Below are 117,452 nucleotides of genomic sequence, written 5' to 3'. Positions count from 1 at the left end.
ACCGGGCCTAGCAGCGCTTAGCATTTCCTAGCAAAACTTTGCCAAACTTAGTTTCGCTGTTTCAAGCCTTGCGCAGCTGAGTGCAAGCTTAAGCCTTTTTCTATACCATGTGAAAAACAGACGCCAAGACAAGCTTCCAAAAAAAAAAAAGATTATGCAATTCGAACACGCATGTTGCAATATATGCGGAATGAATGAATGAAAAACTTTATTTTAACAAAGGAGGTTTCCCGGCGTAGGTGGAGCCCTCAGTCCAGGGCTCCTGTGGCCTTTGCCATCTTGCGAGCTCTGTCGATCAGCTTGAGCTGTTCTTCAGGCTTCGAGCAGGATAGCGCAGCCTCCCCCTGCTCCGGTGTTGGTGTTCTGTGTACTGGCGCTACATTTGGTTTTTGGCAAGCCCATGTAACGTGGTAAAGCGTCGCGTGTTCCCCGCATAGCGGGCATTTATTGTCATATGCTGCCGGATATATTTTGCTGAGTAAACTCGGATTGGGGTATGTGTTAGTTTGCAGTTGTTTCCAGGCAACCGACTGCTCACTACTAAGGTCTTTGTGGGGAGGGTGGTAGATCCTCCTTAGAGCTCTTTGGTTTTCTAAAATTGCTCCATAGCGTCTGGTGACTGTGTCCAGTTCCCCGTCGTGGTGCGCCCCCCGGTTGGCGTATGCTCGGGCGTTGGCATCGGCACGCTGGTTCCCCGTCACAGTCTCATGACCTAGTGTCCACGTAATGAAGCATCTCGAGAAGGTGATTTTTCTCGTCTTGAGTATGCGGATGGCCACAGTGGATATGCGTCCACTGCTGTACCTTCTGCACGCTTCTTGCGAGTTCGTAAGTATTTCTGTAGTGGACTATTCGCACTGGTGGGTGATGGCGAGTGCGATTGACACTTCCTCAGCCTCGAGGATGTTGTTGCCTTTGATCGAAGCACAATTGATTTCCCTAAGCTGGTGATGAACAACGGTGACTACCGCCCCGGAGTGTTCTTGGTATGTGGTCGCGTCGACGTATAACACGTCTTTTCTCCCCGCGAAATATCTTTCGTGTGCTTCCGATCTTGCCTTTCTTCTGGCCTTGTGCATTTTAGGATGCATGTTTCTCGGTATCGGGCTGATCTCAATGATCTCTCGAATATCTTTAGGTATGCTTTCCGTGCTGCTAATTTCTCTGCAAGCAACCCTCATGCCCAGTATCTTCAGCGTGTTCCTGCCCGTTGGCGTCTACATGAGTCTCATTTTCTGCGCGAGAAGGTGAGCTTCGATGTGTTCTTGCACTGTGTTGTTTATGCCCAATTTAAGGAATTTCTCCGTCGAGGTGTTGACCGGCAGTCCGAGAGCGCATTTATAAGCTTTCCTAAGGATTGCCTCTAATTGTTCCTTTTCCTGCTCGAGTGGGGTTTGATAGGGGACACTGTACACAATCCTACTGACCACGAGGGCCTGTACTAGCCTACATGTGTCCTCTTCCTTCATACCTCGTCGTCTGTTTGAGATTCTTGCGAATGAACGTTCGGTGAAGCGTTTAATTAAATGATGTATAACTGATGGTATTGCGTACTATTGCATTTGCTTTCCTCATGTGACGCTTGCATCCTCACGCACTGTTCATGTTAACCCACCACAAAGGTCATACCATTATTAATATCATGCAGCTATTATGTTTATGGACTACACTGTTGGTAAGCTGTGGATGTCGAAATGAAGACACCCGACGCCGTGCGGATTCCCAGCGACATCAGGTCTCAACTGCACATCGCGCCCATTCCCCGCAATATGCACCCAGCACACAACGTCGGTAGACGTCGGGCCCGGGGTAGAGCTCTACTCGAGCATGTCCGTAAAACCACATTGAGGCAAGCTTCGTGGATGCCACGGCATATGTCCAACAAGAGGCGTTCGCCGTCTTCATCGTCGACTGTAATTCCAGGATCACTTGCTGCGCTAAGGTACGCACTTCGAAACCCGTGGTAGCCGAACAGGTTGCAATCGCACTTACTGTGCTCGATGGTGGCAGAGAGGCAATATATAGCAGTGCCAAGGCAGCCATTAAGGCCTACCAAAATGGAATGGTCTCCCCTCAGGCCCTCAGCATTCTCCAAAGCGTCAAAAGTATCTCTCCCCGTTCTCTCACTTGGTTTCCCGCTCGCATGGGGCCGACTGAGGGCTCTCCCTCTAACTCTAACGAGGGCACACACGAGACCGCCCTAGGGCTCACTAACCGCGCCTCTTTCGCAGTCTCCCTGCCCTGCGGCGAACCCTTGCTCGCGTTCAATGAAATCACCAAACACTACTATCTGTCAACACCGGTATTCCCCGTCCCGCACCCTGCCTTATGCAGGGCGCGGGCAGTGACCTTTTGGCTTTTACAAGCCCATCCGTATCCTAACCTTGCGCTTGTTCACGCTATATACCCTGAAAGGTATCGCGATGCGGACTGGCATGCCTGTGGACTAACGGCAACTATGGAGCATGTGTTGTGGCGAGTGTGAATCCATCGGCTCGGCACTGCGCTCTTAGGCAGCCCCGAACTCAACGCCTAAATCCTGGTCGTGCAGAATGCCCGCGAAAGGGCCGTCAAGCTCGGCTTGGCGGTCCCTAGGTGGGACTAGCCGGTGGCGCGCGGTCTCCCCTCCGTGTTCTCTGGACCGAAATAAAGTTCTTTCACTCACTTACTCGATCACTCATTCACTCACCCGATCATGCGGATGTGCAGTGTGAGACGTCTAACGCAGCAGTGACATGAGAACGAAAGACGATGTACCACGCTTGTTGAGGGAAGTACGGGGATGACAGGTGCATGCACCTACAAGTACGACGCATGTATAACCCAGTTGAGGTTTCTGCACCGCTTGTCTCAGAGTGACAAATAAATATTCTGAAAGATTGGCCAAAAGTGGGCGCACACCCAGGGGCACAAACCGAATCGGTGATTCAGCGAAAATCAAAGTAATTCAAACAATCCGTTGCATCTAATGCGCCACTCCAAAAACGAGCAAATAACATGTTTGTGTCCTTTGGAGGCACCTGTGAGCCACATGATTTGTTCAGGACCTATATAATCTTTTACACCGTAAGATGTTACGGGCTTATTCGAATAGCCATTTCGGGTCGCGATCATGCCGCCGCCGGCATCCGCCGCGTAACCGCTATCGCCGGAAACGCGAAAAAAGTACCCGATTGCCGCAGGGATCGAGCCCGCGCCCGCTGCCTGGGAGCCGGATACTCTACCACTGAGCCACGCAAGCACTTGCTATCGGGCCGCGGAAAATACCCATATATAAGACAAGCACGCAGGGGGGGACGACTCGAGCCTCCGCCAGTATGGTAGCTCGATCTAGGTGAGATGCCTGCAAACGCAGCGTCCGCAGGCGCAGACGACGATGTGCGATTCAGGCGAGGCGTGCAATCAATGCGCTCCCGAGCTGCCGAGCCTCCGCCAGTATGGTGGCGCCATCTTGTTAAGGTTCCTGCAAACGCGGCGCACCCGACATGTAAGTTGCAGTTCTGAGACTTGATCGGGCTCAGCAGACTGTAGTGCAGAGAGCATTACAAGCCGCAGCTTGCAGTCGACGCCGGGCGGACAGTTCAGATGGTTCTCGTCAAAACGAGGCAAACAGACTGCCGCGAAAACCCTGTTGTACGTGGTGGCCAAATGGGAGCTACTCTTGAGCCGCTCCACCAGCTTACACTGTGACTGCTGCGTGTGCCGTGCAGGCCTGTGACTTTTTTTTGTTACGCAGGGTAGAGGTGTGCTTACTCGCACTTCTCTGTCGGCACTGTGCAAAGGTGATTTACATAAACCCGTTGACTGATACTAGCATTCCATGCAGATATAACCTGCGTGTATATATATACTTATATATATAACCCGTCGCGGTGGCTCAGTCAGCTAAGGCGTGGCGCTGCTGAGCACGAGATCGCGGGATCGAATCCCGCCCGCAGTCCGATGGAGGCTAAATGCAAAAACGCCCGTGTGCTTGCGTTGTAGTGCACGTTAAAGAACCCCCTGTGGTCAAAATTAATCCGGAGCCCTTCACTCTGGCGTGCCTCATAATCACAACTGCTTTTCGCACGTAAAACTCCAGAAAGAAGTATATACATATTCAGAAGCACCTCCGCGAAGATACTATTTGATCTTGCCGTTGAGTACGGAAGTTCGCCCACGTTGAGGAGGACATTGAGAACTGACGGTTTATTTACATTATTTAGAGTATTAGCACAAAGTAAAGAACAGTAATAAAGTCATCGACGGCCGGCAGCAAATCGGACGCTGCGGCCCCTGGCAAGAATAATGTATCTCTTCTCGGTTTGCTTCTGGCTTATAACCCCTACAGTCTGCCGGGGTCACGCCACTTTGAGCCAATCGTCGAATCCACTCAGGTGTCGTCAGTTTCCTTAAATCGTAGGCGACCGCGCAAGTGGCGTCATATTCGGCCAATGGGGACGCTCCAAGGGCTCCATTGTCCGATGGTTGACTTGCCTCCTCGCCTGCAAGCGCTCAGCTGGAGGGGACGGGTTGTCTTGAACGACCTTCCAGAGCTGCAAAACAACTTTGCTGGGGACCAGGGTCAACTTCCTGGAACCGTGCCACATTCGGGAAGAGTCAAGTAGGGGGGAGGGGGGGGGGGGACAAACGCTCCACGCGCAGTACACGAGGTCGGGAGAATCAACCGGTTTTACCAGACCGATATCACGGTCGACGCGCCCCTGCGCATCAGAATTGACAAGTGACGGCGAGTGTTTGAGCTCGGAGAACTTGACGGATGGCAGTTAATGGTCCGTATCTAACAATACTGACCGACTGAGCAGACAGCAGCCATGCGAAACCCGGAAAAGTTGGCAAACAAACCTTCAAACATATTCACTTCGACAGCTCTCTTGCGCACATAGATATTAGGCACATAGGTCATAAATTTACGGAAAAATGACCTCGCAGGCCTTGTAGTCTCTGCATGTGTGTCCCACCTTCGAATTTGGTAGAAACTGTGCATTCCAAACAGATTGAACATGCCGTATGGAGGGCCGTGATAATACTAAATAGTATAAAGCGTATGAAATATGGTGGTAATATCCATGTCTTTTGAAAGGGCTTCTATAAATAACTAGTGTATGATTTTGCGCGCCACAAGAACTGTGTAAGTGGCGGCGTTACCACATGTGTTTCGGTGGCCACCAGAGGCCCTACTCAAACGTAGGATGGCTACTTTGCATGCATTTCAAGAAAGTTGTCCTTGAGGAAGTTGTCTTTGAGTTGTCCTTGAGTAAAACTTCGCCGACTATTGCTGCCCCAATTATTAGGTTCAGATCCCCAGAAATCGCTGAATATTTAGACCGGAAGGAATTTGACGGGGAGCTGATAATTGGAACGAAGATGTAGTGTCCGTCAAACAGCTGATAAATGTGTAAATAAATAAAAAAAATAATTACAACATCTACAGACATGTGCAACTACGTGACCTCGTAAACAATAATTAGATTGTCGGAAGTAGGAAAGTTACAGGCGGCACCTTTACGGTTGCTATAAAAAGAAACGAAACCTTGCTACTCCCTTTGCATTTCTTCCATTGTGTATGCAAAACCTAACAAAGTTACGGTTTTACAAAATTCCTGCAAAGGAATGTAGAACTATATACACATATATAAATAATAATAATATATATATATATATATATATATATATATATATATTTAACAACATGCACTATTTGGTGCATGTTGTGGGACGAGTTGGTCGTACATCGTTAAGCAAGGTGCTGCGCAACCCGCCGGGGTGGCTCAGTCAGCTAAGGCGTTGCGCTGCTGAGCACGAGATCGAATCCCGGCCGCTGCGGCCGCATTTCGATGGAGGCGAAATGCAAAAACGCCCGTGTGCTTGCGTTGTAGTGCACGTTAAAGTAACCCCAGGTGGTCAAAATTAATCCGGAGCCCTCCAATACGGCGTGCCTCATAATCAGAACTGGTTTTGGTACGTAAAACCGCAGTAAGAATAAAGGCGCTGCGCAATACAAATATGGACGTGAAGAGCACAACGACGGGCGCAGAGACTGGATTTTTCCCAGAAGAACACGCATATTTATACCTTCATATCTGCAAAATCATCGTCTACGCGCATGCTAGAAATCTGCTTCCTTTCTGATACAATCTGATCAAGGTATCACTGACAATCATCACTCTCGTTGCTTTGTGAAGAAAGCCTTCGAAAACTCATGTGCCACCTGGTCACGACTGCGTCTCAAAATTGTTGTTTTTGCCAGCAAAAGCCGGCACGGATTGTCGCATGTAGCCAAAGAGCATGCGCTGCAGTGCGCGGGCAAATTAGACCCTTTTCCGCTCTTTATTGAAAGCTGGTGCTCCCTTAGCCGTTCATTTATACACGGCCCGTTTGACCGAAGTAAACCTTCCCACAGGACAGGGGGATTTCGTATACAACCCCAGCCGAGCATCCGACGAACTGATAGTCCTGACGCTCGCAGGCTCCTTTCTCCTGAGCCGATCCGGGGGCACAGTAAGGCCAAATTGCGTGGGGCAGAAAATACCACCGCCACATGGTAGCGATTGGCTACACTCTTCAGCTTGGTTCATTGGCTCCTGCTTTCACCTTGTTCTCGTTTTGATCATGGTCTTGAATTTCCATCTCCCGCCTTCCCGTGTTTTCCCTGGATACTGAAATTTAGTTACTCAAAACAATTTTATTCGAAAAGTTATGCAAGAAAATTTCATACTGCATTAGTACTCCCCTAATATTTTCATATCGCCATGATTGCATTACATTAGACAAGACTCCGTAGCAGACTGGTGGCCCCTGACCAGCCTTTTCGGTTCACCACACCCGTGAGAGAAAGCACTGGTTTGGCGCGGTTTTCGGTGTTCCAGACACCACGAGCAAATCGGTATAGCTGCTGTCGCACTCTAGGACGGTGACCAGTGTTATGAGAGACCCACCACAAAGAGCCGCTATAGCTATTCCTAAACAGAAACAGGGCAGCAACAAAAAGAAAACGCTCTGAAGGGTGGCACACGCCACCACTAACTCTCGATTGAACTTTTACAGAAAACAAATCAACGTTTACCGTGCGATGTATTTTAATAGAAAATGACCATTAAAATTCAGAGCCCTTCCACTACTGTGAAGTTGGAAGCCAGCGAAGCTGTGACTATTGTGGGTCTGCTATAGTGAATATTGCTATAGTGAATTTAACTATTATCATTATTGACTATATTCATCAGCCTCTTCGGCATGTTCGTCAAAGAGCAAGGACACCGGCGTCTTGTTTTCGCGCGGCGCGACGGCCAAGTAGTGCATTTGCAGCGCGAAGTCCGCTCCATCGTCATAGAATAACGTATAAGCCACATCGTTCATAGCCGCGGCACACTGCACGGCATCGCCAGGATTCTGACGTCAGGATCCTTGAAGATATGGTTAAACGAGCGTCCGTCCCATAGCGAGTCCAAACGGCAACTGCTCGTAACAGCGCGATCTCTACGTCTCGAGACAAAGTGGCACAACTATTGGTGGTACGTGCCGTTTGTGAAAGGCGTTGGCGGTGGCGAGGGGAATAACAATGGGCCATCCCCCATCCGTTTCGATACCTGTGCTACTTCGCTACTGGCGGGAAACCGCCACGCACGTGGAGCCAAACCACCACGCACATGGAGTCAAAGCAAATGCAGATGATGATAGTTTTTTATACACGCGCACACGATCCTGGGGGAAATATCCCTTAACAGCGTCGCTGTAAAATAATAGGATTCAACCGATGCGGTGATGTTTTCGTCCCGATTCGTTCCTTCTGCATTTCGGACACTACATGTTCGAGTAGTCGTCGTAGTCCGTTCCATAATTCACAGAGATTGGTTAATTCACTTTTTTTACAAGTTTTACCGTAAATTTCGCAATGGCAGTATGGGATGAGGGCGCTGCAAGAGGCATAAGAAATTTGCGGAATTGTAAAAACGCCATCAGCAGTTGAAATATCAGCGGACAAAAAAAAGCACGTTTATCCCTTCGACACCGAAATTGGGTGCATGAAGAGTACACGAAGAATTTTCCCCGTGAAGCTTCCAGCCTCCTTTGGCCTCCTTACATCAACGAGATGGTGGCATCTTATCATATCTCGTGGAGATCATGTCACAGCGACCTAGAGGCCTTTTCCGTACGAACGCGGGATTAGATGCCTTGAGCAGCAGGTAATAGCAACACGCCCTTTTTCGTCATGACAGCATCGATGATAGCGTGAGTGCTACTCTCAGCGCTGTTTGCGTGCCCAGTTATGGTATCGGAGTGGCGAAAGTCTCATTTTTCTCGACGAATAAATAAACAACGGATGGCGTTTTAAAACCGCCTTAATTGTTTCCACTTCCTGCGGCGTCCTGCACCACTGCAACGTTCGCGGAAACCCAGTAATTAAAAAAATAATTAGGTAATCTTAGTTAATTAGAGAACGGACTGCAGCTGCTACTTGAACATCCTATGTCCGCCAGGCTGAAAGCAGGAATAGTGAAGAAAACCTTATCGCATTGGGTAAATCCTATTTCTTTAATTTGTTTACATTAGAATATGCGTACATCACATCATATGTCGCTCTTATCACTGCCGCCGAAAAAAGAACACACAAATGAAGGAAGTCTGTTAAGGAAAACGCATCGGATTAAAGAAAACGAGGAACGTGAGCAACTGCAAAGCGGACAGAATGAAGAAAGAGAAGGACTGAAGCGCTGAGCGAGAGGGTCATATTCCTACGTCCTTCGTTTCATAGATCACTTTTTGTCATGATACATGCGTGCGAACATGCCCAAGTGCGAGAGATACCTGCTATGCATAGCAATTGGCCAAATGCTCTCTTCAAGCGGCGTTTCGGTGAGCGGTTATGTCATCGTCCCTCGTTGAAATTTTGCGTCTTTCTCCTGTTGTTACTAGGCGTTCTGTGAATACGGCTGTGTTATCATGGGATTGTTTTAGGTGTAATATTTTATCCACTGTTTCCACGCATCCAAGTGTTACTGCATTATCTGTGTAAGCGCAACTATTATTGCATGCTTCTTCCGTTTTCTTTCCTTCTCTCTCTCTCTCCTTTCTTTACGCATACATAGTTGAGGTGCTACTGATCCGAGCCGAGGCATCCTTTCCGCGCACACAAGCAATAACGCTAATGTGGAGTGGATTTCACTCAAGTATATTTGTTCATGAGCAGACAAGTTCTCTATTGGAGAAGGTGATAAACGCCAATGGTTGAAGAATAGTATCACAAAGAGGAGCACAAGGAAACAGGATTTTTTGTTCATGGTTGCCTGCATGCGTATAGGTGGAGGTGTTAACCTCCTAGTCAGCCCGTGCGCTTGCTTCTTGCGCACACGTGCCTACCTGAAGTGATGCACAAGCAGGTCGCCCGTGCTGGAGAACTTGCACCGGCGTCCCTCGCAGCCACCGCCGAAGTATTCGGCCCACGTCGGGTATTCGTAGGAGTCCGCCGCATAGGGGGAGCAATAAACATCTGGCAGATGATACGAGAGGAAAATGACAATCATGAGCAACGATACTTTTGAACTGGCGGGGTACGGGTGTCCCAGCTAACGTTAGCCAAGCTACATTTTTTTTTCAATTGGTACAAAATATGGTTGTGGGGCCAACGGTGTTCCGTCTCTAGTCGTATTCTGCCACCAGGATAACATATGTGCACCTATAACCAGGTTATAACTAGTAACATTTATTTAAAGAACTTTTTACTTTGACAGCTAAACTGTTAAGGAGAATTCCGAAACAGTTTTCGATCGGCATTAAAGGCCGGCTTGCGACGGTGGGATCGATATCAAATGTAAATGCAACGCAGTGTGTGCCGGAGCGGCAAATTTGCTTTCAAAGGTAGCAAGCAATAATTATAAAAAAACTTGCGTAGCTTGCACTGGAGACACAATGCTAAAAAGACAGTGCAGCTGATGAGCACCTAGCTAGACCTGGCTTTTGAGCTAGGCTAAGCACTACCAAGGCATCCCCAGCATTTTCCGGAATTTATTGATTATTTATCGATTGTCGATTATCTATTGCATGATTGGCTATCCATTGGCTATCGTAAGGTATTGAAAATGTATGTGGGCTAGGCTGAGCACTACCAAGGCATCCCCAGCATTTTCAGGAATTTATTGATTATTTATCGATTGTCGATTATCTATTGCAGGATTGGCTATCCATTGGCTATCGTAAGGTATTGAAAATGTATGTGGGCTAGGCTGAGCACTACCAAGGCATCCCCAGCATTTTCAGGAATTTATTGAATATTGATTGATTATCGATTAGCTATTGATTGGCTATCACAAGGTATATCGATTAGCCATTGATTGGCTATTGATTGGATATCGCAGTGTATTGGCCACGTATTTGGGCTTTGCTATAGCACTATAGCGTTAGGCTCGCGTCAATAGACGGCGCCTCCTGTGTTGACGAATGGAATCGTGCGCATGCGACAGCAGGTCCCGGCTTGCGAACATATTCCTAGGACCTTCATGACATGGCAGTACAAAAGTCGAATATAGGGGGTGCAGCCACAAGGATACAGAGTGAACTAATAACAGCGGGAACTCACGAGGACGAGACGAGAAGGCGACACATACATTCGCCTTCTCGTCTCGTCAGTTCCCGCTGTTATTAGCTCACTATGAACCAGAACCAACTATCCCACCAACAAGCCTTGACGCAGAGATCGATTCATATAGATGTGGTATGCCGCTCAATGCAGTCGCAAAGTGACGCCGCATATTGCCTCAGCAGCCGCATAGCCGTTATCTGCCTTCTGCGCTTAGCGGATGTCGAGCACAATATTCAACGAAGGTGATCACCTGACAAGTATTCCCATGGCTCTTATTCGAGTGCTCTCCTGAGATGTTTCCTAAAGCACTCGATCATGCTGTTGGCATACTAATGGAATGCGCTCGTGTGCAGTGTATGAACGTGTTGGATGCCAGCAGTGGCAATGAAGGCAGCTTATAAAGCGGAATTATACCCCTGACAAACGGGCACTCTGATGTCCTTTAGGTAAGGGGAAATTTACCGGAAAGGCTTTCAAGCGCAGTGACACATGACAAAGGAGTATCTCCCTCCCGGCAAAGTTACTTTGCGGAAAAGAAGATCGGGCATCTACTTTTCGAGCGGAAAGGTGTACTCTCGCATAAAGCGTGCATAACTCATCAATAGAAGAAAACCTGTTACATAACTACGGTACGCCATAAGTATTTTTTTACCTTTGAAAATGTTTATTTTTTAGTGGTAATGCGATGCGTCGAACAATGAAGATTTGCTCTAGCTATAATCTCGAACGCTCGCACCACGTCGCTAGCGCCGCCATGTTGAATTCCGAATCTGTGCAATATCATCAACAATTTTAAAATGTTTTTAGGTTCTACAATCACTGAATGTAATCTACATGGGCAGCTTTTTGTAAATTTTTGATCTCTTGCTGCTTTAACAAGCAACGCGTTTTCTTTTTTTCTTTTTTTTTTGCGGCATTTATATCTGAGGAATCACCTTAAGAAGTTAGTGCGATGCCGTGTGCCATCGGCGCAACTCCTTTCTGCAAAGGGTCGTTCAGAGTAACAAAAGGGGTTTTCTGCAAAGGACTTTACTTTTGCCCGTGTGTCAGGGCTATTAAACTGTCCGCATTGACGACTGCGAGGCAGCACAAGAAGAGACCGTGTCGGCTGATGAAGGCGATCTTGGCAGCTCTCTCTCTCTCTCTCTGTGTGCGTGCACGTGTCTGCGTGCGCGCGTACGTGTGTGTGTGTGTGTGTGTGTGTGTGTGTGTGTGTGTGTGTGTGTGTGTGTGTGTGTGTGTGTGTGTGTGTGTGTGTGTGTGTGTGTGTGTGTGTGTGCGTGTGCGTGTGCGTGTGCGTGCGCCGTGCGTGCGAATCTAACGCTCATGATAAGGATCGACATGATAACGAGACTTTCGCCGTGATAAAAGCTATTCGTGGACGCCACCTAATCTTATTTTCATAAATATGTGCCTAAATCACTGGCTATGCTTTAGTTATAAAATTCATGGGCCCAGTTTCCAAAGTTTATTGTTCATAAGTGGGATCTTCCATATATCCGCCCTATTCATTATTATGTTCTACATTACCCTTGACTGGCACCTGCTCGTACGAGCAGCACTAGCGTAAGAACCTTTTTGACAGGCGGCGACTTCTTAAACATCTTCGGCCATGTAAACGATACTATATAACTGACAAAGTAATACGTCCCCATTGTTTCCTTTGCACCTTTGTGGTATTTCTGTAGCAGGACTACGACCTCAGCTGAACATAAAAACACTGGTTGAGTTGACTTATTTTGCTTACGCTTTCTCGCACTTACCTCCACCAGTCTGGTACGGTGTCGAGGCATACATCTCGTACAACGCTTCTGCCTTCGTCATCTTGAGCGGAGCCGTCAGAAGCACAAGGAATGGCAGAGCAATAGGAGGCAAACGTCGCAGGACGGCTATGGCTTGTGCCAGCATGCTTCAGTAAGCCACGACTACCTTGGCCTGCAACTTTCGGCAAACTGTTGAGCCGGCGGCTAAATAGATAACCTCGACGCCCCTGCGTAAAAAGGTGGCTAATGCGTGTTAGACTCGCAGCTGCTACTACTTCTCACCAGCAGAGTTTACACGGAGACCATTCATATGAGCACGCGCTTGTAGGTTTCAGCGGTGATGCCCTCTTCAAAGGGGGCGAAAAGCGTGTACGGCGCATATATATGCCACAGTTCATGCCGCCTTCTATCCACGTATTGAAGAAGCGACGATCGCTCGTGATCACGGCACAACAGGTATGCGTCTATATATACGCGCAACCGTTCTTCGAATTCAGATGTAAGGCCATAAGCACAAAAAATAGATTGAGGTGCGAGTTCGTCTGGTAAAAATGAAGTGTACAGTGTTCGTAAATTAGTTCACGTACAAGGTGTACAGTCTTACTTTTGAAGCGGAATGTATGTAGTGTATGAATTTAGTGTGTATTTTCATAAATGATAGCCATTCACAGGAGATTCGAACAAAAGGCAATAAGAAAAGCTTGTTTTACTGTATACACGGCGGGTGCATCAAGTGCAACGGCTACAAAATTTGAAACCAGCATTTTTCTTATGAGGGGGGGGGGGGGGGGGTTACGATATAAGTTTGTCAACATATGATATATGTGCACCTGAAAAAAAAGGCACCTGTATCAATGGGCATTCACTATTATTATTCATAATAAAAAGCGAATTTGACCCTCACTGAGGCGCTATTCGCGCTACGAAAATTCGTAGGCACGTCTGCGTAAGCGTTCGCAGCATTTTAACTATGAATCCAAGAGATCTTGGTAATTCACTCCTCATTTTATTCGTCAATTCAATATTTGAAACTGCTCAATATTATTTACAAAACGAAGCTTTCTTTGCCTCTTCCTTCTAATTTCCCGCTACTACTGCTGCTGCTCGCTCTTGCATTTGCCAAATAACACTTGGCGAATGCGTGGGTCATACTGAAAGCAGTGTCGTCATCGCGCAGTCGTTGTCGTACTACTTCATCTCTGCTGCCTTATAGTTACAACCTTGGCCGATAGGCCGGTACCGGAGGTAGTGCAAACACCCTATATAGTGCGAATCGAGGCGGCTCTCACCGAATGCGTGGGTTATACCAGGGTCCGTCAATACTTGGTATTGAGGTACCCGTTTATACTGAAAGTAAAGTCGCTATCATGCTGTTGTCGTACGGTTGTCATCCTTGCTAGCTTCTGGATAGTCTTGGACGCTAAGCCGGTACCAGACAAAGTGCAATGAAACACGGTATAGTGCGAATCGAGGCAACTCTTGCCGAATACATGCGTTGTACTGAAATTAATGTCGCTATCCTAATGTCGCTTTGTATGTGCCACGGGAATGTGCCACGCTACAGTGACCAAAAAAGATCCCTTAACTTTATCCGATGCGAACCCACATCAAACGGGTTCCTCAAGGACATGATGGATGTATTGGGACGTCACAGTAAGAGCGGACTTTTATTGAGCCCGAGAGACGACACGGCGAAGAAGGGCGGAGTCCACACCCAGCCTGAACAGCCTTCGACACAGTCCACGCTGATGCTGATGCGCCCGCATGCGCGATGAAAATGAGGCGCACGCGCATGATGATGATAATGTACAGATGATGAAGAAGTGCACAATAAATGCCCAAACTAATTTCCCTCGCGCGAAAGCGGCCATCCTAGCCGCTGCCTAAAGGTACGGGGAACGTCGCGTGAAGGGCTTCATACGAGAAACGTGGACCACTTCGGTAGAGCGGCAACGGCGGTCAGTTGAGGAAACAACAGGAGTCACACGATAATTAACTGGAGAAGTCATTTCCAGGACCGTGTAGGGGCCAATAAACTGACACTGAAACTTCGCGCACAACCCAGTAGTGCGAACTGGTGTCCAGAGCAGCACTTCATCGCCAGGCTGGTAAAATGCTACGCCATGATATGCGTCATAATGATCCTTGCGGTCCCGCTTTCTGGCTTCGGTGTTGACGTGGGCGCGCTGGCGACAATGGACAAGGCGGGAAACATATTCTTCGCAGGAAGATCGGGATGGACTGACAGGGGTAGAGAAGAAAGAAACATCGAGAAAGTAACTGGGTGAACGGCCATAAACAAGGTAGACAGGCGAGTAACCGGTTGTGCGTTGAACGGTGGTGTTATACGCTAAGGTGGCGAATGGAAAAATTGTGTCCCAGTTTCTGTGATCGGGTTGAATATAGGCAGCTATCATGTCAGAGAGAGTACGATGAAACCGCTCAGTCAGGCCGTTGGTCTGAGGATGATAACTTGATGTAGTCTTGTGAGTCGTGCCAGAGGCTTTTAGCACTTTGCCTACCAGTTGGGAAAGGAATGTCTTTCCGCGGTCGCTCAGAAGGACACGAGGGGCGCCATGGCGCAGGATTATGGATTGAAGAATGAAGGCAGCGACTTCGGAAGCCGATGTTGAACTTACACAAGCTGTTTCGGCATAGCACGCCAGGTGGTCGACGGCTGTCACTATCCATCGACTACCGGTGGGATTCATGGGAAGTGGCCCATAGAGATCGATGCCAACAACCTCAAATGGTTCCGCAGGACATGAGACTGGTAGTAGTTGCCCGGCGGGAGCTGATGTTGGATGTTTGCGGCGCTGACAAATGGCGCAGGAAGCGACGTATCTCGCCACACTGGTAGACAGGCCAGGCCAGTAGAAGCGACTTCTTATGCGGTCGTAAGTTTTCTGGATACTAAGGTGGCCAGCAGTCAAATCGTCATGAAAGGCCTGAAGAACACGCGCACGAAGGCAACGAGGTAGCACGGGCAACCAGCGTCGTCCATCAGGATGGTGGATATGGCAATACAGCACGGAGTTTTCCAGCTTAAATTGTGTCAGCTGTCGACGAAGCCGGGCGTTAGGCGGGCGCGAAGCTCCACGAAGTTGGTTTATAATACGGCGACAGTACGAGTCAGCGAGTTGTTGAGATGAAAATGATTCATGGTCGTGCGAAGTGAGATGATCAAGAGTGGCGAAGGACAAAACCGCCGTAGAAGAGACGTCAGTGAGTGCGTTACTGGAGGTGGTGGCGGAACCATTGACGAGTGCGGCTGTAGGAAGCGGGCAGCGAGAAAGAGCGTATGCGTCTTGGTGCTTCTTACCAGACTTGTAGATGATTTCAAAGTCATATTCTTGCAGACGAAGAATCCAGCAACCAAGACGCCCTGACAATTTCTTGAGTGTGGAAAGCCAGCATAAGGCGTAGTGATCCGTCACGATGGTAAAATGGCGACCGTGAAGATAAGGGAGAAATTTCTGGACGGACCAAACGACAGCGAGGCACTCCTGCTCGGTGATGGTATAGTTCTCGGCAGGTGTGAGCTCGCGGCTGGCATACGCAACGACTCTCTCACGCGAAGAGTTGTCTCGCTGGAGGAGCACAGCACCGATGCCATGGCCGCTAGCATCCGTGTGCAAGAGTGTGGGTGCAGTCTCACTAAAATGACACAGGACAGGTTCAGCTGTGAGGGCGCCCTTTAGCTGGTCAAAGGCAGATTCACATTCAGGGGGCCACACGAAGGGAGCACCAGAACGAAGTAAGTGGTGTAAAGGTGCAGCTATAGAGGCGAAATCGCGAATAAATCGGTGAAAATAGGAAGCGATGCCGAGGAAACTGCGTAGGTCCTTGGTCTGTTCTGGACGAGGAAAGTAGAGCACCGCCGAAATCTTGTCAGGATCAGGTCGAATACCATCCTTGCTTACAATATGACCTAAGACCTTGATCATTTTGCTTGCAAAATGACACTTTTTGGTGTTGAGCTGAAGACCAGCACTGGCTATGCACGTGAGAACCTCGTCGAGACGTTGCAGGTGCTGTGTAAATGTCGACGAGAAAATAACGATATCATCCAGATAGCACAAGCAGGTCTTCCACTTCAGGCCACGCAGAACGGTGTCGATCATGCACTCAAAAGTTGCGGGAGCATTGCAGAGGCCGAAGGGCGTGACGTTGAACTCGTAAAGACCATCTGGGGTTGCAAACGCGGTTTTTTCTTTGTAGGCTTCGTGCATCGGAATTTGCCAGTAACCTGAACGCAGATCAAGACTGGAGAAGTACTCGGCACCATGCAGGGAATCGAGGGCATCGTCAATGCGAGGCATGGGGTACACATCCTTGCGCGTGATCTTGTTGAGCGCTCGATAATCTACACAGAAACGCACGGAGCCATCTTTTTTTCGGACCAAAACAATGGGAGACGACCAAGGGCTAGCAGAGGGGCGAATTATCTCACGTTGCAGCATGTCGGCGACGTTTTGCTCAATAATTTTGCGCTCAGCTAGAGACACGCGATACGGCTGGCGACGCACGATGGATCTGCCATCTGTCTGAATCCGATGCGCTGTGATGGTCGTCTGTCCCAATGCCGAAGAATGGGCGTCAAATGAACCTTCATGCTTCTTCAAGAAGGCAAGGAGCCGTTGCGTCTGCGAAGGGGTCAAGTCCGAACTGATTACAGAAGCAAGAGCGTAGGTAGAGGCAGAATGTCCAACAGGAGGGATTTCAGAGGGAGCAGCCTTGAGGGGAACGACAGAGAGAGACTCTGAATCAGTAACGCAAGCCAAAGTGGTGCCTTTAAGAAGTAGAATTTTCTCAGGTGTTGTGTTCCTTGCTGCGAGAAGCGCAGAACCATTATCAAACCTAACTAGGCCTGAAACAATGGCTATCCCTTTTGTCAGCCAACGCGCACAAGGTACCATTAACACATAGCCATGGTCGATGACGTCGAACGTGATGGTCAGAATTTGCTGACAGCCTGGAGGTAGCTCGGTATCTTTTGCAGCGAGTAGATGAAATGGCTGGTACGGTTCATCGCCGAGCGAATAGTCGGTGTCGGTCATATGTGCGACACCTTGCCCACAACATATAACAGCAGAAGCAGAGGCAAGCAAATCCCACCCTAAAATGTGCTGGTGGGAGCAGGGCGACAGCACAGCAAATTGTATGTAGTGGACGATGCCATCGATGAATACGCGCACTGTACAAAACGCGGAAGGGTGGATTGTTTTCCCTTGAGCTGCAACAAGCGCGGGTTCATCATAAGGCGTCGTAACTTTCCTTAGACGCCTACACAAATCGGAATGCATAACAGATAGAGTCGCACAGGTGTCCACCAAAGCTTCAACGTGCACACCTTCAACAAACACGGACATCATATTACAAGGGCGCGCTGGAGGAATTGTAGTCCTGTCGGTGAATGCAGTTTTTGCTCCGAAAACTGCATTACTTAGTTTTCCGGGCAGCGGTCAGAGGTGAAAGAGGCAGGCCGAAGCGGTGACGAGGAGCGGCGGAAGGGCGATGGTGATCGGCGTCTGGTGGTACGGTAACCATTCGGCATCTCGGTCGTTGCGGGCGGAGATGGGGAAGGGCGCGGAGGGGAAGCGTAACGACGGCTTTGGTAAGAGGCCCCACCAGAATACGCATCGCGTTCACACAGGTCGTACCCGCGACGCTCATCTTGTTGGCGCTTGCGGCAAAAGCGTGATATATGACCGCGATAACCACAGTAATAACAGGTAGGACGAGACGGTCGCCAAGGCGGGTATATAGTAAGGGCCGCTCGGTGCGCTGTGAGATAGTGCGGTCAGATGAGGCGATGACGGCTGAAGTGGTAATGAGGGGACATTGGCCGGAGGAGCGACACCAACCTGCGCGTATGTGGGTAGAGGCAACGTTGGACGTACACTAGTTGGAGGCGTGGAAGCAACCTGCGCGTATGTTGGTAAGGTGCGACGGGCCGGAGGGTCCACATTCGCCTAACAGGTCATTGACGAAAGTTCCTCTCTCATGACGTCGCGCAATGCTTCACCAGAAGGCTGAGCAGGAATCAACGGAGATGACAAGCCAAGTGAGTGCAGTTCTTCGCGTATGATCGCCCGGATCATCATACGCAAGTCAGGGTCTGCCGCAGAACGGTGTTCGCTGAAGTCCGGCTGCAAGCGTCAATACGATGTCAGCGACGGTAGCCGGGTTCTTGACGGCGAGCGCGTTGAAGACCACAGTCCCAATACCTTTAAGAATGTGGCGTATCCTGTCTGACTCAGCCATGGCATTATTGACACGGCGACAGAGTGCGAGCACATCCTCGATGTACGATGTCTAGGACTCGCCGGAGTGTTGTTTGCGAGCATCCAGGGTTTCCTTCGCAAGGGCGGAGCGAACCGCCGGCGTGCCAAAAACTTGCCGAAGCTGCTGTTTGAAGTTCCTCCAATCAGTGAAATCAATCTCATGGTTGAAAAATCAGGTGTTCGCCACACCGGTCAGGTAGAACGAGACAGGGCGGAGCTTGTGGGGATCATCCCACCGATTAGCAGAGCTTACGCGCTCGTAATCATCGAGCCAGTCCTCAGCATCTTCACCGCGAAGACCAGCGAACAGATGGGGGATCGCGCTGGTGGCCGCTGATGATCACAGAAGGTGCGGCTTGTGGAGGCAGGATGGTTAGGGTAGAAGCGCCAGGCTGCTCTTCCTGCGACATGCTGACGGACAGTGGGCACAAGCGGGGACCCGAACGAAGCTCCAGGGAGTAGGCCAGGGGCGTAGAGGACGGGGAACCAAGAAGCACCTCCACCACTTGAAACATCACAGTAAGAGTGCACCTTTATTGAGCCCGAGAGACGACACGGCGAAGAAGGGCGGCATCCACACCCAGCCTGAACAGCCTTCGACACAGTCCACGCTGATGCTGATGCGCCCGCACAAGCGATAAGATGAGGGGCACACGCATGATGACGATAATGTACAGATGATGAAGTGCACAATAAGTGCCCACAGTATGTATGTGTGTGTGTGTGTGTGTGTGTGTGTGTGTATGTATGTATGTATGTATGAAATAATTAATAAATTAATTATGCATGTATGAATTAATGAATGTATGTATGTTTGTATGCATGCATGCATGTGTGTATGAATGTATGTATATATGTGTGTTGTATGTATGAATGGATGTATGTGTGTATGCATGTATGCTATATTTCCACGAAACATAACACACTATTTCCGATGGAAAGTGAGCAAAAAGTATTAAGCATGAGTACATCCTCAAAACGATAGAAGAGATTGGAGTTGGGCTGAGGTTGTATAGCTACATTAAATCGTTTCTAGAAGCACGCACAGCGAGGGTAAAGGTCGGAGCCACAAACTCGTAAGTGTTTCAGCTCGGAGATCAAGGAACCCCCGAAGGATCGGTGATCTCACCCGTCTCTTCAACCTGTGCACGATTGGTCTGTCCAGAAAGCTGGGCAACATTAAGGGCATTGACCATACCATATATGCTGATGACTTCACTATATGGTGTGGCAGTGAAGGATACATACAGGACGCGCTGACTGAAGCGAGCTGGACGGTGGAAGTATACCTGAGACCCACTGGACTAAGGTGCTCCCCACATAAATCGGAACTGTGACTTTATAGACGTGAAAAAGGTTGTCGGCGTAACGGCTGGAAACCTCTATCGGAAATCAGACAACCTCTGCAGTCACAATTTTTTCACAAATGTACTATACTCTTTCAAAAATTTGCACAATTTCGGGCTTATCTTGTCCCACGTACAACGATAATCGTCATCTACCTTGCATGCGTTTCCTTTCATGAAAATTCTGCGTTCGCTACTTTCTTGTGGAGCATGCAATGTCCCGCTGATTACGCGCATGCCGTTCGTGACCTTGAGAGAAGGGCCGAACATGCGGACAAGACAGATGACGATTTTTGCTGTGGGAGAGAAGCCCGAAATGGTCCAAACTTGTTCAAGCGTGTAAATTTAAATTAAAAACAAACCGGGGTTTTACGTGCCAAAACCACGGCATGATTGTGAGGCATGCCGTAGCGGACATTTCGACCACCTGGGGAACTATAACGTGACCCTAATGCACGAGACGCGGGCGTTTTTGCATTTCGCCCCCGTCGAAATTCGGCCGCCGCGGCCGGGATTTGATCCCGCGACTTCGTGCTTAGCAGCGCAACACTATAGCTGCTAAGCCAACACGGCGGGTTAAGCGTATCGGTACGTTGGGCATATTTTAAATGATTTAATTGTCCGCATGGAGTAAAGAAGCCTAAAGCTTGCACTATAGGCCGCGAAAACCCCAAGACACAGCGAAGCTGGCCGAAATGCCGACACCGCGTTCCAGCAGACCCGCTCCGTGAATGCGTGTCTCTCTCTCTCTCTCTCTCTCTCTCTCGTACTTACGGCCGTCACTGCGCGTGGCATAGCGCAGCTTGCAACACCGACACCGCGTTCCATCGCGTTGCAATGCCGACAACGCGTTCCAACAGACACGCTCCGTTAAAGCGTCTCTCTCACTCTCGCTCTGATTTTATTTATCTCTCTGCCGAGCATAGCGCGCAAAACCTCTTCTTCGCCTCGCAGAGCATTGCCACGAGCGCGTGCGAACGCGCCAGCTGTGAACGAAGACGACGCTCGAACGCAATCATATGTTTGCATAAAAGCATGTTCTGCCGGCGTGTCTCTATAGCCTAGTGGTTACGGCGCTCGCCTTGGGACCGTGGGTACGCGGCTTCGAGTCCCGCCTCGCCGAGAAAGTTTGTTTTCTTTCTTCATTGCTGATGATGGTAGTCTCTTGATACGAGTCACAAATTAGGGCTGGTTTAAACAGCTTCGATGTTAAAAAGGAAAGAAAAATATGTCGTTTTAAGTACCAAAACCACGATCTCATTATGAGGAACGCGTAGTGGCGGACTCCGGAAAATTTGGACCACCTGGGGTTCTTAACGTGCACCTAAATCTAAGTACACGGGCGTTTTCGCATTTCGCCCCCATCAAAATACGGCCGCTGTGGCCGGGATTCGATCCCGCGACCTCGTGCTTAGCAGCTCAACACCATAGCCACTAAGCAACCATGGTGGGTGAAAGCTGCCCTATACCCAACATTTAGCAACAGGCTTTCACTTCTACATGACTTCATCAAAGGAAAGAGTGGGTCGGTTTTCGATTCCCGGCTATTAAGTGTTGTGATGGCATACACATTCTATATTTTGGCATTTTCCATTTCCCTTATATTGAAAAATTGCTAATTGTGTGGTTGTGGATGCAACTTCGCAAAAACTGCCACGACGCTGGAAATGAAGAATGAGAATGACAATTTTATTCAAGACAGTTTAACACGCTTCGCATTTGCGAAAAGGTGAAAGACAAACATAACAATAACACAACTAAGGCAATGCCGTATACGTCTGGGCCTTGCTTCGGCTATATCACAACTCATAAAGCCTCGCATATACTTCGACTCTTGCAAAATCTATACCATTTGGGAGCAGCAATTCAAGCCATTTTTCACCGAGGTATCTAACTGGCAGTACGCGGAAATCATCACGTGCCAAAGACCTTGAGATCTGGTGCAGACATTACCGTAACGTTGAAATATAGTCGTTAGCTCTGTCCCCATCAACATTTTTTCTTCACTTATAACATCTAGGACATAGTTACAATCTATATACATGCAAACCGCATGTTTAGTTCGTGTGTATCCTCGAAGAATACATTTAAAAGGTCTGCAGGTGATGCATGCTGCCACTACTTGATTTCATGAAAGTGCTGGTGTCTAGATTGCCGTTTATCTTAAGTTTAAGGTGCCGTATGAACTAAAGAACATATATTTTGAGAATCAAAATAACATAATACTACCTCAGGTAGCAGTGTTGAGGTGCTTGAGATGGCGAAAACATTCCTCGGCGATGAAAGGAACTGATACACCTACCGTCATAATGCCGACACTACTGAGCGTATTTTCGAGCCTGCAGTGTGTACAAATTCACTAGCAGAATCACTTGCAGTGTACACGGTCCATGCTGTAAGCAAACATACGAAAATCTGGCATCACGGTTACAGAGGTGCTTTTTTTTAATAGAATCGGCATACACCTAACCTTCCGGCATCATTATTCCACTCATATCCTGCCTGGGACTAGACTTTCCCGACATGAAGAGAGGAAAAAAACGATTACACACCGTCCGCGCAGGCTGAACTGTTTTAGCAGGCATCAGGTTTGCTTATGCAACAACATTCGCTTTACTGCATATTTATTCATGAGGCAATCGATTTCTTGAGGGAAATCGAAACTACCCTAGCGGAGTTTGCTGCCAAAACGGTGGACACTTCTGAAGGATGTTTGCCATGATGTTGGAAGACGATGTTGATATGCGTGAACGTAAGCATGCGCTTTTGAAATTTTTAGATTGGTTTGAGGTGGACGTCCACAACTAATCAAGGCCAGCTGGTGTACTGGCCTAAGCGCACACTGCTCGAAGCACTCGTGAACTACAGCAACTTTCGATTCCTTGCCGCATTGCTGTTCCCGGCAAAATTTCTTTACCTAATAGTAAACTAGAACAGAAGTCCACATAAAGCAAACGAATAAAGAAGCGCTTGCCACTTGTCTATTGTTTTGTCTAATCCAAATCGCACTGTAGTGGTATGTCTTTCTAAGAAAATGTTTTTCACAGATCACAATCATGCTGATCAATGCAATTCGAATTATTACTTTTTTCACGCTCCTGGAAGTTGATTGCTGCCACACGAAACTTCCAAAAAAATATGCACAACGTTGCTGCAGAAAAAAAATTTTCTCTTTATCTCCGCGCCTAGCGAGGCATATTCACGGCTGTGAAGTATGGCGTAGAGGGAGAGCGCTAATGCATGGCCTACACGTCCTCGGACAAAGACATAATGTGAGGCAACATTCGCACCACATTATTTCCTAGCTGCAATGTTGACGCCAACAGCACCGAAGCGGAGCGTCACGAAACTGCCAAGCACGCGAGCAAGACGGGCACCATGGCCCTAAGCAGCGGCCACGGCGCGGCCTGCGAGAGAGTCGACGCCGCAGCAGCCGAGTGGGCTCCTTGTAGCGATCCTTGAGGGGAGCGTCCTCGGACGCGGTAGTTGAGCCTCGGCGAGTCCGGAACCACGTTCCCGTTGTCCTCGAGGATCATGTCGGCCGCCTTTTCAGCCATCATGATGACCGGTGCGTTGAGGTGGCCCGTGATCATCTCCGGGATGGCCGACGTGTCCACCACGCGAAGGTTGGTGACGCCCCCGCGAACCCTGCGCACGTGAAGTGTAAAAGGCTTACTCTCCGACATCTTTTCAAAGTCTCGCCACCAGAAGCCACTCCTGATGACTACTTCACAGGCTGGCCAATGCCTCAGAGCATGCAGGTTTATGGGCTACAGAAAAGGCTGCAACCAAGGAATGTATTAACGTATGCGCTGCATAAGTAACATTGGTGAAGTGTTTTCTGCGACATGTTCCCCAATGCTCAATTCTTCAGTGGAGTAACGGGCAGAAGTTGTTTTCTCGTTCTTCCTAACGCATGAGCTGAAAAGATGTCGCGTGATATAGAAGAAAGGTATCAGGTGCAAAATTTGAGTGAAGGCAATGACCGCTAAAGCTAAATTCAGCATACCCCCGGCATTATATTTTATAACTTAGTATGTTTTCACGCAAAGGAAGACCAGCGGTAACGCATCTGTTGTCACGGCGGCTTTGCTCCTCGCACAAGACATCCAACAAGGACCGTACTTCGTAACTATATGTTACTAAAGTTTCTGACTCCCCTTTTAGCAGCAAAGCTGTATAAGCCAGCCGTAATTTGTGGTTCGTATCAAGAAACTGTCATCATCCGCAATGAAGAAAGAAATAAAGGAAATAAACTTTCTTCACGAGGCGCGAATCGAACCTGCGTGCCCACAGTACAGCTTACACTGTACCCACGGTCCCGAGGCGAGCGTCATAACCACTAGGCTATACAGCCACGCTTGCAGAACGTGCGTTTATGCGAACCATATGATTGCGTTCGAGCGTCGTAGAGAGATAAAGAAAGCGAGAGAGAGAGTGACGCATTCACGGAGCGGGTCTGCTGGAACGCGTTGTCGGCATTAGAACGCGTTGGTAGCAGTGCAACGCAGTGGAACGCGGTGTCGGCATTGGAAGGCGGTGTCAGTGTTGCAAGCTGCGCTATAGTACGAGAGAGAGAGAGAGAGACGCATTCACGGAGCGGGTCTGCTGGAACGCGTTGTCGGCATTGCAACGCGGTGGAACATGGTGTCAGCATTAGAACGCGTTGTCGGTGTTGGAAGCTGCGCTAAGCAACGCGCAGTGACGGCCGTAAGTCCGAGACGCGCGAAAAGACATTATCATCATCATGAGTAATAAGATGAAAAGTACACGCGCACTTCCTGAAAATGCTGGGCTACGATCGCCCAGCTTCGCTGTTTCAAGCCTTGCGCGGCCGAGTGCAAGGTTAAGCGTTTTTTTTTTTTTCGCTTCTTGCTCAAACCGACTTCGTCGGGGGTGAAACTGTCGTCTTCACCTACTGCCGTCGCCTTTGATTCTTTTTGCCATTAGATATGGGACGCTGTAAACGCTTTACACTTAGGAAATAACGAGATTTTACGTACAGATTATTCGCAAGCAGCTATTTACAATAAACACCATATCTGATTCATTAACCTTAGTAGAGTCAAGGTGCATACCATCGCTCCTCCGTCCAGAACACTCCTGACTGATTAAAGTCTCACGTCGCTATCCTTTGAAATTCTTCTTTCCTTATCATCTGTCGTATACTGACTGTCCCGGCGATCCCTTCGATAACACCAGCACTGCGGCGTCTGCCGAAAGGGCAATCGAATAAAAAACAAAAACAACTGCTCCAGAATATGGCCCCGGGTTGAACTTAAGACACCACCAGGTTCTTCAGACGTATTGCCAACGCTAATCCCGTTCTCCAGACAGGATTATGTATGGCATGCTGAGTGAGAAGAGTTCATGTTGGCTTGTGCACGCGTGACACCATCCTTGTTCACTTAGTTAGTATGCCTGTGTGTAAAAGTACATACGTCCGATAAAACTACTATCCTTACTTCGTACAGCTGTCCACTAATTTGCTATCGCAATTGATGCTTCGCCTTTCGGCCGAAACTGCAACTTTGTTTTTCAACAAGACAAGTAAAAATGGAATATGTATGATGTTACCAAAATGTGCAGATCTAAAAAAAAGTGCGCCCTTTTATAAGCTCTTTTGAAATTTGTCACGGCAGTTAAATAGCTAATTAGCGATCCTTAATGCAATTTCTCTCAACTTATCGACACACGAACATCATTCCTAATTAGTGTTACAAATTAATTTACTCAAAAATATTAATTTCCGTCAACTTACACAAATGTGAAAGGCCCATTGACTATAATCGCATACCATTAATCTTCTGTTCAGAAATGTAAAAATTGTGGGGTTTCCCGTATTAAATTTTTAAGCGTTTGGTTCCACCAAGACTTATCGTAGCACATGCACATGTCAAAATTTACCTCAGAATTATGCAAGAATGTTGGCACTACAAAGTAGCCATTCTAGTACCTAAGTCATTAGGCTGCAGAATACTCCATGTTTTATTGCAACGTAAGTTACTGATTGGGAAACGACTACTGCTGCCAGCTATGAGAAAATTTTCAATCCTTCGAAAGAGAGCTTTCCCGCACATCCACCGTCATTACGGCCGACCAAAAGGTTTCTGCGCCAAGTCATTACATAGTAGATTTAATTTCGTTAACGTGCACCGGGTCACTTATTTTTGTTTGCTGCAACATATTGTTACCAATAAGCTACACATGGCATATATTGTTACTGTCACAAAAGCTCTCGGTCCCAATCACACGTGCCAACTGTGGCAAAAAAATTCACTTCTAAGTAACTTTTATTGAGGTGTCAACGATGATCAATATTGGTGTGTTGGAAAATTATTCAAAAATGAACTAAATATTATTTAGTTAACTGCAATAAACTGATATTTTCCGTAAGACCATAGTATAATTATTCAGAATCTATTGCGTTTTCTATTCTAGCGTGTTTATTGCATTTCCTGCTAGTACCATAGTATTTTTTTCCTTTCTTCCGTTTGTTAGCTGTTTCTATATAACACTTACAGTGCACCTGAAATTTTCTGTGTTCACAAATTGTAGAACAAGTTATATTGCTAAGGGATCTATTACATCAGACTGCATAGGGTAGCCGAAGTCTCCGTCATGCCTTTCAATCTTAAAGCCGGGCTTCCTCCTTTCTGCCAAAGGGAAATAAATCTTCGCGTCTAACTCTCGACCAGATCAACAGCTACGTTTTTACAGCGAAACTGTTAAGGGCTAGATTCCAGGAGATCGCGTCCGTGTAGTAGACCGACCGGCGTGTACAACAATTCGGCTCCATGTGCGTGGCAGTTTGGCTCTATGTGCGTGGTGGTTTGGCTCCATGCGCGTGGCAGTTTCCGCCAGTTGTTCCTTAGCACAGGTATCAAAACGAATGATGGATGACCCCGATGGTCACCGCCGATGCCTCTTTCACAAGTGTCGCGATACTCGGTGGCGGCACGTCCCACCACTCGTTGTGCCCCTTTGTTTCGTGACGTAGAGATTGCGCTCTTATCAGCAGTTGCCCTTTGGACTCGCTATGAGACGGACGCTTGTTTAACCACATCTTCCAGGATCCTGACATCAGGAACCTGACGATGCCGTCCAGTGTGTCGCGGTTATGAACGCTGAGGCTCATACGCTAGTCTACGGCTATGGGGCGGACTTGGCGCAGCAAACGCACTACTTGGCCATCGCGCCAGGCGAAAACAAGACGCCGGTGTCCTTGCTCTTTGCCGAATATGCCGAAGATGCTCAATATAGTTAACAACGATAAGATATAAATTCTTTATAGCCGATCCATCATAATCGCAGCTTCGCTGCCTTCCACCTTCACAGTAGTGGAAGGGATCTGTGTTTTTTTTTCATGCAACATAAAAAGCTTTCTCCTTATAACACGAAACGACAACAGTAATCCTATTCCGAACGGTCATCCTCTAAACATAGGTATTAGGGGCCTATGTGACTTTGTTTCCTCATTGCATCTGCATGTAAAAGTCTACAGTCTAGAGGCTTTTCACTGCTATTTTCGTCCTTATTTCGTTTTCTTCAAACGTGCAAAGTATTGGCCTCTTGAGCAATGGCTTTATTCTGCAGACAATGAAAGATCAGCCGTGGGTAGCCAGGAAAACAGAGATTTCAAAATGACGTCCGCGTATCGTGGTACAGACAACTGCCTTCTGACGCATGTGTGAGATTGAGCGTTGTCTCTTGTGCGTCATACCAGAAGCTTGCAAACCTGGTGTTTCATCGTTTCTTTTATTCTTGATAGTTCTTCTCAGTTGTTATTTCGTGTTGTTTATTCTTGATAGTAATTCTCTACACAAACCTGTGTACAGGAACATACGGATCCTAATCGCGTGACGTTTATTGCTACGTTGTTGTGCGAGCAACAGAATAGCTGAGGAAGTTGCTGACGTTTGTACGCAGCTCCTGGAAGCTACCATAAGGAAATGTTTACTCACGGAATAGCTTTTCCGTTGCTCGCGTTCATCGTCACGGCAGAGATCCAACAGGACAACGACGCGTTGTTTTAGAATACAACGTGATCTTGGTCGCATGAAATTTCACACAAAGGAAATTAGCCTCAAATCTACTTTACGTCGTGAAATAGCAGCATACGAGTTTCTCAACGCTAAACATTCAATTCAGTGGGTGCCTATGGTAACGTCTCAGGTAGTGTTCTTAGATTCACATGTTCGTAAATTACAGCTGGCCCACTGGTTCCTTAAAGCGCGGTAAGCGTTCCTTGTGAACTACATTCTCGCCTATCAGTTTGGTTACATAAAACTGTAACTTGGGTTGTCCACATAAAGGTGGCCAACAAACAAGGAATTGAACTTCAGCTACTTATTCAGAACTCTATGTTTTTTATGAATGTATTCCACAACTTCATCAGTCATACGTAATTAAAAGCAACCTGTTGAAGTATTTCTTGTCATCAGAAATTTACAATAAATGACACATTATACAATAATAGTACCAAATTTTAAACGAACGTTTCAGTCAACGGCGATACGTGTAACTGCGCCACCGGGAAAAAGCAACTAAATCCCCCTACTCACACTAAAGATAATGTGTCTTCGCTAGTGGTCCCCATGTTTACCAACGGGCTGGTGAACATCTGCGTTGTCAATTGTGACGTTGATATCGTGGTTTTCTGGTAGCGACAGCTCCTCCATCTATCTTTCTTAGGTGAAAATAAATTGTGTTGCATTAAGTTCTAAATGTTGGCACAACTGTCGAGACCCACCACTTGTGAATGCTTCATTTTTTCTTGCTTTCTTTATGATCCCCCAAAATATTTCTCCTTATTTGTGCCCTGGTTTTTTTCTGTGTGTTTGTGTGCGAAGCTTAATGGCGTCATTGCAATTCAGGCTCCCCCTCCCCAGCTTGCGGCTAGTACACACGCCCGTAAGTAAGAGTATGCGGACCACAGGTTCACCGAAAAAACTGAATTTATCCGCAATTCAGGCGCACGAACTGAAATTGACATTTCCACTGTAATGTTCACAATGTGAACTTTCAATGTCAAGTTGCAGTTATAGGGGGAGAAGGAAATTAGCTTGATCGTGAAATCCCTGCTGCGTATACTTTTGACCAGGGAAGTACGTGCCAAACCACGTGGTTTCCCGAAAAGGTCCACTCACATCTGTGAGTAGGTCATTTATTGCTTCCGCGGAAATGTCAGGACATGTTCGCTCATCGATCATTTTATTTCTGCGCTCAGGCCTTCTGTCTTCATGGTTGCTTGCCCTTTACTTTTCGCATCCGTCGTAGATAGCACGCAACCTTCAAGTATACACTCCAATTATTGTGCGCTGTTTAGCATTTGTGATGTTCCGGAAAAGAAGAAGACAACTGAAGAGACAAGACGGACACGGAGAGGAAGAAGAGAAAGAAGCGTTCAAGATGGATCCTTGTAAATAAATGAGTGTATTTTAACTCGTACTTTATATCATTCTTGACGCGTAAGGCGTACGTGAATGTATGTACTGCTCACCAACGCTGCTTCTTCTGCAGTATGTATTAAACATTGTATTTTCTGTATTATTCCGTGTATCGGTTACGCATGCAAGAAGTGGTTTCGTTACTATTTGACTCATAGCAGGCACTTTGGTGTATGAAGAATGGTAGCTTCCCGCCTTGCCTCGTTTTGGACCTCATCAACAAGGAAGCGTGATGTGCGTTACGGCGGGATCGAGCCACGGTCCCCAGCCCTGAAGCCCATTAGGTCACAAAGGCGTGCATGCACTGCTATCATTAACGCTTCTATCTCTCTCTCTCGCTCTCTGTCTCGTTTTCCAAACTCCAACTAGCGCTTAAAGGCAATATGCGCGTTTCTCACGTCGCATAGCATAAATTTCCATAAGAAAGCAAGCGCACGGGCTCGTACGCCTCAGACGCAGGACGTGCAAATAACCGTCATACAAGCGAGGGCATGCAAATTTTCCCCATGTCGTACCTCTCTCGGGATTCGCAACGAAATAAGTTGTAACGTTCCTATGGCGGAATGCAACATGTCAGTTGTCATACCAACGCCGTGTTGCTGTTCTGCCACACAATGCTGCTTGCCTTACGAAAACGCGTTGGTCCATCTATAACGTTTTCCAGAACTGCAAATAATCCGGCATAGCGATCTATCTGCGAAATGATTTGCATAACGTGGATTCACATCTGCATATTTCGTTTTGGTATTCTTAACTTTGAGAATTCAAATGACTGAACTAAGCGATGGAATTTCCGCCACGTTCCACATTCATTATAGATATCTCAGCTATGTCTCAAGAATTGTGTTTTCACACTGAAGCAGCAACATGCCTCACCTAAAATGTGTATTCATTCATGAATTCTAGGTCAGTAACACCTACCATTTCCAAACACAACTGAAAGATGCGATGATGCTTATAGCTCATGAAAAGACAAGGACGAAAGAATAGGTGACACACACAGGCGCTAACTTGCAACAAGATGCGTCGATGTGTCAGGAGTGCAGGTACGCAAGGCAAAACATTTAACCTTTTAGGTTGCATATTCTTTGACACTTTTGTAGCGAGGCTGTTAGCCTATCGGTAGTTGGCATTTTACGTGTCCGCGTCCAATAGCAAAATTGTGGGCCAATCCCGGCGGCACTGCCGGCCCAGGAACAGTATCTCGTACCCTCAACCCCCCCTCCCATAACGCAGAGGCTACAAGCACTCAACAAAGTGAGGCAAAGAGTGCATACATTCTTTGAAATCACGCATACAACATACAGAACAGCACACGTTTCAGTAAAGAACAAGCACAAAACAAGCATCCGAACCGCATAATTGATTATAAGGTGCTCCTGATAACAATGCGCGAGGCACGTAGCGCTCCCCGCATACTTTTCCCGGTAAAGATCACTGTTGCGCAAGCTGCCGCAGCGAGGGCAGCTGGCGACGTGGTGAGTGATGTCACTAGGCTTTGGTATATGAAAGAACCAGGCTAGCAACTGATTTCAGTGTTGTTGTAGCGCCGCTATAAGCGGCTGCACGCTGTAAAAATTACCAGTACTCCCATTGCTACCATTACTCTAAAGTGATAATGCATTGCATAGACCCCTCAGCCCTTGTAGCGGTGGTTTCCAACACCTTTGCTGGAGATCCACTTTCGCAGGGCCAGGATGTGGGAGTCTATTTTTTTTATAATTACAAAGCGTGTACGTGCAATATAATTCACTCTGTACTATCATGACGAAATGAAACGCTAACACCGAGGCTCGCGGATTTAGGTACACGCTCTACCGTTTAACTGCACCCACGGTAAACTATGGCACATGTGCCGCTAAAGTACGTGACTTGATTCTTTTGCGTCCTGCTCTCACATTGTCGACCATTGATAACCAGCAATTCGAAGCTGTGTATGCGGTGATCGACCGTCGCTCCGGTGAAACGTTCCACGTTTGCGGGGTCAGGGCCACATGCACGGTTCGCATTTCTTTGCGCCTCGCGGTCCTGGTGGGCAACGCGCTTACGCTTGGCATCCGCGGCGCGCTCCTCGTCGGTGGTCTCCTTCCGCCGCCGCCGCACTCATTCCCTTTTCTGTTCGCGCCGTCGTTCTTTGTAGGCACGCTGTTCTTCTTCAGACCTTACAACACGTGGCCTACCCATTTCACAGTCAGAGCAGAACTGGGGAAAGGAGCCTACGTAGAACATTACGTCAGAAGACAGAAGACACTCAGATTGGTAGGCACTAGTTTGAACACGCGGGATGGCGTACACTAACATGAACACGCAGTATGGCGTATGGTGCGATCGTATAGACATGGCCGACGCGGATCAAAGTGTATTCTCTATTCTTATCAGCTTAAAATCTGATACAGAATGTATTTGGACCCAAGATATTAAACTTATTTTTGCAAGTTGGCGGAGTGCGTGAAGCCTCCGTCACCTTCGCCGCGGGTCGGCCCGGTATTGCACTACCTTTGGGATTTTTGGTCTGAGGAAATAAATACGCTAGGAAACTAGCCATATACAGCTTCGCTGTAAAAATATACTTCCACTCGCGCCTACTACCTGGCATCAGCGTAGGAAAGCAAGGCTAGCTGCCCTACGCCAGTATGATGTCGAAGCGCTGATAAGGTTATCAGCGGTGCACATGAACGAGAGAAGGACGCGGAGCCTCAAGCCGCGTAACTGAACTGCACTTGTGCAAGAGTTCACCGTGGGTGCAGTGACACGGTAGAGCACGCACCGAATGCAGTGCGCGCCGTTGTTAGCGTTTAATTCTGCCGGAATAGTGCATGTCATTGTTCTTTTTTATCAGCTTTCGTTTGTTCAGAATTACATGTGCGTGCAAGACACGAATGTCATCATGTAGTTAAAGCTGTGCAGGAGGTAGAAAGCTTACGCTTATGTCCTCTTGCGAGATGTACACATAATAAAAAACTAAACGAATTAAAATAAATGACAATGAATTTACACCCACTTCCACAGAAAGTTTAAGCGAGTGTTTTGCGCAGCACAAGACGTAAAATTTACTCCGCATAGTCCACAGAAAATGCATAGTCCACAGCAAATTCACAGAAATAGCAGACCACGAGAAATTCACACCGAACGAAGAGAAACTCTCCTATGCATGCCAATGGTAAAGAGCAGTAAGAAATTAAAAAGCGTGACTACTGCACTTTACATGAGAGAAAAGCATGTTACCTCATCCTGGGATCGATCACTGCCCGGTGGTCGTTGCCCATTCGGCAGGTTCCGGCCGGATGGTACGCCGTCTTTGGGAATGCCAGTGCCAGGCAGGCCCAGTATTCGTCGCTGTATTGCTCGTGCTCCTCGCAGCCTGGAAACACCTCGGTCCACATGCGGCCGCCTATCTCTTCGAACGCCTTCGTCTTTGTGATGTTGTGAACGAACTTCAGGCCTGTGAAGTGCACTGATGAAATCCACGGTATAGAAGATATAGTATAGGAAGGTATAGTTAGTGCCACAAGAGAGTGGCACAAACTGCCCAAATCGACAGGTATATGCGAAAATCTGAGCTGGGACACAAACCGTGGTAGACCGTATACCTCATTGAAGAGCTCGGGCTGTTTCGAAGCAGTACGTGTAGCCTATTGCGACCCTGATCAGAACAGGCTTTGTACATAGCGGTGATATTGCGGTAGCCCGTCCTCTCCTCTTCTATGAGTCCTTTTGACCCTCCGTCTCCACAATAGAATATACCACTGTTACCAAGCGTTGGACCTCCACAAGGACGCTTTAGGTCAAGATAGCTACGTATTTTTATTGCGAGCAATTATATGGACATTCCAGGCGCATTTCTGCCATCGTCGTCGCCGTGATGTTAGGTATAAAGTCCAAGGACATTAACATCGTCGCCCCGCGCCGTGTGGTGTATGTGCGAGCGAAAACGTGTGAGGGTGAGCCGATGATGGCGGCTGAATCTCGCGCGCGCTATAGGGAGGAAAGCGGGGACGATGCGCGCCGTCTTCCGTCCTGCGCAAGGCACCGGAGGAAGGGGAGGCCTAAGGGAGGCGTGTTCTATTCCAGCTGGAGCTGTGTATACGGCGCAGCCGTGTGTGCGCTGTTATTTCGTCTCTCACTCGCGTTGAAGCGAGAAGCAGCAAACTGGTTAATTTGCTCGCTGCTGCTGCTGCGCTTCCTCACTCTAGCGTTTAGACAGCGAGTGCGCGTGGTCATCGGGTAGGATGTATTCATGAGAAGAACCTAATTTAGTTTGGCCAAGTTGGTGTTTACTGCATGACATGTTGAGCGCTAGTCAAGGACAAAGACAGAGAAGGAGAAACGTGCCGTCGTTTCGTGTTTCTCTTTCTCTGTCATTGTCCTTGATTAGCGCTCAACATGTCATGATGTATTTATGTTTGCTTGTGCGCGCATGACCACCATGATTGTTAATTTAGTTAGTAAACGAACGTGTGCAAGTGTATACGGCCGATAAAACTATTATTCTTTGCATAGCTGCCTACTTATTTGCCATCGCAATCGATGCGTCGCCCTTCAGGCAAAACTACGTCTTGTTTATCATACGGTACCTGCAAATATGTTCTTTTGGGAAAGAGAACAGCGGCACGATACATCTGGTGAGCGTACCTTCAACGATGACCTTGACGTCGTCGGGGTGTGTGTAGTAGCCCGAGACGATGATTGGGGGATCCTCAGGGTCCGTGGAGCGCAACTTGACGTATCCTCTTGACTTTGGCCGCGTCACGAAAGGGATCATGTTGACTGCAGGCTCTCCGCGGTGCGGCAATATGTACTTGTCGTAAACCTGAAATGTGCAACCCAGTGGAATCTTTCGCAGTAACTAAAGGGATTCTAAAGAGAAAAATGCATCCTGCGGTATTAGTTAATTACCATTCTGCACTGCCAATAGAAGATTCTTGGTAAGGCAGTAAAGGCGCAAAAAAAAAGAAATATGGGCGGCGACGATGCCTTGAAGTCCCCGCACCAGCTCGCCCGGGCGTCATTGTTTTTGACGGCCTCTGCTCAGGCCTCGTTATCTCTTTATTGATAAAAATGTACTACATTGTGCTCTACAGCGCCCAAGGACTGAACAGGGCATTCTTAGAGGACTTCTACTCAGCCAACAAGCTCCAAACACGAAAACATACTTGGAGATCCGTGACGCTGGGGTTTCTACGCAAAATTAAAAAAAAGAACTTCGACCTTGACTTTCTGTTCGAATAATGTACCTATTATCGCAAACTTACCGTGAAGGAAGTCTTCGAAGAAACTTCATCAGTGCCAACTGATTTAGTGCCCATCTTATGTATCCCTTTAAAATTGTTTCATTCTTGGTAACTGTGCTGCCCGAGCGCGCAAGTCCTCTTCCACGATAATACGGCAGCCGACCCAATCATCCGTTGGTTTTTGGCATTCTAAAATATAAAATTTGCGCCAGTCGCTTGCAAATATTGAAAAAAGTGCATACCACGGAAGGGTACATGTACTCAAACATTCTAAGTTTGTTGATCAGAAACGCTCTTAGCCACTCATGCCACGGCGGCCACCGGCTCAATGGCCACGAGGGGCGCTGACTAGCCCGCCAGAGCTCATATCTTGTATACGCATACACTAATACCCAATAATATGGACCTGAGAATTAGCAGAGCATCACACGCATAATGCGGGCGATGTAGGCACTGCTCCCACTGGTGGCAAGCTGCTTTTCTCGTTCGCTTTTATTTCCCTTTATTATATCGTTTCTGCAGTTCAGTTGAAACAACAAGTAGCTATGCTATGCTTTCCTGCTATGCTTTCCTGCTTTTCGTTGTCTGTATGCTTCATGTTGTTGTGGTTTACAAAAGTTAGGCTCCTCGGTACCGCGTTTTCTCGTTCATTATATATATTTAAAGGGGCATGACCATGGTCATCCAACTATTCTCAATTTGACATTGTAATATGCCTTTTTGGAAACTGTAGCGCACCACCAGACCACCGCAGTGATGCATTATGGGAACCTTAATTGAGAGAGAGCGCACCGTTGCCTGCTTATCGCGTTGTCTGGCGCATTGGAGCTGCAGCAAGACAACGTTTTCACTGGTTTAGCCCACCCCACATTCAACGTTTTTACCGGCGTCTCCTGCCGTTGCGTCTCTCGGCGTCGCTGCACCAACGGCGCCGGAGAGGTCGCCCAGCCACACGAGACGCACGAAAACAGCGCCAGCCCAGCGTCGCACAATGTGACCTGACAAATTTAACCAGAAGCAGTGTGCAATGTCATTCAAGTGTACTGTGAGAAATGTTCCTGGTTATGGTTTTTATGCCTTAAAGTTATACGGCACACACAGAAAAGAATTGTCGCAGTTTCACCCGAATGGCGAAGCAACAATTGCGATAGGAAATTAGTAGAGAGCTATACGGAGTAAGGATAGTAGTTTTATCAGCTCTGTAAACTTGGACATGATGCAGCACCAGCAACGCGCAGAACTGTTGTCGACGCCGTCGGCGTTTTGCCCGCGTTCGCACCGAACGCGCGTGGCGTTGGCGACGGTGCCTCTGGGGGCGGCTCGAAGGTTCTCGACGAGATCAAAATGGGACACTCGTCGAGCAGCGTCGGAACCCTTAGCCACCTTCTCGCCTTGCAACGTTTTTATATATATACGCATTCGATGCCGCAGATAAACGTCGAGACACTGGCGCCGACTAAAGCCCCTATAATTATAAAAGTAGCGCCATTCTTAGATCTTGCCGCCACCGCGCTCACCCCGGCGCTTCCTCCTCGCCCTCTCTTAGCCGCCTCCTGTCGCCCCAGCCTCCTCCGCTCCGCCATTGGCCAATCCGTGTCACGTGGAAGTTCGCGTCGCGCTTTTGTATATTTTTTTTCTTTCCAGCGCGCTCCGACTGCCATTCTCGGGCCTGTGCGACGAAAGTGCTGTACGCACAAACGGATCAAACGTGTTAGGGACAAGAACTTCGTTGTGATGGCATGCTGCTGCGCCTTAAGTTGCCGCAACCGTCAAGGCGAGGGCAAAAGGCTTTTTTTGTTTACCATCCGGCGTGCGCAAACGCTTGCTGCACACTTGATATTTGCGCCGTCTCGCATCGTCGCGTTACTACTTCCAAAACGGCATTATTAAGACCAGTTACTGACTGACGAAGCAAAATCGCGCCTCAAAAACGTCTCCGCAGGGCGCGATCGAAGTTTTCCTCGGATTTCCTCTGGTAGCGCGTTAGCTGTCGTCTGCCACGGCAGGCCCGACGCAGGCGGCGCCACTGTCGATATCGCGCCTCGATCGCGCTGGTCGCGCCGAGCGCGATAGTGGAACGGAGGAGGAGGGAAGTGGATGGCGCTACTTTTATAAATATAGGGGTTTTAGCGCCGACGAGACTGTGGCGCCCCATAGGCTCCGTACAGTGAAGTTTGCTGCGATTGCTGCGCCATCTGTCGCAGCGCCGCCAACAATAATGAGACGGCCAAAGCGCGCGGGGGTATTCGTAGGCGCGGCGTCGATGGTGCTCTTCGGTCTTTTCTGGCGTTGAGACAATGTCATCCTTCAGCTCGACTAATTCGAATCCATCGACTGAAAGAGTACGGAAAAAGAAGAGGAACAAGTGCCGATACTGCTCCGTAAAACTGCCACAGCCACGAAGGCCAGCCTGGCGTGAAATTGTACCGATTTCCTGGTTCCCCGTGGGAGCAAGAACGACGAAAGAGATGGATTGTTGCTGTTCCAAGAGTTAAGTAATTGTGAAAACAGCGTTTTCCTAGTGTCAATGTAACTATAAGCTTTAAGGTCTAGCCAGGTCTAGCTGACTGAGGTTCTGCAACTGTATTTGTGCGTTTAGCGCGGTAGGAAGTGTATGGAGCACGTTTTGCACAGCAAGCTTGCGTAGCGCGATATCTTACGCGCGAATTTGCGCCTCAAATGCTCTTGTAGGCTGCATGCGAATCTTTGTTGATTTGCTTGCATGCTTGCAGTCCGGTAATTAACTGTTAAATTGCGTTTTTCTGTGATACTTTCAGCGAAGAAAGTAAACTCGGTTTGCGTTGATTTTAGGGGTAGTGATGATGCGTGTAACATCTAAACTTCAAATGCCTTCACCAAGTGGCGCCCGCCCTGAGACTGCTCTCTCTCGTCAGCGCTTTGTGGCGTGTTTGCCTCGTTTACCGTCTCGTGAAGAAGTCATTCGGTTACTGCATGGGCGCTCTTGCTTGCGGCCGCATGCATAGGGCACTGTGTCGTCAGTATGAACTGCGTAGTATTCGCAATCATGCTCCTTTTCTTTTCTTCGGCGAGAATGACGGCTCGCCGTGAATGCCAAAGCAGACGAGCAGGATCTCCTCCAAACACTTCGTGAACGGCGGAGTAGCCAATAAAGGAAAAATCAACACCTAGAAACGCTTCATTTATAGATTTGCAAAAATACGTTTCTGCACACGTCGGCCACGAAATGAACGAAATACTGTAAATAGCAGAGCTGCAGTTCGACATTTCTGTGACAACGCACCGGCAACGTAGCAAAAACGACGTGTAATCACTGAATGTCGATTTGGGACTGTTCTCATTCAAAAAACGTCGCGGTAGCATAATCTTGGTTTGAACTAGTTGCAATGCGCCGCAAGCTCCCGTCCTGTTTGTGTTCTTCGTCTTCGTTTAACTCGCACCGCACATTTTCCTGCAATAAGTCGTGGTAGCGTGTGCGCTTCCACTTATGCGTCAAAACCACTTGCTGATATAAAAATGTATGCATGTTCTCCCTACCTGCAAGGAAACGTCGTACACTTGTTTCCCTTGCTGAGAGTGACCGACGGCGCCCTCAAGTCGGCGCCGTCGGTCTCCTTCACGTGGTAAACGTGACCACACGTGGTCACGTGTGGCCCGCCACATACAGCTTGTCTCCTTTGTCCGAGTATAGGCGCACGAAAGTAATTTTCAATACAGCTTATCGGCTTAAAGCCGCAAAACAACACATGCGACATCTTGAACGTCACGCCCGCGTTGAAACACGTTCAGTCGCTGCCGCGGCGCTTGGAGCGGCCGTCTCAGTGTTTCACATTCCTACCACCATCGGCGCTGCACTCCGTTTTGCCGTAGAGTCACTGGAAAAGTGACTCTATTTTGCCGTATTCGGTTGTAGCGCCCTCTGTTCACTGTACGGAGCCTATAGTGGCGCACAAGCGAAATGGTTGCTGCGGAAGAAGGAGAAGAAAACGTTTATTTTCAAAAGCATTTTGGTGGAATGCTCGGAGCCCCTTTAGTACAGGGCCCCACTGGCCTCGGCCGCCCGCTTGACCTGTTCTATGAAGGACTGTTGTCCCATCAGGTCTGAGCTGGTTAGCGGTGCCTCCCATTGCTCCATTGTGTGGCGTGTTTTATCAAACGGGTGTGATTCACAATCCCATGTAATGTGTTGTAGTGTTGGTATGCCGCCGCACCACGGACAGTCGAACCTGTAGCGAGTGGGGAACATGGCATTCTGTAATTTAAGATGGGGGTATGCCCTGGTCTGAATTTTGCGCCAGCTGGCGGCTTCCTCTCCACTGAGTTGTGCGTGAGGGGGAGGGTATTTCTTTCTGGTTGTACGCTGATGAGCGAGAATCTCTCGGGCGTTCGTTGGATTGGGGTTATTGTGGTGGCTTCCCGTCCCAGTCGAGTCTGCGCGGTTAACAATGCCTCGGGCTAACGAATCGGCCAGTTCGTTACCCTCCAGTCCCGTGTGGCCTGGACACCATACGATCAAGTGATGATGGGCGAATTTTGTCGGTATTATCGAGTGACTTGTTTTGGTCACGTGGCCCTTGAGAAGCATGCGGCACACTTCGTGTGAGTCTGTGATTATGGTGGCGCTCTTTTGCGATCGTTCCGCGTGAGCGAGGGCCATTACCACGGCGAAAATTTCGGCAGCTGCCGTAGTCCCTGCCCTGAGGGATGCTGTAAATTGTTCCTGGGCTTTCGTGTCGACGATTGCCACTGCGTACGTCTTGTTTGTTTGTGCTTCGCTGTCTTTAGGGCGTTCGATCGGATACGCGGCTGCGTCAGTGTATATTGTGTTGCTAGTCGGTTTATTTTCATACCTTGTTCTAATATGCCGTGTGCGTGCTTTGCGTCTTGCTTTATTGTATTCCGGGTGCATGTTTTTGGGTATGGGGGCCACTGTTATTTGAGCTCGTGTTGAGGTTGGTAGTGGTACTACTTGTTCGCTGATGCATTGTGGGTGTGGGGGAACACGTGCCCTTGTCAGTAGGGCCAGTCCGGCGTGAGTGTAGCTCAGGCGTTCCCTCTGAGAGATAAGTGTGGCTTGTCTTAGCTCTTCGAACGCGTTGTATACCCTTAAGGCTAGTAGGCGCTCTGTAGACGTCCCCTTGGGTATTCCGAGGGCCTCTTTATATGCTGATCTTATTATGATGTCGATCTGCCTCTCCTCCTCGTGACTAAGGAGGTGGTAGGGCAGGCCGTACGTGACTCGGCTTATCACTAGTGCTTGGACGAGCCTTAGCGTGTCGTGTTCTTTCATGCCCGCGTTGCGATAAGTTACGCGTCGGATCATTTGTGCGATGTTATTTGTGGTAGTTTTGAGCGTTTTGATTGTGTGGGACGCTTTCCCGATACTTTGAAGCCAGAAACCCAGGACCCGCATCGTCGTGACTTCTTGGACTGCGTGTCCTTCCACAACGATGTTGACTGGTCCGTTGGATATGTAACCCCTCGAGTGTACCCGAATGACCTGCGATTTTTCGGGAGCACATTTGAGGCCACTTCTCCTCGAGAATTTCTCTACTGCGTCGGCTGCTTGTTGTAGCACGTGTTCTTTGTGTCCCAGAGGGCCCCTTGCTGCCCACAGCTTTATGTCGCCTGCGTACAGTGTGTAACCCAAGTCGGGGATTTGGTCCAGCTGTCGTGCTAGACGACACATCGCTATATTGAACAGCAAGGGTGAGATTATTGCCCCCTGGGGTGTTCCTCTACTGGGCATCTTGAACTGTTGGGAAGTGATTTGGCCGATGCCTATTGTGGCAGTGCGGTTGGCGACGAAAGCCTGCACGTAGTTGTACGTGCGTTCTCCGCATCCCGTCATTTCGAGTTCCTCCAATATTGTTTTGTGAGAAACGTTACCAAATGCGCCCTTGAGGTCTAGAGCGAGCACTAGTCTTTCCTCTCCGCGGGCGATGTTGGATGTCACTTCTTCTCTGATCAGTAGGAATGCGTCTTGACAGGATAGCCCCGCACGGAACCCTATCATGGCGTTTGGGAACCATGTTATTTCATCTAGGTACCGTTGTAGTCTTATTTGCACTACTCGTTCGTACAGTTTACCCAGGCAGGACGTGAGAGAAATATGCCTCAGAGCGTCTATTGTGGGCGTCTTTTTAGGTTTGGGGATCGTGATAATCTTAGCGTGTTTCCATTCCGGAGGCAATTGGCCCCTGAGCCAGCTCTCACTATTGAACAGCTCTGTGATTTTAGTCAGGGCTCTAGCGTCCTGGTTCCGAACCATCGCATCCGTGATGGCGTCGGGGCCAGGAGCCGAGTTTCTGGTGGCTGCTTGAGCTGCCTCAAAGACCTCTGCATATGTGAAAGGTTCATCTAACTCGGGATTGGCCATCCCAAGGTATGGTCGGGATTCGTTTGGGGCGTCTGTGTTTAGTGATGGTCCTATGTACCATTCTTTCAGTTTGTCTATTAGGTCCGCTTCTGTGCCTGGGAAACTGTCCGATATGATTTGGAGTCGTTTGTTGTTTTCTGTGCGTGTGCTACCCGGGTCAAGCATCCCACGGAGGATGCGCCACGTGCCAGCCGTACCCAAGGTCCCCGAGAGGGACCCGCAGAACGCAGTCCACTCGTTGTTCGGTAATTTGTCGGCATGTTGTTGCGCTTGCTCCGCCAGAAGTGTTATGCGGGCACGTAGATGTTTGTTGAGGCGTTGTTTTTTCCAACGCTTGACCAATTTTTGTCTTTCGTCCCACGCGTTTACTAGGTGGGAGTCTACCACGGGCGCCTCCGACGTGCGCGCTATGTTTTTAGTGGTGTCTTTGTGTGTTCATTGGATGTGTTTTGTCCATTCTTGTATGCTCGTGGGAGTGTTTGATGTATCAAGGGTCCGGTGGAGCTCTCTGTATTTTGGCCAGTCGGTTAGTTTCGCTGTGCCAATTGTTCTACGTAATTTGGGAGTGGATAGTGAGAGGCGAATCAAATCGTGATCGCTCCCGAAGTTTTCATTTAGCGATGCCCATTGTGCGTCCTTGATGTTTAGCGTGTACGCGTGATCGGGTGCTGTATCCCGGCTCACGCTGTTACCCGTGCGTGTCGGTGTGCCTATGTGGTTTGCTGTTTCCAGGCCGAGGTTATCAACCGATTGCTCGAGTAGAGCGCCTTTAGGTGATGTGGACGCGTAACCCCACAGCGTATGTGGTGCGTTGAAATCGCCCAATATCACCATCCGGTCTTTGGTGCCCGTTATGGCCTTGGTGTCCGATAAAATTTGCGGTAGGTCCAGGCCTTTGCTTTTGGGAGGGCTGTAAATGTTCCTCATGATGGTGTGTGCCTTGCCTCTTTTCCACGGAAGCACGCTGATAGTTAGGTAATTGGTTTCCCCGGTGCGTCGGAGGAGGAATATTATTTGTGCCGTGATTGTCTTGCTCACCAGCGTGGCTACTTTGGTATTTTGGGGGTCGCTCAGAGCATAATAGCCATGTAGTCGGGCCGGTTTGGGCCCGACCTCCTGAAGGCATATTATGTGCCGAGCTACCTGAGAGCTTTTAATAAATTGCTGGGGGCTGCCGCCTTTCTGGCGAATGAGCGGCAGTTCCATTGCCAGATCTCTAGATGTTCCGGGTTGTTTGGTTTTGAGTGGTCTTTAACTTTGTTAGCCATGGTTCCCACTTGTTTTCTATGCGTGTGACATCTCGGTGCCCGAGCTGTCTGTATCTACTATGCGTTGGGTCGTCTTGGTTGTGGCCGATCCGGCACCGAATGCTACTGCTATGGCGCGTTTCTTAGTGGTTGTGGTTTTGGCTGTAGTTTTTAGTTGCTCCGTCACTTATTCTTTGTACTTCTGGAATTCTACAATCATTTCTGATTGGAAGTCCTGGAGCTTCTGATTTACAAGGGTTATCATCTCGTGCATTAGTGATTTAGTGGTTTCCGCCATTAATAGGTGGATTTGGGCCATTGCGAGTACACTTCAGTATTTGGTGTTTGCTGTGTTGGCGTTGGTGGTTTTGGCTCGCTATGTGGGAGAGTTTCAGTGTTTGATGTGGTTTATGTAGGTTTTGCAGCCGGTTGTTTACGGTCTGATTCAAGCTGTAGTATTTTTCGTGTGAGGCGTTCCTCTAGCTCCTTAATTTTCTCGTCGGATCGCTGTCGTTTGGGTTCCTCGTCTCGAAGTTGTGCGCGTAGTTGTGTGTTCTCTTGTTTAAGTATTTCATATCCGGGATCTTGCCGTATGTTTGGTGTGTGTTGCGAAGCATTGTGATGCACAACCGTCGCCCAGCTCACCTGAGGCTTTGCCTGCTGCTGCTGCGGAGGCTTTGGCGCTTGTGCGTCCTTGGACGGTTCGTTGGATGGGGTCTGACTTCTTTAGCCTTGAGGAGACGTGGATTTGAGGCGATGCCTGTCTTCCTCGTCCTCTGAGCTGAGCCATCGCGATTTCTTCTGCCCCACTCGCTCTAGCGAGCGGGACTGGCGATTGGCGTTTTTGGAACGAATGTTCTTTAGTTTCCGTGGGCAGTGGTTGCTGCCGGTCTCGTGATCTGCCGCCCCGCACATGGCACATTTGATCACACACTCGTGACCATGGGTGGGGGGATCCTTCAGCCCACATTTTTTGCATATGTTGACCGGATGGGGGCACACATCCAGGCGGTGTCCCGCTTGGAAACACTCCGTGCATATTTGAACAGTGGGCTTGTATGGATGGAGTCGCATCTCCCCTCCCATGTAATAAATACATTTGGGAAGGGAACCGCCGGTGAAGGTGATGAGTGCCGTGGATGACTTGCCTAACATCCGAGCTCGCTCGATTTGGACTCCGTGTGTCCGTACTCGCATGTTGTCGACTAAATGTTCCATGGGTGTATCTGGTGGAATGCCGTGAACCACACCTCGATAGCAGTTGTCGGAGTCTGCCACGTATGTATTGAATTGGTGCGCATTTCCGTTCAGTTCGAGTTGCCCGATGCGGCGGAGTACGTTGGCCACTTCCGTGCTGTTCACTGATAAAATTAAAATGTTCGATCCGGGGCGAGTGCGGATGATGAAATCCGCGCCGGTGATTCTTTCTCGCTTAACGGGTCCGTCTTGAGCTTGACTGAGATGGTCTTGGATTGGTTGGCTTGCATTGAGAATGGCGCTCGCCAAAGTTGGTATCAGTATGTCTTTGATTGTCAAGCCCTTTGTTGGACGCATGATGATTTTTACATCGTCCTTTGGTAGTGGCGGTAGAGGCTTGCGCTTTGGTTGGTGGAAGCGATGTCCTTGGTTGTTGGCCGCACCATATGTGTGGTCGCCGCGTTCCCCTCTCGCGAAGTTTTCCTGACTTTGTGAGCCGGGTTCCTTCGGAGATTGGGCTTCCTTGCCTTTTTCGCTTTTCTTGCGTTGTTTCTTAGCTCTTTGCGATTCCACAATGTGCCAACTACCGCCAGTGCGGTTGGTCTTCGTCAGGTCGGGATCGACGTGGCCCTTGTCTAAATCTTGGTCCATCTAGTAGATGAAGATTCTTCGTTATTATCATTCGGTTAGTGCCCTGAGGTGGAGCACTGTGGTGCCGGTTCTGTACCAGCAGCCGTCGATTGGTCTTGAGAGGCCTTATGAGACATCTTCAGTATTGTTGAGGCGGCGGTTGTCTCACGGACCACGCCTAGGCTTAGCGACGCTGCTACTCCCGCTTCGAATTTTCAAACTTCAGTATTGAGGTGAAAAGTGCGCTTACCGACTTGAAAATGATATCCGGGTGCAGATCACGTCGAGAAGAGTCCAATCGATATCTTGGTTGTTGTCCTACGGTCATTGGGATGGGCGTAATTCGGGGTTTTTTTTTTTTTCGGTGGAGCCGATGTGAGGCACTTCTGCTCCGTGTGGCCGCGGAAGTCGCTTGCAAAAGTTGCCAGTAGCGCGGTCGCGGTCACGCGCTGATTGGTCGGCGCTCATCGAGCCACTTCCGGCGGCGAGATCTCTGGTGTGTCTTGACTATAGGAGGCGTTGGTCTTGAGCACGACGTTTCGGCTTGGCGCCTCCCTCAGCGTCGACGCTGAGTGACGCCGTGTGATGAAACGTCAGAAAACGACGGGAAAACGCTGAATGTGGGACGGCCTTTACTTGCTCGACGGTTCGAACAGCATACGCGGTGACAAATGCGTAAAACGCTCGGATGCACGCTATCGAAACATGGGGCAAATATTACCGTGTTGCGTTTTCTTGCGTGGCGTCTCGCTTAAAAAGTTGCATCACGGCGCAGCCGCCAGCTTGCAGGTGCATGTAAACGGAACACGTGTCTTCGCACCATCTCACTGTAGTACGCGCACTTCCGCTGCATGTATGCATGAAATGAGTTTCCTGCTTTACCGCCATGGCACAGAAAACGTTCATGGTGCGTCAGCTCGGAGTTTTGGGGTGTTTTAATAATATCATCGTGCCACAGCACTGGCGTCGGTGATGGTGCTCTCGAGGTTTCTACATGAATGTATCACGCTGATGTGAGTCGTTGTATTCCAGAACGTTCTGGATTGCAGTTTTCCGGTCGACTACGGCGAGTGAAAGCCCTTTTTGACGCGCCAACACGTCATTTCGACGCAGTATCAAGTATTCAATTCCATCTCAACACCAGCTCTGCGGTCGCGTCGCATCGCTAAGCCTCGGCGGCGATTCCTTCGTGGGGTCTTACGTGAAGCAATCAGTTATGGTTGCAAAGCCTGTCTCTGTGCGCAACTGGCAGCCGCCGATAAAAACTCGTTGCGAGCGTAAAAATAGGAGGCACACGGTACGACACGTCGTCCGTCTTGTACCAACAACCACACGTTAGCAAGTGCAAACCAGCGTTGCGCTGCTGAGCACGAGATCGCGGGATCGAATCCCGGCCGCGGCAGCCGCATTTCGATGGAGGCGAAATGCAAGAACGCCTGTGCTTGCGTTGTAGGGCACGTTAAAGAACCCCAGTTGGTCAAAATTATTCCGGAGCCCTCCACTACGGCGTGCCTCATAACCAGAACTGGTTTTGGCACTTAAAACCCCAGAAAGACTAGAAGAAGACCACGGAAGACCACAGAAGACTACAATTTGTTTCTTGCATGGGATAGCTACTAATAGAATCCATTTGTGTCGAAAGTGTACCTGTTCTGGAAAGCAGCGCCCAGTCCTAAACCACTGACGAGATCGGGAGCCTCGATGCAAGTGCATTTCGCAGGCGGGCAGCATCACACTGACCGTCTCAACGAGGCGGCTTGATTGTCTTGCAAGTTTGCTCTTCACACCGACACCATCAGAAAACTAAATATATTTATTTATTCGCGACATTACTGTACAAACGGTAACCGGGTGGTAAAAAAAATAAGCACTCTTTTACGAGATCGCAAACGCCGTCGGCCGCGGCTGTGGCGTCCAGCGATCTAGGCCTGGTCACCCTATGGGTTCTGTCACTGAACATCGCGCCGTTGCGAAGTGTCTGGCTTTCGCGCAAGCTCAGATTTATTATTGCGACAGAAATTATACGAACACTCCAAACAAATTTTCGCCGTCATAGCCACCATCAGCGTTGCCGTGAGGCTCCGCATATATTTATGTATATGTATGCTTTATGCTTATCCATGCCCCATATGCAGGTTATATTGCTACACTATTCAATCACTAAAGTGGCTTATACGAGGTCGTATGTTCCTGACTATATGATCCTTCAGAATTTTGAGGATGGCAGCCTGCAAACAAATGTCATCAAACATAACATTCACAGGACATGCTATTTCTGTTATACATTCTCAGACTAATATTAAATATTAAAATGCACCACAATATCAATGCTGAAACGTGAAAGTGATCTAATTTTACTAGCGCAGCTCCTTGCGGGCCTGTGCGATGTCATTACATGCCCTACACGGTGTGTTAAACTTTTTAATTAAAGGTGCCAGGAATTTTGGCGCACCCGCGTATGTCGCGCCCACGTTCGTCATACCCGCGCGTGGTTAGAAAACCGTCCGATAAGTTCAAGCAGAACGCTAAACATTGCTATCGCCGTCAGTGCTTCGCCTTTGTAATGGAAAATGTAAACGGAGTAAACAAAGTAAAACGAAGCAGCGTACGATGCTTCTTTTCTACTCCTTGACGAGGATCTTCCGAGCGTACATGCATGGGGCATCGGAGAACCCTACGCGCCAGCTGCTCCTTCACACGCGCGTTCCATGTGTTCCGTATCGTGGTATGCCGCAAGCCAGAGCAGCTACCGCATTGGACTCAGGGGCGTAGGGAGTGTTTCCTCCTTCTTAGCCGGCAGTTCTCCCATCAGTCCTCCCCCCTCCCCCAGCCAAGAAATCCATGATACCGCAATTTGGTGTCCCTGCCCTTTTAAACGAGACAAATTGTTTCAGGAAGACTCACACAAAGTGATTAATATACAGATGGCGAACAGCGGACCCCTCGGCCAACGAATGTTTCGACAGGGGGAAGGGTAAAAAAACAGTCGTGTGCGTGCACGTCGAAATACCCAGGGGGTAAAAATTAATATGGCACGTGCACAGCCAGCGGATCTCGTTGCGAGAGGGCGTCTTTATGTGCTCAAGTCTCGTATGTGCCCAAGATCACGTGTTACGTGACGCCATCGGGCTAAAAAGGATGTTCCACATGCGCCCACCATGTTTCTGAGTGGCGCTGGCTTACACACCTAGGGCTAGATCTGGTACACATAAATACCCAAGTTAGGGGACGAATTGATGGCCGTCGCCGTAGCACAATTGGTAGTGCAACGCACGCGTAATGCGGAGGTTGCGGATTCGGCTCCCGCCGACGACAAGTTATCTTTTCGTCCACTTTCATTTCCCTTTTCATCATTGTTTTCCACATTCTAATTTCCACCACACTTAATTTCCTCGATGCTTTCCTTGGCTTCATTGTCTGTTGGCTTTATGTGGTTAAGTCTGGTATTGTAATTTTAACTTGGATAATACTGTCCGTCCAACAAGTGGGTAGGGTTTCGATAGCACGGAGTAGTTTATAGCTATAGTATATGACAAGTCAAAAACGCAGGACAGCCTATACAAGAGAGCCTGCTACATCGGTTTCTGTTTGACAACTTAGCGCTATGTGAATGCAGATCCCTTTACGGACCGCACAAGCGCGAGGAGCAGGTGTGAAAGCAGCCACTAGCGCGACACGTCCACGTGCTCCATTCGGGAAGTGCCAAGATCCTCAAGTCGGGAACCGAGTCATTTTACGGAAACGTTTAGGTGCCGCACCTTGGTCTGTTAACGCCGCTGTTTTTAGTCTTTAACAACGAAGTGCCCAATATCCTCAAGTTGGTAACTGAGCTAAAACATAAAAAAACACTCGCAGCGTGAAGGAGTAATCGCAGTAGCGATCAGCTGAAATAAGAAGTGTGTGGAGCGGGAGTCTTTGGCCTACACAGCGTGTATTGGTTCATGGCTTTTTAGCAGCGCAAAGCAATAACCAAGGATCGGGAAGACGTGCTTGTGCTAGCGTCACCGTGTATGCTAACACGTACCTCCTGCTTAAGCCCCAACCCGATGAGGAAAGGCTCGGTGTAGCTGGAAGCCGGTGGACCCGTGTTCAGCATTATCTCGATGTCGGGGAAGTCATCGTTCTGGTCAGCGTACTTGGTCTTGTAGAAAGCTATGCCCTCGATGCCGCCTGGTAGTGTCCAGGGTCCTGTGTAATAGGCAATGGAATAGAAGTTTACTCAAGAGCCGCATTTACTGAGCGGGCATTCTTTACATATACCGGCCTACTTCGTAATGATTGTATGGAGCTTGCAACAAGTCATATAAATAGGTCAATAAAGGCGCTTATCTAAATGGAAAATAAAGAGAAAAGTGACCATATGCAAATATTTACACATGGTGCCATACTCTAGCGGTAAATGTAAGCATATATTAAAATTGAATTAACAAATTAAAATAAATGCATGTATGATGATCTGAACGCAGTTTGCATTAACAAAGGTAATATTTATTGAAATTACATGAAGACTGAAAACGAAGATTCCACAAGGCCAAAACATACGCTGTGTATAAATATCGACAATGGGATTTTTCATAGAGACGCTCGGTCGGCGCAGTATTTTTCATCCCTAACCAACGCATCTGCGCATTTCAGCGACATGGCATCGACGTCATAGGCGAAAGCGATTCATTGCCGACCTTGAGAGCGTTTTACTTTGCTGATACGAGAAGCATCGCTTTACTTGTAGTTGTACTTGTACCTTTCACGGCACGTCTGCCCTTTCTATAGGCACGGCAGCGCTGTCCCCCGGCTTTAGCGTCCTACGCTTTGCCAGCACAGGACAGGAGCTCATCGTAACTAGCATCAGTTTTCCAGTTACGTGCAGATGCTTCACGCCCTTGTCATCGTCGTCGGTTGATATAAGTTTCCTGAAGGACGGCAGCCTTTCCCACAGAGCGCCATTTAACCCTAACTCGAGACCTCATCTCATTGGTCAACGATTCTGCCACCGTGTACCTCGCTGCCCTTTCTCTGAACCTATTTTCTCACTGCATCTGACTAGAGCTTATCTTTTTCGCGAATTAAATAAGCTGTCGAGTGCGTAATGGTTAGTCTGATATGGACTATTATCAGCGTTATTTCCTGAATTTCCAGTGTACAGTCTGTATTATGATCTAATGTTCATATCTCTTTCGCTTAGATCAGTTATTTTCTTACGCATCACTTTTTGCGTTGCTCCTAGCTTTAAAGCTTTGTTACCAACCAAGCTTCGACTTGACGTTAGTGGCAAAATTCTAATTAATGGGGTTGCCGCTAGATCAAACTACCGTAGTAGCCTGGCTGCTCCAAGGGCCTTGAGTAGGTTAAGTGCTTATGTGTACGTTTTAAATCCAAGTTGCGTTTTGTGTACGATTGGTCTGTGCCTGACACCCACAACACGATAAACGCTGATAAATGTCATTCGCATGCATTTCAGCTCGTACGAAAAGCAGAGACGCGAACACTCTTTCTGCAAATATGTTTCTTCGAAGTTAAAGTTGTTTGTAAGTCACATTGTGTATGATGTGCACCAATTCGTATCATGACCTGACTCGTCGCTCGTTTCTCGTCGAACCTCGCATAGCATATTGTACACGAAAGACGCGTAGCAAACTACATCGGGAATTATCGCGACGAATTTTTAACCTACTGTCGGAGGCAAATACAGAAAACACTAAAGTAGCTGATCATCAGACGCGACGCAGGCCGTATGGACACAACATGGCGAGAAACACGAGTATAAAAAGAGGACGTATACGTTTCTCAGTCCTTGCGATATGACACACAAATTGTTTACATTGACGAAAGAAAGGAAATAAAGTTCACACAACACCAAGCCTTACAGGAAAAACAAGGTTTCGCTTGTTACGTTACGTAGACGTAACAATTTCCGATCGGCAAGTACGAAGAAAACTAATAATACAAATACCGACGAAAACAAAAAAAAAGAATGAAGTAGTTGCTTAAAATGTCCGCGGTAAGCCGTTTACTACTCGGTACAGATGAAAGAGACCAGTTACAATGACTTCCTTCAAAAATGCAATATTACAAAAAAAGTAATATTTTTTTTTTATTCAAGAGATCATTTCAGCGTTACTTTGGCTTTCTTACGCTTTTATTAACAATGCACAAATTCAGTAAATAGAATGGGCTAGCATGCGCTTTCGTGTGACTTTCGCCGCCCTTCACAAGTTGTGTCTCTTTACTAACAATTGCTTTTCCAACTTTTTGTCTGCCACCTTTCTTCGTTTTTATTGTGAACCCAACATCAGCGACAATACATACTCGATCGATGTGCACGCTGGAAAAAAAGGCGGTGTTGTAACACTTTTCGCACAGACTGTGGCTAGTCAATACGGCGAATCTCGTTTCAGGATACACAAACTTTATGAAGCACAGCACTTCAATGTTGCTGGAACTCGCGGACGGTGAAACCGGCAAGGCCAATGAAAAGATGAAAAAATTGTCCGTAGACGATATCCTCAAATCAACGTACGAAGTGGCCCACCGTGGTTTAATTCCTTGTTCAACGTCAAGGGGAGCGATAAGACGATGAAACAAACATTGAGCGCCATGGTTTGGCTGTCTGAATTGCCCATCCGCGAGGCTGCTGCGTGGCACGACTGCGGCTGTTCTACTAAGTTGCCACCTAATTCAAGTGCGCAAAGCTACGTCGCCTGTTACAGTTTGTCCTGTCAATAAGGTAACTGCTAATATGCAATTGGTTACTAAAAAAGTAATTTAAGTAGACTGAGCATTACCAAGGAAGAAAGTAAGTTAGATAAATTACAAAACTACCAATAATGTAGTTCATTACAAGTAATTCCTTGCATGTAATTTGCTACGTACGACTCTGGCGATAATGATACAAGTGGTACTTTGCTCAATGACATGGTATTTTAAATGGCATACCGGAAAAACCATTGAATCAGCATTGAAATATATTTAAGCAACATAAAAAAGTAATTTATCCTACTGGCATAGGGAGAGGCTGGGAATGCTGCACTGAATATATCCACTTATCAAGAAAAATTCTCGGTGTTTCTTGCCTAATAGCAACGAGAAAATAAGAAAAAGGATTAGAGTCAGTTCTCCCAAAATACACTAAAAAAATTCGACGCTACCTTGTTCCGTATACACCCGGACACACTGCCGAGGCCAAAACAAAACAAAACAAAAATCGAAAGAAACAAAAAATCCGACAATACGCAAGCACTTATGAGTTGTGAATGCGAAAGCATAAATTTGCAATTCAATGCCGCTGAATGGCCCTTGGAGATTTGCGCTGCGAGTAATGTTTTCTAGTTTTGCTGCGGGGCATGTTATCAAGTTTTGCGATTAAATTGGCTGCAAGCCACGACGAGAGGCCAACGAAGCCGCAGCAGCCACCAAGGCCGGCAGGCGCGCGCCGCAGATAAGCCCAGTGGGGGTGAGAGAGAGAGATACGGGCCGCTTGCCTGCTTTCAAGATGCCCTCTCCCCTCACACAACATCTGGCGCGCTGTTGCAGCAGCAGGTGGGCCGATTCCCCCTCTCTGCTCCGTCGAGGTGCGCTCGTGACGTGGCGTCGCAGCTAATGTGAATTTAGATGGCGTTTCGCTGCAATAGACGCCGGCTTTTTCGCTCAATGGGCCACTTTCGCATCCAAAATAAGCAGGCTCGAGCCAGTTCCTGCGGCTCTGAACTTATTTACTACGATAGCCAGCTGCTTCTTAAAGCAGTCATTCTCTCGAGAACTTATCCTTAATGACAAAGTTGACCTCATTCGCTACAATGTTGCTTGCTGTGGCCTCAGGATCCCAATAATAGAGGTCACCACTTTTTGAATCTGCATGGAGCGCAACATTTCGCAAAACTCACCAATTAATGAAATGGGAGTAAGTGCGTCCAGCTGTCAGCTGCGCATTACTGGGGGGCCATGAGTTCGAATTCCTGTTCTTCTGGGCAACGCTTAGTTTTTCTTCGCAATATAGCAAGGGCGAAATTAAGAACGTAGGCGAGGACGATGACGACCCGTCGTGCCGGCTTGGCAGCTATGACGTTGCCCTGTTCAGCAAGGGATCGCGGGATCAAATATTTGCCAGACGCGGAGGCCGCATTTCGATGAGAACGAAATGCAAGACCACCCTTGTATTGTGCAATGGGCGCACGTTACAGAAGCTCAGGTGCTAATAATTAATACGCAGTCCCGCACTAGAGTGTGCCTCATAATCATGCCTTGAATTTCGCACTTAAAACACCAAAACTTAACCTATGACAAGGACGGTTTTCGGTGGTAATGGGCAGAAGAACGCACACGCCAAACCTAGTTTCGAGCCCTTAGCTATACTTTCTTTGTCAAATAGAACTAACCAGATGAGGCGTACTATAAGCCAACGCGCAACGTGATACGAGTTTATAACAGCTCTTTATTATAAGCACACTCAAAGCGCACTAATACCCCAAGAGAATATCTAATTGCAGAGGTAAAGCTCTCTGCACGGTTAGACGTCCACTGCGCTCATCTGCTTCGTATAAACAGCAAGCTGGCCGGGCTTTGCTCGTGCCTGGTAACTTTCTTGGCTCCCCACTCTGTATGTATTTAGAAACTATAGATCGTTCGGAGATATCCGTCCCCCAGCATGCTTTGAAGTAGACATCATCTTCCCACGAAGACATGGCGGCGCGACAAAACTGCGGTACAGCGATGACGGCGCATGCGCCCTGCCTCCCTTCTTTGAGGATCCTTCTTTGAGGACTCTTCATTCTAAACGCCTTTTTATAAATTAAACATTACCAGCTCGCCCAATTGACCCTTTATTAAAAGCGATGAAATTCGTTAAAATCCTTGTAAGGTAATTGTCTCGAAACCTCGCGTGAACTAAGGGTTCCTACTAAAGGGATTTGTCACGAGTACTGACCACCTTTCTTTATCCAACGTATGTATGCGCCCTAAGTAATGAATGAAACATTAACCATGGGCGTTTGGTAGTTATGGAGTGAATCAATGATGATCGTAAAATGTTTTACTTCTATGAAGTGCATATGTATTGGGCTCCAGAATTAACCTCTTCATTTTTGCTGGACAGAGTTCAAACTTTGCCGAATGTGCCCACTCTAACGCACCCAAAGTAGTAAAACCAAGGGCATGAACAATTTATTATATTACTGGACCATAAAACTGTTATTGGACCAGAAAAGAGTTGTTTACCCGTTCTTATATTGGGCTCAGCCAAGTGCAGAATGTATTCTACTCGTCCCTGTGAGTGACCACACGCATTAAGGCAAGCAAGCGCGATATACTGTATATATAAATTAACGCTTTCGTGCATGCCACTCCCAAAGGCTCTGTTCTCGACATGCCCCAATAGGTACCATTATGCACCGGGAAATGTGTGAGGCCGGGCAATCTCTCTAAGCCTGTTGCGCATACCTCCCACGTGTACATAAGCCTCACCCGTGTTGTACCGGTAGTACTCGATGGCTCCCCTAACGCCGGTGAATCCCTCGCCGAGGCTCTCGTTCAGGTGCACCAGCGATCCGGCGGCCAAAGCGTGGTCCTGCAAATTCTCGCCAACCGGAAGATCCGCCACCACCGGAATCTGCAGTATAGGAGCGTGAGTGTAAGCTCATAGAGTCTGGGCTGTACACGAGGCACTCCTACTCGGCTGTCTAAGTCAACACTTGCCGCAACACCACTCTTTGCTTGAACATCTGCTCTGTTGTCTTGAAGCCGTAGTAGCTAGCCTTGCATTCCGCGTGAGAATAGGCGCAAATGTGTTGAACATACGCTGCCAGAGACACCAGTGTACTGAACAGTTTCAGAGAACGTATTAAAGTGGAACTTTATATGGCTAGGCGAAATCACCTGTGTACAGAAAACTATGATCATCAGCACTGGCTCGAGCGTCGTCTTCTTTCACAGCTGGCTGCGTTGCCACTCATTATTCCAGCGTAGAATTTGACTTCTCTTTTGTCGTCGTAATGGGTAGGCCGTGTTTACCGGGGTATGAGCCATTGCTTAAGGGCGTATGAGCCATTCATTGTCTTACCCTGACGGACAGATTTAATTTTGAAGCAATTTAATTTCGAAGAATCGCAAGCGGCAATGGCGGGCAAATGCTGCTACCAGTCCGGCGAGCAAACTCGAGACATCGAACGCAAGCGACAATGGCGGACTGCGGGCACCGTCAGTGACGTCGTTCTCTCCGTCGCACTCCAACGTATGCGTAAGCTCATAATTGAGAAATACTTTAATGAACCCTCGACATTAACCCAGCGATATACACCGGGGCCGCACGTTTCAGTTTCGCTGGTTTACCATCTTCACGGAGTGGAAGGGCCGACGAAATTTTTTGTCTAGAGCAGCAGCCAGTGTGAGTCCACTGTTCCTCGAATGGTTGTGCAAGGAGCAACTTGACAACATACAGAAAGGATTGAAAGGAGTGGTTGTTTTAGATCATTATGTCCGGGGTCTTTAGATCGTAGATACGATGTAAAGGAGAAAGATGTGTCGCGGAATCAGCAAGAATAAGGCCTCATTAGAACAAGTTTAAATAGAGTGAGATTGTCAATTAAGTTATACCACATATGGCGTTTCGTTGCTAAGCCCGGGGTCATGGGTTCGGACCCGTGGCGGCCGCTTTTCGATGGGGGCCAAATGTAAAGGTCATCGTGCACTTAGATTTACGTTCACGTTAAAGAACCATCAAGAGCCTATTTGCTTTTGTCAGCAGGACAGTAACCTCATGTTGTCCTGACCCGCGGGCTATTTTATGTATTGTCCAAAATAATTATTAAATAAAAAGAAAGTGGCTAAAGTGAATTCGTAGTCCCCCGGAGGAATATGTCGTGGCATTGTCTCGTAAATACAGCAGATTGTATTTTTTAAACCATTTTGGGGGTTCACTTTTTTTGAAACGGAAATTATTCACATGAAGAGACGTGCTCCTTGCATAATCATGGATCACAATCGCCAGCACTGCCGGGTGGCAGCCTTTTAAGTACTTTCAATCGACATGCGCAAGATAATTGAAATCAAAACAACCTTTGCTGTCGCCTTTACAGGAGGCAGCTAACACGTGCTCTGCAATGAAGCCACAGAAGAAGTAAACCCACGTTCATCTCTTCGAGGTGCTTCTTTGGTCCAACGCCCGACAGCATGAGCAGCTTGGGTGAGTTGATGACTCCTGCGGATACGATGATCTCCTTGGCTGCGCGAACAGTGTGCTTACGCTGGTTCTTCTTGAAGGTGACGCCCACTGCTCGCATTCCGTCGAACAAGATCTGCGCAACAGGGGACACGTATAACAGGTACTTTCAGACAGATAATGAAGACGCGTTGATCTCAGCAACTTCGGTGATCCGTGCTCAGCGCAGCTGTTTCACTCTCAGCGATAAGAGAGAGAGAGAGAACTGCCTGAAACTCAAACAGCTGTTCTCGCTGACTTGAGTGCTACTTATTTGAAGTTGTGCATGACCACGTGTGTCACGGCGTGCGAATGTTTGACATTTTAACAGCAAAGCTATTTAAGGCAGCCGTAATTTGTGTGGCGTATCAAGAAACTACCAAGAAAGCAAATAAAATAAACTTTTTTGCCGAGGCAGGATTCGAGCCCGCGTGCCTCCGGTTCGAAGGCGAGCGTCGTAACCACTAGGCTATACAGCCCCGCTTGAAGAACATGCATTTATGCGAACCATATGATTGCGTTTGAGCGTCGTCGTCTTCGTCTACAGCTGGCGCGTTCGTACGCTCGTGCTCTGCGAGGTGAAGAGGTTTTGCGCGCTATGAGAGCGAGAGAGAGAGAGATGCATTCATGGAGCGGGTCTCCTGGAACGCAGTGTCGGCAGTGGAACGCGGTGTCGGCATTGCAAGCTGCGCTATGCAACGTGCAGGGACGGCCGTACGTTCGAGCGAAAAGACACCCGCCGTAGTTACTCAGTGGCTATGGTGTTGGGCTGCTGAGCACGAGGTCGCGGGATCGAATCCCGGCCACGGTGGCCGCATTTCGATGGGGGCGAAATGCGAAAACACCCGTGTACTTAGATTCAGGTGCACGTTAAAGAACCCCAGCTAGTCCAAATTTCCGGAGTCCCCCACTACGGCGTGCCTCATAATCAGGTCGGGGTTTTAACTGGCACGTAAAACTCCATAATTTAATTATTTTGTTTCGAGCGAAAAGAAATTATCATCATCATGAGTAATAAGATGAAAAGTTCGCGCACACTTCCGGAAAATGCTGGGCTCCGATCGCCCAGCTTCGCTGTTTCAAGCGTTGCGCGGCCGATTGCAAGGTTTTTTTTTTAGGTATTATTCGTTTAAGAAACACCTGTAACGAAGACGTGCGGGTTAGCCCGGCGCATCTCCAGCGTATGTGATACACCGAAGAAGAAGTGCTGGTCTGTCAGGCGCAACTGCAGCGCTTTACGCACGGGGCAGGTTCTGACTGCTCTGAGGGTTCTGACTGACGCACCGAGTTCGACCTCTCACTCCATGCGTACCCTGTCATAAAACACCTTAACACACCATTTTAGCGTAAATGACTTGCACTTTCCTCAGCGTAGCAGCCATACTCGTGCACTTGCCAGTGCACGAGTATGGCAGTTTCGATGCCATCAGTTCAAGTCATTTACGCTACAATGGTGTTTCTTGCACTAATAATACCTAAAAATGTCGAACATTCGCACGCAGTGAGATGCTTGGTCCATGCCGTAATGGGAAAGCTATCAATAGCAATGCCATCGTTAACTTACTAATTATATTCTACGCCCATTTAATCCTCCTTTCGTTATTGCTTTTACTGATGGTCTGGGTTCGTTACATTCATAATTTGCCATTCATCATACCGGATAACAATAAAATGTAATAAAAAGAACATTTACTAGTACAGTGGCATGGGAAAGAGAGACATACATCTTATTTGGATTTATATAAGTGCAAAGAGGCTTTCTGGCGTAAAAGTATTTGCCAACATGTTACGTGTCATGGAGAGGGGACGGGAAGGTTAGAAGGAGGGCGCGAGAAAATAAAAAAGACCAGGGATAAAAACGATACAATTATTATTTAGATGTCAGAGCTGACTGTTCAAATAATGCATATTTAATCCCGAATAATAGGTAGAGGCAGCTATTTGACTCAAGATAAGCAAAGAATAAGTGGAGGGTGTGACGTCCTTTCTTTGGACAGTGGCAGAAATTACATGTTTTTCACGAAGCGATATATTTTCGCGTGTCACCAAACTAACGAAATCGCATGTGACAGGGCTGTTACTTACCTTTGTGGCTTTGGAGAAGATCGATACGTGGAGGTTCTTGCGTCCCTTCTTGCCAGTGATGGGCAGCACAAACGCCTTCGACGTCGACCAGCGCTCTTTACCCCGCACGGTGAACTGGTTAGCCATGAAGCCTGAGAAGAAATGGCGGGATGGTAAGCGACGAACACTGGTAAAGTAGGGAGAGAAGTGCCTGTGGTCTTTCCTCCGCAAGCTAAAAGTTTTCAGAGATAAACTGTATAATTTGGCTAAACTGCTTTAGGAGGTATCGGACATCATTAAAAAAGCATCACCATAAGCAAAAATTGTGGGATAAAAGTTGACGAACCGAAGTTAAAGTGCCACGAGCAGGTTGCCTGACGTTTCGATAGGTGGCCCTATGTTTGTCAGAGACGGTTTTGTCATCATCCCTACTGTGCGCGTGCTTTAATATTCGTCTCGTCGTGTGAATTGCTAACTTATAATAGCAAAATGTATCAACCTGTTAGTTTAAGATTTAAAACATTCTTCCATGCGGAAGAAAATGTGACGCATTTTGCAGGCAGCAGCATATCAGGTTCGGCAAAGCCTTACCAGATGGACCAACGTTTTCGTATACGTCAAGCAATTGCGAGTGAGCGACGCGAATGCGTGCGTCACGACAGCAACATGAAGACGACGACGCCTTTAGTATGACGCTGATGGCATGACGACTGGGCAATATCTCGAAACGTGCCTAATTACTCCACCCTCATAATTTCGCGCTCGTATTTCGTTTGACATAATGAAGGGTCCCTTTAAATTATCACTGCACAATTTTTCTCTTAAAATATTCGTGTACTGCAGCAGCGGTGCTTCGAGAGCATATTGTGGCCTAGATCAATGCCAAACCACTGCAGGCCAGGAGGCGCTACCGTAGTTTCTATGTGCAATTAAAATGTGCTGACCCTTTTAGATATGTTGGGCCTCACATCCCGTCAGCTCTACACCAACTAAGCAGTATCGGTGTGCGGGTGCGGCTTTGCAAACACTTCACCCAAGTGTCAACAGAAGCGAACTATGGCTTTTGATCTTTACATAGGCGCTTGTTTACCTCATTGTATGATACGTAAACAGTTCTCTTCTTCCTACTGTATATTCTATCCCTCTCTTTTCCCCTTTCCCTCAGCACCACCTCCCATGCCGACCGCCATTCAGGAGGGAGCTAGATAGTTACACTGTGGTCGGTAGTATCTTGCTTACTTTCCTTTTCTGCATGTTATGTAAAAGTAAACAAGAATTCACTGTACTAGCCCCGATATGGTAGCCACGAAAGGGCACAGCGCTTTGAACGGCAACACAGGCCCGCCTGTACCCACGTCTGCGTCCCCCCCCCCTTTTTTTTTTCCTGATGGTTCCAGCCAAACTCTTTCCCAGTGCAGAATAGCACATTAGAGCACACCAAGTCAGGTCAAACTCTCTGTCAGTCCTGTAAAAAAATCCCCCTCTCTCTTTCTGTCCATGGCTATGGGCATTGCGCAAAGCACACGCGCTTCTACATTCTACGCGTAGCATACCTACATACCCTGCAGCACATATTGCCCACATTTTGAAACTGCACAATCTCCGGGATCGGACCCCAAAGGAGGGTTGAAACTTACCCGATATGGAAAATTGTGGGTAACTCGCCAAAACAAAAAAAAAACCTTCTTTCACAAGTTTACATTGCGCGTTAGTATTTTCATTTCAATAAATAGATAACCTGCAAAGTAATTTGCACCCTCTCCAGTCTACTGGCTGTACAACAAATTTGGTTGGAAAAGAAGGCCTACCCCTGCAATTGACGTCAATGACATTTGACCACTTCTCGACTAGCTCAGTCACTTGCGTTTCACGAGATAGCCATACCGCGGCGGCGCGGCCTAGAACGCGCGCTCTTGACTGGTCAGTCGCCTATGATGTCTCAAGATAAAAAAAAAGGCGCGTTGGGGCCAATCTACGGTGACTCGTTCGGTTACTTAGAAAATGGCGGAAAGCCCAGGTAAGCACCTTACGCGGAAAAATACCTCTCTCGCATGCGCAGAATGTGTTTGTAAATGGTCCATTCTTGCTCTCAAAAGTATTGAGCAAATCAAGTTGTTTGACGAATGCCATCAGGGTGTCGTAGATCCCGTCCACTGGGATAGACGTTGTAGTTCGCCTAGCCAGCTATCACGCTTGTAATCAAAGTCACCCCTTGTTTTTCTGCTCGATATATTTGATTTAACGTCACACGGCTTGCGGTGTGTAATGCTGTAAGGTCTCGTCTACTAGTCACAAAACTGTTTAAAGAGTCAGTCAACCGATTTTTCATGGCCTAGTTTTCTTATGACGCAACGAAACGCTCATCCTCGGTAGCGTTTACACTTGCAGCGGTTACCTCCAAAAGCACGTACAAGTTTTGTAAGATAATTTTTCGATCTGAGCGATGTCTAAACGATAAGGGTCCGAATTCACAAAGCTTTTCGTTCGTAAGTGCTGCTTGCCATTGGCCAACCGTTGGCTTCGCTAATGATATGTCCAACACCGCCATCGGCTTCTACGAATTGTTTTAGCTTACGAACGTTCTTGTGAATCCGACCCCATGAGTTCCGACGCCAGGAACATTGACTAGTAAGAGCGACGCCTATAGCCCGCCTCGCAAATTGTGAAAGCAGAACCGCGCCTCCAAGATTGGTCGATGTACGCGTGCCGCACAATCACGGAGGATATCGCAAAGGAGGATTGGGGTTAGCTAGAGTGAGTGAAACGTTCGTTAACCATCCGCAGTTTGACTATCACGCCGTCCGAAAATAAAATGCTGGTGTAGTAATTGCTGCTTATATGGCTGCTTCAAATCCTAGTGCTAGCTAGTGACAATGCGGTGGCCTCATTTGTCCGTAGCCGCAAGTCCTCACAGCGCCACAATGACCTCCGAGAACGGGCTACAGCGTTTGCCCGCCGATCTCGGAGGCCTTGGCGAATTTCCCTGCTGATAGCCAGTGAAGATTAGCTGCGCATTGTCAGATACAGCATTATCTTGGAAAACATTCATGGCATTTCAATATTTAAAAAAGGTCGAGGAGCCGCGTGCACTAATAGAAGATCACGTGATCGGGCATCCTATTTTTTTTTGGCATCCTTCTGCCGCGTGAGGGCGCCAAAGGTTATTTTTCGCGATATGTTGTGAAGAATTAAAAATATAAACCCTCCGCTAATGAAGAACACATTGCTCGTTTCAGTCAATATGAGACACCATCTTTCCATTATAGGGGCTAGCCCGATTCAAGTTCTGAACGGTTGTCTGTCTATTTAAATAATTTCTGAAAGTGATGCTCGAAAGCACTTTTGCCACATCAAGAAAAAAAAAACTGGCGAGTAGTTCTCGGCGCTGGCATTACCCAACTTAGTGTATGTAAGCTGTAAAGTGCAAAGTAATTGTTACTGCATATTTGATGTAATCACGTGATTTATTCATTTTGTAATAGTACTCATTCATGTAAATAGAATAAAGGAGCCAAGTATTTAAAGTTGACAATATTTTAAAAATTCCTTCGTTTCTCGTGACTCACCTGTTTGCCGAGCTCCGTTGTGGTCATTGACCTCGTAACCAAGCTCCTGGCCGGCTTTGAGGAAAGCGTGTAGAGCTGGTGTCTGAAACTGTGTAGAGCTGACAGTAAGCTCGCCGCCGTAGCCGTGGTAGCCTGCAGAAGTGAAGGTTACAGAGATGACTAGTTTGGCCTATTCTTGTAACTTCGCATGCAATGTGCCCCGAATGTTTACGCAGTATTTTGGTTTCCCTCTTCATTTCTCTCTCTCTCTCTTGCTTTAGGAGTCCCTTATGACTAGTAGAGCCAAAAAAGGGATAAACCTTAAAGGTCATGGTTTGCTGTTACATATTGACGCGTGTGCTCTAGGCAGAGGACAACGACGATGGGGACATTAACGGACTCCGTCTAGTGGGTCAGTGGGTTTTTCGGCTGACGACGAAGAAGACATGTCTCCGTTCCGTTTTGCTAGAACAGGTTGTCCTGCGGTTCTTAAAGTACGTCTCCCTGTCCTCTCTTGGCGTTGTACCGCGACAATATCAACTCCAAGTTGAATTCTTGCAAACGCTCTTGTTGCTGTATGAAACATGAGTGTGTCGGCGAACTTTTTAGGTGCGAGTAGCATACAGGCCAATTGTTCTTTTGACTCTACTCACAGAGCATCACGCACAGCAATCGAGAGCAAAAAGTTCATAGCCCTCCGGGTGGCCGTTTTTTTATCGCTTTCTTTATCTCTAAGGAAAGCAGACGAAAAACGAAGAACACCTTAGCATTCGAACAGCTTCATTTGCTTATGTACACGTCCATGTCGCTGCCCGTCCCTCGTTCTTTCGAACATGTACTATGACGTTGACTATGACGTTGACTATGACAGGTGAAAATAGATTTACATCTTGATTATCGCAGTAGGCTCGCCGAATGACTCTTCAACAGGGAAAAAATCTAATACGAAATGTCATGTAAACACAACCCACTGGAGGCGTTTACTTTTTTTCTTCAGAGCACAGTACGAAGACTTGCTGACGACGAGTGCTCACCTTCTTCTGCCAGGCTTCTGTTTGTGTTGTCCTCGGACTTCTTGAAGTACGGCAGCACTTCATCATACGACCATCCAGTGGCGCCCCCTTTAGCCCAATTGTCGTAGTCGCGTCGGTTGCCTCGGTTGTAGATCATGTAGTTGAGCACACTCCCGCCTCCCAGGACCTTGCCCTGGATCCAAAGGTCTCTCTGCAAGATGCACGATAAGGAAATTGACGAGGAAATTTGTTGCGTTCACAAAGATGTTATGAGGGGTGCAAGTGATAACAGGGGGTTTATGCTCGTGAACGCCCTTAGCGCCACTGGACGAACGCAGATGGGCGATGCAGAGCTTGATCGTTTGCTACCCACGTCCGGGATAATTCATGATGGCTTGCCACAGCTACATAGCATCGATGTTGGAGACTGTGGCGCACGTGGTGAGTCAGTTATTACATATTAATTATAGGGTAGTTCAGACTATGATATTTCTCAAAATTTCGGAGGCCTCCTTGTGTAGGTATACAGTACAATTAGGACACAATGTTACTTTTAAAAAATTGTAATTTCAACCGTAACACCTGCTATATGTCGCTGGTCCCTGACATCCCGGAAAAATAGGGATTGAAGGACAAAGGAAAACTAACTAAGGAAAATAAAGTTGATTTGATTCGATTTGATTTGATTTGCTTTGATTAAGCCTGAGCGGCAGCACAGCTATAGAGGCCAGTTACAACGTCTGTTCGAGCTCGGACACCCCGAAAATTTGATGCCTTGGAAGTAACTAACTGCTGTACATATACTTTCTGTGTATCGGACTTATTTTAACAAAGAAAAGTCGTGGCGTCGTGCATCTTGATTCCTAGTATATGGCAACTTAGTAACACTAACTAAGCGAGACGGTGGGCCCCTAGTGCAGATGTGCTCAAACAGATGCAAAAGCCAGCGGACGCCCTCATACATGCGAACATCCACTGGCATAGAGAGATGCGAACAAATGGCACGCTTCCGAGCGGGTGTGGATAAAAATTTAAGCGCACGCTTGCACACAACACATCGCAGCCAACACGAAGCAGCATAACTGTACCTCGACAAAAGCCGGTGAAGGAAATGAATGCCGTTATCCTCGCGATCGAAAATTTTGGATAGATAGATAGATAGATAGATAGATAGATAGATAGATAGATAGATAGATAGATAGATAGATAGATAGATAGATAGATAGATAGATAGATAGATAGATAGATAGATAGATAGATAGATAGATAGATAGATAGATAGATAGATAGATAGATAGATAGATAGATAGATAGATAGATAGATAGATAGATAGATAGATAGATAGATAGATAGATAGATAGATAGATAGATAGATAGATAGATAGATAGATAGATAGATACTGCATATTGTATTGTGGTGGTTAAAGGTGTGACTTTGGCCAAAATCGCGACTTTGTGCGACATTTCATTCAAGCCATGAGAAGGGAAAGAAATAGTTCTATCCCTGTCGCATCTGTAGAAGGCGGGGCACCGAATCCAAGGCACCAATGACCGTGGTGATGTCGCGGGCATGCCGGACCAGCACCTGCTCAACCTGCGGGTCTCCGTCTCGTAGCATGGCGTACAGCCTCCGCTATTTCGGGTTGGGATAAAATCCCACTTTTCAGCCACATCTTGCTTATATCCGACTTTGTTCACACGTTGGTCTCCCCGTGACAGCTTCTCAATGCGACTTCTTCGTAACTCTCAGGCTTTCCTTCGTCCACTTGCGGATGTTTCATCCTCATCACCGCCCTATCACTGCAGGACGAAAGCCTCTCCCAGCGATCGCCAACTACGCGTGTACCCCTTCCATGTGCAACGGCAACGTAAAAGGTGTGAGTCAAGCACAACAGAAAACTATATTTTACTCCTGCGTAAAAAGCCCGTGAAGAAAGCGGCGTGTGACGTCAAAGGCGCCCCTCAGTGCTCCTACTTTTTTCTGCCCTTTCCACTCCGCTACCTGCATTCCCCCTCTCCCACCAGGGTCAGTTCTCTTATTTTCCTATTCTGTGAGCAATTACTAGACTCTCTATGTAATTGTAGCTTCGCGTGTAGTCACCCGCTAGCGCACACGGAATAAAGAGAAATCGCAACGTCATAATATGTCTCCCCGTAGATGCATTTTTTATTGCGTAAAGAATAAAAGCCGCTTGGCGATGTTTTTTTGGTTCCTTGCTCTGTGAGCAAATAAAAGAAACTTATCGTTGCTCTAGATGCCGCGAAAAACGATGCGCTGCGAAGGTCAGGATGCTTTCGCCATCCCTCGATGATGCCCTTCAACGTCGTCGTAGCAGAAGTAATGCCGCAGGCAATCACGCAGATAACTTGTATTATGATGTAAAATGCTCCGGGGAATATCCGTAATTTTGTGTTTACGGCATAGAGCAAGGGGTTCGCACCATATTATGAGTTGTTTGTTGTATAAAATCGCTGAGGAAAACGAGAGAGTTGCCAAGGATGACTCAGCAGCAGTTGCTGCGCTCAGGCGGCAGTGTGATATTACGCTCTTAAGTGAGAAACCTTGAGCAATAAACTCTCTTTCGGTGCATAAATGTGCCATTGGAAAGAGTGAAGCAGCTTTGGAGACAGCCCACCCTAATGCAATGGCGCTAAATGCGCAATAAAGCCAACCACTTGTTTTTCGTATTTGTAGGTTATACTACACTAATACCCAAGTTCGTGGACGAATTGATAGCCGTCGGCCGTAGCAAAATGCGTAGTGCAAGGCACATGTAATGCGGAGGTTCTGGGTCCGGCTCCTACCGGCCACATGGTATCTTTTCGTCCACTTTCCCTTTTCTTCATTATTTTCTACATTCTAATTTCAACCACACTTATTTTCCCGGATGCTTTCCTTGGCTTCATTGTGTGTTGGCTTTATGTGGTCATGATTAACAAAAGTCGAGTCCCTCGGCTCCCCTTCTTCTCTCGTAGATTACTCTGGGTAGTTGCAAGGTGTAGCGCCGAATGTTTCGGTCTCTATTGTGGCGTCACAGAAAGAGGAAGGGTGAGCTTTTGGTCACTACACTTCTCGTGCATGCGAACCAAAGGGTTTTAAATGAATGTGATCATTTCCTCATCACCACTGGCGCTTGGCTAACCGGCCTCTGGCATATTTCAGTATTTATTGCACGGTTTAGTCACACAGCGTGTTTAATGCGAGAGAAGCTGGTCGAGATATAAAATCATCAAAGACTATCTGGTAGTAAGTCGTTTACCGTTCTTCTCCAAAGTAGTGTAGCAAAGGTCACTCTGAGAAATGTAGTTTCATTGTTGCAGCAGTTTTATAAGACAAACCTATATGCACCTAATGCCTCCTGGCATGGCTTGAATGTTTTATTTTGCTGCTTAAATAGAGCCGGTAGGGACAGCAGGCAAAGTAATTTGTCATCGCAAAACGAAAAAATTCAGAGCCCTTCCGCTGTCGAAAAAATGGGGGTAAGCGAAGCTTGTAGCAAGACGACACTGTCGCAGGCGTTCCGCTTCGTTTGCCCTAAACTCTTCGCTGACGTTTGGCCTCAACATCGCGATCCCACAACTCGGGGTCCGCGGCTCTTCGCTGACGTACACGCCGTGGTGGCTCAGTGGCTATGGTGTTGGGCTGCTGAGCACGAGGTCGCGGGATCGAATCCCAGCCACGGCAGCCGCATTTCGATGGGGGCGAAATGCGAAAACACCCGTGTACTTAGATTTAGGTGCACGTAAAAGAACCCCAGGTGGTCCAAATTTCCGGAGTCCCCGCACTACGGCGTGCCTCATAATCAGATCGTGGTTTTGGCACGTAAAACCCCAAACTTTGAATTTAATTTTTTTTCGCTGACGTTTCGCATGGGCTTCGGAAGCCCTCACGCTAGAATTGGACGACAAGCTTCGCTTACCTCCACTTTCTCGATTTCGGAAGGGCTGCTGATTTTGTCTCTTTGGGTTCCACGTGTGACAAGGGAAGGTCAAGGGCGCGTTACAGGTCCCCGAGCTCACAGGAGGTAAACGAGTATGCCATTGAGCTTGGACCCTTTCTGCACTATCACCAGGAAAGGCTCACTTTTCACCGTGACACCACCGCTACTGCCGTCACTTGTAGCCTATAAAGCTTCGCTTAAAAAGGCGAAAATATTTGTACAGCGAAGCTGTATATGGCTACTTTCCAGCGGATCGGTGTCCATTGACCAAAGATCGTGCAATACAGGGCCGACGCGCGGCAGAGGTGAAGCAGGCTTCAAGCACTCCACCAACTTTCAAAAATAAGTTTAATATCTTGTGTCCAAATACAACCCGTATTAGATATTAAGCTGATAAGAACAGATACTACACTTGAACCCGTGCCGGCCATGTCTACGATCGCACCGTACACGTGTACGCCATCCCGCGTGTTCAAACTAGTGCCTACCAATCTGAGAGTCTTCTGTCTCCAGACGTCATGTTCTACGTAGGCTCCTTTCCCCAGTTCTGCTGTGACGGTGAAATGGGTAGGCCACGTGTTGTAAGGTCTGAAGAAGAACAGCGTGCCTACCAAGAACGACAGCGTGAACAGAAAAGGGAATGGGCGTGGCGGCGGCGGAAGGAGACTACGGATGGTGAGCGGGCCGCGGACGCCAAGCGTAAGCGTGCTGCCCGCCAAGACCGTGAGGCGAAAAGAAATGCGAACACTCCGTGTGGCCCCGATCCCGCAACCGTGGAAAGTTTCATCGGAGCGACGGTCAATCCCCACATACACAGCTTCGCTGGTCATCCACACTCACCAAGTGGAATGCATTGATTTTTTGAACGCCGCTATTCGAAATGACAAATAAAACTTCATGGTACTAGAAGTTACAGCTTGAGTTATATCGTCACCAAACATTAGGAAGAAATCGGAAGCATTATTTTTGGTAGCTTGTTTGGGAAGTACCTAGCCTATGTAATGCGGTTCTGTAAAAAGGGTTGGGGGCCAGAGACCGCATTTTCTTAAATCTTCACCGGTCACCCGGCTGATCTCCTTTTATTCTCTCAAAGATGCCCCGCTTTCCTCTTTTGAGTGACCAGACGATCTCGTTTGAGTGCCCGGATAACGGCTCTGACTTTTGGCTCATGGTCACTTGAAGGTCGCCGACAACGGGAGCTAAAAGCATCATGCTTAAAAAGCCAGAATACAACACAAACTGTAACCTGGAGGGACGTGCGTCACACATTGTACTATTTGCATTCTCCATTTTCTGACGCTGTCATTTGCATTTAAACAATATAGCTCTAATTTGGTTGGCCGTAAGCATTTCTCAGTAAAAACTAAGCACTGGTCCTGTTTGGCTACGCAATTCGAACCACAGAGAAAATGGCGGTGGAGACATGACACTCCGCCACGCAGGAACAATCGTCATATCATCGTGACGTTTTCGTGGAGACGATAGCCCAGTTATTATTCTCTGTCAATCGCGAAATACCGTGCTCGAATTTCGTTCTAGAGCAAAAACACTGATCTACATGGATGAGTATTCATTGGAGCTGGTGCCAATCCAAAGACTTTGGCGCCTTAGAACATAAGTGTCACTCAGATTGTAGTCTTGACCAACTTTGATAGGGGAAAGTACAAGCAGGTCTCTTCCACTAAACATCGATGTTTTGATGGCTGCGTCACAGGTGATGGAGAGGTGTGACATTTTGTTTTCGCTATCCGTAAGCATGTGCACAGTTCTCGCTGCTTCAGACAAGTTCAGGGAGCAAGAAAAAAAATCGTTTGAAAAAGCTCGAATCACTCGCCGTGGTGGCGTAGTGATTTTGGCGTAGCGCTACAAACCCCGAAGCCGCGCGATAAAATCCCGGCCACGGTGGCCGCATTTCGCTGGTGGCGAAATACAAAAACGCCCGTTTGCCGTGCTTTGTGTGCACGTTAAAGAACCCCAAGGGGGTTATATTATTATATACTAATTATGAGTCACCCACTACGGCGTGCCTCATAATTGTGGTCTTGGCACGTGAAACCATACAATTTATTCTAATTTATAAAAACCGAATCAAGACTATCGTAACGCCAAGAAACAGCCGCCAATCCAGCTAGCCACATGGACAGCCTGGGTGAGAGAGAAAAAAGACAATACAACCGTATAAAAGGGCTCACGAATAAACGCGGAATCCCATGTACAAAAAACCATGAAGATTAAACTCACATTTTTGAATATATGTGACGCGAAGCTTTCCTGAAGCGGTAAGTCAAAGGCTTATAATTTGCCGATGTCATTCCTGCGTCTTCGGCGCAAAGAGCAGTGATGCACGCGCACTGCTGCAGCCGTGCCAAACCCGTGCTACGCGATGTGAGACCTAGTTGGCGTTCGCAAGACAGACGCACTATTGTGGAGTAGAGCAGCCGACTGCTGTGCTGGAGGACCGATTCCACCAACGGACACGTGATTCAGTTTTTTCCTTAAGTATATGCGGCAGATGGCAGCAGTAGCCGTGGTCGAGAAACTCCACAAGGGTTCTCAAGGCAAGCTTCCTTTCTGCACCACAAAGTACGAGCCTCCCAGGTGGCTTCCTACCTGCTTAACGGTGGCGAAGCCGCAGTTCTCTTGCGTCTCGGTGTAGAATGCCCAGTCGATGTCCGAGTGCTGGCTGACGGTGGTGAAGAAGGGCACATCGGTCACCGTGTCCTCCGGACCGCCCGCCTCGAGCAGCAGCACCCGCGTCGACGGCTCCTTGGATAGCCGGTTCGCCAGCACCGATCCCGCAGAGCCGCCGCCCACTGTCGAACACGACAAACGAACGGTGAGGCAACGTCGCTGATCAACGTTCTTGGGCGCCACCAGCACACGCATTCAGTTAAGTACATTTAGACGAGTTCTTTATTCCTTACACTAGACCATAATTTTATCTTCTCAAGTGTTCCTAATTCTTTTCGGCTTAATTTTATTTCGTTCAACAAAACCGAGAGTTCAGCGAGTTAGCGTGGGGTCATCCGGAATAAAAAAAGAGGCAACTATAGCATGTGTCCCGTCGCTACTTTATTTGTCGTCCCCGCCACTGTGATTGAGCTGTGTTCCTCAAGGCTTGTCGTGAGTGATTCATTTCGAATGGAATGGGAAATGTTGGCACATATTGTGTCTTGGGCTCACCCATAAACAATGGATTGTCGAATGATCAAAGTATTAACAACATGAGGGGATCTAAGAAGCCTGCCGGCAAAAATGCACTTTTCGTAAACATGCTTAAACTATCAATATAGAACAAAAAACAGCAACAAAACGGCAAACCTTGCCCTTTCTGCTATTGAACAAAATTCAATCACTTCAATATACCTATGCACATAAATAAATATACACGCACGGACGTGGTAAGTTGTGATACAGAGATAAAATGTCACTTTCAGTAAAGAAAGTTGTTAAATATTTCGGAGTTTATCGCAGTAATGATGCGTTATTTTGTGGCCCAAGAACAGCTGTTTAATATATCATTTTAAAATGCTGGTATATTCAACAGGATTTTTTTTATGCATCCCCTATATTTGTACCGCTTTAGATCAGTTCGTCATTCTAGCTATCCAGTGGGCTTTGCGTGGCTCACGACGAAGGACAAAAATCTGCGTGAATCTGAGTCATGAGAGACAGGGATGTTCATGGTAGCTGGGCTACCATGAGGATCCCCACTTCTCCTAAGTTGTAGTTCATGCTTTTATTTGCGTGTGTGCTTTTTCGTTTTTTTTATCTTTCTGGTTAGCATAAAGCGTCAATCCACAGTAACGTATTTATGGATGTATTTCTATTGATGTTCTTTTTATGCGAAACGTTATTTATGTTTTGTAATTAGGCGTTTTTCTGTAACTTGTGTGAAATGGGTGTTTCGGCATCCATGTCCATGTTTGCTCCTGTGCAAAAAAAAAAAACTTTGAGCTTACACATTCTCTCAACACACATGTTTTATATGTATAGTGTGTTGCTATAGGTTAGTTGCTATATACTTATATGCAAGTTCACGTGCTGTAGTAGTGCACATTTTCATACATGCTGCGCAAAACTTGCTAGGGGAAACAGACCTAATCAAGCCGAATTTGTGGCATTTTGTCTGTGCCTCTACATCCGTTGCTTGTGTGAATGTAAAATAAAGTTCAAGTTCAAGCATCTGTGACTAGCAGTGTAAAGTTAGGCCTATCCGGTTCTAGTTACCCTGCTGCATCAATTATGGACCAACTTCTGCCAAAACTAGACTGTCTTCCGGCATTAGTAATAATTATGGCTACTGAAGTCAGACGTATATGACTTTCGCGGGAAAACAGTAGCAATTCATCATCGAAAGCTCAGAGGCTGAGAAAAGATGCTCACGAATTACACAATTCTTTCGAAGAAAGATGAAACCCGATCTACTATTTTATAACGTGGCCGATGCTGACGTGACAAATTATTAGTTCGTTTGACCAGCCCTAACGAATCTCTCGAATTTAGTTCGTTAAAAATATCGTCCGTCACTGATATAACTTTGGTACTTGTGTCATGATTCATGGTGAAACAAGCGCTCATTTTTGGCAACTGCTAAACTCAATCTTAAAAATATCGATACATTAGTATTACCATACTAATTTGCTTATGAAGCTGTAGAGTTGTATTTCCTTGCCTCATATTGATTTAGCGCAGTCCGCTGGTCCGTAGGGACGGAAAAGTTCCTATCGGTGTGACAAAACAAAAAGATGCTTTTTTGATGGGCAAGCGCGTTGCTAAGTTCCCATATGTTACGCCCATAGAACTTTTTCTCGGTCAAGGCTGTGCTAGGATTACCAAGTAGCTGCTTCTCAGGCTCCTTCATGAAGCAAATTTGGTGCTAAAAATATTAGCTAATACCATCTGTCTCGCAGGTGACTTGGACAAACACGTCTCCGCGATTAAAAAAAAACTCACTCAGACTATCCAGTCCCAAGCCAATCACAGGCTAGATAGATCCACTGTCATCCACTCCTTCGAAGGACCTATTAACTCCAGTCACACTGCCGACCGAACGTTTACATAGTCATTACTCAAAACTATTTTTCGCCCCAACCCCACGGGGCACTACTGCTGCCAAGTTGCGCCCTAATGGCGGTGAAATGTCAAAACGCCCGTGTCCCGTGCATTGAGGGCACTTTGAGGTTGCCCTGGAGGTGAAAATTATTCACTACGGCGTGCCTTATAATCAAATCGTAGTTTTCGCACGTAAAACCCCAGAATTCAAGGTTGCGCCCCCTGCAAACAGAAAAATTCTTCACCAACTTCGCAGTAACTTTGGAAATAGTACGCTTCTCACAACTTTTCTACCACTTTATTTCGTGTTGCGAAGAACATGCGTCGCTCTGCAAGGAACTTGCATTTTATACAAATGTGATAAGGGATATATATATATATATATATATATATATATATATATATATATATATATGGTCTTTCGATTACCAAGTGCTACCCCGAAAACATTAAGAGGCGTTATTACATTCCCAATATTCAAATACTTGGCTGTTCAATTTGTGATCGTCTGTAGAATCCGCACACTGAAAAACTGTTAACATTTGCATTTGGAGGTGATGTTTATGTGTAAATATTGTTGTAACGTGACACTTGACTCGTCTGTTTTTTGTTGTTCTGTTTTTCTCTTACTTCATGTTTGTGTGTGCTATAAACAAAGTAAGCATATTCCCGTCAGCGTTTGTTTTAAATTGGACCATATAAATGATTGCAACAATTTTCTTCCAAAATATTAAGTTGAAATAATTCTTTCGTGAAAAGATCACTTTCGCTCATTTTCCACTGTATTTCGCGGCAGCAATAGCTGACCTTAAATAGGGCCTGTGTCAAATAAAAAAGATATTCACTGAGAAATGTACCCCTCCAGCTTCTACTGCTACTTCGATAAACAATGTGATCAACATTGGCGCACATCCTTTAACACCGATGCTCTTCGTACCCCACTGTGCAGCTCTAGGATGTCAGAATTCAACAGTTGCCGCTTATCGCATTTGATAATCATCTGTACTGAAATCTTCGGCTAAAAGGGAAGGTGGCCGCCTAAACCGTCGTGAACGCATCGAATACTATGTGGGAAAAGACACTTTGCCGGGTTTATTGGCGCAGAGCGCTAAGCCGTCCTAAGATGGCGAACTCAAGGTAACAAACCGAACGTGCGCATTCTGCCGGATGCGAGCTCATCTCCCTCTTCGTCCTCTTCTATGCGCCGCGCGAGCACGATTTCCATCAAACGCAATAACTGACTGCGAAAAAAGCCGTTGTATTGTTGGTTTGTTTCTTGTTTCTTTTTCGATTCCTCCACTTTTTTTTCTTGGAAGGTTTACCCACACATGAGTGCTCACTTTAGGACATCGAAGTCGTGTGTTCGGCAATCACTAGTTTCCGGCAAATCCGCCCCAAACTGTGCCACACCTCTCGCACAGCAATCGAAGCTTTTGTTTACATTCGTCACTGTTCACCGATTGCACGTCGATTTTGAAACGCCCTGTGTGGACACGCCTACGTTCTGCCTGTGCCGCAAGAATTAACGGCAGGAAGGCAAAATGAAGGCAAAATGGGTGAAGGCAAAATCGCCTGTGCGTGCTTTTCCCGTTCTCCGTTGCATCAGAATAGTGCGGCTTTACATCTGGTCCTCCTCTTAACAATGACTCCTCTTTAGTGGCCTTGGCAGTGCGGGCACCGTAGCGTCCTGACAATAATCACGAAATCGTGACCTTCGTTTCAGACAGCGAGAGCTGCATCGTTACGTGGGCGGAGTACCCAGTGTACACACGTTTAGGGGCACAGTAAACAATTGCAAAGGGCTAGGCTTAATCGTATCTGCGTATTACCGCATCGATTGTGTCCGAGCACTCACGCTCTAGGATGTCATATTTCAACAGTTGCCGCTTATCGCATCTGATAATCACCTCTCTTCGGACAGAATGCAAGGTGGCTGCCCAATCCGTCGTGAACGCAAAAACTGACTACGAAAAAAAGTTATTTTATTATTGGTTTGTTTCCGGTTCCTTTTTCGATTCCTCCATAAATCTATAAAAAATTCCTTATGGTAAAAAAATTCCTGATGATAAAAACACAGTCTATAAATGCCAACTGTGTCTCACCAGCAGAGTGCAGTAGCACAAAACTCAGCCGTAGTCAATCAGTCGGTCGGTCAATCGGTCGGTTGGTTGGTCGGTCATGTTATCTATCAACCTATTAATTTGTTTGTTTATTAATTTATTCCAATAATTTCACGGTCACGTGGGTGACGCAGGAAGCAGTTGCGAGCATTCACGTACACGGCACTGAAGATATAAATTTTTAACGGGACGAACCACCACAGATGCGATGTAATCGTAGTCCCGCTTTATTGCAGTTAACAGAGAACTCAAGCAGGTAAATTCCAGTTAAACGCAGCGTTGAGCCCAAAACTACCTCTCGCATACGTCGCCTCGGATGCAGGGCATAGAAGCTACGGTTCGTGTGCGGCAAGTACACGCATTCAAAGGTATACAGGTACACTACATCTTCCACTCTGCGGAATAAGCGGGCGCACATTGGGCCATGTCCTGAGAGGAGCGTTCCTTCGGTGTCTTCACTGGTAAAAAAAAGTTGTCGCAGTTTCACCTGAAAGGCGAAGCATGAATTGCGATAGCAAAATTGTAGAGAGCTATACGGAGTAATGATATTAGCTTTATCAGCTGTATAAACTTGGACATGCAGCAGCACCGGCAACGCGCAGAACTGTTGTCGACGCCGTCGGCGTTTTGCCCGCGTTCGCTCAAATTGCGTGCGGCGTTGGTGAGTGTTGCCGGAGCCTCTGATATAAATAGGCACTTAGTGACGCAGCTAAACGTCGCCTACCTTCCCTAACCCCCCCCCCTCCCCCGCGGCCTCTCGCGCGTCGGAAGAAGGCGCGTTTGCTCTACATATATGGTGATTGTAAAGGAGGAAAGAGACGCCTACTTCTGCAGCCCTTAAGCGAGCACGGCGCAGAACGCGCGTTTGTTCTTCGCCGTGCGTTCACTCCCCGTGAAAGCGCGCGCCCCTCGCGCCCTTTCACTCGCACATACAGCGTTCGGCGCGCGGAGACGATTTCATCTCCATTGACGTCATACGGAACCTCACGGCGACGGCGACGGCGACGGCGACGGCAGAAATCTGCTTTTGAAAAGAAATGCTGGCTCTCCCGTAATCGAGAGTAGATGCAAGCATGAAACGGCTACCATATGGCGTCTTTTGCTGCCTGAGGTGCCACCACCTTCAACCGCTTTTCTTCTTCTAACAGTGCAGCGCGCTCAGCGTCTGCCACTACTTTTTCTTCTTGTCGCGGACCGCTCACGACTCACAGACAGCTGGCGTTGCTATTGGAAATGGCAAATAAAACTTCAGCGTACTAGAAGTTTGAGTGATATTGTGAACAAACATTAGGAAGAAATCGGAAGCAATATTTTTTTGTAACTTGCTTGGGCAGTAACTAGGGTATGTAATGGGGTCCTGTAGAAGGGGTTGGGGGCCAGAGACCGCCTTTTCATAACTTTTGACTGGTTTCCCGATGATCTCGTTTTGTTCTCGCAACGATGCGCAGATGTTCTCGTTTGAGTGCCTGGATAATGGCTCTGGCTTTTGGCTCAAAGTCACTTGAAGGTCGCTGACAACGGGAGTTCAAAGCGTTTCATGCTTAAAAAATACAACGAGTGTTACACTTTTGTAAAACGTGAAGGCGAGAGCCTGCCAGTGGCACGAGCGCGCCTTTGTGACCGCCTTACGTGTGCAATCAGGCACGCACTACGCACGAAGAACCGTGGAGCAACCGTGGCTTCAGGGAAGCGTGCTCGTCTCGCACCGTGGAGGCCCGGGAAATGTACCAAATTTTATTTTCAAAGCCACTAATTTACTTTGTTTACAGGAGCCGTCCTGAGTAATGTGACGTCAATCCGAGCATGATTATAGGTGTTTCTTTACTCTTTGCGGCGTCGACCATTTTTCGCCACGGCGCAGTTTCGCCAAAGTCACCGCAAGGGCACCGCCAACATAAACACCTAAGGCCTTAGTAATCTGGCTCATCCTCGTGGTCGTTCTTCAACAGAAGCACTAATTCCATCTGACAGCGAAGGGCCATGTTTATGTCGTCCATGTATAGCGCCCAGCGCACACCCGAGCGGTTTCCGCCGCCAGCACATAACATCACTATTGGGTCGACACATATACAATATACTTCCATTGCTTCTAAGCATGCACTAGCGCGCAGAGCTCCCCTGCTCGTGCGTCTTGCTTATCTATGCTCGAACTTATCAGCTATAGCCTGCGGTACGATAAGCCAGCACCGTCTGGGCAGCTGCACAAAGGCGGGTACACTCTCGGCATGAGTCCAACCAAATACCGCTTAGGCCTCCATGTTATTTCAATGCGCAAAAATCGTGGGGACCGGTTAGGTAAGACGCATGTGTCACATGTCAGTCATATGTGTCAATAATATCTTATTGAAATGTCACTCTTTGCCCCAGTGATACTTTCTGCATAATTTAGCAATAAACTTCAGTTGATAGTCATCGTTCTGTCTTGTCTTGACTTGTCTGCTTGATCGTCCCGTTTTGCGTAGGGAAATAGCAACATGTCAGACGAACTAGCCGGACAACACATTCTCTGAATTTAACTGAGCAGGCTGGCCGGTTTGTCAGCGCGTGCGTGGGAGCAATGCTGTCTCGAAGGAGGCTTGCCTGACGTGTTGGCGCATGCCGGGGTCTACTTTAGAAAAGTGTCGTGGAGACTTCACCTATTATGACCGTTACACTATCATTCAAGCATACTCAACTTGATAACAACGTGTGATCCATCGAATAAAAAAATTATTGTTACGGCTGCTGAACTCTTCTATCGCAAGAAAATCAAAATCAGTGACGGTTCTATTTCGATTTTTTTTTCTCTTCGAGATTCATCAGGGCTTCGAGTGGTGCTCCACCTACGTTGTACCTGGAATCGGCAGGTCGTGGGAAATCAAAATAAAGGAACAGAATCGAGTGACAGGAATCACTACATTATGCCAGCCCAAATTATTTAAGGGTCTGCCATTGAACAAGGTGCGGGACAATTGCGAGAAAAGCGCTGCATTCAAAAGCGAAGCTTGCCCACTCGGCTATTCGCTTCTTTGCTCGTAGTAGACCTTGAACCAGGCCTAGTTGGTATTTACTGCATGACATGCTTACCGCTAAAGAAAAACGCGGGCAGCGAAGGAAACACGAACACGGGCAGTTCTAACTCGCTTCTAACTAGACCCTGCATATCGAGCCTAACCTAACCTACAGCCTAACCCAACGCTTAAATTTCCGTCCAAACGAGATCATAACGGCTGACTGAGAGTCCGTAATAGCGAATAGGCAGTTGTTTGTTGTCAGTTGTTGCCCGTGTCACTGGGGCGCACGTTACATAAGGTTTGCCGCTTTGTATTGCGCCTTCGGCAATCTGCCAGTGCCAGGGTTGCTGGCGACGGGACGCAATCTCTCTCCTTCACTATCCCGAACGTTTTCCAATGTTTCATTTGATATCCGAGCTGATTTCTCAATCATAACTCTCTGTTATAACCGATGCATGCTGTGCCAAGTCTGCCGACGCCGTCTGCGCGATTCGGCGGCGTGGTAGGGCACCCGTTGCAGGCTGTTGGTGATGGTAGCTCATCACCGGTGCATATAGGTGACCGACGTTGGTGTCAGGCTGCGCGTTCTCATCGATTCCGGGGTCAGGTCACGTGGCCAATTCGAATAGCCTGCGGCAGAGGCTTTCACCACAGCCACACAAAAAACCGTTCTGGAACTCTCCGTCAAATATTGTTTCGCAGCAATCCATACATGGATGAACGCGATGCTTGGCAGAGCGATGACGACGAAGGCGTTTGCACGTGGGCCGGATCAGACATCTTCTATTGCCCTAGCCTTCTTTGTATATATTCTGTAAATATATGCTTCGCCTACATCTCGCCTCCGTCACAATTCGGTGGAGGTGCTGGGTACGTGACACCCCGCAACGGCACTCTGCGGCGGCCGTGGTTTCGGACATCTGCCAGCCATGGCGGAAGACACGGCGCCTACATCAGCGCCCGCCACTTCAACGGTTGTGCTTGTGCAACCCCGGGATCCTGGCACGTTCTGCGGTTCCGGTGAAGCGGACGTTGAAGACTGACTGGGGGAGTAGGAGCTCGTAATAAGTAGTAGGAGCTATAATAAGCAAATATTATACAGTATACTGCGAAAGTATGGTTCGATAACCACGAAGCGGAGATCAGGGAGCTGGGACACCTGCAAATAAAAACTACGAGACTTGTTTGGGAAGCCCGATGGCCGGAAGATCGCCGCGAAAAAGATGCTCGCGTCACGTGCGCAGACAGCTGCAGAATCTTACGTCGCGTACATAGAAGACGTGTTATCGCTGTGCCCAAAGGCCGATGCCGAGATGCCGGAAGACGACAAGGTTGGCCACATCTTAAAAATGGTCGCCGACGACGCCGCCAGCCTTTTAATGTGCGAAAATATTTGCCCGGGAGCTTCTGACTGCATGGAAATGCATAAATGGTTTTTCACGGCACCAACTGTACCAAATTTGAGAACATTTGTAGCATTAAAAAAAACTGAGATATGTGCTTTTGGTGCAGGCTTAACGGACTTCTATAGTATAGGACTGCTATAAGAGAGCTTCTATATTTTTATTATCAATTTTTGCGAACGTCTGTAAAAAGAAATCGCAAACTCTAAATCGAAATCTTGCTTCCTACATTCACTACACTTTATCTCTCAAAAGCAATAGGTTTGCTTAAATTTGTGCAGTGGTTGTCTCATAAAAGCACTTCTGCGTTTTACCTGTATTTGAATTGCGAAATCGTAGTTGCCCCGCTTTAAAGATTCCTCTTAACAGCTTCGCTTTAAAGAAAACTAGTCGTGCTTTCCGTCGGTCGCATTTCACTCACTGTCAAGGACGCGCGACCGCAAACTGGAGAGTCACGTGGTCGAGCAAGACGCGAGATGAATGCACCAGCGCCGAGACAATGGACGCCCTTCTCTGCTCGCGGTGCCAGGTCAACGAAGTGGGGCGACAAGTGTCCCGCCGCTCTCGCCGCCCTGACCCGCGCGCGCGTCCCTCTCGGTGCGGATCCCGGCGAAGGTCGACGCCAACGCGCACTCCGACTGGCCTTTCGAGGTTTCTGCTGCCTACGCGACAAACTGCCGCGTGTCACTGTGCCCTTCTCCGCATTATTAGAAAAAAAATCGAAAGAGTGAAGAATAAAGCTGCGCTGTTCGTACTTGGAAATAATACAAGAAACATTAATGCAACGGTGGCAAAGAAGCACGTACGGTGGGACACGCTGCGGAAACGGCGTCAAATCGGAAGATTGAGGCTGTTTCGCGTTATCTCCTGTTCAGAAACTGGTACTGATCGCGCGAACAATATACATCCACCTGAATACGTGTCCTTAACGTTAAGTATGCCTCGTGTAAAACTTGGTTGTTAGTACGTCTTCTTTTTTTTTCAATACTGTACTCGATATTGGAACAGATTACCAAGTGACTTTGCTAACAAAGCTTCGAGTTATGTATTTGTAGCGTCGCTCCAAGATTCCATTTAGTTGGTGCTACACGAAGTAGCCTAAACATAAACATGTCGTATTTACACATGTGTCTTGTTTGTGCATTTTTCATCGTAATCTCCCACTACGGCATTGCTTTTGAAAGCGCTGCGGGTACTTTGGTAAATAAAGTAAATAAATATCGAGTTCGAGTGCCAGCTATAGCTGACGTCAGCCAATCGCGATTGTACCATTGCGCATGTGTGCAGTACCTCATTAAAAGACGGTCGTGTCTCCATCTCGGTCTCAAGGGGCAGCATTTGCGGCTCCAGCGTCCTTTGCGGTATAGGTGCGTATATTGAGTCATTTTTCCACAAAGTATGTAGACACAAGCTACGGTACAATTGTTACAATGACATCAAAATTTACGAAACAATGCACGAAATTTATGGCGTTTTTTTTATATATCAACACAAATGTTGTGATTTTCATAACCTGTAGTCTTTGTTTCTATGGAAAGAAACATTATCGCCTTGACTGGCACCTTATCGCTTCGCAGTACCAATGAAAACTGACATCTTAAGTAGAAACGGCTCACTCACTGATCTAAAAAAAAGTATATTCCTAAAGCTTAAGTCAACTCTTCAACCCGCTTTTCTTAAATTCCTTTGGATTTGCGCATCGAGGCATTCTGTTTTCACGAAATAAAATTAGTTGTGGGTGGGTGATTGTTCTGGACGTTTCTTCGTTACGTTCCTAATCTTTTGTGGCACAGACATCGGCAGAAAGGCCGTGTTCAACTCGCATGTCAAACGTTGTATGAAAAAGAAAATCGACTAATGCAATGCAGTCGCGATGTGATGATGAATGGTAAAATTACCGCAAGCAGTCTAAATCATCCCGAATTGAAAACGAAGCGGCCGAAGGAAATTTTTCAACGACGACATGACGATACTACCAAAAGAGAATACAACATATTCTGAAATGTAATTAACCCCAAGCTGTCTTTCTCAACCTAGTGCAAATATCCAAGGGCGGTGTATTTGCGCCATCAGATGATGCGACAGAAATAAATGCTTGTTATTGTTACCGTATTCACAGAAGAAAACTTTTTCTTCCGGTTCGCAAAGAAAACATGCATCTACAATAAAATACTTAGGCGTCCATTTATGTGAAAGCTATTTTTTATGCGCACATTGAGTAGTCACCAGTACGGCCTCAAAAGCACTCGGCTTTATTACGTGGAATTCGTGCTCTGCTAACCAGTCTACCAAACTCATTGCATACATATTCTTAGGTCACACGAGAATAGAATATGCCACCCTTAATTGGAATCCTAGTCGTACATATCTGATTAACAACATTCAAGCCATCCAAAATAAATGTGCCCACTTTATCACGACAAAGTACTCGTATGCACGTTTGTATAGTCATGACTGATATCAGACTATACAAACTATGTCAGACTGTATCTGACTATATCTGACTGATATAGTCTGACTGACATCAGAGCCTCACCGAAACTGTCCGCACTTCAAGCGAAGGATAATTACGCTATGCTCACTGACTTTCTCAGAGTTCATCATAGCGAATCTTCATTTTCAGTCTCACACATCAAACCTTCCCATCACACTTTTACACGTTTGGCTCATGCATTCCAAGTCCACCTCTTGTTCGCGCGCACTGGCTTCCTTCGTAATTCACCAGTGTTTTCGTATTGTTCATTATTAGCTTGTGAATGAAACCCCACTATTTAGTCCCCCCCCCCCTCCCCATGTAATGCGTCAAAGACTAACATGAATAAAACAATTGTCATAGGTCCTTCATTTTCAATAGGCTTTCAAGTCACTGTTCTTTCTAATTACAACTAGGCGCGCGTGAATCATCTAAAGCTGTGCTGATGTTCATGAATGTTGCTTTCTCGTTGTCATCAAATTGTTTTGTTGTTGTAAACGCTTGAAAGCTGTCCCGGACAGTGTAACAACTCGAGGGTAGGAGCATTCTAAAAACAGCCCGTTGCCGAATGGCGATATTTTCAGTAAGAGTTGAATGCCACCCGCACTCCGCTGCGAACGGCTTACATACCATAGTTTTCCAAGTTAAACAAAACAAATGCACGTATTTAATCAAGCGTGACAGAATGACTGACGCGTGCGTGAGACTGCGTGCGCCACAGTTTTGAGCGAGTGAAACACCTGCACGCGTGTAACTGTATTCATGGTTATGAAACCTTTCTGTCGTTTAGTTTTGCTGATGTCAGCAAGCTGAGCCTTCTTACCACTGATGGCAGTCTCCTCGCGTGACCACAAGGGGTCGAATTCACACACAAAAAAATTTCATTCGTAAGCGATCTTTGACATTTGCTGGTCGCTTTCGCTAATGCTAGCATGACCAGCACCAGTATTGGCTGAAATTTCCTCTTACGGACAATTCTAGCGTAATATCATTTTGTGAAGGTGTGCGCAGTTCTGCAGACTCTCTGAACTATCCGCCCAATGAATGGTTCCATGTCTAAAGGGCAGTTTTCTGGAGTTAGTACACACAATGGCCGCGGCAGAAGGTAATTTACTTACGTGCCGGAGTAAATAATATAGAGTTATGATCACTGTTGTGCCGTGTCCGCTTTTTCTGCCTGCACCCATTTCTTCGTTAAGTAATGTTTGAAATTGCGTTTTGTAGTGTACATCATTCTCCGTCATAATTGATTCATTGTATTTCAATGTAGACCGGCCTGTACTACAAGCTCACATAGAAATACGCATGACTTCTCCCCTGCAAACATTGATTCAATCTCTACTGGACCTTCTAACTCGTTTATGTACTGACATGCGAATGGATGGGGTTCGAAAAGCTAAGTGCAGATGAGTTTCAACGCGAACGTAAAGCGCAGCAGGCTGCTGCGCGGCTGACGCGTACCCAATGAACGCTTGTAGTGGTTGTTGCTTTCTGCTAGCCATTTTGCTCTAAGCTGCGCTGCTCAGTACACATATTGAGAACCAGACATACGCAGTGGGGAGCGAAACACGTATGTTGCACTTAGTTCATCCTTAATTAGTGGATGGTTCTGCGTGCGTTTAGGCCCCACCTCAACACGCCTAGCAGCTTTGCTGCTGTGTTCGCTTCGTTTAGTGGCTAAGACAAGTGACACCGTAAGCTCCGAAAATCGTGAGCAAGCCACAGATGTAGTTAAACGAGTCCGTAGACTTCCAGAAGTGAATCGGCGAAAAACAAAGACGAGCACACATGTGCTCATAACAAGAAAACCTGGCCACGCTCTGGCATGCCCTGCCCGTTCTGTAGACAACTGCGCGCCACGATGGCCTGGTATGGCCATGAACTTTGAATCCCATCATTAGCGAGCCCTGAAAGTTAGTGGCAACCTCGAGCCGGTCCGCGTGCCCGTATTATATTCCTCGTACGTTCATTTCGCTTTGCTGCTTATTAAAAAAAAAACTGGCCTCCTACGCTGTTCACTTGAGGAAGACTTCGTGTTTGCCGTCATTTAGGGAGCACCGGGTCAGTGCATTTGTCTTTGCAGCCAACGTCAGAGCAATTGTTCTCTCACACAAAAGAGCTTCGTTTCGAGTCATAACAGAGTCCGACACTAAATGCCTCTTGGACACCAGCAAAGAGAGTCGAAGACAGAAAAAGTTAATGGCAGTCAGGAACCACTTAATGCTCAGTCTACTAATCACCTCGCTATGAGCCAATCTTCCAGTTAAGCCTACACGGATGGACGAGCGAATTCCCAAGAGAACAAAGTGACAGATACGGCTGAGTTCATGCTATACTTATCGAGATAATGCCCGGAAATGCAACCCCGTTCAGCCTCTGTAATCGATCGCAAATGTTCTGGCCGTTTAAATACGCAAAGAAAGAATGTAACCGCTTTTGCTAAGTTCTTGCATTGCACCTGCATCTATGCGCATCTATGGATAGCACATACATCTATGCGCGCGAGAGTAAGGGAACCTCTGTACCTAAGGAGTTGTTTTCAGTCTCAGGTACACCATAGATATATTTCATGTTATGGCGATTTCGGCAGTAAGGTTACATGCAATTGAAGTCTTGTGTAGGGTCTGTCACTTTTACGCATGAATGTGCATTATATTATTATTTCTCGGGGTTAAACCTCTTAAACATCAGGTAGAGAAGCAGCTCAGTGTGGTTTACCAGGGGCCGAATTCACAAAGCTTTTTATTCGCATGTGGTTTCTTTTTTCATTGGCCAGCCGCCTTTGCTAAAGGTATGTCCCGCAACATCATTGGCCAGAATTCGCTCATACGAACAGTTATAGCGCAATAAAGTTTCTGTGAATACAGGAGCATTGGTTGAGTCCGCAAATCTCTTCATTCGTAAGCGCGATTGGCTGGTTTCCTTCGCTAACTTATTTTTTTTTATTTAGAAAGACCTCACAGGCCTACGAAGAGGCACAGGGTGAGGGGGGCGTATGTCAGAATACAATGCAATCGGTTCAAAGATATCGATGCTACAAGGAATCAAACATTGGCGCAAAACGAAGAAACTTGCATATAACAAAAACCAGACAGATCTTCAAAAAAAGAAGAAAAAGAAATGAACAGATAAGCATTGCATAAAAACAGCAAGAAGTGAAAAAAAGTTACATTATACGTTACATATATAGGTACAAAGGACTTCATACAGTGCATAACATGGAAAACGGGAAAAACAAAAAAAAAACGTGAATAAAAAATAAAAAATCAACACAGGCACAACGCGTGACAATGCATTGAAAACGTAATCGGGTTGATAAGTAACCATGTAATAACTAACTGCGATCAGTGTGAAGAAAAATGTTTCGTCAAATTACAGCAAAAAGCGTCATGATTTGTGAGCGACGCAATGCTATCCGGAAGGCTGTTCCGGAGACGGATAGCGCGAGGCAGTGGTGAAAAGTGAAATGCTTGCGTCACGGCCAAATACGCGGGCATAGCTGAAATTATTGTGCCACCTGCGCGATGTGAAGAAGTGGTGTTTCAAGCATGGTAGGGATATTCTGTCAGTGATTGAATTTATGGAATAATGACAGCAATGCAATATCACGGCGAGTACTCAATGACTGCAGCGATATTTCGGCTCCGATCTGCGTTATGCTAGACTGGGAAATGTAATTATGAGTAATGAAACGACTTGCCCTATTCTGAATTATTTCCAATGCGTCAGTTAGGTATTTCTGATGTGGTGACCAGATGAAGTGACTAGATGACATGATGTGGTGACCAGATGACCGGTGCCGATATGTTCAGCGTCAAGAGGCTGAAATTTTCTCTTACGAATATTTCTAGCATAAGAGCTTGTTATGAATGCGGTTCCAAGGTATTTTGAAACGCCATGCTGGTATTTGACACACAGCTACGTAAAAATAAACGAGCGCTTTTGTATTGCTTCACCCCTGTGAAAGCTCAAAAGCCGTGGCCAGTGTTCGAGGTCACCGCCCCATTCCGCAACAGTATATATGGCCAGTGAGCATTGCAGCACGCTTCTATCTATGTGTATGCATTCAGGAAAAGCTAGTATGCCTGTGACGCAGAGGTTTAAGTTTACCTCCGCCGTTGTCCACCATTCTATTTTCTGGGGTTAACGGCGCAAGTACACGAAAGCCACGTACATTCAATCACTGCATTTGGTGCAGGGAATCATCCTAGACTGAAGTCCAGGCGAGACCGTGACTTAGCGCGCGTTCAGCGATTGGCAGCGAAGATTCAAAAACCGACATACCTTGCCGGGAAAAAAAAACATAAACAGTATCCGGTTTGATTATGAGTGCCCTTCTGTTTCAGACCAAAGCTGCCAAGTTGACATTGGCAGCAAAACTGACAGGTATGCATGCCTAAGTGCCGCGTCGAGTTAAAAACAACCAGACAAAGTCACAAATCTCTGGTGGCGTGCAAATTGCGGTTGATGAAACTTTCGCCAGTGGCCTTAGATTTTCGGTATTTCTAAGGTGTTTGCCGAAGTTCTTCTAGTGCGACTCTTCTTGCACACGTGTAAAAGAATTTCACCAAGTTCCGGCTGGCTACCTGTTTTCTGCTAGTTTATCTAGCAACATTGAACCAATTTCTCGCGCACTGCGTCTACGTTAAAGAAACGTTAAATATATGCTAGAAAACGAGTCGCTACGCCTGACTCCTGGCTCCGAGTTACTAGTAACGAGTCAACGACGCACATATTTGTATGCATGGTCGCACACCTAGTTGCGTCATAAAGTAGCAAAGAAATGTTTTTGCACACGAGATGCTAATTTCGGATAGGCCTTTGCCGACATGTGTATGATTCCCGTGCACGCAGCCTAGAGAAATGAGACGCCGAGGCGAAAGGATAGATGAGGTTCAGAGAATCTGGTGAGGGAAACGCAAAACTAGAAAGTCGGCGAGACATTTACATCACGTTCAGACGAAATGCCTCCTCCCTTCACTTTCTGTCGTTTGTGTGGTTTACGGCTAATGTCAGTGGCCGGTGGGTATTCCAGAAATCAAGGAAGGAAAGCGCGCTGTTGGGTAATCGCAAGCACGCTGGCACAACAAAACATACTGCAATGCCTTCATGTAAATTACAGACGTCTGCTGCATTCATTGCAATTATGCATCCGGTTGTATGTACTAAGCATCAAATGTATCGAGGTCCTACTCGCCCCGGTTATCAAGAATTCTTATCAAGAAGAAAGAATCAACCAGACCATTTTCATAATCGTAAAGTTAGCTTCCCGACGAAGCAGTTTGACCAACTCATGACTGCGTAGTAATTCTTAAAGTGAAGCTTTCCTTGACTCTGCTCCGGACTTTCCAGGCGCTGCTGCTGTTATAGTCTTGCTCGCAAGCGCCGTCGAGTTTCTTGCAACCCCCCCAGAAAGCGCTCACCTCCGCGCATCCCTAGGGAGCCCTGTGCATCCCGGCCGGCGCCGCCGCGGCAGCATTTCACAGTTCGTGCGAATGGCACGTGCTGTGCTTGCTTCCCTACGCGGGCAGAACTGCAGGTGCTGGGCTGTGGCGGTCGCTTGCTGTGATTTCATAGTGTAAACATTACAATCGTCCGTAGCCTGAAGAGAAGCGCTTGGAGCTGACATTCTCAACAGCGTGCTGGCCTCGTATGCAGATTGACCACGTAAACAAGCGCCAGCGAAATGTCTCCAAAGCGTGCACTCGGCGTCGAGGCCCGAAAGAAGCATCGCACGGAGCGGGAGCGTCTTCGCTACGCAGCGAAACGTGGTGCAGGCCGCGAATGTATGCTGGCTCGAAGACGTGAGGCAAGGCAACGACGCGTGGCGGCCATGAAAGACGACGAGTGCCGTGAGCACCACGACCAGAAGCGCAACAACAACGCGTGGCGTCATTGGGAGACGAGGAGCGTGGTGAGCACGTCACGGCCAGAAGCGATAAGCACAACAAACGTAAGCAAGTGTTACACCTTTGTAAAACGTGAAGGCGGAAGCCTGCCAGCTGTGGAAGACGACGACGACGAACGCGCGAGCAGTGGCACGAGCGCGAAGGGCAGTATGCGAACGCTGGCATCATCAGTGGCATCGGAGCCAGCTGTGGAAGAAGACGACGACGATGAACGCGCGAGCAAGTAGCACGAGCGCGTCTCTGTGACCACGCGGCGTGTGCAATCAGGCACGCAGTATCAAAAGTTTTAGGAGGCGTTGGCACTATGCACACCTTTAGTAAAACTCAACCGTGAAGCAGCCGTTACTTTATTTGCGTATCACACTCTGTTGGCCTTTTCGCGGGTTGTTCTTTGTTAACCCTTGTTCAAACCATATTAAAAAAACTATGCTGAACGCTATAGAGGTGCTCGCATTCGCTCACGTACAACCCGTGCCTTGCACTAAGAAGAACCAACGCGCCAGGCGTTACTCGATGAGCGTCGACATGCAAATTCCAAGCATATCTCAGATATATATTCTAATGGCGCGCTTGTCACAAACAAGGCAGATATTATCAAGGAATTCCAAATATATTATACAACGCTGTTCAGCTCAACTCACACGCCCAATCCTATGTTCTGACACATTTGGTCTCCTTAGCGAACCCTCTTTCAGAGTATGATAGCTCTATTATTAGTGGACCATTTACCCAACAAGAAATAGAACTTGCCATTGATCAGTCACTGCTTTCCAAAACACCCAGTCCTGATGGAATCTCCGAAGAATTTTATAAAGACATTAAATTTATATTAAGCCTTGTTTCACTTAATATATTTACTGCTATTTTTGATGAAGATTGCCTACTACAATCATTTACCGAAAGTCATATTATCTTAATCCCTAAAAGTAGTGATAACGAAAAATTGCGGTAGACCCATTACACTGACGAATGTAGAATACAAAATTTATGCAATAGTCTTATGTAATCGACTCCAGTATGCAATGGCATTACATATTGGACCTCAGCAGACTTATGGATTAAAAGGCCGTTCTATACAAACAAACTTACATCCAATCCGAACAGCTCTTCAGTACTGCTCGTCCCACTGTGATAACTTTGCATTGCTTCAGATCAATTTAGCAAAAGCATTTGGCCGAGTGAACCACGCATTCCTTTTCAAACATTTAGAATACGTTATTGTTGGCTTCGTTGTTTACAAAGGTGTTCGCATGTGCTACACTAACTGTTCTACTTATATCATTGTTAATTATAATCTTTCCGAGCCGGTGTCTATTCTTTCCTCTGTAAACCAGGTTTGTCCGTTACCACCACTTCTATTTGCCCTTTATTTAAAGCCATTGTTTATAAGCATTCTAAAATGCAGTGATATTCATGGCTTTAACATTTGGGGCAATGAACTCAAAGTATTGGCTTACGCAGATGATCTTGCCTTTTTCTGCTCAGACAAACCGAGCATTGACAATGTGCTGTCATTGACTGAAAAATTTGGTATGGCTTCTAGTGCCCAGATAAATTGGTGAAAGAGTTCAGGTCTTTGTTTTGGTTTATGGGGATGTACGCCGACTCATTATGCTGATATAGAATGAACAACCGTGTCACCTAAATATCTTGGTGTTCCGTTTGATGCGTATAAGTGTAGTGCACATGTCTGGCGAGAACGTGTACCGGCACTTCAACGCCATGCGGATACCTTTACGCCACACCACCTTTCCATATTTAGTAGGGTGGCAGCTTGTAACTTGTTCCTGGCTACAAAAATATTTTATGCACTGCAGATACTTCATTGCGCCCGGACGTATATTCAACGATTTCATAGAATATTCGCAACTTTTGTTTGGTCCTCTACCTTTGAGCCTATGAGACGAGATAACATATTTAGACCCGTATGGGCTGGCGGACTTGGCCTAGTGCATCTATTTGTGCGGCAGATTGTTTGGCGTTTCTTCTTTTTTCTAGATACTTCACACCCAATACTCCGATCATGCATACAAGTTAGCTTAGTCGATGCATTACCCAATCTGGTAATTTCATCCCAGTATTCTGAACGACCTTGTTTGTGGGGTTGTATGTATGAAGTATATTTCGCTGTGCAGTTCCTCTTAGTTCGATTTTCTACTGAGTATCTCTACACAGTGTCCAGAAAACAACTGTATAGAGATTTGTTATCAATGATTTTCCCACCTCCCCTTTACCGTTCTACATTCTCCAGTTTGCCAGGGAATGACGTACTTAAACGAGTCCGCAAGATGCCTTTATCCCCATGTACAAAAACGTTTTTCTTTGAATTACACAGAAAAACATTACATGTGAAAACTTGGTTGCACAAAAAGGAATTTTTGTATCCACTGTGAATTTGTCGCCTTTGTTATGTACCTGAGACTATAGACCGTTGCTTCATAAGTTGTAAAGACGCAATATTATTTTGGGATGTGCTCCAAAGAACTCTCAAGAAAGACTTCATTTTGAATCACCATACCATCCGATGCTTGATTTCACCCCACGGGGAAGACGTGCCTTTTGACATGTTTTTTCTTAATTGGACTACATAGCTTACGTAAGACACGCATGTTGTACCAAAATGCTCAACCAGCTGCTTCGTTGAAATTTCACTACGCTCAAATGATTGGTCACTTGAAGGACATGCATGACTTGACAGAGTTTCGACCGGACTGGTACCACCTCTTGTTACGTTGCTTGTCATTGCCACCTTTTTAAGTTCAAAGCTACTTATAGTTTTTGTGTGTGCAGGGTGTGCTCAACGAGATTTTAGGTCCTTTCTAGGCCATGAATATGAGATGTGTTAGCTAGTGCTTGTACGTTTTCCGCATATAGTATTTTTCTCATTGCAATGATCGGGCTGCCAGAAAGACTCAGAAAGCTAGAGGGCCTCTGCCACACTCTCTACGCTGATGACCTCACTCTTTGGGTCGACAGAGGGGGGAGCGATAGCCAAATAGAAGACACCCTACAAAGGGCAATCTGGGAAACGGAAAGCTATCTGAGACCCATAGGGCTAAAATGCTCGCCGGAAAAATCGGAGATGCTAATCATGAGCAAGCAGCACGTCAATATCCAGCTCATGGTCAACAACACCCCGGTCCCAAGGGTGGACAAGATCAGGATACTGGGTATGAGGATACAAGAAAATGGGAGACACACCGAAACAGTAAACAGACTAGAAGCCACGACCAACCAAACTTGCAGGCTCCTCAAGAGGATAGCAAACAAAAACGCGGGGATGAAGGAGGCGTTAATTGAGGTGTTAATTCAGGCATTAGAATCCACGACCTTCGGTGGGAGTTGAACTCACCAGATTTGGCGTTCAAGCGAAGTTAATTAGGGCACATTTAATTAACACAGAGGTAATTAGGGAACTCGAACCCACGACATTTGGTGGTAATTAGGGCGAGGTTAATTATGGCACAGTTTATTAAGTTAGCGTCAATAAGGCACTCAAACCCGCGACATTTTGTCGGAAAAAACAAGTAATAAGAAGTACCAGCGCATTCGTATGATAATGTCAAGTAATTTAATAAATGTCTCTTGAGCAGGCTTCCGCCTTCTCCCTCTTTGGCGTATGGTAAAGTGACTGCCAATTTTTGCAGTGGTTATTAGAGCCTCAATTATAGCTCGAGCTTCAAGCAAAAAAGTATGTAAGCAGGTGACCACAAGAAGGGCAATCGAAGCCAGAGAAAAGAGTGCGACACAGCTACAAGCACTAAATGTCTTTGAGACATTTAAACAGTTTTTCGATTATCATCGGCGGAACCCGTGCCGCGCACTTCATGCGAATAATTGGGCTTCCGACTTTTCGAATGCAATTGCACAAAAGCAACGAGCAGCCACCTGTACAAACAAATCGTAATTTTATCGCAACCAATAGACAGAAGATTCGAGGCCCCATGAACGTTCAAATATTTGACCGTGATCAATGGAATGCGATGCCACCCTTCTGGCCGCCATGCTGTTCAACGCTAAAATTATGAAGTTTCAAAATTACGCAACTGCTACACGAGTGCTGCATTAAGTAATTTTGTAAGCGCTCCTGCGACTGCTCTCCGCGCGCTTTTCCAACTAGGGGAAGACGCTTGCAGAATCTAAGAGGCACCTGACGTGCGAAGATCTACTGCTCCTGAAGAGCAAAGGCAACTCGCGTCAGCCACGGTCAACCGTGCTCAGCGATTTAAACGCGATAATCGGACAGCATGGCGGCTGGCACTTCTTGCGCCACCGGTTAGCGCTAGGTGATCGCTAGGGAGCGAAGTGCAGACACAATCCATCGAAAGGCTCCCGCTTCCATCGTACACAAAAATGCATCAGCTCGATGTCCGCAGCGCCCACCTGGAATGCTAAATGTACCGGAATCCATGCGCTTCGAGTATGGGCTCAGCACTGCACATAGCAAACGAATGCAGAAGCCATACGCCTGCTATACGAGCACTTAAAACTATTTCTGTCAACAAGACGTGTTTATCGAATATAAAATGTAGTGCAATTTTATCATCAGCAGCAGCAGCGGCCTATTTTTATGTCCACTGCAGGACGGAGGCCGTCGGCCGTGCAAGTGCTACTTGAAGACCATCCCCATCGCTCGTCGACCCACGAAGTTGTGAAGGCACTTTTGTCTTTCTTGAGGGTGACTGGACTATGTGAACGCCTTTGAATTTCTCAGGCCCTCCGCGTGCGTGCGCGAGCTCACCGTGTCCTTCCTCCCCCCTCCTCTCTCTATCTCATCTTTACATTCCCGTTTTCCCGTCCCCCAGAGGAGGGTAGCCAACCAGCCGCATTTGTGGTTAACAACCCTGCCTTCTCCCTTTCTCTCCTCCTCCCCTCCTCAGGCTAGCTGATTCAACCTTGAGCCGGCAAATTTCTTAATTTCGTCTGCCCAGCTAATTTTCTGCACCGATAATAATGCAGAAGCCAAAAGGTAATGTTCAATAGCCTCGCATAGGACCAACATTTCATGATCGCCAGTCAGCTTCCAGAGTCGGTAAAGGAGTAGACTTATCTAGGTCAATTACTCACAGGGGACCCTGGTTAGGAGCAGGATATTTACACAGCAGTAAAAGCTGGTTCGAGTGCATACGTCAGGCATTGCGAAATCCTGACTGGGAGCTTGCCACTGTCATTGAAAAGAAAAGTGCAAAATCATTGCGTTCTACCGGTGCTAGCATATGAGGCAGAAACTTGGAGGTTAACAAAGAAGCACGAGAACAAGTTAAGGACCGCACAAAGAGCGATGGAACGAAGCATGTTAGGCCTAACGTTAAGACACAGGAAGAGAGTGGTGGGGATCAGACAGCAAACGGGGATAGCCGATATTCTAATTGACATTAGGAAAAAAATGGAGCTGTGCAGGCCATGTAATGCGTAACATGGATAACCGGTGGACCATTAGAGTTACAGTATGGATACCAAGAGAAGAAAAGCGGAGACGAGGACGGCAGAAAACTAGGTGCAACTTTATAACACCTGTGTAAAGCAGGCGCGACAATTTTATCTGGTTTTAAAATTCGAGCAACGCGTTGAGGTACATAAACCTCGTCGCGCTGTGTCTGCGCTGTGTCTGCGGCTGTGTCTGCGGCTGTGTCTGCGGCTGTGTCTGCGGCTGTGTCTGCGGCTGTGTCTGCGGCTGTGGCTGTGAAAGCCTTATCAGACATCATTTGCAGCGAAGCACTCAGAGACGTGGCCGTTTGTTCCTTCGTTATTTTCATTCATCCCTTTACCCCCTTTTCCCTGCGTGGATCGCAAACCAGACGTGCGTCTCTGACCTCCCTGCCTCTTATTGGCCATTTCGTGTAATACATCAAAACTGGTGGTAAATCGCTAGAGCAGCATTTCTTCGCGAAAAATAAATACATGGTTCCAATATGGTCGGCTTATGTGGCTAAGCTTACTTCTTAGACAAAAAATAACAAGAGCGGTTAAAAAAGAAGACCACGGTGATTGTGATCATGATGACATTTGAGGCACTGGAACCTACGAGGGGGGGGGGGGGGTAGTTGGCCACTTGTCGGGGGGATTTCCTAAAGGTATTAGAGGGATGAATTTACATGCTAATATCTAATATTATTGATAAATGAGCAGAGTGCTATCTGTTCACATCATTTCCTTAATTTCGTTCTCTCCACCCTGTACCTTTTTCATTTGAGGAGGATACCTATTCTCAAGTTTTTGCTTTTTTTTCCTTCACATCACTTTTTTTTTTACATTGAATTACCCTGTTCCTGCCCAGTCGCCCCCATCCAGAGTATACGCGCTACGTCTACACTTCAGCCTCTTGTCCTGTGTGTCTCTTGTCCTCGTTCCAATCGCTCTGCGTGCTAACGAAGCATCAACTAACTCGCCCAAATCAAGGTTTTGCTGCCCACTTCTAATAGCATCTGTCCCGCAAAGAGCTGGAACGGAGGAGAGGACTGCGAATCACGACAAAGGAACTCCGGGAGTCGCGCTAGCCATCAATGTCACGTGTTTTGCTGTTTCGGCAAACTGCTCACGCTTTTTGCTGTCATCTTCCTGCTGCCGTCATCCAGCTGAGTTAATGTGATGAGCACGTAAGAAGTGGTATGGTTTTCCTTTCTTAACTTTCCTCTCTTCAAGTCTGTACGCTGAAAAACCACTTCAATGTACGCTCCCCTGCGAGTCATTCGGCGACGAGGCTTTCCGTGTCGTGTTAGCATGTCTAAGACGTCACTAAAACGCTACCACTCGGACACTAGCCTCGAGAAAATGCCAGAAGAGCCGTCGCACGGCCGGATGCATTCTGCTTAATTACAGAAAACAATAGTTTCGGTAAGAGAAGCAGAACTCGCACAGGACGGCCGCTCTCTCCAGCGCTAAGTGGCAAGGTCATTTCCGCGAATTCGCATTAAGAGCAACTTAAAAGGAGAGAGCGCAGAAGCGTTTGTAATTCTTATTTGCTGCATTTAGGCGTCGCTGACGTAGACAGCGACGCTGGCACGCTTACAAAATGATCTATTGAATGGTCGAGGCAAACCTTGCGAGACACAGTGCGAGAGCGCCAAAATCCGGCAAACTGTGGCGTTTGTGTGCTTGCTGCCCCAACCGCCCTTGCATGTTTTTACATCCACCTTTGTCTTTTATTTAGTACCTCTATCGCCGGACTCTTTGCATGAGTAGAGGTTATCCTCATTGGTGTTCTCGCAATGTTTTTCATACTATATACCTAGTCATGACTAGTAATGCAGGGCGCACCAATGTGGCTGTCAAGCGCCTAGAGCGCCAACAATGGCATCGCAATGAGTCGCTGCCAGACAAAACGAAGTTCGCAGACAATTTGAAGCGAACAGAATATGAGCAATAAAAGCTGACGAGTGATGACGGTGACGCAAGCAGCGGCCACGCGCGCGTATCGCCTATAGCTACGCGAATAAACGTTCGGACAGCTGAATGCACCAAATTTACTTAGTGCACGCCATCCGGTAAAACTTGGTTTGGCACGGCCTCTTGTAGCAATCGGCGGCTCAGCTTTTTGTATCATGTGCTTTAGTTTACTTACATTGCACTGTATTAACTCAGTACAACATTATCTACTACATACAGAGCGATTTCGCGTAGCCTAGCTTATTCCAAGAAGTTAGTGGACGTCGCTAGATATCTGACCAACTTCAACTTTCAGCATTATGTAATAACATGCTGGAGAAATATTACGCTAATCTAGCCGTCAGGATTTTTTGTTTCTTTATTTGTCCCAGGAATTTTGTGCAGGACCCCAGCACTTAGCATGCTATAAGTATTCCCACAGTCATTTTCTTTAAATACCCTATATATAAAAATTGACCTTTCTGGTGACGTACAATACTGAGCTAGAACCACTACTCAGCATCTTTGTTATTAGGAGATGAAAATGATGCTTAAAACGGAGCCTGTTCCACATCTTTGTAGTACTGTGTGGCGTGTCATGGGTTTTGGAACGGGCCTGTACTTAGCAGATTCTCCCAACCATAAACGTCATATAGAGTCTGGTGCAGTTGTCCTTTCTTTAATTGAACTTAATTTCTTGTATATTTACCAGATTTACTAAAACATGTTTTGGATAGATCGGGGCGCACGGCTCCCATAACGGATGCTTGTACATTGTACACCACTTGCACCACGAAGGATAGGAACGGTGCACGAGCAGGGCGCACACATTGTAAGTTTCGTTGATATCAGGTGTTCATAAAGTGTAACAATTCTGTTCATTCCATTCCATTCCTTTGTTATCATCAACCTCTCACGACTGGGGGATTCTATAGTGATAACGTAAGTGGATCATTGATCGGGCCCAAGCGAGAAAAGAATTGATCATAATGTTAGTTGAGTCCTAGTTTCATTGCATTAAGAGCAGTTTGCAAAACCTAAGTGAACTTAGATGGTCTGAAAGTACTGCAGGAAAGTTACTTTTATTGATAAAATAACTATCATTTGCCCGGAAACAAAATGTAGAACTCAGATATGATTTACAATGTTGATGTACAAAAGTTTATGATGAGGCGCATTGTAGCTGGGACTGCAAGACTGGTCAATACAGTTCAATTTTTGGCCGTATAATCAACTATAGCGATAAACTCACAAGTAAAATGTTCCGTGGCCAATTTTGCAGACATACGATAAAAGCATGCAAATTTGTTTAAGTGCAGCGGAATCAATACTTCACGCAACGATCTCCTGCTGCCCCGTCCTAGGAGCTGACCGATTCTGAAAAGAAAAGTACCTTTTCATCCGTGTTATCGTGGGCTGAGAAGCCACCTTCTTGCGTCAAACATCAACGCGAGAGCTTTAAATTAAATAATGCATAAGAAAATGTCCATAAAACTTCACTGAATCGCTTTTTAGGGATGTTCGTCTGTTTACCGTTTGCAAGAGGACTCATCACAGCTGGAATGGACGTCAAGCCGTTCTTAAGCAATCAAGTTAAATGCCCCAGAGCCTGAGAGAATTCTGCCGCGGTTCATGGCATTAGTTTCGTAAAGTACCGCGCTGTACAAAGCACCAGCATTAATAACTGTTGTGACTGCGTGAGGTAGTCGTTTGAGTGCCGACGCTGCGCAATTATGGCATCACGCAAGAAAAGTAACCGGAGAGGCCTTTGAAGCGCGCCACATTATACAAGCATTAGAAAGAACGAGATGTCGCCGCAAACACGCCCTCAACTGCACTTGTTTTTTGTTTTGTTTTTGTTTTTGTTTTTTCAATGCAGAAAACTGTTTTTGGAACTTGCAACATTAGGCACAGGGCTTTTATATATTCCTGCTGCTTTCACTACCCCATGGGGCATTGAATTTCGACATTACATATTTGCTGATCTTGTCAAGCACACACATTCAATAAGAAATTGTGATGCCCGTCGGAGCAATGGCGATGGGCAGTACCGCTGGTGTTTTGTTCTTTGCAGACTGGATATTTTGTTCGTCGTAGGGGCGCTTTTTTTTTGTCTTTTGCCGCCACTGTGTTCAAGTCAAGAATTCATTATATGAAAGCCAACGTCTGCGGTGACCTACAGATCGAGACAAGCGCAGTTCCTCTGGAAGGGCCCGGTTGTTCGTGCAAAGCTAAACACCGACGCAAAGAGCCGGAAATGCCCCGAGGAAATAGATTCTGCACGCCTTGCCGCACATCACGCATGAGCGGCACTCTTTTCTCCAGCCAGAGGCCCCTTCCAGATTGCGTGCGAAATTTCAAGTAAAGGATATTGTGAAAGTTGTACAAAGCTTAGGCATTTCTGTGCACAGAAGAGGAATTCCCGAAGGTGCTGCACGAAATGAATGTTCTGGTGGACATTCCAAATTGAAAGAGTAATTTTCCGCCTATTTGCAGCAGCACAACTTAACGTGACCAAGAGGGTCATTTACTGTTACGCGCCTCCTTTTTTCATTGGCTGCTGAGCACGAGGACGCGGGTTCGATTTTCGGCCGCGGTGGAATGGAACAACAATCGTGTGCCATGCTTTGGGTGCACGGTAAAAATTATGTGCACGGTAAGAATTATCTTTAAGTGCATGTGGTCAGAATTATTCGAAACTTCTCCACCATGGCGTGTCTCGTAATTACATTGTAATTTCGGCTCCTCCACATTGCACTCATTTATTCAATCAATAAATCAATCAATCAAGAAAATCGCGCTCGAGACTTGCATGCGAAATGTGCATTGTAGGCAGCAGTGGCTCATTCGTATCGGCTTGTATTCCTAGAGTAACAATAACTACAAGAATCGATGACCCACGGTTTATCCGAGGCGTAAAACGCTGACTGAACAAGAAAAGGATTTACAGGAAAGAGTCGCTCAAACTGTCATTAAGAATGGGCAGACTACGAAAACATTACGGGTTTACCAAAAAAATTGCCCTTATCTGAGCAAAGGACAAAGAATTTAATAAAACGCTCCCTAACCTCCTGAAAACGGACGCCAATACATTTTGGAGCATAGCGAACCCTAAAGGTGCCCATTCTGTACCGACATTGACGATTGAATATGACATCACCTTACCGGTAGAACACTTGGCTGGAAATTTTAATCAGCACTTTACTGAGACTTTCACTAACGTACCTCCAAGAAATTAATTACTGATGCTGCCAGAGATGTCCATCACACAGCCTTTCCCAGAAATCTTAATCACGGTGCAGCGAGCGCTACCGATCGCCTTCCGCACAAACACAGTCGGGGTCCTGATGGCAACAGCGCCAGACTACTATAATTCACCTGCCATCAAGCATTTAGTTAATCTTCTCACCTCAATTTTTCAACAATCCCGCGATTCTGGCAGTATACCGGACCACTTGAAATCTGCACTGTGGTACCATCATTTAACTCTGGTAACAGTAATCACCCAAACAGCTACAGGCCAATTTCACTAATATGAGCCTAACATCACTTCTCGAGCATTTCATACACTCACAGGTAATGAGTCATCTCTGCTGAAATAACTTGCTTCTTAATACTGAGCATGGTTACCGGTAAAAGTTATCATGCCAGAAGCAACGTTTTGACCTTGTAGCACACCATCAGAGAGCACTACAGGTTCTTTTATAGCGATGTCTTTTTTGTTGACTTTTCAACGACGTGCCACCATGTGCCCCGCATTCGACTAATTCTATTACGCCTAACGCGTAATCTGCACCTCAGCTACAAAACGCCTGCGTGGATCGACGAATTTATAATCAATCGATACCAGGCAGTAAAAGTTCGCGACTTCATATGTAATCCGACTCGAGTAACATATGGAAGCATTCTGAGCCCGCTTCTGATATTAAGGACATAGCATCTAAGATACATTCCCCAATCCGTGGTAATACGGGCGACTGCGCGATTTATAAACGAATAGCTTGCACAGTCGATGTCAACGAAAAACAATCTGATCTATCAAGGCAAAAGGAATGGTGCAGCAAGTGGCAAGTGGACATTAATCTGAAAAAAAAACAAGCATATAAAATGTACTACCTTTCCGTCTATATGTTCTAACTCATAAAATTATTGCCTTCATAACAGAAAAAAAAGGCACGTCATTTTCTTACCTTAGCGTCCTGCTTATTTGACGAGTGCCAAAGAAGGCACTCGTCAATTTGCGCCATCTTCCCGGGGCCACCGAGTGGAGGTCGCGCCAGCAGCTCGTTCCTCGCGACCTCACGGGAGTAGTTCCTCCAGTCGGCGATGGCGTGCTCTGATAAAGGAAACAAGTCGCCGGTCATCCTCTTCAACACCCATATGTCTGCGCTTTTGCTCACGCAGTACGTGAGCCAAATTATTTGCCGGCTGGAGAGGTGGTCGTTCGGACGGCCTAGGCAGTCCGTGTTGGCGAGGTAACTTCGTTCGCCCTTCTGCCCGTGCAGTGCAGCGTTGCCATGTAACGACGAGACCTTCATTCGGCACCTGTTGCATGGGAAGGCAGCCAGGCGTCCAATCTGAGTCTTCCTATAAATTGGGACCACTTCGCCTTCGCAGGTCGGTTGGTCCGGGTTGAAACCCAGGTGCTCGCAGATACCCCAGTACTCCGATGACGACGCCTGACCTGGCCTGTGGCTGGGGCGCGATGGACGAACAGCACTTGAAGCCGAAGAGAGCCGAAGCGATTGCACGAACTTTTCCTCCACAGCCTAGTTACACCAGTCTGTGCTCGGAAAGCATAACTTGCCTGCCACGCTGTCTCCGAAGACGAGGGCCTTGGCCTTAGTCGTCACACAGCCAGCGCACTGACGTTTTGGAACGGCAAAACTGACGCTGAAACTACGTCGGTCATGTAGGTGAACGGGTACAGATGGTCATATTGACGCTTGCTGCCGCTGGATGAGATGACACAGGGCTGCTGCTGCCGCCGCCATGGTCACGAGTTCAACTCGAGGAGGGTTTCGCTATGTACTATATTTCGCACGAGTTTGCCTGTCAATCAAAGCCATAGGTCACGTTCCGCGCGATGCATGTAACTCTTGTGTGCGCGCCCACCATGGTTGGGCCACGCCCAACTTATTTTTCGGCAACAGCGACGTGTGCGTAACTGAGAGGCCGTCAACAATCGTGACCACCAAAATAGAATACGCACAACGCACTGTCATCGGTGATGTACTGGGCACCACTATCAAAAATAAAGCGTCGACTTTCGCTGGCTTATGCATATATCTTCTTGGGCTGTGATGGCCCCACAATACGGTTCGTTGTCTGCATTGTGGCGACGTAGCGCACAGAAAATAATTATCGGCACGCTACTGTAGCTGCTTGCAAGGCGTCGATGCGCCGTGGTGGACGACGATGCTGAGCAGTCCGTAGTGTTTTTCAACGACAACGTAAAGGAGCTGTCGTTTGAGATGGCTGCTTTGTCATCGGTGATGTTTTGGAGCCGCAGTGTCGCAAACACGGTGAGCGTCGAGAAACGCTCGCTTTTCTAGACCCAGTGCGATGGAATTTCTTCATCACGCGCATTTCTCACTAAACAATTCAAACACTTTCCTCCATTCAAAGTCTAATTGTATTGCACAACACACTCAAATACTGCGTACATGTGCACGGAGGCACCTGCAGTGATGAATTGTGTCGCTGGGCAGCAAGCACGCTCGTCTTCGCAACGCATTGCGGAGGCTTCGCGCACGCAGATAAACGGCGCATTTTCACTGTGCTGCGTAACTACGGACCCTAGAATACCACACAGCCAATTTGTAGCGATAGCCGTTGCTCCCGTCTCTATGGCTAGAGTGTCGTTTCAGTTGGCAGGGCGGCGGGCTAAATAGCCGCCTCAGTGAAGCACCTGCGGTGAACATCCATGCCGCAGCGCTGCCTTGCAATTCCCCTAATATAGACAGGGAATGTACAGATAATTGTCATGACTGACTTAAGAAAGGTGTGGCATTGCTGCGCCCCTGGCGACTGCTCACCGTATGAACTCCCTCGTGCGTGCGACCCTCTAAAATGTATCTGCTTGTAAGCTTTCGCCTCAATGTCGCCACTCGCGAAAAAAAAGTACAAAATTTAATCATTCGCTCGATTGCCGTTTGTCATCACAAATTTATAGCATTCAAAGCGAAAAACCGGTACTTTAAGAAATAAAATGTTCGTTATTTTAATTGTTGTATTTTAAGGTATTCTATTGAGGGAAAGTGTAGGTGCAAGAAAGCACCGCGTGTGCCCTGTTCGTATTCGTCGTAGGATAGGAAGATAATGCCCAAAACAGGAGGCACGCCCTTGACGAGCCCGAGAAAGGCGTGGCAAGCGGTTCACCGCGAGTGTGCAGATAGATAGCGGGACAGTGGCGGTGTTGCTAAACTGTGATAATACGTTGATAACAATACGCGGCGCTGGCGCGTTTTGTTGCGCAGTCTTGTGTGCTTGAAGCGTTGAAGCACTGTGCCGCGCAGGGTGCGCTCACGTTGTCAAGGCGGCTTTATCTCGACATTTCTTTTTGCCTGATGTTTTTGCACGTTCCTTGCTATCTCCGTTCACTGACTGCCATCGAGAAAACTAGGGTAAAACTCGTGCGAACGAGAAACTCGGCGCATCCTGCATAGCACTCCAGCACCGCATATTTAAGTCCATCTCGAACAGCGCACAAATTTACCCCCACTTTCACCGGGATAAAGAAATATCAGAATTTGCATTCAGGATTGTGCATAACCGAATGGAGCTCGCTTCCGTCTAGTATCGCTGAGATAAAAGATGCATCATTATTTCACTGGGCGCTATTGGGCTACTTACAAAGTGAAAAATACCGTTTACGTATCTCGGCATGTGTTAGTATTTCCTTTACAGTCATTTCGCGCGAAATCATAGCAGTGTTCATTTCCGTCCACATACGAGTGAACCACTTTTAACGCACAATTAACAAAATTATCTGTACGTCATCATTGTATTTTGTTAAATGATTTTTTCTTTTAAATTTTTCTCTCCCCTAAATTGTATTATTCTGTACACCACAGCTTTAATGACACGCTATCTGTTTTCTTTTTCATTGAAACCCTGTTTTTTAGTATTCCTGAATTCAGGTTTTATTGTTTTGAATTTGCGTGTATGTATTCAGTTGATATCTGCGCCCCTATAAACGAGCCCACTAGGCTCCTTAGGGTATTGTCATAAATAAATAAATAAATAAATAAATAAATAAATAAATAAATAAATAAATAAATAAATAAATGAGTTTCTTCCTCACGAGCAAATGCAAGTGCACAACATAACCACACCCATACTCGCCCCCATTTTTAAATGTTTACGTCGTTTGAGCTAAGTATATATCCAGCTTTCTGTACAATAGTTTGCCAGTAAGTAATATCAGGGTTAGATTTCATTTCTTGACAGCATCAAAAGCAGTTTTCAACTGTCACTTTGATGCAATAGAATAAGCATTCCACTACCGAAATCTGTGCTTCATCATAGGGATGGGCCTGAACGGCTCGTAAAACCCTGGATGTGGCCTAAGATGTTGCGCCTCGGCTATGATTGGCAACTTCAAAGGAACAATGAAGAGCAATACCTTAATCCCGAAGAAAAGATCAAATAGGAATAAAAGTCGAAGTATAGTACAAGTAATTAGTTCGCTGCCGCTCACAGGCCGGCTTTTAATTCTCCGTCACTTACGCAGTCGCAAACACCTACCCAGTCATTTGACGGTCGAAAAGTAGACGTCGTCGTCATCATAACATAAATTAAGACATCTTCAGCGTCGACAGCGATACGAGCTCTCCGCGATAATTGCCCCGATGAGACAGACACGAGGTTGTCTTGTCAGCTCTCGAATGGCACTAATACTGTAGTAATACATCCTTCGGGCAGTTTAGTTCAAACTCATATTCACTAAAAAAACTTTGCAGCTGTTCAGAAACTGCAACAAAATGGCATCCAAGACCCTACCGATAGATCAATGAAGTGATCGGTAACAGATTACTGTGGCGTATGGCAGCGCCAGCCGCAAGTACATTCTCCCGGTGCCGTTGAGGCGGTTGTGCTACCGTCGGCACACACGCGGGCACCGCCCCGACAATTGATTCGCCGCGTGCTTCCCCGGATGGGGTTCCTCGGTCTCACTCTGCGGTTAACCTCCGCTCGACACTGGGCAGTGCACGCTGAGAGTCGACGCACTCTCGGCTGTTCCCACGCGCTTGTCCGCCTATATTCCATGTTTCGAGCAGCCACAGCAGCTACCAAATATTTATTTATTTATTTATTTATTTATTTATTTATTTATTTATTTATTTATTTATAAGATTCAGACTTGCACGTAACAAATTACATGTAAATAATTGCTTGTAATTAATTACGTCTTTTGGTAATTTTCTAATTTAACAGTTACTTAGATCACTCGGTAACACTCACCGCAATTCAACTGCATTTTTCAGTAACCGATTACATATAACCAGTTACATTTTTTACGGAGCAAGCTTTGGCAGGCGACGCAGCTTTGAGCACTCAAATTTGGCGGAAAGCACAGAGTACAAAGGGATGAAAACGTGGCTTACATCCTACCCACAATCAATGTCCTGCAGTTACAACTCGATCACCTGAACATGGGAGGCTTGCAGATTTTCACACTTCCCTTGGAATCCCATCTCTGAGCTTTTCTCTTATAATAAATTTCTCTCTTTGTATCCCCCTCTCATGGAAGAGCTTATAGGCGACCTTCAGAGGCGTTAAGAACTTCTGCTCAATTCTTCTTCGATTAGTAGACTCTATGACTTCCCTGATATAGACAGGAGTGTTTGGCCGTTAAACGCATGTTTCTATCTGTTTGATGGTATGTGACTCGTATACATCTATCTTTGTGATTGTAACCACGAATCACATTTTTATGGCTATATAATGTGCAGCTCTATAATAAATTAGATTAGAGATTTGGCCACCTTTTTATTAAACGTGAACGTTCGTTGGCGTCCGTTACAATAAGCCGTCTTAGTTTAGATGGCTTGCCATTCAAGGGTGCCGAGAGGATGTCAACGAGATGTTAGCCGACAAATCGAAACGGCGCTTCTATGGCTCGATAGGGATGGGCACTTCGGACGTTCATGCCAGGGAATCACCCATATACAGTTTTCTTTTTGGGTTTTACAGCGAAGCTGCATATGACTAGGGCTTGTCCGCGAACAAAAACTATCATCATCAGCAATGGCTCGAGCGTAGTCATCTTCCAGAGCTCGTCTGCTCCCCTCGGCGCAACAACGTGAACGCCCTCGTCGTCGTTGTGGTTTTCTTACACAGCTGGCTCCGTTCCACATCTGCTCAAACCTATTTCCCCGTATAGCAAACGCGCGCATGCGCGCAATGTCAAACGTTCCAGCAGATGAAGTTGCTGCCTCCTTTTAGCTCCGCCTTTGCTATGCGATGGCCGTGAGTGGTTCGTACGCCCGAAGAACAGCGATTTTACGAGGAACGACGTCGAGAGCAGCGGCGTGATTGTGACCGCCGGCGTCGCACCGCCCACTCGCCGTCCCGAGAACAAGAACGTGCCCACAACGCGTAGCCAAATTCAAAACAGAAATCACTCTCGAAGGAGTGAAGAACGTACACCACGCTCGGGCAGTCGACTCCTGCCTCGAATACAGGTCGAGCGAGGAGTGACAGCGCGCGCAGGCCAAGGTGGCGCGCATAACGTACGCAGACATGGGTAATCTCCCGCACGCGATCGTGCTCGCCCGCGGCAAGCCCTACATGCTCACGTTAAAACATCGACGTCAAAGACGGACTCGTAAACGGTGCAGTCGGCGTGTTGACGGCAGATCGAGTACCGGGAAGCCAACGCGTGCGATACCTTTCGCCTATGGATTCAGTTTGACGTCCCTCACACCGGTCGCATGGCGCGCGTCAAGGCAAAACCATTCGCGCAATCGGCTTGCAGGCGCGGCATCAAGATCAAGACCGATTGGGTGCCTGTAGAATTGCGTACCTTCACCGTCACTCTGGACAGAAAGACAGAGCTTGCCTGTCGGCGCAGGCAGTTTCTCGTGGTTTGGGTCTGTGCCACTACCGTCCAGAAGTCGCAGGGGGCCATCTTCTCGGACGTGGTGCACGAGTACGACCATAGGCACCCGCAGAAGCTGGTCTACGTTGCCCTCAGTAGGTGCACGGACGTCAACCGGCTATACCTCACCAACGCCAAGAGAGATCACATCTTCTACCACGCCCGAGAGAACCTGGACCGCGACCTGCTGGAAGAGTTCAGCGCCTAGAACACCACCACCTTCCCACCGTCACAAAAGCGTGTGCGCCTAGACTCGCCGAACCACAATATACCATCTCGCTGGCGGCGCTCAATGTCAGGTCGCTGCGTCTGCACGCGCCAGACGTGGTCCACGAAACCTTACTGAGACGGGTATTTCTCTTGTGTCTCTCCGAGACGTGGTCCGTATTTCTTCGTTCAAGTCGACGGCTAGACCGGCGTCGCGTGCGACCGTCGAGTCGACTCGCGAGCGGGCGGAGTTGCCGTATACTTAACCTTCGCCAAGAGCTTGTCCATCGTCGTCAGCAAACTCTTGGCCATTTACCACTAGCGACCACAAAGCAATAGCAAAAATAAGCACTAAAACATTTAGGTATCTCTGAGAGAGAGATATGAGATGGGAAAGGCAGGGAGGTTAACCGGAAGGTGCATATCCAGTTTGCTACCCTGCACTGGAGAAGGGGTAAGGGGAGACAGAAAATATAAAGAAAAATGCACACACATAGAAAGAGAGGGAGCTCAGAAAACACACACACACACACAAAGGAACTCAGGAGCGTCACAGTCGTTCAAACAGGTCGCTTGACCGGAGGAACTTCAGTAACGCCCTCGTCGCCTTCTGCTGTGAAGACCGTATCAGTCGGCATTCTAAAATCGTCTGTTCAGAAAGCGGCCGGTCGTCGAGGCGCGCCAACGTCGTCACGAGCGTCTGTCTCTGGGAGCTGTAGCGGGGACAATGACACAAGATATTGTTCGATTTCTTCCTCGCTGTCGCAACTATCACAGGTAGCCCTGTCAGTCATTCCGATGTGGCAAGCAAATGCACTCGTTAAAGATACTCCAAGCCACAGTCGGCAGAGAGCAGTTGTCTCGATTCGGGAAAGTCCAGATGGAATATGTAGTCGGAGGGATGGATCCAAGCGGTGCAGTCGAGTATACCGGAAACCTGGCGTGTTCCACATGGATCGAGAAGCATCACGCGCGAGTATACGAAGCTTGGCTGCTGCATCGCTTCTTGAAAGTGGAATGGGTTTCTTCACAGCATTTTCATGAGCCCTCCTAGCAGCTTCATCGGCCTGTTCGTTGCCCATGATGCCATAGTGGTCTGGGAGCCACTGAAAAGTAATATCATGTCCTTTTTCTACTAGTTGGTGATACATCTGCCTTATTTCAAGCACAAGTCGGTCTTGTGGTCCACGACGCAGAGCGGATAGTAGACACTGCAGGGCTGCCTTCGAATCAGTAAATATACTTCATTTTCGTGGTAAATCTTCATGAAGCATTAGAAGTGCAGCAAGCTCCGCAACAGTCGATGTTGTGCGGTGACAAGTTTTAAACTGAAAGGTCACGGCTTTTTCGGGGAAGATCACAGCTCCTGTAGATCCGTGAAGAGTTGTCGAGCCATCAGTGTAAATGTGAAGGTGGCCCTTGTATGTCTCGTGCAGCATGAGTAGAGATAGCTGCTTGAGAGCTGGTGACGAGAGTCCTGCTTTCGTTGGAGTCCCTGGTACCGAGAGTCGAACTTGTGGGCGAGCCAAACACCAAGGAGGTGATAGCAGCCTCTCGGCAGGCGTATAAATTATTCTCGAGGGAGGCAGTCACGGTACGTCCATATCACCTGGCAAAAGGAGGCATTGGGTCGGTCTTTCGGCAGCGTGGCGAGGGGATGGAAAGGGGCGCGGGCAATGTACCTGATGTGTGCTCTGAGCACTTCCAATGTCATATGAGTTCTCACCGGGTAATCTTGAGCTATTGCAATTGTTTCCGCTGTCGATGTGCATCGTGGCAATCCAAGAGAAACCCTTAGTGCCTGCGTCCTGAGCCCTTTCGATGGTGCGGATGCTGCTTCTGCAGGTAATGCTCAGTACACGTAAGTATCTTAGCGAACAAGGCCTCCAGATTTCACCGGAGAAATGTGCGCTGGTCGCGTTTACGCGGAAGCCAATGACGTCCTACGCCATATCCATCAATGGGCAAAACGTATGTTACGCCAGGACACATACATTCTTAGGGGTGATCATTGATCGAGACCTCAGTTGGAGTCCTCATGTGGCCTACCTGAAAAACGCCTAACGGCCATTCCACACATTTTAAAATTTCTTGGAGGAAAAACATGGGTAGCGTCAGTACACGCGATGTTACAACTCTACAGGGCGCTGTTTCTCGGATATCTGATGCAGCTTATGTATCTCTGTGTTGTACATTTAGATACACCATCTAAAGAGCTTCGCTGGTGATTCACCTTCACAGAGTGGAATGGCTCATGAATTTTTAACTGGCCCTTTCGGGAGAGCCTTCTCCTAACCTCCGCAACAATGAAGCGCTGTACTTCACAGAGAACCTAGACGCGAGCATTACGACATTGTGTAACTACAACCTTGTAAGCAAGGTGTTCGTACGTTACCACACAGACCTTCCCTCCAGCGAACACATAGAGCGAGTTTTCAGTGTCGCTGCAGATGTCTTCAGAGAAAAACGAAAGAAGATTGCCGAATAATTTTTTGAAAAACAATTCTTAGTGAACATAAACAACTTGTAAAAGCCTGCAAGGGATGCATTGAAAGAGCCAGGCGAGCTTGTTCTGTGTACACTATTTGTGCAATGATATTAAAGGTAAAGAGGAAAATAACAATTAGGCAATCGATTACTTTTTAGGAATTACTCAGTTACTTTCGTGGGGCAGTAATTGGTAACTGTAATATGTTACATTCTGGAAAATACTAGTAATTGTAATGGGCTTCTTTACTTCTGTAACGTTTACAAGTCTGATAAGATTCTACAGGCCCTAGAGGATCATTGAATAAAAAAATGGGGGGGGGGCGAGTACAATAAAAGAACAACAATGAAACCATAAAAACGTCACAAAAACAAGCAAGTAATAAGGGGCCCTATAACGTAACGCTACTTCAATCCGTTTCTATTCTATCTATGCCATTAGCCCTCCGCGATTGGTCAAAATTCTTCGGACCACGCCTACTTCGCCTTTCTCTCACACGACGTAAAAAAAGCCACCAAACTTCATCATATCAAAGTGACGTCTATGCACTACAGATGCCTTATTATGCCAAACAAATTGACATTTTGGGGGGACTGCCGAAGATTTCCTCGTTTCGAAAGGAATAGAAGATGGCTTCCCGCCGATCGCTCTGGCGCTAGCTACTCGGAGTTGGCAGCGAGAATGTTGTTTTGGTTTTGTTTTTTCTTTTTTGCGTATATTAAAAATTTTGCGTGGCTGTTTAACGTTGTCTGGACTTGTCGGCGTGTATTACAAATCGCTCAACCAACTCTTTTTTGTTGAGTGCGTGTCCTTGGCGTAAATTATAACGCATCATTGCACACCGCCCCTAACATCGGCCAGAGAGAGAGAAATTTGATAGATCCTAGAGAAGTTAGCCTAGCGGCATGCATAGCATGCTACTCCAGATGCAGAAGATGAACAATAAAATTATGTGCACAGTTCACAACACCCAGATACACCACAATCTAAGCAAGGGGAAGCGGACCAATCGGAGACACCTGCACCAGTCTCCTCAACCGGTTATGGACTTTTACTGCGCTAGCTCAGCAGCCCCATATAAACCCTTTCTATTTCTGCGCGCTCCTCCCATCTTGTCGGCGAATTAGGATAAAGAAGACCTCTCATGGTAGGAAATCCTGTTTGATTTGAAAACATACAAAACGAGGAGAGCATTGATGCGGCTGTTCGAACGAGGTTGCGACTCACCGACAGTGCTCGAGTCGGCGGTTACGTAAATTTGAAGTCGGGAGATTGGAATAAAATCAAAATGGAATAGTTTTACGTTATAGGGCATCGAACACAAGTGCAAGATTGTTTGCATAAGGCAACGAAGTAAATGCTACATTGCAAACAAAGAGAACAGTAATAGGTATAAGTATGGTTATACAAAATCAAGTTGCTCAATGAAGTTGGCATTTTTCGCGAAATTTAAGCAAGTGATAATAAAAGCGAACTAGTCCAAATGATTAGTTTCTAAGAAAGAATTTTAGCTAAAGAATTATAAGGATGCTTAAGTCGTATTTTGGCATGCTCCCAAAAGAGAATTGCTATTCTACGGTATACTAAAATTTTGGGGATATGATGTTGTACGACGAGCAGGTCTTACCTTACTGCCAAGCAATTGCTCATTCGTGCCGGACCGCGTGTCCTACTGCCAGCTCCATACTATCACGCGTACATAATCACAGTGTAGGCTTGATAACATTGTAGTATGGCCGCACAAGATGGGCTTGCAATGGCCACGCGGGGGGGGGGGGGCATTATTTCATTTCGTTATTCTCTCCACAATAATGTCGGCGCGACGTGAGTGTTAAGTCAACCGCCCACGTCGCTCTCTTTGCGGGCACCCAGGGGCGGTATTCTGTAAGAGTCCAATTAGTGGACTGTCCATTTCGGATGTCGCTGATTGGCTGCTGCTTCACGTGCAGGAAGGTGCCAGCCAGTCTCCTTCCTGCACATGAAGCAGCAGCCAATCAGCAACAGCCGAAATGGACAGTCCACTAATTGGACTCTCACAGAATACCTCCCCAGTTCCTGTCGCGCCGCCTCCGAGAACGCTCTTTTCATTGCGATAGCAACTATACGGATACTTCAAGCGCGTCTCTGAGGTCGCCATTGGCGTGGTCGTATTGTCACGGTATCAACGCGAACACCCACGCGTCAGGGGTAGGGGGGGGGCATAAGGTTGCAGGAACGCGCACTGCGTTTGGCTGCAAATGCGACAAAGCAAAGCTCGGCTCTCTGCCGGGGCCAGCGCAGAGTGTGACTTGCGCTGCTGGCAAGAGCGCCCACACGTGAGAGCTCCTGTTGAGCCTCTGTGTGCGTATCATACCACCGTGGTGGCCCCCATACGCTGGTCTGAACGTACACTAAACTTCAAGCTAAATCTATTTGTCATCCTTTCTTTGAGCCCTGACAAACGCCCACGGTTTTCCTTCGTTCTCATTTTGCGCACCATCGAGGCGTGACGTCCACGGAAACACGCACTGTTTCTCATTAGGAAGAAAAGGAAAACAAAGTACGAGAGGAGCGAGCGTTGGTCGCGAGCCGAAGAAGCTGCTGCATCTTCGGAATAAAGGCCGAGAAGACGCGCGGTTTCTCTTGTCCGAGAGCCTTGTCCGTCTACTTCGAGGGAACCAGCTCTCTCAATAGATAGGCCTGCGCCGTTACATCTGCTGCCGAAACCCGGGACTTCGACAAGGACGGATCACGGAGAGCCTGAAGAACGTGAGAGCAGCTCGGCGGTGACAGAGCACGCGGCTCATAAAGGAAGTCAATTAACTGATCGCCGGAAACAAGTTCGATCTCGCGGCACTTTGAACGATCATTCAGCGCCTGCGCAAAAATATGGAAGAGCTCGCCAAGGTGTCAAAGGAACTTGAGGCAGAAATGACCGGCGTGGAGACTGCTACCGACTACGACTCCGTGCTGGAATACGCGGACCAGGCTGAAGGAGCCACAGGATTGTTGCATCATCACAGCGAAGTACTCGCCGTCGCGACATCATGCAGGCACGTCAGTACAGACGGAATCTTCGATTCTATCGAGCGCAGTGCACTCAAAAGTGGCTGTCAGCCGATTTAGACAACGGCTACTGATGCTGGGCATCCTGTAATTCGATAATTCTCCCATGAAGCGGCTACCATGTTGGAACCTTTTTTGTCACTCCATTGACGAAAACCCATGCCTAAGCAACGTGCACCGCTTTTACTCCCTCCAGTCTCTTTTGGATGGTCCAGCAGGGAATGCGATTCCCGGAATACAAATACCAGACGCCAGTTATCGTGACACAATTTCAAAGCTTAAAGAGCGATTTAAAGATGCAAGAATTGTCGAAGAAAAACATCTTGAGAACCTTCGGACTTTACGACCGGTTGAGTCTTCAGTGAACATCGCAACTAGGAGAAAACTGCACGACTTCATCCCAAATCAATACGAGAAAAACTCGCGCCGTGCTGGAATCTACGTGTGCTGTCATGATTGGCGAGGTACTGGCGATGCCTATCCCGCACGACATCATTGTCGACTATTATCGACGAAGGAGATTTGATGCGACGAACACGAACGAGTGAGGTAACTCGGCAGAAGAACTTGACCAGTTACTGAAGAATCTTCGCGTCGAAGTAAACTGCAGCGAACGCGAGAATTTACAGCGACGTGTTTCCGACAGTGGCAGTGCGGCTCTATCTATATGCAGAGTCAGCAGCAGCTCTTGGCGTAACATCGCCCAAGGAGCTGACATGCCTCTTTCGTCAGAATATCCACGAAACAATGGAATGTCACACATTTTTGACATCGAAGAGGAAAAGCGTATATTAAAAGGGACTCGAAACAGCTTCACATGTACCATCAAGGGTCATCGAGCTAGGGACTGCCGGCGGAAGGTGAGCTGCTCATGCTGACAAGCATGACACGCCTCCATGTGCAAGCAAACTGTTTCACGCAAAGAAGATATTACGGAGAACGCTATGAGCAGGACATCTGTACCTTTTGCATCCAGTCAGATTAATAGGGAATATAACAACAATGTGAGCCACTCCGCTAATCATCACCGCACTAGCGTTCTGAGATGCGTTCAGCGCAACGCTAAACCAAGCTACCGCTCTCAAGTTCTTCGGTGTTGTTTCGTGTTTGTTTTTCGGTGGCATGTGTCTCTTAACCTGCTCTTGCTAAGTCGTGGTAATCAAAAGAGGCAAACTAGATTTTTTAGCAAAAAAGATACTTCTTGCTGAGAAGCCTAATTTGACCTCGTTGAAAATGAAATGGACAAATTGCCATGTACCCGTCTTGAACACGAAGCTTCAAAGGAAACCCCTATGGGTTTCTACAGACTGGCGGATCACAATTTATCCATTTGACTAACCTTGCTCTGCCTTACGGGATTCCGCAACACTCATTTGCCTTGGTGAATGTGTTTGTGACGTACGTTCACGGTTGCATTGCACGCTGGCGCCGGGCCTTTAACGTATTCGTGTTAAAATTCGAGGCGATTTCGAAATCCGTAATTCGTATATGACATTGCTTCCCGAGCCAGAGCTTCCGTAAGGAGCAGTATAATGGTGCTTGCTAGCAGCGTTCAATGCTGAAACGCAATTCTAGCACACGGCTGACCGAATTGCGCGTGTAAGTCTCGTATTGATTGCATGCGCATGTATACTTCAACGAACGCCTGCTTAGCGCGTTATTTCTTTAGATGTTGGCTTTTAAAAGGAGTGCAATGAGTGCTTGATCTCGTTGAAGTATTTGGGTTGAGGAGAGGGCAAATAATGCGAGTCTTGCGAGACCAGTGCCAAACAAAACGAACAAAAAGTAAAGGCTAGCTTGCCAAAGGTATGATGCGACACGACTCGCGGCTCTTTGCTATAATAGAAAGTTTGTCAATATACTGGGATAACTTTGCACAAAAAAACAGACGTATCATGTACGCACACCCGCCCCGATGGCTTGGCGGCTATGGTGTTGGCTGCTAAATACGGGGTCACGGTATCAAATCTGGGCCGTAGCGGCCGCATTTCGATGGGGGCGAAATGCAAGAATGCCTGTGTCCCGTGCACTGAGGCCACGTTTAAGATCCCCTGGTGGTCAAAATTAATCCGGAGTCCCCCACTACGGCGTGCCTCATAATGAAATCGTGGTTTTGGCACGTAAAACCCAAGAATTCAATTCATGTAATCACGTTGTTCGCGGTACAGCGCTCATCTGGTTTTTGACATTTATTTTACTATTTGATACCACACCTACAGTTCAATGCTGCAGCCCCGTTGGATCACCGAAATCCGAACATTATGGCTTTACAATCAAATAAAAATATTGGAGCTATCGCTAAATTTACAGTAATAACTGAGACGAATTACCCGCCACAAGCTATTATAAATTAACGTCCATCAAAAGAAACTTTTGTCTTCAAGAAAATGAGGAGACTTGAAAAAAAAGTTGTCGCAGTTTCACCTGAAAGGCGAAGCATCAATTGCGATAGCAAATTTGTAGAGAGCTATACGGAGTAATGATAGTAGCTTTATCAGCTGTATAAACTTGGACACGCAGCAGCACCGGCAACACGCAGAACTGTTGTCGACGCCGTCGGCGTTTTGCCCGTGTTCGCTCAAAATGCGTGCGGCGTTGGTGACTGTTGCCGGAGCCTCTGATATAAATAGGCACTTGGTGCCGCAGCTAAACGTCGCCTCCCTTCCCTCCCCCTCCCCCCCCTCCCCCACGGCCTCTCGCGCGTCGGAAGAAGGCGCGTTTGCTCGACATATATGGTGATTGTAAAGGAGGAAAGAGACGCCTACTTCTGCAGCCCTTAAGGGAGCACGGCGCAGAACGCGCGTTTGTTCTTCGCCGTGCGTTCATTCCCCGTAAAAGCGCGCGCCCCTCGCGCCCTTTCACTCGCACATACAGCGTTCGGCGCGCGGCGACGATTTCATCTCCATTGACGTCATACGGAACCTCACGGCGACGGCGACGGCTACGGCGACGGCGACGCCGACGGCAGAAATCTGCTTTTGAGTGTCCATATAATTGCTATCGCAATAAAACAAATTAGGCATGCTGTGCACCATTTGCAAAAGGTGGCAGGCTTGGGATGACACTGCTAGATCACGGTGATGCGAATACTCAACGGCTTGCTTGCCCCAGTGTTCTGCGACGTTAATGGATGAGTGCGCGCCCAGCTTATCGCTTACTGCTGTCCACTGTTAGAGCAAATCCAGACTTTCCATAAGGTACAGTAATACTGTGTACACCGGCCGTGCACACTGCTGAAAACTGAGCGACTGTGGGCAGCTAGCATCATTATCAGCATCGTGAGCGGCAGCCGAAACACGTTTGCAGATATAGACCAAGCCATCTACCATCCTCGTGAGTCAACCTGGCCGCAGCGCGAACGAAAGCAACAACCACGGCAAACTTCATGGCCTTGTCGCTTTGTCTGTCTCTGTACCGTCGCTTAGTAACGCATCATACGGACTCTGTAAATTACATGCTGTGCGCAAGTCCGCTGTTTGCGCCATATTGACGTAAACGGGTCACGCCCTCTAATGTATGTTCTCTCTTTTATAATGGCAGGAAATTTCCAGACAAACAGAAGCGGGACGTAGAAATAATAGCAGACACTCTGAAGTCGATGGATGGATGGATGTAAAACTTTAATAAAAGTCCTGAGGTACGGGATGCCCGGCAGCTTATTCCATGTTAACAAACAGATTTGAGAACGAGCTAAGGAAATTTCCGCGAGCGACGGGAAAAAAATAAAATCCGTAACGTTAACAGATAAGTAGGCGACAAACAGGCGTAGGGTAGCTGATACTCTAGTTAGGTTAAAAGGAAGAAGGCGTAAAGCAGCTAACTGCATTGAGGCCTATTTCAGTAATAGAGAGGGTGACAATGGATTGGAAGGGCTGTCATGAGTGGCAGGGAAGTAGGCTTTGTGAAGCGATTAGAAAACTTTAAGGAATGGGATAGATTCCACCGGCGTAACACAGGGCTAAACCTGCAGACTGATGGGAAAGGTCTTCGTCTTCGAGTGGACATAAAAGACGCCAATAGTGGCTATGCTAATGGCGATGACTATTTCGTCTCTTTTTTTTTGAATTCCACAGGGGCTTGTTTAGGAAAAGAACGCGGAACAAAAAAAAAGAAATATGGAGCTTTACGCGTCAAAACCACGATATGACTGTGAGGCGCACTGTAGTGTGGGACTTCGGATTAATTTTGACAGCCTATGGTTCCTTAACGTGCACCCAGTGCAGGGTAGACAGACGTTTTTTAGCCCGTGCCCATCCAAATGCTGCCTCGGCCGGAATTTTTCGTGCTGCACGAAAGCACCGCGAAAAACCAAACGCTCAAATACCGCAGATGTGAGAACAAGCCAACTTGCCTATGATGTAATCGTATTCCTTGTAAATTCCTGGTGGCGGGATGTCGAAGTACTCCGGTTGCTGCTCAGGTTTGAGGTGCGTGAACAGCAGAGTCACGGCCAGGATGTCCGCCTTGGTCAACATGGTCAAGCCTCGGACAAACCACTGGGTTCACTCTGGAAGTCCCTGAAGTCTTATGTCTCCAAGCGTTCGTGCGCTCGTTTTCAGTCACCACCTAGCGCGTGTCGGCGTGCACAATCACTTATTCCAAGGCTTCACCTTTAAAGGCAGAAGATTCGGAGACGGTTAGCAAAGCTCACGTAGGCCCCCACGAGTGCACCTCGATCAGTATTTGCGCGCCTTGAAGTCGCCCGATCGTCCACTCGAACGTCAAGGCCTGCGAAACGCTGGCGCTTCGTCGCCCTTATCCTCGGAATTAAAGAAAAGCACACACAGGAATAAATGTTCGCCAATTTAGAGGGAAAAAATAAATTAAAAATGCACTCAACCCTATAGGGCCCGCATCGTCAAATGAGTGACGACGAGCTTGGTAATCGAGGTGCTTCCGCTGTGACGCCAAGGTTTCCGCGCGACCTTACGTGCGGTGAGCGCACGCGATGGAGCTCGCACCGGGCCGACACATGGGCAACGGACCGTGGGGCAGCCAGCCGTGGCAGCCTATATAACGTCAGCGTGCCCCTCTCCGTGGCTAGACTCTCGCTTACGCCCCCGTACTCCCCGCTTCTCGTGGGGTTCGCCTTTTAGAGAAAGTTTACCTTCTTTCACAGAAATCAACCACTCCCACCTCCTCTCCATATCTCGCTCTCTCTTCTTGCTGCATATGTGTTTTTTTCTCCTAATGGCTGTAAGAACACTCTACTGGAGAGACCTTACGAGTTTATTCTTCTTTTCCCGGTAAGAGCGAGTACATCGATGTTTTCACTGTCAGTCGCTACTCTTTCTTTCATTTCTGGACCACCTCCTTCCCCACGGCAGAGGCAGTCACAGAAGCGCTTGCGCGGAGAATCACCCCTGCGTCGAGATGGCGATTCCTTGTGTCTCAGGCATGCCGTGAGCGGTCACTCGTAATCCGGCTAAGAAGGCTCTAATTGCGATCCTTTCTCTTTGTTCTTTGTGCGCCGGCACTTCCCTCGACTCACATCTGACTTAAAGTAGGAAAACCGCTGAGCTCTTAGGAGCGGCGACGCTACCTTTCTTTAATTTCTTTTTTGTTCTCGCTTCTTTTTCTCTTTCATTGCCAGCTTAGTGGCCACATTGTTCACACACTTGGCGGCATGATATGTATTCTAGTCTACACACGCACTGATATCTCCACAATGTTCGAAACAATGTGACAGTATTTGTCGCCTACGAGTGGCGAATATGCGATTCCAACAGCGAAATAAACTGCTGCTTGCAAAATGGTATTCGAAGGTCAGTAACGCTTGCCGGCAATAGTTTCGTCACTTGATCGTGATCCAGAAGTGGGTTTTTATATCGTAAGCCCGTTTCACTATGTGGTTTTGAAGATGCTGGGATCGTATCTTCGCCGATATTGCAATGCGCTCAGTGGAACTGAGTACGGCTGCTAACGCAGGACACACCAGAGAGGACCAGGAAGCCCGAATTCCCTCTACTCAACGTGAGATCGTTTCGTAATTATCTGTTCTATCAGCCGAACAAGGAATTTTGCCGACATGTTGAACTGGAAGTCTGGCTCTTCAGATATATATTGCCGAAGGCAACAAGCTTTAGTCGTCCATCGGTCGTCTGATGCCCGGGGAAACCCAGCTAGCTGGCCAAGTTTGCCGCCCAGCCTACCTTAGGTGTCATTTGTCAAGAGAAGCACCAAAGTGCTTCTTGAACCTAACTGTTAGTAGGGTACGCGTCTGCCTGCGTCAACTAACATTCTCGTCTACTTCAGCAGTTTCCGTGAAACCGAACCGGAAACTACATAGCCATCATCTGAACCCCTTTTTTACGAACAAAACCCAGTTGTCTTCCCTGAAATCTTTTTAAAACTAACGAGTAGTCAGTTTCGCACCTAAACGCTGCACCACGACTGTGGGGTGCAACATTAGCGGGAATCTAGACAACGAAGTGTAAAGTGTAGAGGTCGGCGAATATCAAAATTTCTGAATACGAATCGAATATGAAGATTAAGTATCAAATAGCAAATTGAATATTTAATCGTTAACCGCAGATTCATATACGTATTTACGACAGGAATATGTATTTCTGCACAATTAGGTACCACGCCTTTACTCGATCATCAGTAAGAAAAAATACGGCTTATTATCATGGACAAAGACTTAGACAAGATTACTAACTGTCATTAAAATCTGCACTAATACCCTCTCAACAGGTTTAGAGCATGTTTGCGAACATGCTTTCCAAAAAATGATCGCTGCTGTATGAAATAGAGCTGTACAAAAACACTGAATAAATTATTGCCGGAAAAAGAGCAGAAGTCGTCGTAAAAAAAGGCTGCTGAAGGACTTATTACTAACTGTCATTAAAGTCTGCACTAATAGCCTCCCAACAGCTTTAGAGCCTGTTTGCGAACATGCTTTCTAAGAATGAATCGCTGCTGTATGAAATGGAGCTGTACAAAAACTCTAAATAAATTATGGCCGAAAAAAGAGCAGAAGTCGTCGTAAGAAAATATGCTCCTGAAGAACTTGTGCGCTGAAAACACATGTGAACGGGCAAGTTTCTATCTTTTCTTGACCACACTGCCTTGAACTTAAGTCGAAAGCAAAACTTGCATTATCCACATTGCTTCTGCATTTCTTCGAAAACTTTTGTCGTTGCTTCACTTCTCATTATTTTAGACTGTTTGTTTAGCAGATAGATAACAACAACAAGGCCTTGCCAATCGTTTGTTGCGAAAAATTAGTTTAGTTTCAAATATTTGAAAATAGGAAAAAGTTCCTTTTCGAATACGAATACGAATATCGAGTGTGTAATATTGGATTCGCATTTGGAACTTGGAATATTCGCCCACCCCTAACAAAATGCTTTACCCCATATTTTTTAACTATCGTTTAAAGTCAAACAGCTGATAGGGTATTAGTGTTTAATTCTTAAGTATTTCCCATGACATCAAGTCTAGCATTGCAAGCTTTTTCGAAGTGCACCCGCTGCTGCCGGGAATCCGATCCTCGGCAGGAAAGTCTCGCTACAGCCCAGGTAGCATCGTAGGTCGGTGAGAAAATTTTCTAGTTTTTAAGGTTCGAACTATTCGGCTATTTTCGCGCATCAAAACCAAAAAGAGACGTCAAGTTGTGAGTATCGCTGCAGGACATTCGAACCACGAGTATTCGATGTAAGGTGACACGCATAACCCACACCAATGCGCCTCACCAAGTGAAGATTTTTAAGGCGAAAGCATTAGATGGCTCATGGGTCGAAACATCCGACGACCGCCCGCCGTTATGGCACCAAAATTCAAATGACGTCACAGAAAAATTAAGGAAACTTTTATTACGTGTAGAAGCAAGTTCCAAGTGAGTATCGAACATAGCCCCATTTGGTGACGCATGCGTCAGGAAGCCATCAATTCCTTTTTCAATAATAGAGCTCGATTGCCTCTGTTTGCGTTCAACTGACGCCCTTCTAAATAATTGGTGCGGCCACAAAAATGCCTGCGTGTGGTTTTCCCGGTTTTGTTGATTTTTTCGAGTGATGTACACCTGTTATGACGTTTTGAGGAGTATAAGTACGCCTGCGAGAACTGGAAATAAATATCTTGTTTAAAGCTTGCGCTGTGTCAGCCTATAATGTGCCTTTCCGTGTCCCTATCATTCTGCCTGGGCTACAAGAAAACAAACGAAAGAAAAAGAAAGCCACGACCGTTCTAACGTGTTATTAACCACGCGGAACAATTGGCGATACCTAGGCGACTGAAAAAGAGAACAAGTAAAGGGGTGTAGCAACGCATTCGAAGCGAGAATGTCAAAGTAATCTAATTAATGTCTCGTGAGCGCGCAGAGTTTGGCCTTCATTCTCTTTGGCGTATGCTAAAGTGACTGTCAACTTTCTTCGTAAGTAAATACGGCGTCATGTGTTATTTGTTCGCAATAACGCCTCCTCTGTTTTTGTCTACTCGTGCGAAGAGTC

General features: G+C 47.2%; 2 protein-coding genes and 2 non-coding genes across 4 annotated transcripts in view; 1 reads left to right on the top strand and 3 right to left on the bottom strand.

Moving 5' to 3' along the window:
• The window catches only part of LOC125944463 (uncharacterized), a 17,588-nt gene extending 5,092 nt beyond the window's left edge, over nt 1–12,496 (bottom strand). Inside the window, exons 1-2 of the mRNA XM_049664975.1 lie at nt 12,340–12,496; nt 9,358–9,487 (exon numbers count right to left, since the gene is read on the bottom strand). Coding sequence (XP_049520932.1) covers nt 9,358–9,487; nt 12,340–12,484 — 275 coding nt within the window. The 5' untranslated portion in view covers nt 12,485–12,496. The remainder of the gene's footprint in view (nt 1–9,357; nt 9,488–12,339) is intronic.
• Nucleotides 12,497–21,640: 9,144 nt separating this feature from the next.
• On the bottom strand, nt 21,641–114,002 carry LOC119445316 (glucose dehydrogenase [FAD, quinone]). Its single transcript, XM_037709630.2, has 11 exons — nt 113,351–114,002; nt 68,447–68,649; nt 61,916–62,105; nt 60,903–61,034; nt 57,358–57,488; nt 55,202–55,369; nt 53,541–53,685; nt 48,109–48,272; nt 34,054–34,231; nt 32,647–32,863; nt 21,641–23,620 (listed from the first exon to the last, which is right to left on the bottom strand). Exons 1-11 carry the CDS (start codon nt 113,472–113,474, stop codon nt 23,314–23,316), a joined length of 1,959 nt encoding a protein of 652 aa, XP_037565558.1. The 5' UTR covers nt 113,475–114,002; the 3' UTR covers nt 21,641–23,313.
• Nucleotides 31,749–31,942, top strand: LOC119446923 (U2 spliceosomal RNA). The gene has a single exon (XR_005190853.1). It is a non-coding gene; the product is annotated as a U2 spliceosomal RNA (small nuclear RNA).
• On the bottom strand, nt 66,090–66,276 carry LOC119447030 (U2 spliceosomal RNA). The gene has a single exon (XR_005190913.1). It is a non-coding gene; the product is annotated as a U2 spliceosomal RNA (small nuclear RNA).
• Nucleotides 114,003–117,452: the final 3,450 nt, after the last annotated feature.

This window comes from Dermacentor silvarum, chromosome 3 (genome assembly GCF_013339745.2).
Source record: "Dermacentor silvarum isolate Dsil-2018 chromosome 3, BIME_Dsil_1.4, whole genome shotgun sequence".
Lineage (NCBI taxonomy): Eukaryota > Metazoa > Arthropoda > Arachnida > Ixodida > Ixodidae > Dermacentor > Dermacentor silvarum.
This window is presented reverse-complemented; position numbering and strand designations above follow the sequence as displayed.

Coding starts and splice junctions, on each gene's coding strand:
- LOC119445316 (XM_037709630.2), bottom strand. CDS start 113,474: ATGTTGACCAAGGCGGACATCCTGGCCGTGACTCTGCTGTTCACGCAC. Junction 53,686..55,201: donor AGCACCTCGAAGAGATGAAC/GTGGGTTTACTT, acceptor CCTATACTGCAG/ATTCCGGTGGTGGCGGATCT. Junction 48,273..53,540: donor GTACTACCGGTACAACACGG/GTGAGGCTTATG, acceptor CCTATTACACAG/GACCCTGGACACTACCAGGC.